We start from the raw sequence: 134,238 nt of genomic DNA on the forward strand, positions 1-134,238 counted from the left end.
CACACACAAATAAACCCAGACACACACAGCCATCTTTCTTAGTCACATCAATAAGGACTCCTGGAGGTTTAGCGCGTCTGATTGATTTAGATTTCTCCACAGGGCTAATGATTAGACAGAGTGTATCACTTTCCCTGCCCAAGCACTATTGATTGAGGGGAGGATGAGGAGTCTGGGACAGCGTCGCTCAGCAGGCTCACACTGACTCAGTCTGGGGATCCCACCCACGCTATTTTAATAACGTCAAGTGAAATCCATTTCTCAATTTTCAGTGTCCACGTTAAGGTAATAAGTAACTACCAAACAAGTACATTTTCAAGTGGAATACAAGTCCAATGTCAGCATTAAGTTAATATTTAAGTCCAAAACAAAGACATTTAACATCATATGAAAACCATTCCATTCATCTTTCATACATTTATACATTATATCTTTCTGAGAAAGAACAGGAAGTCTGTTTTGATCTAGTAGTGCTAATCAGAAGATAGACTTGCTGTTTTTAACCTACAACAATGTGTGCGTGTGTGAGTGTCTCACGGCTGCGCAGGTCAGTGGTGCGAGTGTCTCACAGCTGCGCAGGTCAGTGGAGTGAGTGTGTGAGTCTCACGGCTGCGCAGGTCAGTGGTGTGAGTGTGTGAGAGAGAGAGTGAGACACTTACGGCTGCGCAGGTCAGTGGTGAGGATGTGCTTGGCGGCGATGAGCAGCTCCTTGCGCAGGTGAGCCGTCTCCGGGGGGCAGTTGGTAAGCAGCTGCAGCATCCCCTTCACCATCTGCTGAGAGTACTTCCCCACCAGGTCCTGACACACACACACACACACACACACACACACAGCCATTATCGCTCCCGATTCCACTCCCAGGCAAGGTGAAGATTTCAATTTGGACAAGACTTTGGGGGAAATCAAAGAGAGTAGAGACGAAATGACCAAGCACCACCTAGGGCCGCACTTGATTTCATTTATTAAAGCCCTATAACGAGCAGTGGCGATCTGTATTTCACTCGGGTGATTAAGCGATTCTGAATTCAGTCCAATTTCAGAGAACCGCACCATCAATGAATTTAGAGTCAGTTCGCTTGTATAATTTAAATTCAACCGAGACCCTCGTCAAGATTTCCACTCCTTCTCAATCCTCCGGACTCAGAGTTTTCCAGGACTGATTCCTTGAAATCCAGACCCAGCACGGCATAGTTTAAGACATGGATCAGAGGTAATCACGGTTACAACACTGAGAATTTCTGTAATGAGAACTAGCAGGCTTTACAGAGCCTCACAGCCAACCATTAAAAAAAGAACAGGAGAAGCTTGAATGTACGTATGAGCACTATGTGCTCTTGTGCCTTTTCAACTCTGAACATTTATATAAATCCGTCAATGCATCAATTTTATATTTATTTTCTTATTCAGTCAAGCACTTTCAATGACCAATATCTATCATTTCAAAACCTTTCAGGGGTCTATTTTGCTTCTCTAGTTTCAGACTTTCATGGATTTCAAAGACCCACAGGAACCAGGCCTAGTTTACGGACAGCACACAATTGCAACAAATGGGTGAATGAATGCGGTACCTGATAGATGCGGATAATGTAGGCCAGGAAGGACAGAGTCTTGATCTGGGCGGCAATGAAGTCGGCGTACAGCTCTTTGTTGTACAGCTTGTGTTGCCTGAAATAAGGTTTTGCAGTTTGTCATCATAGCATGGAGAAAGGTTGGATCTGCTTTATCTCAAAGGGTGCTTATGTTGACAGCAGAACTGATATTCAATGCTAGCAAAATAAATGTTTTAACATATATGTAGCCCAAGGCTATAGCTACCCCTATTGGTCAACCATAACCAATACCAAGAACAAAAATATCTCAATATCCAAATGCTAGTTAGGCATTTCATTAATGGGACCATAGTCAGGAAGTGCAATGTCATTGTCAACCATATATCTTCGTTCCAAAACATCTTCTGTGTGTGTGTTTGTGTGAGTGAGAGATCCTACCTGGCCTGAGGTGACACCTGCAGCATGATGGTGTTCATGATGAGTGGCACGAACTCCGACACCACGTTGTGAATGTTTAGCTTGTACAGCTACAGAGAGAGAGAGAGAGAGAGAGAGAGAGAGAGAGAGAGAGAGAGAGAGAGAGAGAGAGAGAGAGAGAGAGAGAGAGAGAGAGAGAGAGAGAGAGAGAGAGAGAGAGAGAGAGAGAGAGAGAGAGAGAGAGAGGAGAGGAGAGAGAGAGAGAGAGAGAGAGACCAATATGAGAAATACACCACACACGGGTTGGCCTGATCGATTCCCAATCAATACAACCTGGGCAACAGTGTGACCTCCACACCAAAGGAAGCCCTCCAGACAAGAGGCAACCTTATGAATAACTAATACTACCCAGGCCTGGGGTGGCACAAAGCTGTTCACCTTCATAGCCAGCATGTTTACATGATGAAAATATTTTGCCATGCATTACCAATGTACAATCCCACAGCGCACTTACCTGGTACATAAGTACGACAATGATGGGAAGTTCTGCCAGCACCTTCAGGGACAGTGAGCCTCGTGGTATAATGGTGTGCTGGAGGACAAATGAAAAATAAACAGGGTGAGTTTACATGTGTTCACTCATCTCTTCAAAACACACTCAACATCCCTAGTCTTTGCTAAATCAAAAGTCTTTTCAAGACATGAAGAAATACAACAGGACTCATTTTAGGAAAGGAGTATGCTGAACCTAGCCTACAGTATGTTCAAACGACCAAAACAACAGAACAGTGATGCCCCCAAGTGGCCAAACATCATCCAACACTTTCGACTTCAGATGACATTGGGAGAATGCAATGCTATGCAAAGGATTGTTGAGTTCGCATCATTTGAATGACATTAGAATAACATTAAAATAGCCTCAGTACAACATGCCCACCAAGGCATGGCCACCTCGCTCTATCGTTTGATCTCTGGGCTTTGGGTGGCCTTGTTACCACGCTGCACAGCACTTCACCAGCCAAGATGCTCAGATCTTATCAGTTTTGCTTTCAGCACCCAGCCTGTGTGGCAATTTGTGCACACACACCAGGACACACACAGAGGGTGTCTGCTGGGTTAAAGATCATCGCTCTCATCACCGCATCAGCAGCTGATGGTGCCTGAAAGTGCATGAGTGGACCACTAAACAACAGGAAGTGGTTTGCACCCCCCCCCTCCCCCAACAGAAGGCAAACAGCAAAGGAGTTCAAATCCAATCAAAACGGCTGGTGACTGAGTAGAACTCACTCAGGATTTGTGTGATAGCACATACATGATAGTCATGTAGAAATTAGTGGATGTCAGTGTAATTCTGTGTGTGTGTGTGTGCGTGCGCGCGCATGTGCGTACTGTTACCGTGCGCGTCTCGCTGTCCTCCCTCTCCGGTGCCGTCTTCACGAGCACGGACGTGATCATGCCCACCATCTCTGGAGAGGGCACCGTGTTCTCCGCTATGACCTGGGGGTTCTCAAAGTACCGCGCCTGCCACACAAGCACACACACACAATTAGAGAGGTGCACGAGAAAAACTGCTTTTAGCAGAAAAGCCAACTACAAATTAGCTAAATGGGTGGGACAGCTTACCACTACTTTTGGCAACTCTTTGTAAATCTGCTTCACAAAGTCCAAGAAGTGATGAATCTGGAGAAAGAACAAAAAGGTTGCACTATTATCAATTAACACTTGCACCATTATCAATAAATAACTCAGGCTCTGGGCAAACACTAACAAACAAAAATGTTACTAACCAACAGATGGAAAATGTTTTTGGTGATGTAGTCTTACCTCCTGGGAGATAGGGGGACGAAACTGCTTGTGGAGTTCGATGATTATCCGAAGACAGATGAGCACGTTCTCCTCACTCTCAATCTACAATTGTTAAAAACAAACATTGCTTTACACCCTTTGTGTCCAAGGCAGTCATTAGCAAAGGCAGCTTTCTGCTTCCTGATTTGCAGCCATGCACTAGGTGCAGTTATGCCAAGTGACAACCGAGTATTTGGGTGTTGTTAGTAAACCCCATGATGGCTGACCCATTCGCTATTCATTATGGTTAAATCATGAAATTCCTTTTTGGGCTTTGAGAAAAGTTTTTGGCAACAGCAAGACAAGAAGTGGAGCATGTTTTAATGGGTAACTGACCTCCAGAAATCGGAACATCACAGAGAGGATGTTCTTGGTGTGAGGGCGCAAATGCTCATTGGTGGGAATGCGGTGGATGATTTCAAGGACCAGCTTCCTTAATTGCTGCAACAGGGACAGGATTTCAAAGACATTAGCGACACAATGGCATCAGCATTGCCCTCTGAGGAAATCAGGCTTTCCAAACAGACAAAAAGCCTCACGGCAGAAGATATGAGTAAGTGAATCAGCAGCCAATTATAAATAATAGCCAATAATAAATCACAGAATTATTCCAGTGTAACCACCATTCCGTTGTACAAAAAATTCTAAGTCATAAAAATCTACATCTGCTATTCCAACGCTTCACAAGGGATGCTGTTAAAACCAGGAGAGGCCAATGAAAAACAATTTTTTGATAAAATGTTAATGGCCTCCCAGGCCAGCTGAGGTCATCATTATCTTTGCTTCATGAATGTCAATGTTGGGGCGAGTAAGCTTTCCCAGCCTGGTCATGCTCTGGTTACCTGTGTGGGTTTCTCCTGAAGGAACTGCACCTCCCCATCCTGGAGAAAGGTCAGGAAGCGTGGGATGATGTGCTCCAGAAAGGTGGAGTACTGAGGTGAAGATGTGACATTCTGAAATGAAGAAGAAACACTTGAGTTACTCACGGACCTCAAAATGCTGCTCCAGCAAAATGTTGAACTCAAACAGCGAGGACTATAGGATCTCCTAGCATAAAGTCCAGAGGGATTCTAGAATATGGACCGTTTCAGTATATGTATGCCTTCACAAGTTGCCAGAAAATGTGTTGCACAGGACTGAGGATGATGTCAGGCCTACCTCAAAGTTCTCACTGACTTCCTGCATCATCTTCAGCTTGGTTTCATCAGCTGGGAGGGAAACAAAGTTGAGTTGAAAACATCAGACATATGTATAGGGTCTAGACAACAGAGCTTCAAGCAGCACAACAGGCATTCAGATCTTATCAGTTTTACTTTCAGCGCCCAGATTTTTGGTACAAGGAAAAACACACACACACACACACACGTACCAATCCAAGCTAAAGCACATCGCTCTCATCATAGCCTTCGCCATTGAATCAATTCCTCATTTGAATCCTGTGTGCTACTTACGTGTGTTGTTGTCTGTCAGCGCTGCAACAAACTGCAGGTACTTCTTCATCAGGGTGGTCTGGTCCACCACCGTGGGGCTGGGTGCGGGCACGAAGGCCATGGTTGCAGCCGGTAGAGACAGTGTTGCGTTTAACGTGAGGCAGACGAGTGTCTGCTTCCAATCTCAATAAGAATTCATGTCCCCTGTAAATGCATAGATCGGAGGGAATCACCACAAATGCAAACGACCGATGTCGTGCAAATGCAAACGACCGATGTCCATATTTGATTAGAACTTTAAAAAATAATGTTAATGTTGAGATGTACAGTTATGGATGATGACTGAAAATAAAAACAACCCAACTGCCGAGCAATCATTTAAATTAACGATCTGTTTAACTGCAATGTGTTCACTTTACACAAACCATGGATAAGCAATAGATAGCAAAGTAACAAAGTAAAGTTTACAAGCACTGAGAAACCTGCGATAGATGCAGGTAAAACCCACTTCCAAAACTTTTGGACCAGACTTCCGACGGCAAGGCTGGGTGATAATCCGCAGACCATGCTTTCCGGACTGATATATTTAAACTGTTTGTGGTGAGACTGAGTAATACTACACTCACACTATTACATATATGCAAAATTCAATTATTGAACTCCCTGTAAATACCATAGGTAAATAGTGATTCAGGTGATCCTCAGCAGGCAGCGACAAAGCGCGAAACTGTTTGCTGCTGTCCTCGCGATAGACGCAGTCGCTTGTAAATGACATCAGAGACAGCTAGCTAGCATGCTAAACGATAGCACATCAACGCAATTTACAATGCTGTGGCGAAATAAATCCACACATATCTTAAGCTGTGGTGTATTTAAATCCTGCACAAGCGATTCGCTTCCATCTCTGGAGAGAACCCCCATGAAAATCCTCAGGATCAGTGAATTAATCAGGAGCTAACCAAACGCTCTCAAAGAAAGAAACCGCTAACCGCTAACAGCATTGCTAGCAGTCAGCCAAGTCAGTCCTTGTTCTTTCCTCAATGTCCGCGATATCCCAAACACATATACACTGTAAATGTTACGTTTTTGCATACCATATGAACACCACATGCATGTCTCTGGGAAACACCAAACAAAGCATTTACAACCTTAATTATTAAGAAACGCCTCAAAGCTCTTTCAAACTTACCTATGCAGAAACCGGAAGGAGTGCCTCTGCTACTTCCGCCCAGCGTCGGCGGAGCTACACTATGTGCTTCAATGTTAAAAGACTATTATTTCCAGACCATGCTATTTACAAAAACGTAAGTCAAACGTGTAATATATACCACAGTAATCTCATACTTAAAGGAATTTCTTCTTACGTGTGTACTTTGTCCCATTCCCATTACCACAATATCATCACAAAATAGTGCCAAGTGGATTGATATGAACAAAGTGGATGTTATAAGACCATCGAAAACGATGGTCTTCTTGACGCTTTGTTAAAATCCAATATTCTGTGATCACAATTCCAAAGTAGCCCAACAACTTTTAAGCTGTTTGAAATTAAATAAATTCCCCAATTTCTCCACAAAAAATATTTTAGTTCATGTAGTTTTGAGAAAGGACTAGGACAGTCGGCATGATTTGGCATTATCCTGCACATATATGGCTAAATTAGCCTAATATCTAAAACTTAAAAAGAAATATATATATATAGAAATAACTTGGCGGTTGGCTTTTAATTAATTGAGACAAAACAGTGAAGACTGATGGGTAGGCTATAAGCTTGACAGAAAGATAAGGCTAGGCAGTAGGTGGCAGTAGTGCATTGGGCCAAGAGTAGCCTAAGTGCAGTGCGCACAATATTGTGCGCTTAAGTGCCTGAGATCATTTAGCCTAGGCTACAAAATGTCTGGCATAGGCCTTAAGCCTACCGGGACTGACATAGGCTATTCATCCTCATCACATTTACAGATAAGTAGGGTCTAACTTCGGCCGCCTAACCCTTACAAAATAATAATTGCAGTTATGGGACGGATAGGCTAACTGCAGCTAGGCCTAGGCTACTGCAGTTTTTTTCTGAATGCAGTTTAGGCGATGTCCAAAACCACTGCATTTCTACAGTAAAGTGCAGTATAGGCAGAGTAGCCTATACTGCATTCCTGAATTCCTCATTAGCCTACTGCAGTTTTGATACTTAAAAAGTAAGGAAAGCCCATGCAGCACAGGTCTGAAAAACAATACGCCAGGATAGCCTCATTATGTACTGTATAGACTACAATATTTTTTGCTGCTTCCCTTAGGCCTATATCTTACAGAATAAGCAAGGAGTGGTGTAGGCCTATGCAGAGTAGGCTAGCCTACAGAGACATCTAGGCCTGCAGTGACCACCCACTGGCGTTCAGCAGTTTACTTTTTTATTGTAGGCTAAACTTGAGAACAAGTCAATACAAAAGCCATTGAATACAAAATAGAAAGTAGCCTACATACAAAACAGAACTTAGTTCTAGAAATGTTGCTGAATGTTTGATTGAATGCATTGGTTAAAATCCTTTATAAAGAAAGAGAAGAGAATGTAGAATTTACATTTCTGAATAAAGACTCTGGCCAAGACAAGTCCCTTTTAAAAATACCAATGTCTGGGAACCCCAAATCCTCCAAAAATGTATTGTTCTTATATGAAACATTTTTATTATTCCTTATAAAATAAGTGTGTGGTGAAAAATTGTGATTGTACATAAAAAAACAACATCTGGCAGCTTGGAAATGTTATAATTGCAACGTATAAAAAAGCAAGCCCTCCCACAGACTTGGGGATAGCCTGCATGAGGAATTTTTTAGAAATAACTTAATCCACATCACCTTAAAAGAGTTGAAAAAATAGCTAACTAAAACTAAAAACTAAGTAGAGAAAACTGGCTAACGTTACACTTTTTTAATCAAGGTGAGATCTTCCAAACAAAATTGACAATTAACATGACTAATCTCCAGCACACATCCAAAGGGCAGAGTGAATGGAAGCAAGTAATTCAAATTGATAGATAACATTCAAGGTTTCTCTGAATACTTTTATCACATGGTCTTTTGTTACCTTGATACAGAACTTATGTTTTAGATGAAATGGTAAAGGGTTTAATTTACATCATTGCAGCATAATACCCCCAAAAACTTGGATAAAGGCCTACACAAAATCACACTGACTTTTCTCTCTGATCTTGTAAAGCATATTAGTCCTCTAACAGCACCTGTCCATGAATAGAGAAACCCAACTTTGTCCAGCTAAGATTATTACCATGACTGTGGACCAGGCCTTGCATGTAGCTCTTGATAGCACATGTTGAAATGACATGGTCCCACATGTGCACATCTTTGATCTGTCCCACAAAGGCCTGACTAGACTCGAACCTTTCTCCATAACTACCCTGATGTTGGCCTAGTATGATGGATGTTCCAGCAATGGATCCCCCAGCCTTGAGTGACTTCTTCACACTGTGAATCCAGTTGACAAACATCTGAGATACGCCAGTGTTTGCATCCCAGTTCACACATATAGAATTCTATTTGTTCGAGTTGAATGGTAATTCATAGAATTCCATGTGTAAGCCATCAACATAGATCTGATATATTTTGTCTACACCTTGTCTAAATAACGTAAAACTATTTGGTTGTGTGGGGGTGGCCATATCAAATAGTGTCATTTCATAATTATCAAACTCTCAGCCTCAGACAGAAGGTGGCGGAGTACAGGATCTTGGTGGAGGATGGGGTAAGTCTCACATAAGCTGTGCTTCCCTTTTCTGGAAAGGTGAAGACTTTCCCTGACAGGTCTCCTGTATCTGTGAAAGATACTGTTAAAGATGAAAGACACATGAATGCTAGGCCATTTGGTAATATGTCATAATATGATTTCTATATTCTATTTTGTTATTCATTTGATATCTGAAATTAAGAATCAAAATGTTTAGTTCTAACCTTGTGATGCTACACTGCAGGATATGAAAGCCATGGAAGACCCAGCTGAGTTGCCCCATGACTCTTTGTCCCAGGAGGAAAATCTTTTGTACTTCATAGAATGTGCATAATCATTACAGCTGTCACAAACAGAGTAATTTATTGTAATTTTAAACAGAATTGAGTAATGATCATTAGACAATATAGGCCTACAATTTATTTCTTCACAAAATCTGTTATAGAAAATACTTACAGCTACCTCAATTCCTTTGTTATACTGCAGCCCTCAGAGTGAATTTATAACTGAGCTAATGATGCACTTTATAGCTCAAGAACGTCCTTCAATTTTATATCAACAGAAATGTTGGCCATTGTGAATAAACACACCTGAGTTATTCTCACAGACTTCTTTTTTCTTATCTTATGAATTTCGAGTAAACAAGCTACTGGTGCACTTTCTTATGGCCCGAGAAAGCATCTGTATTGTGTCAATAACAAATCTGGCACAATTCGCCTTATTCACCCGGCGGCCAGAACAAGGCTAAAGGGTACACTTGCCATTACACCGAAGTCCAGCAGATATGGTGGTGGTAATGCACTCAGTTTGCAAACTGCTAAAAAAAACTCACTGAAGAAGAAGAACAGGCCTGTGTACCCTAGCCTCATTCTGGCCGTCGGTTGAATAAAGCGAATACCTGACTGATTCTCAGAATTCTCTGAAAACCCTTTCCAGATCAGAAATGAATGAGAGGTGCAAGGGTGTACATTTTCTAAGGGGAAGTGAATAACCTGTGTCAAGACTTGTGGTGTCACTTGAGGACAAATGACCATTTTGCACTAGCCTGTTGTTGCAGTCAAGAAATTCAGCATCTAGTGGGAATATTCCAACTGTTCTTCTTTACTGCCCTTCTTTTTCTTTTCATTAGATTTTCTTCATTCTTGCTCTTTGCAAACCCTGATATTGACTTCAACATCTCTGCATGCACCATCACTGGTTTTCACCATGCTTCTTTGTGAGGCCTCTCCTAGCCCAACAAACACACACAAGGCCAGCTCAACTGTTTGGGACATGGAACCAGTCCAGGCCATTGCTCTGAGCCCGGTGGAAACCATTCATCTGGGCCTTGGCACAAATGCTGGTAAGAGAAGAGCTCCTCTGGATGGCGCCAGTCTTCCACCAAACAAGTGTAGGAAAGATGGGAATGTGCTCCCCCATGCCCATTGCCTTACAATGCTATTCAGCATTACGCTATTCAGATTTGTTTTATGGGCGTCTTAGGGGTAGTTTCACAATCAGGATACGCGTTTGACATTTTCCACATAAATGTCTGTGTACCTCAAAATATGTGATCATGTTCGTTAACTGTATGTGTTATTCATGACTAGACTTAGGAGCACTTTGACAATTGGAAAAATAAATGCAAAAATACCATTCGTTGGCATAAAGCACATTTTCATCCTCAAATTTATATTTCACTTCAATACATTATATTATATTATATTATATTATATGGTCAAGAAGTGTCTGCTAAATGTAATGTTATATTAACAAACTTTTACTGTGGGCAGAAATCTCTCTTACGAAAAAGAACTATAGTATAAGATTTAGATATAGTAGTTCTATGATAGTGTATAATATTCATATGGTGTTCTGTAATACCTCTATAATATCCTTACCCTCTATTACACTAGATCAGTAGGCTGGTTAGCATTATTGTCATTTTAAAACTAGAACTTTTTAATGAGAGTCATTAAATAGCTTCAGGTAACTTTCCAGGCTATTTTTTTACCAGCACCAATTGAATTGTTTAATGAAGCCTTGGACTGGATTCTTGCTCTCTCGAAGTAATATAATGCCAATCACTGTCCTGAGAGAGTGCAACTGGAATAGATGTCCAGATGGAGGACTCTGCCCCTGGAGAGAGATAAGGTTGCATTAGCATTTCAATGGATGGATTTTCAACTGGACTATGAATGTACAAGCCCATCACGGAGGTAACCCACACTGATGCCCAGCTCAGATCTATCAGTCACCCATTCTGGAAGCTGCATGGGTGCATCCAAATATTGGATGGTGTCCAAGGGACTGGTACATCCGGCAGACTGGGGACCAATGAATTTAATTTGCACTTTTGCATTTCAAATATGCCTCATCTGGACATAAGTGCCATTTTACTGTCGAATTTATCCGTACAGACTTTCCTTCATGACCGACAATGAATACATACAATAGCAGACATCATCAAGCCGACTTGAAAGACAGGTGCATTCTAGCTGTGATGAAAATATGAGCAATGTAGCCTACTGGAGAACACTGAATCAAGTTACTGTTGGTCCTTGGTAATCCCGCTTGATATGGAAAAAGAATCTCTAGCCCCCCATATGTGGGTGAGTGTGATTGGAGAACACTCCAGGTGGGAGAGAGTAATTCAACATAAATAAGTTAAGAACCAATCTTGGCTGTCACTAATGGAGGTATTTACTGTAAGCCTGAACAACAATGGGGCATGATTCAGAGGGCATTAGTGAATAAAGACCAGCAATTCATTACTTGGCCTTATTTAGAACAACCAACAGCTAATGTGCCAAGGCTAAGATCCTTTCTGCTCATCTCTCACATGTTCAGTGCTCCACTAGATCGGAGTGAATGGGCAAAGGGGGCATGGGGAGGGTTATGGTCTTTAATAAGCATCCTTTGTGAGCGAGCATGGCAGGCTCCATTCACATCCATATTCTATACTACTCCATGAGTGCTAAGGCTCAGCTGCACAAAGGTGCCTTTTGTTCCACTTGGGCTCTGATGGAAAGCACAGGAGAGTGGTGTGTTTCTGTGAAATTGAATGATGCGTCATGTGTTTTTTAGACGGCCCCACTGCCGTTCTGAGGTCTGAGACAACAGAGCTGGAAAGGGAACTCTCTGACCCTCGATGAGGAGCAGGCCCTGAGCTCATCCCCATCAGAAGTCCATAAAAAAAGTTGTGTGGATGAATAGCTTTTAGCGTTACAAAAACATCCTTGTTGAATACATTAGTAAGTGCACAGGAAGTGCATAGTACGTCATGCAGTGTGATCACAGAAATGCAAATTCCACGTAATCGTGTGCTCTTTAAATGGGTTGTATCATTGACTGGTATAATTTGTTTATATTCAAGTGGTTAGTCTTTCATAGTTTCACCAAAGTTGTGTGTCAAGAAGGCCTCTTACGAAACATAAAATAATACAGGGTGCTCTAGACTTCCAGTATGCCACCATTCTGAACAAGGCACTTAACCCTGAAATGCTCTAGGGGCCATGTCCTTGTAATTGGAATAATTATCTGGACCAGATATGTAATAGTTTTTACAGTGGAAAGATATTGAAGTCTTTCTACTTGAACCAGTGATGAGTTTAAATGTAATTTGCTAACATGAAAAGCATTAGAAGCCTCAGTGACTGCAATTAGGCTCCTCACACAACTGTAAAATACAGTATACTTTAAGAAAATCATTATTGAAGGAAAGATGAAAATTGTTGGCAAGCATGCGTTAAATGTGGACAAATCAAATGTAAAATGTTCATCCAATGAGCAAGTGTAAGTAAAATGGATGTAAGTAGATTATGGATTATCAGTCCACTACTCCTGTTGGGAAGCCTATTAAATGTCATTCATGCCTCCTGTGCCTTGAGTCTTAATCACACAGAGACTTAAGGGGGAAAGCCAGCCACTTCTACCAGTTCGGAGCTCAAAGCCCTCAGATGGATACGTGCTCTCTACCACTGGACTCCCGTCTCTCCGGTCTGACAGTTGACAGGGCTGGTGTTGGTTACTGTCAAGTGGGAGGCCCATATGTTGCATCATTTCCTGTCCGTGGCCAATGATTGTTTTAACCAATCTGTCAAGACACTAACATTTAAAGTAGGACACCAGAGCATTGTAAGAGAATTCATGGCTACAAGAATATTGAGGGCTGTCATCTTAATAATGGTTACAGATTTAGATTGAGTGATTAAAGCTGTTGTACCAAAAGCAAATTGTTATATGCTTTTGACATTTGAAGTTTCAGGTCCAAACCAAAGGCAGTCTAGCGCCACCAATGGGTCAAAGTTGACATTGCATTCATGCACTTAACTTTTGAACCGTATGCCCAATTTCGAACATCGAGGTATAGTTGAAATCCTTGGATGAGGCCGAACTCAACGCACCCCATGACGTTAATATCCGCCATGTTGGACCATCCGCCATATTGAATTTCATCAAAAACACTTACAAGTTTTCACGGGTCACAAAGTTTCTCCGATTTTCACGAAACTTGGCGCAGATTATCTTCAGACCATGACTCACAAATGCATTGCTTTTTGGACCCATATTCAAAACCTATTGCCCGTGATGAACAATCAAGTTTGGCAGCAAAGCCAAAGTGAAGTGATATCTCAGCAAGGCTTTTTTCACGTATCAAAACCAAACTCGGTACATGGGCTCAGGACCCAATTAGGAGGAGGCTCATTAAATTTGATGACCTTTGACCACTAGGAGGGCGCTAAAATCACAGGAAGGGGGCTTATATTTCAGCAAATGCTTTCACGTATCGAAACCAAACTTAGTATATGGACTTGGGACCTCATCCTGAGGGCACAGAATAAATTTGGTGACCTTCAACCGCTAGAGTAACAGAAGATTAGCTTATATCTCAGTAATGCTTTCACATATCGAAACCAAACTTGGTTCATGGACTCGGGACCACATCCTGAGGACACAAAATAGTTTTAGCGACCTTTGACCACTAGGGGTGCTATAATTTGCAACACTTTATCGTATCGACACCAAACTTGGTACGTGGACTCGGGACCACATCCTGAAGATGCACAATCAATTTAGTAACCTTTGGGGGGTTAACTGAGTGTGTGTATAATGTAACAATATTGTGTTGCCATGACAACTTCTGCTCAACTGTTTGGCCCCCTCATTGCTGCTTGCAGCTATATTTTTAATGTTTAAATTGTGTGAAGGACAACCCAAGCTTTCTAAAAAATATATTATGTTATTATATGGCTTTAGTGTCATATACCTTATTGTCTTATTGTATTTTATTATTATTATTATTATTATTATTATTATTATTATTATTATTATTGTTTTGTCTTGTTTTGCTTTTATATGTGAAACACTTCGGATCAATTCTGTTGTGTTAAATGTGCCTTAAAAATAAAGTTGACTTGACTTTAGGATAAAGTTGCAGAGAACATAACATTTCCAATATGGTCCCACTTTACCCACGTTGACCATATTAAATCTGTTCACTGTTAATTTTTAACTTTTGTATTGTCTTTATTTGTAAGTCACTTTTGACAAAAGCGTCTGCTAAATAATATAATCATAACCATAACCATGTGAATATCATCAAGAGAGTCAGATTACCAGATAAATACATAATTCCATGGAATGTTCTCAAATTCCACTGTCAGCATCAAACTATTGTTTCTGTCACAGAGGCAGCTTAGCAACATTGTGATGTCTTAGAACATACAGCTACTGTACAATTCTAAACTGCAATTCTTGGTCACTCTTTCTTATGTTGTCCTAGAAGTTGGTTGATTGTTGATTTTATGGTAGCCTGATATAATGTGGATGTTCTGGTTTCTGACCTGCTGCATTGCAGCACGGCAGAAGAGGGATGATGGTTCAGCTGCCATTAAGAAAAAGGTCAAGAAATACAAACTGTGGGAGCTGAATCTCGAATTGTTCAATTTGGGTGTCCACCTGGATGAGGACAGTTCCAGCAATGAAAAGAAAAGCAGAAAGAAGATGAAGCATGCACTCCAGAAGCGTCTCATTAGTGAGCTGCTGAAGATACACGTGGACAGAGCCAACAAGAGGGCTAAAGAACTTCTCATGAGTAACCCAGATGTTATGACCCTGAATGTGTTGAATTATGGGAATGCTTCACTGGAGAGCAAACTGGAACAGATGGAGAACGATAACAACAAAATGGAAGGTGATGGACAGAGTGTTCTTCACACCCTTATGGACAACGTTGAGAAAAACAACGACAACACTGATGGACATCACATTATCCTGGAGGAAGTGGAGAGCACTCTGAGTGAGTAGAAGTGCAGATAGGCCAGTAAAACAAAAGATCAAAACACAAAAGTGATTTTTTGACGTAATCATAAACATTGAGGAAGAGTACTACATCATTCATGTCATTTTTTCCAGATCTGACTGATTTCTGCTGAGCACTTGAATAATGAAACTGGGAACAAATTGCCAAAGAATGGTACGTACCAGATATTCATTTACAAGGGAACAACTTGATTGAAATTAAACCCTTTAGTTTGTGTTTTTCTGACTAACTTTCCTCTGTAATGTACAGATGTAAACAGCATCACAGCGAAAGTCAGCACAGGGGAAGGTGACAACGCAGATTTCAACATGGCAAATGACAAAGTGTGAAAAAGTGCTTAGCCCTTGGACTGGAGACGGGAGGGAGGACAGGAAATCCCTTTTTGGCGTCTGGTTCTGCTGTTGTTTTTTAAATGTATTTTTATTTTATGCCCCTTCTGGCAAAAGCTCTTCAGTAAAAGTTGAATTGAACCTACTGTTTATGTCTCCTTCAATAACTTCACTTTGATGCGTACTGTTAAAATGTACAATGAACATCTGCCCACTATAATACTCTTCTGGCCAAATTTGTCAAGTTAAGTTTGCATGAAACTAGAGGCCACAATTCAAAGACAGATTGCAGGCTACTTAAGCATTAGCAGGACTATAACTTAAAAGTATAACAATAGACTGATGAATTTATGAAGAAAGCTTCTGATTGTAAGACAACTATCAATTCCATAATGCTCCAGGCAGGCACTAAAGTAGGCCTATAGCTCAAATATCGTTTTTCTTTTTTCTCTCGAACAGAGTCTAATCTGTTTTACCATGACTTTAAATCATGATTATTGAAAAGTCAACCATCTGCTACTGAAACACTGGAATTAAAGGGGCCTTTAATTGAGACTGAACCCAACCAATATTAGATCCAGTGTCATGAGTTATTTACATGGCTAACAAAATACCAGGACAGTTTACACGAGTCTGTAGCCTGCGTGTGCCATACCTTTACCAGAGCAGTTTCAGTCCTTCAGTCTGACTGACTGCAGGTTGTCATAGTTGCTAACATGCAGTCTTTCAAAATACAAAGATGTTGTAAGCAAGTAATGTGAGACATTCTCAGCAGCATTTAGTTAATTAACGACATATTAGCCTATAAAGTGCAATTCCTCTTGGCTGGCACATTCTAAACGTCAACTCTGTGGGGGTGGTGTGACGTCTATACTACAACCAATCCGAAATCCCCTTATGGGCCAGCGAACACAAGGCGGTAATCTGTTTTATGTCGCTGTCCTTTCAGAACCACAACGCCCGGTCAACGATGTTGAAGTGCTGCCGAAGAGCGGTGTTTGACAACGACGAGAAAACCTTTTTGCTGCTCATTTTGCACCGATTAACGAGTTTCTATTCGTGATCCATTCTGTCAGTGTTACAGAAAAATAAACTCTTAAATTTGAAGTTATAATGATACTGAGAAGACTTTAAACGGAAAAGGATTCAGAGAAGTGACTTGCTGACATTTTTTTTAAATCTCTTTTTCCATTATGAATAGCTTCCAGTTAGGAGTAATATGTCTTTACGCGTTGGCTTTTGGAAGGCTTGCTTATGGTCAAGCGGAGAAAGGTGAACGTTTTCTGTGTACTGTTATACCCATCGGGTCTGACAGTTGCCCGGTTCCACCGGAGCCGTTACAGACATCCTCGGCTCAAGAAGAGGAGCTGCGAAACACCGTAATGCAGCTCCGTGAAACCATACTTCAGCAGAAAGAAACCATCGTCAACCACCTGGGCACCATAAAGGAGTTGACATCTAAACTAACTCTTTGCGAGTCCGCTTCCGATGACTCCGGTTCATGGAGGAAAATCAAGCAGGACACGATGGACGATGTCCCTAGGGATCCTAATGACACCGTTTACAATTTGGGAAAGACCATGCAAACTCTTAAAGACCGCCTTGAGAATTTAGAGGTAGGACATGATATTCTCATGTTGGTATACAATTGGCCAAAAATCATAGAGTAACATTACATAATTTCTTAGGCTAATCTTTATTTCTCATGCAGACAAAACCAACACCTGTCACAGGAATGTTCGTGCAGACCTGTTTATTTTAGTGGTTTGGTGTAGGCGTCGGAGATTTGTGGGGATCATCCCACACTAAGTCTATCTATATCCATTCCTTGACCTCTCTGGCATAGCCTAGGCCTTCCAATAGGAAGTTTTCAATACACATAGGAAGAGGTCAACATGTAAATAACATTGACTATATAGAACTAGAAGTTCTATATCAAACAGTCCAATAAAGACAAAAGACAGTCAGTAAGCAGACATCAAGAAAAGAGGCGTGTGTAGAGAATGATTGCACCTAATTTATAGATATGCTACATTGCTTAAAAAATGTTTCCTGTTATGAATGACACTTGGTACTGTATGTCTCCTTCCCAAAGCAACAGCAGATGAGAGCCAATGTGTCCGGGGCCTCCTTCCCCAACGAGCTGCGTGACTTGCTGCAGAGTCGCCTAGGTGACCTGGAGAGTCAGCTTCTGAAGAAAGTGAACGAGCTGGAAGAGGAGAAGTCGCAGCTGTACAACGAGACAACGGCCCATCGGCAGCAGACGGAGAACACCCTGAGCGCTCTGATGAACCGGATCAAAGAGCTGGAGAAAGGTAGCCACGGCGCCCCTGCTGCCAGCCACTCTGCCCTTTAATTACAGACGTGCTCAGTCATTTCCTCCACACAGCAGCCATTTCACTTCACACACCGTCCACATACCCACCCTCCATATTGACTTACCCAGTCTCCCTCTCTCTCTCTCTCTCTCTCTCTCTCTCTCTCTCTCACTCACTTTCTCACACTCACTCTCTGTAATCATTTTTAGGTACTTCCCTTACACAGACAACTAAATGAAGGTCTTCTATATCTCATCACACACACACACACACACACACACACACACACACACACACACACACACACACACACACACACACACACACACGTGCATACATCTGCATGATTACTCATTTAATCATTGTAATATTTATTCATTCCACCTTTACACATACTAACTCACTCTTTCTTTTACACATTTGTCCATTGTCATATTTATTCACTCTCACCCTCCCCCTCCATCTTCACTCTCCTGCCCTTTGACCCTGTGGACTCATTCTCCTTTTCAAATAGCTGTGTCTGTTGTTCCTGAGGTGTGATAACAACAATTCTCACTCATTTCGCTTCAGGCAACAATGGCTTCCGTTCCCCCGAGAATTTCAAGCTGTCCCTCCCCCTACGCACTAACTACCTGTTCGGCCGCGTGAAGAAGAGCCTACCTGAGATGTATGCCTTCACAGTCTGCATGTGGCTCAAGTCCAGCTCCTCACCTGGCATTGGGACCCCCTTCTCCTACGGGGTACCAGGACAGGCCAATGAGATCGTCCTCATCGAGTGGGGCAACAACCCTATCGAACTCCTCATCAATGATAAGGTATGTCAGCATGCATCAGTGTTCAGGTACTGTGCCTGAATTCAGTCATAGCTTGGTCGTTTAAGATTTGAAAATAGGCAATATGCCTTTAGGTCTATGACATCTTCAAAAACATGTCGAATAACCTCAGGCACAGAGGTTATTCGACATAACCGCTTTAACCCCTGAGAGAGAACTGAGGCTTACCTGTGGCTCTGTGATGATTCACGATTTTTTTCTGCGCCACAGTTTGTCCCATTTGCTGAGGGGCATCTCCCAAAATGCTAAGGCTAATCCTATTGCTGAGTGTTTCTGACAACACAAAGTACACAGAGTAGGAGTCCGCTTCTGCCTCTCTAATCACGTCCTCACACCCTCATGTCAGAGCCTGTTTTTAACTGATTTCAAACACACACATCTGCCTAATGTTTGCTACTTTCGCAAAAAAAAGAAACCCCTTAATAAGTAATTGCCAAATTAATTATATTCAATTAACTTGTTTATCAGTTAATTTGTTTTTTGATACATTTAGTTGAAGAAAGCCTTTATAACAACACAATATTGTTGTCTAAAACATGCTTTTAGACCAACAAAGTTATCTAAAAGAGAACAATGCTTTACAATATTAGTGTTAGAAATAGCCCAATTATTGCTTTATATTTCTGCCTGGCAGTGATCTGTATGGGATGTATGACAGTGGCAGAGGGACACCTGCCTGCGGTGATCCAGTCGATGGCATTTCTGTAATGGCTCTGATGGGAGGCCATTTAGACTCTGCCTCTGGGTTTCTTCTCTGCAAACTCAATATCAATCATGCCTCACCAAGATCCAAGCCCAGGCTGGAAATGAACTTACTCGCTGGGACACTGAACAATATTAAACCAGTATGGCAACAATCAATACAAACTGCCTTACGTAAACACCTCCAGTCGAGTGTTTACCAAAGGCTTCATAGAGTTGCAGTAATATCAAAGATCCTTGATTACTGCTCCGCTTCATCCCTCATGGAATTTTCAGCTCTAATTATAGAATTCGTCTTCATATATCAACAGCCTTAAATCATCAAATATTTCTAAACTGTACAAAGTGCTGCTATTCATGGAGACGTGATACAAAGTCTATTTCTGCCAAAGATCCTTATTACCAGCTCTGATAGCACCTTCTCTGATTGTGCTGTAATTAAGCAACATGACACAAGTGAGAGTTGGATTGGGAAAGGCTGTGATTCGGCTGGAGAAACAAGACTGCTTATCCAGGCCGAAATTAATAAGTCGGTTGACTGGATCTAACAGTTGTATGAACAACTGTTCCATAAAATAATGATCACACACAAGCATTGACACAAAAGTGATCACAAAGCATATAAAATGTAACATGTGAAAAAATGTAACATGTAAAAAATATGAACTAAAGTGACGTGGAAGATTCCTTTCAAAGGCACATCACATGGTATAGTCTCTAGTGTCTTCTCTCCTTTGGACCACAGTGCTTCATCAGTGTCACAGCTGATGTCACTTCCTAGAGATCAAAGTAAGAGGAAACTGTTCACTGTCCTTTAGGGAAAGCGGCTTAGCGGAATCACAGATATCACCCTGACCTTTCCTCTTGCACAAACACACCGCTCATTGTGCAGAGGGTTTGGGAAGACTGTGACTGTATAGGTGTAAAATGTGTATTATCCAACTAGATGTTCAAATGGCATGTTATGGTCGAGGTTACAAGTTCGTACACACACAGTTGTAGTGGTTTTCACTTGAACTGCACCAGCCTTGAACAAAATGAAAGTTGAAGTATGGTGTTTGCTCAATACATTAATGTTGCAGAATTTTTTTGAGTGAGAACATTTCAAATAATACATTAAAGGGAATAGGGGAAAACTGCATAGAATCTTTTCAAGAGTATCTGTTCAGTGCATTTGTTCAAGAATCCCAAAATGTGAAGCTACAGCTCTGGAAAAAAATAAGAGACCACTGCACATTTTTCTGATGTCATCCTACGGTTGCTGAGTGACATTCGAATGAGTTGACGGTCATATTCAAATTTGCAGTGGTCTCTTAATTTTGAATATGACCGTAAACTCGAATTCGAATGTCACTTAGCAACCGTAGGATGACATCAGAAAAATGGGCTGTAGTTTCTTATTTTTTTTCCAGAGCTGTATGTGTTCTACTACATCTTTTTGTAGCGATTAAAAGATAGTCATAGCCATGCTATCAAATCCCTATCATGTACATAATGATACAGTAGACCTTAAATGATGTCCATGGTTCTCTCCTGACATGCTTCTCTTGACTCCATCCATTCCTTCACATGCTGTGCTGTGTTGACTCCAGGTGGCCCGGCTGCCCTTGTCGGTGAATGATGGGAGGTGGCACCACATCTGCATCACCTGGACCACCAGAGACGGCCTGTGGGAGGCCTACCAGGATGGGCAGAGAGTGGGCACTGGGGAGAACCTGGCCCCCTGGCACCCCATCAAGCCGGACGGAGTCATCATCTTGGGCCAGGAACAGGTGAGAGCATCAACAGAAGAGTTCAGATGCCAAACCCTCTAAATCTGTCTGAGCACTCTTCTTTTAAATGAGCACTGTTTCTATCAGGCTCCTATGGTTTTTGCCTACAAATCAACATTTCAGACCAGGAAGAGCGTGGTATTTCGCCGGTTTTGAAGAGAAATTTGATTTAATTTGATTTGATCAACGTAAACTATGTGTGAAGAGCATTCACTCACCATCGTTCGTTATCTCATTTTTGACGGAGGTGGCGTTTAGAGGCCTTTTGCATCTGAACTCTTCCCGTTCTCATGTGAAGTAGTGTTGCTCTGTGAATGTGGAAGACCTTCAAAAAAGCCTATGAGTGAGGCATGGGTCAGGTGTGAGCCTGAAGCTGTCCTTGAGCACACTGCAGTATTCACCACTTGAGTTGTCATGTGGAGCAGTGTTGCAGGGCACAAAGAATGTGCGGTGACATGGATTGTAATTGTGCACTGTAATGAGCTTTACTGTACTATTTCTCACTGTTTCTCTGTACAAGCCAATAAGGTAAAATTTTGTGTACCTGACAAGTTTCGGCTACCTTGCCTCTGTAGCCTTCATCAGAGCTTTACTGTAGCTTAAGGACACTCAGTGGGTGGCACTGATAACAAACAAGTCGTAACGTGTTGATAGTTCCCGTGGCAGCGGGATGTCCAGCAGATTGAGACGGTCATCCTCTTTGATGGAGCAGACAACATTTAGGGTTGAGTAGTAGTAGCACCCAGCGTATCTTCCTAAGAGGCAAAGATTAAAAAGAGTCTGTTGTTGTCTTAACGAGGCCTGTCGTTTATGGCCTCAACAGGACATCGTGGGCGGCCGCTTCGACGCCACCCAGGCCTTTGTGGGCGAGCTGAGTCACTTCAACATCTGGGACCGTGTCCTGCGGCCCCAGGACGTGCTGGGCATGGCCAACTGCACCAGCTACATGCCGGGCAACATGGTGGCCTGGGCCGACAGCGATGTGGAGGTGTTCGGTGGAGCCACCAAATCCCCCGCCGAGCTGTGCGAGGACCGGCTCTTCAGTTCCTAGAGGGCTGACACACACAGATATTAAACTGGGTGACTAACCATTCAGACGACATCTATTGAATTATGAAGCAAATGTTTTTATGTCTCGATTGTTTATAGTTTATTGTTTTTGTCTGTCGGAGGCTTTGGCAGGTCCTGGGGGGCTGGCCCAAAATTATTTTTGTAAATATTTCTTTTTGCCATTTACAAATCATTTATTTATTTATTTAGGACTTTAATTTCAACATCTGCAAATACACAAATGGAAATGACCCATGCATAATGTTGCTATTTTAATGTCAACTAAAAATAGTTTAGGGTTGGGCATCACACGCTGTGGTGGCTGTCGGCAGATTTGTCACGAAACATGTTTGCTTGTCTCGTGGGTCAAAGGCTGGCAGATTAAACAGAACAGGAATTAGAGCCAAGATGGGGTTGTCTGAGGCCAGTACCCAAGGCTTAGTGTGAAAGCAGGGTGACAAATCAATTAAACTGAAATATGCCTGAGGCCAGAGTAAACACCAGTCCACCAGCATGTCTCTCCAGGAATTCGATTGTGTTATTAAGATGAGAGAAAATTGTGAACCTTTGTTTTTGTTACTGTTGTCAATGCTGAAATGTTGAATGTAAATTTTTTGATAACTAACATCAAGAGTTGACCATTACAAGGCACTCTGATTAGGAATGTGACACCAGGGAACCTCTTTGGCAGGAGCCGATAGGAGGACACGGGGTGGTATGTTGTGTACTTAAAAGATTAACTTCCAAAACCTGTGCACTTGACAGAGTAAACCAAGTGTGCTGCAGTGTGCACAGGATGTTCCTTAATGTTCAATTCGGCCACAATGGTGGTCAGTCTCACATACCCAGAATCCTCTCAGAATGAAACCCATAACAAGCACCTGTGTGGTGGCGCACGGCTGATATATTATTCAGGGTTGGTGGCATTGGTAAGAGCAGATACATACATACATAGTAAGCAGGTGAATGTAAAATAATGAGGATATTGAAAAGTCAACCCTGAGTTCATATTTGCAGTGTGCTCTGGCTGGTGGGCTGCTCCTCTTCCCAAACATGGCAACTTTACCACTACTAATCTCTGTGCATACTGTTCTTTGTTTTGTACCTGGTTTGTATTTAGATTTACACTTCATTTGTGTTTAATTTCCTCTTAATTGTGTTCTTTGTGTATTTAGAGAAGTCCGTCATTTGTTCAAGCCCCATGTCAGTCTCATACGTGTTGTTTCATTGAAATGCCTTCTTAGACGTTTAAGTGCCAAGGGTACTATTCACACAGGTGGAACTGACACAAAATAGAAGTGTGGACTTACCAGCCCAGCTAAACAATGGTAAAATGGTAAAATTGATTTATTATTGATTTATTTTGTATATTGAGGACTTGCTGTGTCTTTTATCCATCTTAGAATGTTTTTATTGTTTGTCTCGAAATGCTTTTGTGATTTGTGGCAAAAGTAAAAAAAAAAGTTTACCACATGAACTTTGCATCCAGTTTGAATTACAAAAGCGTGTTCTCTTAAAGGTTCCGTCTACCCATATCATGCCTTTGCCAATGGATGAAATTGTAAAATCAGATAAATAAAACAATATCTTCATCTAAGTTGTTCTGTTTCCCTTTTTATACTATTATATACTTTTACCATAACTGTGATAAGCCTTTATACTTTGTAATACTTCACAGATCTTGATTTCCATTTGTTTCATCTGCACCACTGATCTATAAAGAATTCTTTATAGATCAGTGATCTGCACTCACTATCATATTGCACATGCATGGGTCCTGAGGCACGGTGATGCTGGTCCCCTGTGGTCTCTGAGGTGGGGAGCATTCGGGAGCACAGTGAAGGGCAGGTGGTGTCCAGAGTATTAGCTGTGATTAGAGGATGAGGGCAGCTCAGTGCCGCCCGAGGGCTACGTCACACCCGAGAATGAGGACAGCTCACCCGAGGGCTACTTCACACCCGAGGCCTACGGTGTTCAAAAGAGCAACGTGTGTCTCTAGTCAGATGGCAACACGAGATCAAAGTTGCTCAGATCAAAAAGGAATATGGATGACCAAGGTGAGGTGCACTGCACTCACTGTATGATGATGTTTGGGTTGGTGTTTTGACAGAATACAAATAGCACACTGCCTGAAAACACTAAACATTGAGAAGTACATAACCAAATATAATGCTGATATTTTCTCCAAAAATATTATAGTACAATATTATAGCATTAGTTTATCACCATAAATAGACAGAATAAATCTCATATGTAAAAGGTCACCACATCCGATTGCCAGACTTTTGCCATGTGCCATGGGAGCACCTTTGTGCTAGTGGAAAATCTGTTTTGCTGAATTTTACGCAAATCAGGGCCAGTCTCATACTCCCTTCAGAGTCCTGAAAGGACAGAGAGAAAGAGAGAGAGAGAGAGAGAGATTTCCTTTTTCAAGAGCAAGAATGCAGCTAAATAGTGGCAAAGACAGAAATCATAAACACTACATTGAGTACCTGTTACCTGAGTACCTGTTGCTAACTGGCTGCATAAATGTATGATTTAGTGTAGATACACAGACATTACTTTGATGAAGAATTTGGACGGAACAGATGGAACTTCTGCCAACAGTGGAGCTACTTCTCTGATACCTAGGAGAAAAGGGGGTATGGTTTTTCAGGGGGGTAACCCACTTGTGTCAGAGATAGAATATTATACTCTATGGACAATAAATAAACCTATAAACAGCCACATGTACAGAGCCAATACGAGCACTTCCACAAGAGACTCAATCCCTCAAAACCCAACAAAGACAAGACCTTCATGCTCCTGAGCTGTCATATCTAGCACAAACACTAGATTATTTTTTCCATTAACATAGTGGATAGTTTTATATAAGGAAAGATAATAACCAACCACTTGACCCTGAATAAAAATGATGATAAAATAAAATCATAAAGTATTTATTTCCTTTTGAGTGAGCAGTGAGCACTATTCAAGTTTAAAGATCTGTTAATCAAATCGACTGCTGCTGCTGCTGCTTCATTTGTAACTCTGCATGCATGTGAATGGGGTCACAAAAGAGGCACGGACATCGGCACTAGCCCACTCCAGCTTCCAGCTCAAGGACACCATCCCTACTGTTGCCCAGCATCGGGCATCATCCATCCACTTCACCCCACAAACACATTTTTGCACCGTCTCCAGCCACCGTTCATTCATCTCACCCTTTAGCATGCTCTCGGCAAATGTCATCTCTCCTTAGAAAGGTCAAACATGCTCGGGGAGGAAGAAGCAACAACAAAAAGTAGGCAAGTAAAATAAATAAATAATAAAAAAGCAACAACAAAAGGTAAGCAAGTAAAATACAAAAATAAATCAATAAATAAACAAACAAACAGCTGAGGCTAATTCACATGTAAAAGCCTTTGAGGGAAAATTGACTCTTGAAAAACTAATTAGCAAGACTCTTCCACCTCACTGCACAAGGACAGTCTCAGTGGGGCTCTCTCTTCACAATGTGTGCTTTTCCATGAAATATTCTCCTTCATAAAATCCGATTGTGGGCTTTTCAAGGCCAGAGAACACAATGCTCACAGCTTCTCTTCCCGGTAGTCTGTAGCTGGTGTATACCAATGCATATAAAGATAAGCCCTTAACACATGATACATTTACATGGGCACATCGGCAAATGATCTTGAAAGTTTGCATTAAAGGACAGCCCACAGTATATCAACATATTCTATTTATCAGGAAGCCGTACACTGGTTTTAAGTCACTAATCTACCTTTTTTATTGATTTACTTTTACTCAAAGTCCTATTGAAGAATTAGAAATGACTTTTGCTGACATGTCATGTTTATAGTGACATGACTTTGAAACCTATTCTCCAGAGAGAGAGCCATTGCGCAGACAAGTATTGTTAATTTAATAAATTAATAACTAGTTTTACATATTTAGAAGTATCCACAAGGCAGACTAAAACATGTAAAAACAAGTTATATCCAAACCATGTTAACAGCCAGGAAGGGATTTTTTTCATGAAAGTATAATTTTGGATCAGAGATGAGTTTTTATGGAAAAATCGATGTCTGGACACTGAACATTGAGGAAGGTTAACTTTCAAAACATTTCTCAGTCTCATCTAAACCTTATAATTCAATATCAAACAGAAATGAGACAACTTGGTCCTTTAAGGCCACACATGGATAAAAAACAAACAAACGAATAGTCTAACTAATTCTAAAGAGTGAGTTGTGTAGTGAGCAGAAGCTGTGTAGAAGCTCAACTATTTCACTACAAACACACATAGATGTGTACATAAAGTAGAGTCAATAAAATATCTATCTATCTATACACTCATAAGTAAGTGTATTTAGACCACCAGGCCATAGTTGATTAACTTGTGATTTGTTAGGGATTAGACATCCTATGTTTGTCTGAAGAAGAGTGACTTATAGAAAACCTTTGATTGGTTTGATGTAACATCATTAGAGGGTTTTTCTAAATCTCTAATTTTTAGCAAACCTGTCCAGATTACAAAGCTGACATAGATAATAAATAAAGGGTAGGAGAGACGAAAGTTTAGACGTATGTATTTATTTTTTGTTTGTTTGGTTGCTTGAATGTTTATCCTGGATGAAAATGGATGGAGTGGCGCTCAGAGTGCTGCTAGATGGAGTAGCGTGCCCCTGAAGCGCAGAGGAGAGGATGGTCTTCTTTCCTCTGTGAGGGGGGAGGAGATGGGACGGCACCATCCTTGGTTTTCATTTCCAGGCACGTGTAGGTTGAGGCCTTTATCGACACCTGAGGAGCACAAACCAGACACTACTGAGATCTCTATTCTAATGTAGCAGTAAAACCAGACATTCTGTGTTGCTATAGTCATTTCTGGATGAATTGTTGGTTCTATTTTGTCAATACACATATATGATGAGTATTTTGAACACAGTACATTTTATTGATGCAGAATATTGATACATACAGTAAAGTCATTTTTTGTGTCTAAAGAGTTTTAAAGGCAAAGTAAATGTGACACATTTATCTTCTGTAGATATATATTGTGGCTCAGATTAAGCCAGAAATTATTTCTGTCCATTTACAAGTTGCTCCAGGAGAACAGAATGTATGGGGTGTAATTTGATTGGCCATTGGTGTAATTTGATTGACCACTCAAATATCAACCTTTAGGCAGAATCGCACACTCTACACTGAAGCCATGAGATTTTCTCCTCTGTACTGAATCATGTTATCCATATGCTTGTCATTTGTGCACAACAGTACATTTCTCACCAGAAATAAACTGAATTATTATTTCAGGGACTCAAAACGTAATCAAAATATTCCAAATCCTCAACAAAAACATAAATAAACATAATATATATTTCATCTGCTGCTTAACCCAGCTTAATGCCAAAATAAGTTACAAAACAACTCTTTTCCCCAGCCAGGTTGCAATGCCATATCAAGACTACCCCCTGCTGGCCAAAGTAATAAACTGTCAGTCTCTATATATAACTCTGGAAATTACTGTATTTAAACCATCTCAATAATGATATCTTCTATAACTTGCAGTCATTGGCACAGTTTGTGTACTGTACCTCTGATTTCTTCTTGATGCCTCTCAGATGTTGTGGACAACACACAGAGACGCTGATGAGGATGAGGATGGCCAGAATGACTATGGTACAGGGCAGGATGAAGAGCAGGTGACTGGTAGCTGTCCCAAGCACGCAAAATAGAAATATTCACATGAATAGGATAAAATAATAAAAATGTTGACATTACCTTAAAAGTTTCCATAGCTTACTTACATGCTTTATAGTTAGCAGTACATGCCAAATGAACTAATGATCATGTACACAAAATGTACTGATATATTTTCCATAATGGTAGCTAAATTATTAGTTATCTGTGTACAACTCAAGACAAATACTTCCATTATTAATGTGTATGTGTAACTTTTATATATCCCATATAGGGATACCTGGAATCACACAGGTCAATGAGTCTATCTAATGATAGAGGTCTGGTGAATCACTGAAATTACTACTCCATATCTACCATGTGAAGACGAAGAAGAAACAGAGAAGTAAGGGGGGTGAAGACTCACGGCCACTTTGGACATGGATGCTGTGCGAGATATGAAGCATGCTGACGTCATTCTGAGCACTGATCTCCAAACAGTGGGTGCCCACAGAAGAGAAGGTGAAGTTCAGCGTGAGGTGGTTGTCATAGAGCTCCATCATACTACACTCAGTCACATGGGAGGAGAGACAGTCAGGCAGGATCCGCCAGCAAATCCATTTGGGAAGGCTTCCCACATGACAGGGGACACAACAAAGCTTAGTTACTAAATCAGGCCAGAGAAACCACAGCACAGAACACAGAAATAGCACTGTGCTTCACTTATGAAAGCACTTGGAAGATTTTTTTTTTTAATTTACACATCAAATGATTTTATAACCAACTAATTCTGGCATGTGCTAAGGTGTGAAACAGGCAGATGTTATACAACTGATAGCTCAACGTTTTTTTTTTTTACAAACCTTCCACCAACAAGTAGAGTCAGACTGCTGTTTTGGTCCACACTATAACTTGCTGGTCCATTAAACTTAATGCTTTTAATGGCATCTGCATGAAGAACCAACCCATACTGGTTAGTGAGCAGTTTTTCTTGCTCCTTAATCACACTGAAACAAGCTATAATTCAAATTTAAAAGAATGTATGGTATGGTCAAAATGAGATGAGAAGGTCTATAGCTTACTGCATACTTACCCAGGACCTGTATATCTTTAGTGAACCTGCTACTAACTCTTGAGTGTTTTCCACTTGCCCCGACTCTCAACTTCAGAGTGTAGTTTCCAGGTACTTTGTAACTGCAGTGCACAAGCGGATCCCGTCCAGTGACAGATTCCCTGTAATGGATGTTTTAAAAACACGTAGGCCTACATCAAAATGAATGAACACAGCGGCTATTCATTTGGGAAATGTTGGTCATGAAAAAAGCTCTTACCCATTGCCCAGATCCCAGGTGTATGTGAGCCTGGCAGAATCGGGAGTATGCCAGGGTGACGTGTACTCAAAGAGTACATCAGTCGGAATGTCGGTAGCTAATACACCATTTTTTCGCAGGAGTGTTAAATCGCCTTCCATCTGGCGAATTATGAGTTTCCCGGTAATATTTGCCTCTGAGAGGACAGAAGAAACCAAACGGGTGATTTGATTTTTGTATTAAATGTGTGAGAAGAATTATTTAAAGTCCTACCTGAGGCATGGATCAACTTGTTGAGTTCATCTGCTGCTTCAAGAATGGGGGGAAAGACAATGAAGGAGACCACAAGGCAGCCCAAAATGTGTTGAATTCTGAAGGAGAGTCAGACAAACAACTTAACTATAATTAGTGGTAACCATTATGAAAGACATAACAGAAGAAAATGTAACAACTTTATGAAAATGTTTGCCTTTACTTACCGATACATAAGACCTTTTTGTGTTGCATCATAAAGCGCACTGAGGAACTTCTAGTGAAAAACACAGAGGTTCAGACCATACACCACACAGGTGATTTCATGGTTCATTTTTTCCTGCTGAGGGCTTGAAATTATTTCCACGAGTCTATGACAACTGAACTCAAAGAAGCTATAGTCTAATATTAATGTGGAGCTAGAGCTCAGGTCATCATGTCAAGCACACATTTTTGATATGACTTAGGAAAGTTATGCATGTGGGCTCTAGACTATCATTTCATTATTTGGGTTATATAAATAAATGTAACATAAACATAGCCTAGGTTACTGTAAATATAAACATGAAATTAAAGTTGTGTAAGCAAATGCAATGTGCACAAAGCATCGCAAGGTGGCGGTATTGCTCCGTCTTAAATGGTGTGTAGCTATGACAACATCCTGGAGACAACAAACTCAGTTTTCAGCATGACGTTGTTGTCATCAACTCGTTAAAGATTTCAGACAAGTTAAACCAATAAACTTTACAAAGAAGAAGCATCCACTTTACATTCAGGAATGGATTTGAAGAAGGCAATTATGGTATTGTTGAAATACGACAGTTTGGCTTTCAAACATGGTAGCCTAACTTGAATCTAACGTTAGTTGAGTTCGACATTTCACCAAAGATGATGCGTGTCACCCTAGCTAAGATGACACATTTATTGTTAACAAGTTCATTTGAACTGTTACTGCTTTGTTCTTCAGCTGACCTTTGACTGAGGAACGAGATGTAGCCTACAATGACAATCATTAATTGAAATGAATAGCCTACCGTTGACTTCAGTTGTTTATTTTTGCAGGAGCCTCGTTCTCTGAAGGCCAGAATCTTAATGTGGCGAGTTATTTTCTGCCTTTATCTTCTTCCCTGAGTTATTTATAACCACTAACATTATGCTTGTATTCTGAATTAGTTTTCTGTCTCTTTGTCCATAAAGGGCGGATGCAACTTTCAAAGACATGGAAGACATCAACAAGGCCACTTCCACAGAAGATCTGGAAAAGTTAAGACCACTACATGAAAGTTATCACTTAAGTTAAAAACACCATCATCTGTTGACAGCCATCCCTGCAAAATCTTCCATTATATTGTCTCGTAGGGTTCTGAGTTCAGTGTTTCGAATCGACTCAACTGATCCAAAGCAAAGAGTCCTGCTGGAGCTTTATATAAATGCAGTATTGTTCTGCAGAGGAAAGAAGCTCAACAGGGAACAGACTTCTACTCTGCTGTCCATATTCAAAAGAGTACATCAGGCCAACACTGGTAGTGTGTCAGTTTTATATCTAGAAATGTATGTCTTTCTCTACATGTAAGCAAAATGCATTGTTGGTGAAGTTCTGATGGCCTTGCTATTCCAATGAAGTACATTCTACTTTTTTTTTTCCAGACACACCTCTCAATAATGCAGAACAGTGTTTCAACTACTGCAGTGAACTCTTGCTATGTCATTCTGTGCGGGTGCGTAGGATTTATTTTCATGAATGACATTATTCAACTGTGTTTATCATTGTTAGACATGATCCAGTTTTTGAATAATTTACTGTACATTAGCATACACGATACCCTGTTCAAATTTACCCAAGAGTCCCCACTAACCTGTTCTTTTCTCTCAGAAGCTCTGCTTTAACTCGAAACCTGTCTTCCCATAGAGACCTCCTTTCAGCATCGGTCTCTACAACCTGAATCAGATGACAGATATCTTGAAGTACTTCACAAACACCTATATGAGACATTATACATTATATAAGTATATCTTCACCCCTCAGGTACTCTTTCCTCTCAGTTGCATATTTTCAAAACATGACCTGTCATTTAGCCTTTGATATTCTAGGCTAAATCCATTATCTTCATTGCAGATGTTTTTAGACCTTACTCTAACTTACTCTGGACCAGCAGGGGACATAGATCCTAAAATTGGACGCCCTCCAGGTATAATTACATTTAAATTTAAATTTCTTCTGTAGGCCTACTCACCGAAGTCTTGGATTGTCCAGGTTATAACTATGATTTGGTAACTTTGTCCATGTGTGTTTCTGAAGAGAGTCAGGAGGGGGAGAATGGCAGTACTGGTGTGAATATTGAGGGAAATGAAAGTGGCACAGATGACAAGAAAACAACTGACATAAACAGCACACAGCCTGTTGATAATGAACAAAAAGACACAGAACTGGCCCTGGACAAAACAGGTGATTCACCCAGTGTTCATATTGAATGCACTTGATGATTGATGCCACTTTTTCCCTTTTTGTTGTTGTTTGACAGAGATTCACATACTATTGGCATGTGTTTTTATTTTATTATTTTCATGTTTGTTTTTTTACATTTATGTTGAACTAATGTCACTTTTTTTTGTCATGAGAGAATGATGGGGTTTAAAAGCTGAGGTATTTTTAGCTGAGCTTGATGTTAAGCTTGTCCCTTCTCAAGGTGCTGCTAAAAAGCTGGAGCTTCAGAGCCTGGTCCAGCAGGAGGTGAAGAGGGAGATGCAGCTTGTCAGCGGTCACTTGGAGCAGCGTTTGAAGGAGAGCACCGCCCAGCTCAACACTATCCTCAGCTCCCTGGAGACAAACGTCCAGACCAAAAAGTGATACACGCCCGCCGTCATGATGTTACTTCAGCCTCAATAGAGTCTGTCTATGTCTCCCTCAACTGAATTTAACTCATGAGTATACTTTAGTGTCTACCATATATTGTTACACTTTAAGATGTTGATGTTCAGCCTCAGCAACACACTTTTAGAAATATGATGAATCCCCACACAGAAACAGAGAAAAAGGTCTTTAAAGATTATTGTATATATTTGTTCACTCTAAAACCAGCTCTTATGCGATGAATGTAATTATTATATTTTGTGACCAAACCATCAACTGCCGCTCTTTATAAAACAAAACAGTAACCCTATTGTGATTGTTAGACAGACTGATTTCTGAAATACAACTTCGCACTGAGTAAGACTTTCTCATTCATTATTCATACTGTGACATTTAGTTTTGTAAATATTTATTGTTCTTGGCTTTTATACTCTAAAATTAAATAGTACAAGAATACAGTGAATTGATAAAAATTGCATATTACAATTTAGGTTGTAGGTTTACACATTTTAGAATGATAATAAGATCAATTTACTCTGGTTAAACATTTTAGATTACCAACATTAAAATACAATCAACCTGACAAAATCCTAATACAAACTGTCACTTTTCGCAGTTTACACCATATAGGAACAATACATTTTTGAAAAAGGAATACTGAAATATAAATTTCAGTAGTGGCGGCATAAAAATGACCAAGTGCTCTGATTAATAGTCATGTCATGTTTTGAGTCTGTAGTCATGGTGGGTATTCATTCAGAGGTTGGTATAAATGGCATAGTGTTAGAATAGCATTGACTATTTCTATCTAAACACAATGCTTGTGGTATGTTTCTCTCTTGTGACAAAATGAGTGCTTGATCATTTTACTTGCCACCACTGTACCATGCTTTCTATAAGATAAACTTAAACACATACACACTCCTGGACTATAAGAATAATAATAATATTGTGCACATAATTATAGTTTTGCATAGTATAGCACTGTAAAACTCTCTGAGGTCATCAGTTTGCAGTACTCTAGCATGCCCTGTATTTTACAGCCTGGACCCTGGATAAAGTCTATAATATCTGAGGTATCTCTATATTAGAGGGGTATTTCTGGTATATTGGGCGTTCAGCCTATTTTGATCTGCTCTCAGTTGGACCAGTGGTATATAGTAGCTACAACAGAATGGGACTAACTAGTGGCTACAGTGTTAAAATTAATTAGTCCACAGCAACCTTGTATGTTCTTCATTTAGGACGTAACAAACAGATTAAAAATTAAACAATAATTGTACAGTAACATTGTTTTTTGCATTAAGGTCCCGGTTCCGGTTTGTTTTTGACCAAGTGGGAATGCCAAATATGCTTTAGGTCTGGATCCCCTTTACAGATGGAATGAACTTTGATGTAGACATTCTAATAAAGATCAAGATTAAAAGTAGGATGGGAAGAAAATATGGACAGCAAAGGTAGAACATCAGATAAATCCTTTGCATTATGTGTGAAGGAATGGTAGCTAAATGGTTATCAGTAAAAAGCTGGGGAATGAATGCATGAACCAACACAGAATCTCTGCTTCCCCTGCAGATTTAAACACACATGACAGAAGTAGACCACCCTAAACCTTGAAAGGTATAGTGCATGGGGTCTTTCAATTGAGGCACTCTTAAGATAACAATTCACAGTGTCTATAGCCTCGCACATTAAGATCACCTTACTTTCAGACCAATCTCTTCTCTTAGTTGACAAGTAAAGTGCAGAGGTGCAAAGAAACCTCACCACTGCTCTCTAAGATGGCAGGGTGGCTACTCCTGAATCAATGAATCCAAACCACACATAAAAACAATTATGTTAACAAACAAAACCAATAATGACCTGATATTAAAAATATTAAATGACATGATGCAGTACAATACAGTGTTGTGCGTGGGGTTGCTATGGGCGGAGGGAGTGGGGTTGTTGGACTGTAGCTTTTAACCTTTGCCCTTTCAAGTTTCAAAATCCTCGAGCCCAATCAGGACGATCTTAGCGGTGTTCTGGAAGAGGGCGGCGCGGTTCTGCTGCTCGCCCTTCTTCACCCAGTGGCCGTAGATGCGGAAGGCACAGCCGTCAATGAGCTTACGCACGCCCCGCAGCGAGTATGGGTCCCTGGCCATGATGTCGCGTGTCACGGGCCTGCTGCGCACGTAGCGGAATCGGATGCGGATGGCGGCCAGCACGGTCAAGATCAGAACCTGGTGGCACAGCGCAATGGAGTCTTACATCAGACATACACCATGCTAATTATACACTGTCTGAGAATACTAAAATATACCAACTATACTAACTGTACAAACAGTGGTCATCTAACACAATACAGTCTTTTAGATTAAGAATAAATCAAAAGTTAAGTCCTCAGCCCTCAACCATAGTTTCTATTTTTGGTATTATCTCAGGTTCAGATGATTCCAGATTCCCAGCCTACTTACGGAAGGTCATTGCCTTTTCTTCTTAATTGCCTAGATGTTTAATTCTATTTAAATGGAAGGAACCAATGGATCAGAGATGCAGAACATAATCCTGGAGAACATCTAAAGCGAAACTCTAGCTGTGCTTCAGAGCATGGTTCCATTGCTTCAGTTCCATCATGCATTATCTTAATTAATCTCTCCCTCGGTCATACAGACACACAAATGATTAGTGCTGTGATCGCGCCCCTGACTCTGATTAACGCGTTAATGGGAACTTACCCTAAAAGTTTTCCTAGGGCTAAAGAGCCGCACATCTTTCTGGTACAGGCAAAAGAATGGGTGAGCCAAAGCCTGCTCTGCTGTCAGCCGCTGTATGGGGTCCACAACCAGCAACCTGGAGATCTTGAGGAGGGGGAGGGGGGGTTAGGGGTGAAGCAACACACAAACAAGTCAGTACTTTACCACGGATTCATTATGCTGGCTGGTCTGTGTTTATGATTATGAAAACAAAACGATGATGGAAAAATGCAATAAAGTATGCAATAAAGTAATAAACTAGACTGTTTCTGCCTAAATAAAGACTGGCCTGTCAAGCATGCTAGTCTTCTTGTAGCTGCAGTCAAATTTAAAAATAAGTCACATTATGGGCCCCAAATTGAAAGATGAAAAAAGTGCAACGTCTTAAGTCTAACTTAAAATAAAATACAATAACTAGGCAAAATAAATTTGCTAATTCAAGACCATGGACTAGACCTTAAGCGCAAACACTGACAAAAACTTTTTGACAGACGTGGCACTCTGCCCATCATTTAAATGAGTGCCCTATATATGTTTTGATTCCCTAATTGTTTCCTTTCCTATCTTGCTCTACTGAGGGACTACTGGTTGAAATATCTTTATCAATACTCTGCCAATTTCTGAGAGAAGAAAGTACTCCTTATGCCAAAGCCTTACCAGATCCTTCACAGTATCAGAGCGGTCATCCCACTCAGGTGATGTGAACTGATAGCGGCCCTCCATGATCATCCGCAGCATCAGCATCTGCTTGCGGTGCCAGAAGGGCGGGGACCCTGCCAGCAACGTAAACAGGATCACACCACAAGCCCAGCTGGGGGAAAACAAAAACAAAACATGGATATTAGATACCTTTGAGGAACTCAGTCCACAAAATTAACAATAACTTTAAGCTAAAGGCAACTGAAATGAGCTACATCTACAATTTATGTTTGCTAAAACATTTTACATATTATAACTCACAGGTCAACTTCCTTCCCGTATCCAGGGTGGGTCTCATCCATGGAACATTTCAGTATTTCAGGGGCCAGGTAACCAGGGGTCCCACAGAGCTCTGATCAGAACAGTCAAATGTCACTTTAGCTGCTGTTAATATCTACAGTATCCATCAACCGTGGGGCACCACAGTTTAAAATGGCTGCACTTGATGCCAACCTTTATTAGCCAAACTTTCCTTTATGACTATCCAACAGATTGACTGACATACAGAAAAGAAGCAAGACATTTTTGGTACGTAGATTAAAAGAGGTACCGTGATCGTAATCCTCTATGTCTGAGAGATATGTTTTGGTATGATAACCTGACACCCATCATCATGAAGTGCTTTGAGCGGCTTGTCATGTCACATATCAAAGCCATTCTCCCCCCCACCCTGGACCCCTTCCAGTTTGCATACCGAGCCAAGCGGTCTACAGAGGATGCAATCTGCTCTGCCCTCCACCCAGCCCTCACCCACCTGGAAAAAAGAGACTCATATGTGAGATTGCTGTTTATAGACTTCAGTTCTGCATTCAACACCATAATACCACAACAACTCATCTGCAAACTGGACAAACTGGGACTCAGTACCTACCTCTGCAACTGGCTACTGGACTTCCTCTGTCAGAGGCCCCAAGTAGTACGTGTTGGCAACAATACCTCAAGCAGCATCACACTGAGCACAGGGGCCCCCCAAGGCTGCGTGCTCAGTCCGCTGCTCTTCACCCTGCTGACGCATGACTGCACTGCAACCTACAGCAACAATCACATAGTGAAATTTGCTGACGACACAACTCTGGTGGGTCTCATCACCAAGGGCGACAAGACTCAATACAGGTTGGAGGTCGACCATCTGACCACGTGGTGCAGGGACAACAACCTCCTGCTGAACGTCAGCAAGACCAAAGAGATTGTTGTTGACTTCCGGAGAGGTCACACCCAACACCTGCCACTGACCATCGACGGTGCTGTGGTGGAGAGAGCGAGCAGCACCAAATTCCTGGGGGTGCACATCAGTGAAGACCTCTCCTGGACCACCAACACTGCATCACTGGCGAAGAGAGCTCAGCGCCGCCTGTACTTCCTGCGGAAACTCAGGCGAGCAAGTGCTCCACCAGCCATCATGACCACATTCTACCGAGGCACCATTGAGAGCATCCTCTCCAGCTGTATCGCTGTGTGGGGCGGAAGCTGCACTGAATACAACAGGAAAGCCCTGCAGCGCATAGTGAACACAGCTGGAAGGATCATTGGTGCTTCACTCCCCTCCCTGAAGGACATTTACACCACCCACCTCACCCGCAAGGCGACCAAAATTGTGAGTGATTCAAGTCACCCCGCTCACAATCTGTTTGATCTACTGCCCTCTGGGAAAAGGTACAGAAGCCTGCGCTCCCGCACTACCAGACTCACCAACAGCTTCATACACCAAGCTGTAAGGATGCTGAACTCTCTCCCTCCTCTCCCCCCTCCACCCTCAGCTACATAACATCCTGGACATTGGACCCACAATGGCCGCCTGCACTACTCCACTTGCACACTTGCACACTTTACAACTTGGTGTTGTTGTCCTGAAAACACAACACTTCTGCTGCTCTTACATAACTTGCACCACTATGCCACTTTCTTTATTACTTAGGTCAAACAGAACTACCCAAGCCTTTTATTGGCCTGACTTTGCACTAGTATTTTATTGACTGTCCATGCACAATTTCAACCAAATTTTGCTGCTCTTATTTTTTCATTATTATATGTGCCCTCTTATTTACTTATTTACTTACTTTTTTTGTTTACTTGAATGTTATGTTTGTCTGTGGACTTAAATTGGTAAAATATGTCTTGTCTTCACCGTGGGATAGTGAGAAACGTAATTTCGATCTCTTTGTATGTCTGGAACATGTGAAGAAATTGACAATAAAGCTGACTTTGACTTTTTGACTTTGTATTATCTCCAAAACAGACATAATGTACACATTTAATAGTCCATGGGCCAGAGCAGAAGTTGGTATCACCAAAGGTGGCTAAATCTAGCAATGATTTTCGTAATCCTCTATGTCTGAGAGATATGTTTTGGTATGATAACCTTTTCTAAGTGGTAGCTTAGTTGTATTTTTACTGGCTTTTATACCCATATCCAGTACAATTCACAATACATGCCTATGTGTAGGTATAGGTGTATGCAAGTGTGTGGGATGATGCAATATGTCTTAATCTATGTTATATCAAATGTAGGTAACATAGGCTTTTAGAAAATATAATGTTTATATGGATAATTTAGCTTTCCATGAATTACATAGGCTAAAATGTATCAGTCATACACTTTTTCACCTATATAAAATATAGGACTAGATAGAGGCAAAAGACTAAAAGTGGGTCAAATTCAAACTCTTGCTATATCACATCTAGAGAGTATGGGCTTTTAAAAAATATGTGGGTTAGATAGCTGAATACACTTTACACAGCTATTTTAGACCCATAACTAATAGCTGTCCATTGAAAATCAATGCATTTCAATGTAATGCAAAATACATTACAGAACTAAGGTATAGTGGTATGGAGGAAGTTGGGAGATGTCTCAATGCACATTATATCACATCTAGAATAGACTTCTCAGAAAAATATTTTTTTTTAGGGTAATTAATCTGTTTTCCTTAATGATACCAGAACTATAATGATCGGACGTGCCATGATATTTTAATTCTAAAGAGAATGTATGTGGATCCTGCATAACTATTAGGCCTAAATTCTGTTTTTTCAATTTGTCTGGAACTAGATTTCTTTTCTGAACATTCTACAGTGCAAATATAAACTGCCAACTTTAGAGTGTGTTGGTCAGTGTTGCCAGATTGAGCGGGTGCCCGCCTAATTGGGCTTCTTTTGACTTCGTCGGGCGGGGAAAAATAAGCTTTAGGCGGGCAAACAACATTTTGAGTTGAATGGTTCTCAATGACAAAATCGTTGTTGGGGTGTTTTTTGGCTGAAGAGGGCGGGTTTTTGAGTGTGAATGGGTGGAAATTACTCAACCCAATCTGGCAACCCTGGTGTTGGTGTTTGCTGGGCCACAGGGCCAGTATGTGGATGGAAGCAGTTTAGTTAGGCTATAGAAGAACAATGGCTGTTGTAGTGTCAAAAACAGATTACAAGGTGAGTCCTGTTTATTTTTATTTGTGTTATGATTCAGATGTATGAGAATGAGTAAGGATATGACCAATGACTAGGCTACTTGTGAAAGACTAGATATAATAACCCAACCGGCCCAAGTAAGGTACTAACATCATTATCAAGCAATGATGTCTGCTGTAAACTGTACTGTACACTTCCCCAATTTGTGTGTGAACAAAAGAAAGGACAAAAATTAGGGGCAGCCGTGGCCTACTGGTTAGGTTAGTGCTTCGGACTTGTAACTGGAGGGTTGCCGGTTCGAACCCCGACCAGTAGGCACGGCTGAAGTGCCCTTGAGCAAGGCATCTAACCCCTCACTGCTCCCCGAGCGCCGCTGTTGTTGCAGGGAGCTCACTGCGCTGGGATTAGTGTGTGCTTCACTTTACTGTGTGCTGAGTGTGTTTCACTAATTCACGGATTGGGATAAATGCAGAGACCAAATTTCCCTCACAGGATTCCCTCAAGAGTATATATATACTTACTTAAATAATATACAGAGATGTAGCCTATGTGTGAGAGAGCAGTTTCAGTTGGTAGGCTAGAATACTGGTGAGAGTGGCAGAATTCTGATGATGCAGTCAAGCCACAGCTCAAGCCACTGCACTCTCACTCTCTTTCTCTTCCTCACATACACACACACATACTTCACATACACAAACATGTTCTCTCCCTCACATACACAAACACTCTCTCTCACACTCTCACACACACACGCACACAAAACACACTTCATATATTCCCTCTGTCTCTCTCACACACACACTGTTGCTGAGTAGGAAAAGGCCTCATTTTAGCACATCATTCCTCATATATCTCTGTTGCTTTCAAATTGTTGTACATCCCAGAATAGAGAAGCATGGCAGAAGGAAGTAGTGGTAGTCAATGGGGGAGTGTTTAATACATTGTTCAGATGATAAACCTTGTGGCACCTACTGTATGAACATAAAGTCATGGAACACACTACCGAGAGCAGCTGAAATAAGAGCTTATCGCCCCATCCTTGATCTTGCTAAAGGTCTCCCTGAGGGTAGAATGCCATCCATATTGTATCACAGAAAATGCCGTAGCATCTTTACTAGGAAGAAACTGCTTGACAAGATCCTTGCAAAAGACATATCTGCAAAAACCATCCGTCACAGAGGACCTAATAAAATCCGCAAGGGAAGGTCCAACGAGTTGCCTTTAAGAGTTTATGAGGCCAAATGTATACAGGTGCTGGTCATATAATTACAATATCATCAAAAAGTTCAATCATGTCAGTAATTCCATTCAAAAAGTGAAACTTGTATGTTATATTCATTCATTACAGTTTGCTGGCCAATTAAGAACAGAGATACCATGGTCCTTAAACCAGGTACTGGTAGCTTTGGCACTGTGTGCAGGTCCTGTTGGAAAATGAAATCTGCATCTGCATCTCCGTAAAGTTGGTCAGCAGCAGGAAGCATGAAGTGCTCTAAAACTTCCTGGTAGACGGCTGCATTGACCTTGGACCTCAGAAAACACAATGGACCAACACCAGCAGATGACATGGCACCCCAAACCATCACTGACTGGAAACTTTACACTGGACTTCAAGCAACGTGGATTCTGTGCCTCTCCTCTCTTCCTCCAGACTCTGGGACCTTGATTTCCAAAGGAAATGCAAAATTTACTTTCATCAGAGAACATAACTTTGGACCACTCAGCCGCAGTCCAGTCCTTTTTGTCTTAAGCCCAGACGAGACGCTTCTGATGCCGTCTCTTGTTCAAGAGTGGCTTGACACAAGGAATGCGACAGCTGAAACCCATGTCTTGCATACGTCTGTGGGTGGTGGTTCTTGAAGCACTGACTCCAGCTGCAGTCCACTCTTTGTGAATCTCCCCCACATTTTTGAATGTGTGTCTATTAATGTGCTTGAACACAGAGCTCTGTGAACAGCCAGCCTCTTTAGCAATGACCTTTTGTGTCTTGCCCTCCTTGTGCAAGGTGTCAATGGTCGTCTTTTGGACAACTGTCAAGTCCCCATGATTGTGTAGCCTACAGAACTAGACGGAGAGACCATTTAAATGCTTTTGCAGGTGTTTTGAGTTAATTAGCTGATTAAAGTGTGGCACTAGGTGTCTTCAATATTGAACCTTTTCACAATATTCTAATTTTCTGAGATACTGAATTTGGGGTTTTCATTAGTTGTCAGTTATAATCATCGAAATTAAAATAAATAAACACTTGAAAAATATCAGTATGTGTGGAATAAATGTATACATTATACAAGTTTCACTTTTTGAATGGAATTACTGAAATAAAATCAACTTTTTCATGATATTCTAGAGTACTATCCATAGCCAGTCGTGACTTAGTAGCAGCAGAAGTCCATTACCATAGATCCTGCTACAGGGCGTACACAAAGGAAGATTCAGACATAGACAAAGATGAAACTAACTTGGCCTGCAAATGTGTACGGACCTGCAAACTTCCTGACTGCTCCTGTCTTTCAAACAAATTAAGTGCACAGAATTGTGTAGGTTACAAACTTGTAGCAATCAGATGGAGGAAGAGGAGGATGAGGAGAACATAAAGTCCTCAGTAAACTTGTCTTCAAACGTTCGAGCACATCCACCTATAAATTCCACTGTAGCCTAAAGTTGAGCCATTTTTGCAGCCAAGACATTATGGTCATTATCATACCAAATAATGTCCCTCAGGCATGGAGGATTACAAAAATCATTGGTAGATTTTGCCACCTCAGATGCTACCGATATGTGATTTTTTAGGTCCTGGCCCATGGACTATAAGTCTAGTGCCTGTGTTGACGTCCATCTATGCCACTCACCTCTGAGCTGCTCGGAGGGTTGTAGCTGCACTGAGAAGCCAAAGTCGGAGAGTTTGATGTGCCCTTGATCATCCAGGAGGATGTTTTCCGGTTTCAAGTCTCGGTGGATGATATTGAGCGAATGGAGATACTCCACAGCCTCCAGCAGAGCGCGCATCATACTCCTAATACACAACAAGAACTGTCTGAGTGCCGACCAGTGGACTGGACCATACAAAGTTCAGTCAGACTCAAATGATTAGTCTGTGTCCGCAGAAGGATTAACAGTTATTACCCTAAATATCTGAACCTTGAATATCCATACAACCCAAAACTGATCTTACCTGGTTTCTTTCTCACTAAGGGTCACTTTTTCAGTCAGATAGTCAAACAGCTCTCCTCTTCTCATACTGTGAATAGTGTCCACATTAAGTGATGTTATGCACATGTAATGCTCCAAGATGTACCCCCCCCCCCCCCACACACACACACACACACACACATTTAAATCATCCACACAACTTCTCTGGAGATGATCATTATATTATATCATACAACGTTAATATGTGGAATGTGCGTATACAACAGGTTACTTACAGGTCAAATACTAGAAATATGAAGGTCGCTGACTCATAGGAATCAATCAAAGTAACTAAGAAGAGAATACCAGAAGAGAACACCATTAACCGACAGATAGACACAGTGCAAATACGAGGTCACAAGGTTCCTAACACCAGCAGTGCTTACTGATAGAAGGGTGTCCTTTGATTAAGTTAAGAACGTGGATCTCCTTCAGCGTGGAATTTTTCACTTCATCCAGCTGCTGTTCAGTCATCTTCTCAGCAGTGATCTCAATGATTTTCACAGCCAGCTCCTGCCCCGTCTGCTTGCGGATGCACCGGCGCACCACACTGCTGACACCCCTGAAAGAAATGAGCCATTTTTTTGTAAACATCACTCACTTGTCCTTTCCTGGGTTCCTAAATCCCCGACATTGAATAGCCCGCACTGTTGAATCAATAACCCTGAGAAAATGCTTCATACTATCACACTTTACATCAAGGTTAATATAGCAATGGACCACACAGGGTTATTGGATAGAGCGCTGTTTTAAACCATAATAGACTGTATAAAATAGTTTTAAACCCATACATACTAACCTGCCAATCACTTCCTTGGGATCATACTTCTGGTAAAACTCCTTTGCTCCTGCCCAGTCAGGCAGTTCGTCTCCAATCACGATATCACGAGTCATGATGGTAGTCTAATTTAAAGATGTAAAACACACAATATATTGCTCCACTTATTCGACATAGTCTAACGCGATTGTTATTATCTGGAACATGGCACAAGTTTCAATTTTAGATTGGTTAACGTAGTTAGCTGTGTGGAGAACTGTCACTTTTGACTCGATCACCACGCAGGACTATATTGCAACACACTCAGTCCAAAATGCATATTTGACATTAGTCCCGCGATAGGAAGAACGTGTGATGTTTGCTGAATCAACTGTACTTACTCTGATGGATGATTGCACCTTGAGAGATCTAGCGGCCTTGCGCAAAGCAGCTAACACAAACTAGCTAGGACAGCTAGTTCCGAAAGCAAACATCCATATTTGCAACTAGCTATGCAAGTTATGTGCTCCTAAATTACCGCGTCAAATACCGCAGAACTGACATTGTTTCCATGATTGTGAAGACAGGCATGATTTCAGCCTCTGCAATCCAAGAACAGCTAGACAAGAGGAATAACTGGCTAGGTCACAAGAAGCACGTTAGCTTCTTCAGCCACTTTAGTAAACAGGATGACGCAGTAGTACGCAGTAGTTCCTCTTTCGCCTGTTGGGAAGCCTCAACCAAGTTCAATGCATTGCTGCCATCAAGAGGATAGGATGGAATGGAACTCGATTGAATGCTGCAGTCCTGTAAGTTCTATTTAGACAGTAAACTACAGCATGCCGATCATCATTGCTTTTGTCTTGGAATAGCATGCCAGATAAGGAACATTATTAATCTTTATTCACATAGCCTTTACTATACTGATGAAATTCTCTGTTAACGTTGTCTGAATTTGCTCCACCTTTTGCCCATCTAAATTGTTCAAACTTCATGTAGGCTATTCTTCATCACATGCAACACAGAATCCCTGTATCAGGGATTACATTGGCCAACATATGGATAACAGGGGTGTGAGGAAAGTACACACAATATGCCTGTTATTGGTGCAAATGTTCCCATCTAAGGATTTTCTTTAACAATATAACACAATTGTATAATTTCTAGCAAATTATTTTGCAGACCCCCTGGCCCAAGGCCCCACTTTGAGAACCACTGTTCAAACAAAACAAAAGCAGATAATTCCTTTCTTGCCACTTGAAGGTGCTCTAAGCGATGTTGTGTAATGTCACTTCTGTTAACATTCAAACAAAGAGAGCTAGCTCGCCCCTCCCTCCCGTTCAACACATCTTGTCGGTGAATGGCTGGAAAAGTTTGTCATGTTTCATGGTCCAGGCTGTTTTTGTTGCCATTTTTGGAGCTTGGGCTGTCTTACAGAGACTTTATTTACAGTGTATTCAGGGGACAGGAAGCTAGCATATTGTGAGATGTTTGCTGTATGTGGCAAAAAATGTTTTAGCTTAGAAACCGCCTAACATCGCTTACATCACCTTTAAATTACGTACTCACTTAAATATAAGTATATATAGTATAGTGAAAGTAGAATAGTCCTTTTTCATGTAGTGACCATCAAGGGTGTTTTCTGTGAAAGGTGTAAAAATAAAATACGATTGTGACACATTAAGAGCAAACCATTTAATTCATGGTTGAAAATAAAAACATTTTATTAATCAATAAAAGAACAATCCCAGATTGCCAGCAAATTCGTCAAAAGAAAACCAAATAAAAGTAAACTGTACAACTAAATCCAAAGCAAAGGTAAGAGGGCTTTGTGATACACGTTACGCATACAAGAGCGCACACACACTCACACGCATACACACACACACACACACACACACACACACACACACACACACACACACACACACACACACACGCGCGCACGCAGACACACACACAAACACAGGTTCAAAGACGAGCTCTCACACGGCAAACATGTAGGGACAACATAAAAATATTTACATTACATGACAAACAGAAGTTCTCAGAGCGCACCAACATTAAAAAAACAAACAAAAAAAAACAAAAAACACAGGGCTTTGGAGTATGTAGCTATGCAAGTACAAGTGTCACCTAATTTTGTTCACCTGTTCTCTTTTTCCAAAACAATGCTTCACATCAAACCCACTTCTAAACATCCGAAAAATTTCACTTCCCTCAACCCACCCCCTCCCCTACCCTCCATTCCTTGACAGCTCCAATTTATCTATACAACTATTTTGAGTCAATAATCTTTTTGAGATTTAAAAAAAAAAAAAGAATGTTGCTAATATTAATCTTGCATATTTATTTGTAAATGGCATCAGACACACATTAAGGTATGCTGCATGGCTCTGTTGTGGATAGTGAGAGTGCAAGGGCTACAGAGACTAATAAGGTAAAAGTGAGAACCAACAGTTATAGCAGATTAGACATTCATATCAGTGCTATTTAATACATCTTAGTTCCTCAGAACTCCATCTAGAGCGTGGATTATGGAAGAAAACAAACTCTACCAGCCTTCAGGAGAAATCAAATTTGCTGCAGTAACAAGCATCACCCGAACGGTTAGGGGTACATGCGAACCTTCGTCAAGCTGGCGTATTTGACCCCCCCCCCACAAGCACAGGAAACAAAGATTGTAGTGTTTTGGTGAGAGATACGAGCGCTCCCTAAATGCAAGTGTGCTTGTAAAAATAAAGACAATAGGAGACACAAGAGTTTGTTTCACTCAATACCGGTTGAAACAGAAAAGCATCAAGCGACACAGAGCTGTGTTCTGAAAAAAAAAAATGATGACTGCATGTAAACTAAAATCTGTCGAGAGAGCTACGTGTATTCGAATGAAGAAAGAGTCGCACTTTCACTGTTCAAGTCCATCCTAAGTGCTTCAAACCGTATAATAACTTGAGCTTCCCCAACTAGATGCAACTGTTCCAAAGACAGCTAAAATTGTCCAGTGTGTATGTATATGTGTTTTTATGTATGTCTGCATGTATGTATGTATGTATGTATGTATGTATGTATGTATGTATGTATGTTTACGCATGTGTCCATGCTGCCTTTGGGCACAGTGACAATTGAGTGCGCAGCCCTCTACACTGTTGAGGAGAGCTGAAAAGAAAAACATTACTGTTGAAGACACAGCGGATTCCAAATCAGCCAGATGCTAAGCCTGTATAGTGAGTCCTTGGGGACCATTCCAAGCAGGGAGAGGGCTAGAGTCTGTCTGAATACGTGTATATGTGTGTGTGTGAGAGTGTGGCACTGAAGGACTCCTTATCACATTGGTGACCTTCTGCAAGAACAGCCACCCTCAGCGGTCATGTGTGAGGGAGAGATGTTATGAGATGCGCCTCAGCCAGAGCGGTTTCCTTTGTGGGAATGCAAATTGAACGCTAAGCTAAGCCTGCCCGACCCACTCGATTCAGGCAAGGTCCATGAGCGAATGCAATGTGACCGTGGAAGCCTGCCGGGGGGGGGGGGAATGTGCCCTTGGCTGGCAGCAGAAGGCTCTCCAGGAAGATAGACATCTTGGTGCCAACGAGCGATATAAAGTTGGCTTTCGCAGCGCTGAGGTGCAGAGTACACAAGCTGATTAATCCATTTTTTTTTTTGTATCAGTCAGTCATTGACATCGACCTTCAAAATGAAAATACTGGGCACACTGTAAGGCCCTGATCTGAACAAACCGTCCTTTTCCCATCCTCGCCCTTGCCGTCATGGGGTTCCTGGTTAAATGTTGCTGAGTCTCTACAAGGGAGGGGTCAACACACACATACACACACACACACGACACCCTGTCGAGATACTGTCCAGTGGCGAGAAGAAAAAAAAAAAAAAACTGTCAGGTTGAAGTGCACGCTCACCTGGAGGTGGAGGTGCATTGAGTGTCCAGCAAGTGGGGCCTTTGAGACAGAGGAGGTACCCCACGGGCAGTACAACCTTTGGTTACAACTGGCAAGGCAGGTATTATACGAGTGTCCCCATTTCGGCTTGGTCGCCCCACCCCACCCTCACATCCCTACCTCAATCGCAACATCCAAGATCTTTCAACCATCAAAATGACCCTCTATGAGGGTCCATCCTCCTCAAAAAAAAATCACCTCAACTCCAATCATTCAGCAACAGGGCTGAATCCATCTCCATACCTTGGCAAAAGATTCTAACGATGCATCTATACTGTCGAACAACATCTCTGCACACAGCAGAGAGCTTTTTTTGTTGTTGTTGGCTAAAAGTTCTTCTGGAATAGACATCAATCTCTTCCTTTCTCCGTATGATAAAAATGACCATCCATGTGTCCTGATAAGCCAAAGGACTTGGCCTACACAGGTTTGTTTACCAAGAAGTACTCATTCACCATGTTGTTCTTTGCAATCTCTTTTTTTCCCCATCAAAACGCAAAAAAGGATAAAAAAAATAACATGAGAACGAGTACTCAAAGCACTTCTTCCTCAACATCGTGTTTCAGAAAAAAAAGGAAAGGAAAAAACTAATGCAGGTAGTCATGAACATCAATCACTTTTTTCTCTCTCCTCCAGAATCCTCTCAAAGAACAACAAAAAAAAAAGAAGACACTTTTCTTTTGCCTTGTTAAAAAAAACCTTGATTTTTTTTTTTGGAGTAATTTTCATGTGTTTTTTTTTTTTGTTTCTTTTACGTTTTTCGCAAAAAAAAGGAAAAAAAGGCAGCGACTTCCCGTCTCTCTCGCGTCTTCACTTCTTCTTATCCTTCTGCTTCTTGTCCGGCTTGCGGCTTTGCTCGGCAGCGGCCAGGCTGCGCGGCACGATCAACACGCTCCCGTCGGGGCCGTACTGCAGCGCGTACTCGCTGGCCGGGTACGGCCGTCCGTGCTCGTCCCGCAGCTGGGAGAACACCTCCTGGTAGAGGCTCTGCACCTTCTGCTTCATCTGACGGATGGAGCGCAGGAACTCCATCTTCTCCTTCAGCAGGCGGCCCTTGTCGCGCCGCAGGTCCTGCACGCCCTGCTCCAGGTTGAGGATGGTGTCCAGCTTGCGCTTGCGGCAGTTCTGCGCCGCCATCTTGTTCTTGCCGCGCCGGCGGATGTCGCGGATAAGCGCCAGCTGCGCCTCGCTCAGGTGGTGCTTGGCCAGCAGCTCGTTGAACTCCTCCACGGGGAGGTTGATGATCTTCTCGTTGGAGAAGGGGATCTTCATGGAGCGGGCGCGCCGCTCGTCGCGGCTCGCGTGCTTGTCGAGGAATTCGCGCGGCGGCTGGAGCTTGGAGTGGTGGTGGTGGTGGTGGTTGTTGTTGTTGGCGAGCGGCTTGTCGCGGCCCGCCTTCTTGCCGCACGAGCCGGGCAGCGGCGAGTGGTGGTCGGGGTAGGACGAGGAGGAGGAGCCCAGCGGCAGGTTGTACGTGTGGTTGTGGTTGACGTTGTCCAGCTGGGGCAGGCTGCCGAACTGCGACGGGTCCTGGTAGCTCATGCGGCACAGCTTGCTGTACTCGGGCTGGTAGCCTCCCACGGCGCCCTCCTCCATCTCGGCGCCGGCTGCCTCCGAGTCGGTGCTGTAGCCCACCGCGCCCTCCTCCGAGAAAGTAGCCGACGTGGACGAGGAAGAGGCGGCCGACGAGCACGAGGTCTCGGAGTTGCTGGGCGACGCCGGGCTGTGGCTGGAGTCCAGCGAGAGGCCCGAATCGGAGTCCAGCTCGTCCTCCAGCTGGGACGCCTGCGCCTGGCTGAAGCCCTCCTCCATGGCCAGGTCCAGCAGGCTGATCTCGTCCAGCATGGACTCCTCCAGGAGGCTGCTGAAGGGGTCGGCCAGCGCGTGGGCGGACGTGAGGTTGGTGGTGCTGTTAAGCGGCGGCGGCGCGAAGAGGCCCGTCAGGTTGGTGGCTCCGAAGCTGGAGTTGACGTTGGAGGAGTTGCTGGAGGACAAGCGGAGCAGCGCAGACGGACGCAGGGCCCCGGCAGGGTCCAGCTCCGGGCTGAAGAGCGCAGGGAAGTCCTGGCTGCAGCTGGGGAGGGACGCCTGGTGGAGGCTGACGTCCTGGTTGATGAGGTTGGAGCGCGAGGGGTCCAAACCAACCATGGGGCCCGATCTGCCTCCAGTGCTGCCACTGCTGCTAGCTGAAGCCTGGCTACTACTGTAGGAGCCCTCCGCCGTGCTGTTTACTTCCATGTCCTTCACAGAGACACAAATAAAAAAAAAAACAAATCAGATCAGCAAACACTAATATAAAACCACCATTTTCACCGCAGCTCTCAGCAACAAAACCAGTAGGTAACCACAAGCTGGTGTGTGGTGAGCCTTCTGGTGCAAAATGGCTGCCGTGCATCACCAAGGTGGGTGCTACACATTAGCAATGGTTGCAGTGAGGCTCATCCCTTCACTGTAAACTGTGAGACCGTACACTATATAAATGCAATATTTAATTGATGTTATTTTTTTGGTAGGTATTTAGATATTTAAGTGATTTACAGAGACAAATTGCCAGGACAATCCACCTTGAACAACTCGGGGTTAAGTGCTGCTGAGAATCAAACCCACTCTCTGTTCCTTAACCACACCACCACCACCCAAGGATAAGTATGACTGGGCACCGACCTGATATGGACTGACCTGCAGTTCCATGATGGCCATGATGTCCTGCCACTGCTGCTCCAAGTCCAGTTGCGGCTCAGCCTGAGGCAGGACGGGCATCAAGGCCAGGCCCTGAGAGGTGGAGGGGGCCTCCTCACTCGTGTCACTCAGCTCGGAGGTACCAGCTGGGCTTTGGAACTAGAGGACAGGCAGAAACGAGAGGGTTTTAGATTAACTGCATGAAGCATCAAGAGCTATAACACCTCATTTAGAAAGCTTCTCTTCCTGGCTCACCACTTAAGATTAGCTGAATTTAAGCTTTTCGGTGGTAGTGGTGTTTTGTTTTTGCAATCTAGCAAAGGGGCATTAAGTTTTATGTTTGTAATTTACACTTCCTAAAGCCCTGCTGGTCTATGAGGAGTTTTACCTCCGACTCTTCTCCGAACGGGAAGGTGGCCTCCAGAAGTCTGAGGCACTCCTGGAGGGACAGAGAGGTCTGAGTGCCCAGGCTGGGGAGCTGAGAGAGCAGATAACCCAGATCAGGTCAGCGCGTCTCCGCAAGATCCAAGTACACACCAGATTAGTGTATATCTCGCCACTCTGCTTCTCAGTAGAGTTAAAGACAGACTGTGTTGTCCTTATACTAAATATACAAAATAGGCTACTGCAGAGTGCTTCACAGAGTTATGTGCAGTGCACCATACTATGAAATGTAATCCACTGCAGTCAGATGGCTGCCCCTCCCAGACATACGTACACTGCAGTACAGCCTATTCTTAAGTAAATGCCACTCACTGCTGGGTGTGGTGGGGGGGGGGTACTCAAGGGCTCACCTGGTCAGGTATGCTCTCGCCGGTCTCCCCATCCACTGGAGTCAGCGGCTGGTCCTCGCCCAGGTTGAGGCCGTTCCTCCAGGTCTCGGGGTGCTCCTCGCTGCTTCCGCCGTCGTCGTCCTTCTCGTCCTCGTTGCGCTTCTCCGCCTCGCTCTCCTTCAGCCGGCTGCTGTAGTTGAACACCTCCCGCCCTGCGCCAAGGTCAATGTCCTGCCTCCACAGGATGTCGATCAGGTCAATGTCCTGTGAATATATGTGTATGCGCATGAATGAGAATGAATGAATGAATGAATGAATCAATCAATCAATCAACCATACCCATATCAGTAGCCATTTAGTAGCCAGATGGCTTAATAGGTCGTCATAACAAAGGACAGTCTGTCCTTGACTAAAAGAACCCATGGAAAGGCGTGACTATGGATTGATCATGTGATCATCAACTCAAACAAAGCCCACCGGCAGTTATGTCCCATAAACCATGCCCTGATCAGCCTACCAGATTGTGTTTCAAGGCATTGAGAATCGAACCGAGACATGTGAGAAAGGCTCAGAAATTCTCTCCATCTTAACTTCTAATCACCTGACAAGATAATAAATCTATAATGACTAGCCATACCGGAAAGGCATTTTAAGTGGCCACGCTTCCTGAAATTTGACCCTTTGACCTTGACACTGCTAATTTAGGATGCAGTTAAAATTAAAAATCCATCTTACTCTCAACCAATCAGGGGAAGAAACAATGGCACTAGGTGTGGTGTGCTGTGCCATACCTCCTTGGTGAGGTCATCGTTGTTGTCCCGCTCGCTCGGCTGCTCCTGGCTGTCCTCCGGGGCCACCGCTCCCAGGCTGTCCTCTCCGCCGTGGCTGTAGGTGGACTCAGACGCTCCGCTGCCCCCCCTCATGGTGGAGGCTTCGGAGTTGTTCACATCCTCCAGACCACCGCCATTGTCCAGGGTAATGCTGGGGCTTGACTGGCCGGCAGCGGACACCACCGTTTCCGGGTCGCGGTGCACCAGCCAGGCGCTGACCTCGGTGCTGGGCACACGCAGGTGATCCAGAGAGCGCACCTGGTTCAGCAACCGGCGCGTGGCGAAGAAGTGATCCAGGTCCACACTCTTGGGATGGATGCCATAGCCGTCCAGTGTGTTGCGGAGGTTGTGGAACTGCGTCTGGGTGTAGGCCGAGCTGGGGCCCAGGATGATCTCGCGCAGTGGGGGCAGCTGATTGTTCAGGTAGGTGTCCACGTCCACCCGCACCCCAATGAGACTCAGTAGGATGGTGAACTGAATCAGGCCCTCTGTGAAGTACTTTTTCAGGTAAAGCATTTCTTAGCAAAGCACCAAAAAAATGAAAGTAAAAATAAAACAAAATAAAAAAACACAAGAGTCAAACCCACAGGCCTGCTATGGTTGTTCTTTCACTTGACAGTCCAAATGAAAAATGAAAGATAGCATTCAAACATGAGGGACAAAAGAATGCAAAACAACCAACGGGTTTCCCTTATTTGAACTTCCTTTAGAGAGCCAATGAGATACAGATTCTTGGCAGTATTTCTCTGCTATTCTCAATGCACTCCTTTCAAAAAAATTCAAAAGAATGGTCGTATTCCAAAGCCTGCAGGTAGTCCTCTGTCCAATGACCTCTTCCAAGCCTGCAGAAAGAAACAAAGTAATGTTGACACACCTGATCAGAAGCTGCTAAGAGGCTCAATGACCTCAGAAAAAAAGGCAACCTAATAATTGTGATTAGGTTACTTATGATGATGGTGATGACAGAATATAACCACAGAAGTTATGAAGCAACTGCCACCTTAAAATGCATACTCCATGCCTTAGCCACATATATCCATTTAATAATAACTAAATATAGCTCGAATTCGCCAGCTGCTATTAACTGCACTCCAGCTACATAAGTATTGTGAAAAGGAATACAGACACTTTATTATTGGTTTGCATAACTAGCCTAACTGGTCTGGTCTGTCATACTGTCTCGAAAAGCAAATGCTCACTAAAAACGTAATAAAATATAGCATGCTTAACCAGTTACACGATTCCTCCCACCCATCTCTGTTGAGTCCCATCCCAGCAAAAATCTACCCGTGGTCTTAAAATAGGTTACCCATCTCTTTGTTTTAAAAACAAACACTTAACTGTAGAAAATGCGTTCATGGTTCCATTTAATACATTGCAGATACATTATTCTGGCCTATGAAGACTATTATATCTCACCATTCTAGGACCACAAAGCACGAACACTTGCCAAACAACCAGGAAGTATTGATCCCGCACACTTCCGCTATCGGCACTCAACATCCTCAATAGCAACAAGTGATGTACCCTTGACTGACAGCCAAAGCAGCCACCCTCAACACAGGGATAGAATTACCCTGCCGGCGTGTTACACATCCCATCCAATAGGAAAATACAAGGGGCGGAACGTTGCGGGTATAACATCGCCTTTACAGATAATAAACCAAGTTTAAATAGCAAATGCAACTCAATATTTCTCCATGGTTAACATTTCTCAAACGATTTCACCCCCAGTGAAGCATGATACGAGATTAATCATAAACTATCCACAGATCTATACCACAGAATCAGCGGCCACGCTAGCTATCTACCGAGCATGCTAACCGGCCGGTTGTGCTCGTGCTGGCCAGCAAGCTTGCTGCTTTAAATTCTATTTCACACTTCTGTATACGTTAAAGAGTTAGAACTGAATTATTAAGCTTCATGTATCTCATCACCTGAAATGACAATTACGAAATCCAACCGATATTTCTTTTGTTCTCCGCGTTATCCACTGCGTTATTTGTCGTATTTCGCTTTGAATGGCCCACCATGACTTGCAAAATTTCCACCCAACTAGCTTGCTAGCTACTATCGCTAGTTTAATACAGACGAGCATGTTGTAAAGCACGCATGCGTAGAACTTTCTAGGGCGCGAGTTGGGTGAGATCATTGAATGGGGGAAATCCCAAGCTCAACCTACAATATGTAGGCTATCCTAACATACTGTAAACAAATATATAACCTATTATGAAACAGCTCAGTTCAAGTAATAATTATGTGTGCTGTTATGTGAGAACTGCTTTCATGATCTTTGATGATAAAATTATAGGCAATCATTATCTAGTCATTTAAACAACAAAACACGGAATACTTTTCAAATAGACCTGATCATTTTCAGCTAAAAAAAATGCTGTTGTAGGCTACAATAACTCATGTATTTTATAAAGATTGAGCAACACAAATGTCATGCCACAGACCCATGCCTATCTTCAATGGTTGATAGGTAGGCCTAGCCTAATGACATATGGTTATGGTTACGCTTTTGTCCAAAGCGACATACAAATACAAAACAATATAATACTTAAATTTAACAGGGAACAAATTAAAATGTTGGTCAGACTATAATAAGGAGAATAGCAATAATAAACAACAATGTCAATTCAATCAATAGCCTAATGAAATAAACAATGAAAATGAGGGAAAAAAGCAATAATAAACAATAATGTCCATTCAATCAATAATATAAAAACAATAACATGGTAAGATTAAGGAGAATATCAATAATAAACAACAATGTCAAATTAATCAACAGCCTAATGGAAATAAAACAATATTATACAGACCATAACGCAGAAGCGCTTAATGAACTAAGTGCATGTTGAACAGATATGGCTTTAGACCCCTCTTAAAAGACCCAAAACTATCACAGGAATGGAGAGCACTGGACAACTCATTCCACCAACGTGGAACCACTGAGGAAAAGAGTCTTGAATTTGACCTAGCGTTTATGACTGGTCGACTCAACAGACGCTCATCAGAAGACCGCAGTGGGCAGTTGGGGATGTACATCTTGATCATTGAATTAAAATAACAAGAAGCAGATATAAAGGTTAATGGTTAAGGTAGCAGGCAGCTCACTGCGCCGGGATTAGTGTGTGCTTCACCTCACTGTGTGTTCACTGTGTGCTGTGTGTGTTTCACTAATTTGCGGATTGGGTTAAATGCAGAGACCAAATTTCCCTCACGGGATCAAAACAGTATATATACTTATACTTATATAAGTTATAAAGGTTAATGGTGTCCACATTGGCCTGTAGGTTTCAAATAAGCTAATTTTTTAAGCAATTTTGATACGTTTAATACATTTTAATGTCACGTAATACCTAACATTCCATTATCAGATAAAAATATATGGCTAAAGAATTGGGGGTGCATGTCTTGGTTAAGGCTGACATATGCCTCAAATAGAAATAGGGCCTATGTCTAGGTTATGCCACAGATCACCCTGATTTGTTGACACGGTGACTCAAGGAACTTGGCTTGATACATTTCTTTCCTTTTCTTAAATTTATCCCATCTGTTTTCTTAGTTAAATCAAAGAAGTTTTAGGCAAGTCCCTCCACTCGGCGGCCATATTGCAACGCTTTTTGGGGACTTATCGGGCATCTATTTCGGCAGAAATGGGCGTGCGCAAGGCTTCACGACACCAACCTTGCTCCAGCGAAGAGATCACAACACATGATTGGCAATGTCTTCACCACACACCACATAATTGGCTTTTTTTTACATAATTGGCTCAATGTATTCACAACACAGCAGATGATTGGCTCAATGTATTCACATATTGACGTTTTGCCGCGGAAGGGGTGGGATATGTGTAGACAACTGGCATATTGGCATTACAAACTAACCCCATGCATTTCTATGGAAGATTTTTTGAGTGCTGTGTCTCCTCATTAGAAAGTCTCTGGTTAAAGTGATGGTTTGAGGTAATTTCACCCTAGGGTCCTTTGCACCATGACCTCGAGGCAAACACCCTAGAAGCTGTTTTCCCTTGGTCGAACAAGAAAAATCTCGGAAACCCTCAATTTGTTGTTTCCCGCTCAAACGTGATTGGATTGTGCAGGCGCCACTGATTGGGACAGCCTATCAGCAATCACCTTCAGCTTTCCGCCAAAGTCAACTCCATGGTCAGATTTAGATAAGAGACGAAGCCATGGACGAAACAATGGATGAAGACGCAGCAGGTCCATCCCGGGAATGTGCCAACCTGTGGCCCCATCTCACCAGACTATTTCAATTTTCTGAACAAGTTAATGACAGTTTTCGCTTCAAGTGTTTCAGTTACAAAATAGTATTTTGTATTTGAAATACGTATTTTAAATACATGTATTAGAAATACTGCCCATCCCTGGCAACATGGTAAAAAGATGAAAATGACTTGATTTTACTTTACCAATTCATTTTACATTCTCCAAGGTATTAACATTAACATTTTTCATAACTCCATGTACGTTTCTGTACATAAATGTAAGCACTGTGGCAGTAGTAATGCAATATTTAGAAAATAGGCTACTCTTGTACTCTTGATACTCAAGTACTTTTAAAAACAAGTACTTCAGTACTTTTACTTAAGTAGACATCTGACTGTTGTACTTTTACTTGTACTTGAGTAAAATGTAGCAAAGGGTATCTGTACTTTTACTCAAGTAATGAAGCTGTGTACTCTGTCCGCCTCTGTTTATGAGTACAGAACATATTTGTACTACTGTAGAAGTTTCGTACCGTAGTTTCGTATTCAGGGCATTATTAGTGGGGTTCCATAAGCGTCTGCACAAGCCATTCGTTTCTGTATTCGCCTGATAGCGCTACTCGACCAATGTTCGAACAAGGGAAAACAGCTTCTGGGAGGATGTTTGGCTTGAGGTCATGGTGCAAAGGACCCTAGAGTGAAATTACTCCGAACCATCACTTTAAATTTACTGGCCTTGCTCCCTGGTAATGCTGTAAAGTGCATTACTGGCATCACGACCACTAGATGGCAGTATGGCATCATATATAATCTGATAGTGGTTTACAAAAAGAACCCTACATTTCAGTATACAATAAGAACCCTACATTTCAGTACATGAATTTGTGTTCAGAAAATTATTCAGGTTTGATAGATCTTATTCTGTTAAGTGTTGTTATAAGCAATTTAAGTTTTATGCTACTTTGTTGGTGTCTTGTTTTTGAGGCGATATCCATGTTGCATCACCAAAAAAGGCCCACATCTCAGTGTTTCAGTGTCCGATCATGGGTGTTTTTCCCCATCTCTCTCTCTCTCTCACACACACACACACACACACACACACACACACACACAAAACATCATGATAATATTAGGCCTACTGCTCTATAAACAAAGGAAAAATCATTAGTGTTCAGCTTAAGAAACATTTAACATTTAAGTGTATATTACACTATTAATGCCTCAGGGAAACACTCAAACAGAAATAGGTCTTGTAGGGATTTGGGAGGAATAATCCATCATAATTTCTGCCAGAATAACTAGATCTGAAGTCTGACATTACATGTACACTTACATTTATTCATTTAGCAGACGCTTTTATCCAAAGCAACTTACAAAAGGAGAATAGCATTCAAGCTAGTGCAAAGCTGAATGTCTGCTTCTGTCAATTCTATTACTAGAATATATAGGGCTGACATTATAACTAGTCAAAGTGTGATTTGAGGAGAAAGTGGAAGAAGAAGGAGGTATAGGAGGGAAGAGAGGGAAGTGCATGGTAGGTGACATTCTTCTATGGGCATCTGTGAGTCTGCATTCTTTTCCGAAGAATGGTTCTCTTTTCTTTTATCTAGAAAAATACCACGAAATCAGCACTCACATGGTAATCTGCTCTGGGACACATGCATGAAGAACATGGATGAGGCTACTTTAATATAAAAGTCACAGCTAATCTCTGTTAAAGCCATTCCGTGTGATCATGTAATAAGTAAAGTTTATGCTTCCATTTATCATTTATCTGTCAATACATACCCCTTAAATAACTGGATCTAGAAGAAAACTATGTAATTGGCTAACCATTAGTTGGATTTGAAAGCACCCATGACCTTGGAAGTGATCATCCAGGCTACTAGGTGAAGGATGCCATACCCTGATTCTGTATATGAAATATATGGCAAATTGTAAGGACACTTCATACAAATGAGCCCCAAAATTGCATTGCTACAGTGTGGATCATTCCTTGGTAGGGTATACCAATCAAAATAAAAGGATATGACAACAGATAGACGAAACGATATTTATTCCAATTTCACTGTTTAACAGTTCCAGCTGCCAGTTCCAACATTTCCAGTTGTGGGTGGAGGAGTTGATGAAGTCATGATTATGAACAGAGTGTATCACTAAATTACTAAATTCTAAATTACATCTGAGTAATACATAATTTACATGTTGGTGTCAATGTAGTTCGTCTTGGCAGTACGTCTAAATGATACATTGAAAAAATATATTGTACTTTATGCGTTTAGACAAAAGTAAGAGATGGAATTATAGCGATGTCAAATAGGATCGCCTAACATAAATCACCTTTAGGTTTGGGTGAAATTTTCTATCCTTAAAATGCAACCCGAGGCAACACGCCCGCTCATCCTGTTGATTGCCTTCCTCCCAATGCATGTTACAGCTTTAAATCTGATCGACACAGACTTGTGCCACGTTACGCTACGGTGCATTTTGTTCAAAATCCGTCCGCTTTAATTTCTCGGTATGGGGACTAAAGAACTGTCTTTCCTAAGAGCGCTGAAGTACTTTTAGAGGAAGAACAACCAATATACTTAGATATATTCTGTTGACCGCAGTTTCCTTTAAACATAAAAACCCGGCAGATTTGATGAAGAGGCATAGCTAATTTTGCAGAAACGCCGTTTCCATCCACGCAAATAGAATAATGGGAGAGAAATGAGAAGGAAAACAAAAGCGAAGCGAATTCTTGATTACGAAAATGAAGAAGACGAGGAAGAGGACCAAAAACTGGATGCCATATGTGTAAGATAATTAAAATTACCAAGTATTTACTGTCTGTTGTAGACATATTTCTGTCATTCATATTTGAATATAGAAAGTATGTTTGGTCACTGAACGGTAATTATTACACTAACTGTCCAACAGCACGGTCTCCAGAAACGAAGAAAACAAATGTATCCTGCCAAAGAGAAAGCAGAGGAAAATTCATCATCCGCTGCGGGGCTCCAGAAGTTCAACATTGGGGTTTGGGCTTTTTTTCTTAACCATGCAAACATATCGTAGACTAATTGTTGGTGTGAAGACAACCTCAGTTTGGCAGAAATTACCCCGAGATGATCGCCTAGCCTCCATGCGTGTTTGGTGAGCCCACCATCATTGCTTACTGTATGGGGGGCTCAGGCAGGGACTCCAAGCACCAAAGCGACACAATGTGCGTTTGCATTTTATAGGATCAAGGCAGCAGCCATGCCTCACCAGTAATGGAGAACAATGGGGCAGCATGGTATACTTTGCATTTAGCGCCTAAATCTAATGCAACCTATGTCCAATCGAATATCTTACTTAGGTTAGTTTTTTATTATTATTATTTTGCTGCTTTAAATACTGCGAGCGATTTTGATGTCACTAGAATTCTTTAGTGAAAGTTTCTTTCAGATTAGTTTTAAAAAGTAATATCTTTTAGCTGATCACCACCTGCATGATTGCTGTCAATTCCGATGCATATTGTTAGAAATTGCATTACGCATGATGACATTTCTCCTGTTATTCAAAACCCAGATCTCACTCTATTATGTTTTCTTGATGCATATGCTTAACCATGCTGTAACCATTGTCATAATGAAATAATCAGTAGTTTACTGTCCATTTAGGCCTCTGAGATTGATGGGGCCCCAGCCGATCACCTCACAGACAGCGGTTCTCCAGAGGTAAGTGGGGCCCAGGCTGCACCTGCTGTGCAGGTGTGAGGGGTGTGGTCTTCTGTCACCCTACTGTCATGACTGGTGGGTGTAAGCATTTTAACTTGTCTTCATGCAAGTGTTCTTCTTATGTTTAAGGAAGCTGACTACTTGCAGTCCTACTCCAAGATGGAGCTCATTGCCATGGTACTGTGCATGCAGAGGGAAATGGAGAACTTGAAAGAGCAAATTCGGTGCCTTACAGGTATGGACAATGATTTCCAAGTTACTGGTTCGCCATTTCAGATTTGATCAGTTAGCTCACATGTACACTGTCTGTTGCCCTAATTTGTAAACAACCTTCATAACCTTGGACATTTTCATTTTTTCTATATCCCTAAACAGCTTGTGGGAAGCTTGCCAGACATCTTGAGGCCCTGATTGAAAAGACCCAGATGTGGTCAAATAGGGACAGCAAGACCTCTGTCCCAGTGGTTCCCAGCATGGCTAGTGTCCCAGTACAGATAGATACCACTGTCCCAACCCTGCTGACTACCCCAGCTGCCCTGAATGGACAATGGCCAAAGCAGGAGAGCCCACCCCAGAAGCTACAGGACTCTCCACATAGGACCAGACTATTCACAGAGGTATCATTACGCAATGGGTACTTCTCTTTCCAGTGGTCTGCGGTTCGGTCCAGTTGAAACAGCTGTTTATAGAGCCAGACTGTGTATTGATTCAGTGCCATGCATCTTCAGCTTACACCAATATATGGTATTAATGAACATACCAATGAAAAGACCTTATCCTTTCTCCTCACACTTGTGAATAACGCTTGTTCAATATCACAAGCCTGGCACCTGTGCTCCAGATATAGTATCATGTCAGCCATAACTTCCCCCTGGCCGAGTAAAAAAAGTGTTTTCCCTTTTTGCCTCGCCTTGATTTCCTGTCTGCTGGCTGCTATTCTTAGTTCATCACCCCTGAGTTGTTGGAGAGGTGCAACACCGGCACCACGGCTCAGAAGCTGACCAATGACCTGCTGCGGGGGCTCTACGAGAGGGACTGCCTGGCCTCGCACTCCATCTCTGGCGTGGTGTACAACAAGAGAGGCCAGCCCAAGCCGGCGCTGCCCACTGAGGAGGTGCAGGCCATCCTGAGTAAGTACCTAACATGCACTTACCACGATCTTGTTTGGTCACAAGTCACTTTTCGAAATGCCTACTAAATGAAAAAATGTAAAAGCACCCGGGCTTCATGTACTTCTTTACTCTCCATATTTGTCTGAATTATTCAAGTATTTTCCACTTTCTTGCCACTGATTAAACTTTTTAAACCCATGTGAATATTTTGTTTTATCAGTAAACACTAATAAAACATAATGCAAATCTCCATGTTGTTCTTAAGCTCTTGAATGCCTCAATGAGTTTGCTTTAGGAAACGTTAGGAGGAAGAAGTCAGAGTGGCTCACAGTTGACGATTTCCCATGCTTCTTTTGCCCCCTTTCACAGGGACTGTCCAGTACTTTTTTCCTGGGAAGACGGACGCAGAGATCAAGGGCTATATCCGGCAGAAGCTGCAGAACGAGGCGAAACGTCTGAGGAAGAAGCCCTCTCCATCAGACCATGAGGACTCTAGGGGTCCTGGACTGACCAGTCCCAGAGCAAGCAGTGTTAGCGTGAGTGTTACTGGGCAGAGGCCGAGCGTTGATTGATAAATGGTTTTAGTGTCCTGTGTTCTCTAGGTGGTAGCCCGCAGAAATGTTTATGTGCCTACACTCTCCTTAATAAAGTCACAGTCAACCTAAAGCAGTCTTTTGACTGTGCACGACTGTGATGTTATTGAAGTCAGAGCGGTGGTCCTGTGCAGTTACAGAAGTCTTCATTTTGCATTCACCTTGGCCTCTGGCTGGAGAAAGCCCAGCCAACAATAGATGTAGAGTTGAATGTCGTCTGTAAAACGTTTCTTTTTTAATAATATTTTCTATTTAAGAGATTAATGGACATGTAATAAATGTAAAAGACTGTCGTGTGAAAGCCACGTTAGAACTCAAGACAGTCACACATACATTGTATTTTCAATGTATTTCTTATTTGGCAGTGTACTCAGATGTACTATCATGGTCCCAGACGAAACTAGCTTTATGTTTGTAGTTCTTTTATAATTAAATAACATAAAAACAAACTCTCCGTTTCAGACTCTATTTATAGCCCTTGTCCAATTCATCACTGCAGCAGCAGCAACACTAGTATCCCATACAGTCAGAGAAAGAGACGACGTGCATAATATCTCGAGTATTTTCCTCAGTGCATGTGTTTGTCGGTGTGCTTGGGCGAGGGGGGGTGAATGGCCGAGGTTTAGCAAGGTAGAGCCTGACTGGAGGACAGAAAAGGAGTGGCTTGCTGCACAAGGGGGGACGCGGCGGGGGAAACAATGCCGACTGCATGCGCTAATCAATGGCTGGGCCACACAGGCGGGAGTGACAGCAGCAGGGGTGCACGGCCAGTTGTCTTGGCAACCCCAGCCTTCTGGGCCGTTGCAGCGCTGGGTCTCACCCTGGCGAGCGCGAGCGAACATCTGCCCACTGCAGGGATGGAGGGAATTGTGGGAGATGAATTGAGAGGGGAGGGAGGGAGGAGGTGTGTGTGTGTGTGGGGAGGAGAGTGGGGATAGGGATGGGGGGTTGAATAATTACCCGCACCGCCCAATAAGAGGGAGGGAATTTGTTTATAATCACCAGTTCCTTCGGGTGATTTGACAAATGTCTGGACCTCACTTGCATCATCCTGCTCTCTCGCTCTCCCACTCTCTCTCTCTCCTTTCTTCCTGAAATGGTTTCTGTCACCGAGAGCTGGGCCTGCCTGTACTGATGGATGACTGGATGGAGATGGAAAAATGAGAAATGGGAGATGGAGGGAAAGAACCAAAGGGATGGGTGTGACAGGCGGCATAAATTAGGCCCCCCAACAGTGCTGCGAGAGGAGCACAGCGTAATTAACAAATCTGTGCAGGTTGAATGTCACCCAGTGCACGGAAGGCGCGTCCTTTCTTCTGTCAGCCAAAGCTGTTTATAACGACAACATGATAGGTGGGTTTCACAGGCAGGGGCAGCTCTTTGGGAGATGCTGTCGTCAAAGAAACAAGACACCTGACAAAAAAATCAATTTAATCAACCTTTTGTTTAAAACTGAATGCAAGGACGCTTTTACAAAATCCTGACCTGCAGAGAGTGTAAATGTGGTCTTTAGTGGACAGTCTTTTGAGTAAACTTAAAAACACTGTCTGTGTGATCAGTAATGTGTGTGCCTGTGCGCGTCTGTGTGCGTGTGTTTGTGTGCGAGAGCGGAGCAGACGTGCCGTGCTACATTAACTCCTCAATCTTGTGAGTGTAATGTGTTTCTGACGTGTGATTACGGCGCCAGCCCCCGGGGCCAGCCAGGGAGGACACCATGATGGAGTGGCATGGGCCTGATGGGAGATTTTCTTTCTTTTTTTTCCATTTTTTTTTTGCAGAGCACAGAAACGAGGTTGAAAGAGAGGAGTCTGTTGCGCTAGCAGAGATAAGAGGAAAGAAAGACAACCTCTCGGGAATTCAGTGGCCTCTCACATGAGTGTGGAGACGTGATGTAAATACCACTTGAGGTCAATGATCACTTTAAAATGGTTGGCTGTTGGGCCATACCGATTTATTGCGTTTTGAAAGAAGAGAAACAGTTAGTCACAGATCAAGGCTGAGAAATTACGTTAATTAAACACAGAGATCTATATGTAGAGATAAGATGTACACACACATCATTGTGTGTGTGTGTGTGTGTGTGTGTGAGAAAGAGAGAGACAGAGAAAGTGTCTTATCAAAATGGGTTACTCTGAAGATCAATGCCAAATGACGAGGAAAAGCAAACTTAACATTTCAATAGAGGATTAGAAAAATACGTTTACTCACAATTATCAATTACAAACGGCATTAAATTAGACTAATTTCACAAGATATCTCCAGTTTAGTACTACAATTTCACATAATCATCACCATCTATTCAGCCAATGATGGAAACGTTTTACTACAAATTGCTTGTGGCTTGTGTGCACGGAGATTCCGAGTAGAACCTAACCTGGGTTACATGGCATGACATGCGCTCTGAGGAGAACAACTCAGTAAAGACCATTCAGTGTGTGATGACCTTAAGATTTTCATCAGAGCGCAATCTTATGCATCTAAACCACAGCCCTTTTCCAACTGATACATACAGTTAAGGCTCTGTGCTCCACTGTGTATCAGGTTGTGTGTGTGTGTTTGTATGTATGCGTAAGAGTCTGTGTGTGTGTGTGTGTGTGTGTGTGTGTGTGTGTGTGTGTGTGTGTGTGTGTGTAAGCGAGGAGAGAGCGCTGCTCTATCTACGTGGAGTCATCGTCATCGCCCGCCGGGAGGCACTGGTGTGCCCAGCTCCGCTGTGGCCGCGGCGAGACCACGCGACGTGACCGGTAATGAGGCATGTCATTCGAGCACTGCGCCTTGATGAGGAGTCATGGCATGAATGAGAACAGAAGCCATGGGACTGAGAGTGGGGCACTACATGCCCCCACACAACCATCCGACATCCACACAATCCAGCCAGCAAGAGTTCAGTTGCATTCTCACCCACACAAAGGGGAGAGAGAGCTGTTATGAGAGGCACCCATGTTGCTGGCTACAAATTAGACATCTATAGATGTCATCTATAAATGCATCTCTTGTAATTTAAGGGTTGATCATTGATTACATTTTTTAACAGTGTTTTAAAGCAACCATGCAAAATGCGTTGGTGCTGAAGGTTCACGATTGGCCTTCATCACCATTGAAAGGGGCTTTAATACAGTGAAATCATTATCAGTCTCCCTCCTCTTCCTCTGTTGGCTAACAACCTGTTTTTAAGAGGAGATCATTGCACAAGTCTGGTCATCAAATAAAATATTTATTAATATGAAATAACACCGTCTCTGGTCAAATATTGACACCCATCAGGTTAACTGGCCTGTTATTGTAGCGCTTTGAAATGTCTGCTTCAATCTGCAAGGGCACAAAAACAAAACAAAGCACACAGTCAGGCACACATGCATACACAAACACCCAGCGTCACACCAGAGAGGCACCAAATTATTAGTACGATACATCAGGTCACATGCCTGCCATTTTCCCCCAGAGATAATGAAGCATAATGTAATAATTCACCCAGACATATTCAGAGCTCACGATGCTTATGTTGATGCATGATTCAAAATTAAATACAGTCATTATCTTTGAGTAATCCCAGACTGGCCCCTTCTTCATATCTTATGTTGATCAAATAAACTAATTCAGTGCTTTGGACATTCTGAGCATGGACTCAGATAACAGAAATATGACAAATGGGTTGGTCATCTTTAGCAGAGAGACAAAGTTAACATTGGTATTTATTTATCTATACAGTAAAGCTATTGTTAGAAAGTTATTATCATAAACTTCAACTATTCTAGTTCCAATCAGACTAGATCAAATGACCGTTTCCTTCAATGCTCAAGGTTCCTCATATTCATTCTGAGCTGGGAAAGTCCACCCCAACTTCCTGGAATAATCTTCAATCCTATAAAAATGAACTCTCTACCGTCCTATGGTCAATTCATACCTATGTCAATTTGTAACTGTTTTAATTACTTTTTTTCTTTCCCCTCTAAAATATTATGTCTTTTTACTGTTTATTTGTTTTGATTTGTTTACTATCTACATTTCACTACAACTATCGTGTACTATTTTATTTTATTTTAAAGCGATTGGAATTCCGTCCATCATTGAAAATGAGGGCGGCTACCCTCAATGAATTTCTGAGAATTAAATATTAAAAAAGGCTGAATGAATGAATAAATCACTCCGTATGAATTCAATAAGTGTCCCACTGGTAGTACTGGGGCTGATGCTGCAGAGCAGGCAGGGGTGTGTTACCAGTTTGCGCAGCTCCTGGATGCGTGCCGCCAGCAGGTCAACGCGGGGCTCCAGTTTGGCCTGCTCCTCCAGAGCCTCCTGCCTCTTCTCGGCCAGGTTCGTCCGCTTCAGCAGCAGGATGTCCGCCTGCTTCAGCTTCTGACGCAGCATCTCCGACACACGCTCCACATACCTGACACACACACACACACACTTTTCTGTATCCGGGATGTTTGTAATTATGATATACAAGAAGCTTTACTACGCCATTTAGAGGAATCACTGCACACTGCACACACTTTTGACAACTTATTAGAGTATCAAATAGAGTCTGGTGTTACATGTACCAACTGAGTGAGATAATGGTATGACAACGTTTCACATGTTAATTATATATAAACAGCTCCAACTCTGAAACCCCTGGGCCTCGGTGTTGATTGGATGTTTTTACAGTGTGGACTTGCTATCTTCGTGTATGTAACAGCGATAGCCTAGTGTCCTGATTCATGTGTTCACTTTAGGCCTACTAAATAGGCTAATCAGGTGGCATTAAAGCAACACCAAAGAACTTTTCCTTTGTCGCACGCACACTATTTGTTTATCCAGCTTCGGCTTTGCAAATAACGATGTCCACAGACAAGGTAGAATATGTTGCATGATTTTATGAAAGTATGATGTATTGCGACATGCAAGTCAAATTTGTAGTTTCTTATGTCTCATTCCATCGAACTACAGATCCGCTACCCGATCTGGCAAACTTACATAGTGCATATAGCCGATAGAGGGCCACAAAGCGAATGCAGAAGTGCCGTTCACCCTGTTACGAGTTGATGAACCACTGAAACAATTTTGTTATAATATTTTATTTTATAATATAATATTTTAAGGTACAAAAAAAGTCTTTGGTGTTGCTTTAATTCTTACTTTCCTGGTGTCTCGCAGTTTTGTGGTAGGCTGTCAGTTAAACTTCTCATCTCCAATCATATTGGTTTTATTTATGGTTTGTGAGAAGTGGCACTGTCCTGAGCTGAAAAATATAGCCCTTCACGGCTTTATTATTGACTTAAAGGTTGTATCAACGATAGCAGGGATACGTCACTTCTGTTGATGTTCAAACAAAACAGAGAGCTAGCTCGCTACTCCCTCCCCAGTGCAATTAAAACTCTCCTAAGCGCGCATCTAGTCGGTTATTGGTTTCTCACACTTTATTTTGCCTCTGAGTGGGTTGCCAACCCTTGTTGGTAGCAATTGTTCTTGTGTACAGATCTCGGAGCCTAGGCCGCCTACAGAGACGCGTTTTTTTGACGGCCTGCTTATGGGGCAGACAGCTAGCGGATCGTTAGGAAAGATTAGATGAATGTGATCATTTATGTTTGGGCCTTTTTTGGGCCTGAAATCGCTGAAATCGCGTTTGTGTGTGAGTGCGTGTTGGCTGCTGTTAATTTCCTAAAGTGCTGAAATGCATACATTTTTGGACTACTTTTTTAAAACTCGTACAGGAACAATTCATATATGAGGTTTATTTTGGGCGTGGGTGTTGGGCATTGAATTGTTTGAGCACCCACTGATGGAAACATAAATTGGTGCCTAAGGATACAGCACATTATAATACATAAATTAAACTAACAATTTAAAAATGTGCTCTGCTGTTTTCCTGCTCTGTGATCAAAGTCGACGGCGAGCCTGTGGGATGTGGATGTGATGTGATGTAGGTGAGGCATACCGCGGCGAGGCCTGGATCATGAAGAGGTGCTGCATGCGCAGCGAGGTCAGGCGCTCCACCAGAGAGCGCACCTCGGCCAGCATGGCCGCCACGCGCAACGCTGTCTGCGCCTGGATGACCGAGGGCGCTAGCTGGAACTGGCTCATGGAAACCACGTCGCCCTCCACACTCATCTCGCTCAGACGCTGGACCAGGAACAACTCCACCTACACAGACAGCACACGGCAGAACGTGCACGTGGATCAATGCAGACGCTTGTTTACATTGTGTATGTGTGAGCACAAGTTCATGTTCTTACATATAAGTGAATATGAAATTGGACCCATGTGGGGAATGTCCAAATACCCATACAAATACCAATGCTCCTTAGGACACAGAGAATCTACACGCAAAAAATCAGCACCAAAAACACAGACTACACTCAAAAATTACACACACAAGGTTTGGACAGTGTTCAGTTGATGAAAATGTAACGATCTGATCACTGGACCCAATATAAAATCTTCCATTCATCATAACAGATATGGAAACTGGGCACAGGGCAGGCAGTATGTGTGGACAGAATTAGGTGGTGGGAGAGGGTTGGTCTTCTGGAGCTCCTGTATGTAATGCGTTTATCCATGGCTACATTTCATGTCAATAAGACCTTTGAAATTTGAACTCTTCAACTGACTGAAAATCAATGTGGCAAAATCAGATATCATATTGCAGGATGATTTTGGAAGCCCCTGTATAAACTGCAGTTTGTCTTATCCCTTTACAAAACACAATGCTTCAGCAGTGTTATGCAGCAACTTTGGTTGGTTTAGAATGACCTTGTGGACACTTTGTGATGAAAATAAATTTGAATACACAATACAATACACACTACCGTAGCTGGCCAAGAATGTGTTTTTGGCCCAGTGTGAATCCTGTCCATGTCTGTGAACAGCAGTGCACAAAAAAACCCCAAGTAGACATTCCGTACCTCCTTCAGCTCATCAATGAACTGGCTGCGTGTGTGTGGGGTTTCTAGAAGAGTCAACGCATCTTCACCCCTCGCCACGCCCTCTGGACCTGGGAATAACACACACACACACACACACACACACATATAAATAAAACATATAACAATGGATCAGAGAGACAAAGTCCTCTCCAGTAAGATATGACAGCCACCTCTGACCATTTGTGTAATTTTAAACACAAACACAAATTCAGTTGGAATACTCTTTTATTTAAAAAAAAAAAACTTATCACGCAAAATCAACCTTTTAACTAAAGTGACTAAAATACTGCTCCAAATAAAGGTCTCCAGTCAGTCTTCAGACTTTAGTTATATGCAAGTGACAGGAGAAGCAAAACAATGACACCATGTGGACTTAATAGGAAGCACTAGTTGAGTTACTTCACAATGAAAGTGAATTGAAAGTAAAGCGAAAATGAAATTAAACTTTAATGACATGAAAAGAAAATTAAACATGCAAAGCTATTACTGCTCAAATCGTCATAACTAAATGATGATGTCAAAATCCATCAGCACTCACAGTCTGTTCCTGCGTCGACAACTTCAATCTCTACAGGGACAGCGGCACTCTCTCCCCAGTCAATCCCATCCGCACCAGATTCCTAGCGGGAAGAGGACAAAATTAAACCTGTGGAAAATAATTCAGAGGTGACAACAATGTGCCTAATTTACTCCAGATTTTGACGGGATTGAGTTACAAAGGTGTAAGACAATCATACTCTTTCACTTCAATATGTAACCATACCATGCAGATCAGTAATGAAATGACCTGAACTAAATATTTCTCTGATTCATTTCTTAATATTTCTACTTAATACGTTGACTGAATCCCCAAATGTTATAGTCTACCTCTGAGACTGACACAGCCCATACTGGGTGTAGAGTTAGCCAGGGACCGGGAGAGGGGGTCACTTCAGCGTGTTCTCTTACCTCTACCCCAGGATCCAGACTGATGCCCCAGTCCACTCCGTCCTCCACAGTGATCCCAAAGTTCACATCGGCCGAGTCTGTTCCTGCACCTAGGTCACCCCAATCAATCTGAGGCAAGACAATGGATTATGTAAACAACATATATACATTCACATTCACTCTCTCTCTCTCTCTCTCTCTCTCTCACACACTCACACACACACACACACACACACACAAACACAAGTATGTTTGTATTTTCACAATTCAATTGTTCATAGTCCTGATTTGTCCTGTCAAGAAAATGTGAAATGTCAAAAGGCAATCAATTTTTGGAGGTCAACACAAAAGCTCACCACTTCCTCTGTGACTGTGTCCGGCGGAGCCTCCTCCACCACAGGCCTCTCGATGACTGTTGGCTCCTTCCCCGTCCTCCACTCGTACACTGTCGTGTTGCCCTTCTGCTGAATAAACTGTAGCATGGGCAGAACTGGCTCCTGCCTGTGACAGCACAGAATCACACACACACACACACACACACACACAGAGAGAGAGATAGACAGACAGACAGACAGACAGGGAGTGAGTTGTAAGTTCCTTGAAAGATTATGAAAACAAACTCGAAAGATGATAAAAACAAACAAGCACAAATCATTACTTCACCATCACAAACGTCTTTCTTCAAGCTGGTGACTTTTAACTACTTGCAACATGGTAAAGATGGACCCAAGCGTGCCTTTATCTCAGTGCTGGGACTCACCAGTCCGAGACAAACTGTGCGAAGGCCGTGTACAGCTGGATGAGCTCGCCCAGACAGGCGGCGTCCTTCCCAATTTCCCCCAGAGTGGTGGGCAGGTCCGTCACCAGAGACTGGAGCTCCCTGGCCACATTATCCCCCTGAATGACCAATATACACAGACACCAGAACAGGACATAGAGCCCATCTTTGAGTTTTGTGTGGGAGGGTGTGTGTGTGTGTGTGTGTGTGTGTGTGTGTGTGTGTGTGTGTGTGTGTGGTTGTTGTTGTTGTTGTTGTTGTTAAGTCCTCTGAGTATGGATACCAAATCTGTTTTGTTATTATTTCCATGATCGTACATTAGAAATAAGAAATATGACCCAAATCCCTTGCATATGAATAAACAAATCACTTGCAGTAGAAGTGTAAACACAACAAACCAAACCCCCATTGCCATAATACCTCTACATTTGCAACCTTCAAATAAGTGGTTTGGGGATGTGCATGTTGTCCAGTGTGTCCTCACCGTGATGCCGTACTGCTTGCAGGCAGCATAGTACTGCTCCCTCATGACGGCGGCTGAGTTCTGGCACTCCACCTCGCGGCGGCTCAGCTCCTGCTGGAGCTGCTGGGCTTTGGTCACCTGCTTCCTCAGGGCAGGGCCCTCATAGCTCACACTACGCACCATCAGGCTAGCCACTTCCGCTAACACACACAGTGCAGACAAGGAGAGACACTAGTCAAGGTGTACGGTGATGGACATCAATTAAAACTCATGAACAGGAATCTACATTCCACACACCTCTAGAATACATGTAGATTTTTCACATTTGTTGCCAGGCAACTAGTGCTATGTGATTATATCTGTAGAAATGTTTATCCAAGTAAGCTTACCCAAGTAAGCATTGTCTTTTTCATACAAGGACACAATTTCTTGCCAGTCCTGGTAAAGAAATTACAAACACGTGGAACACATGAGACAAAAGAGCAATGCTGAACGCCCCACAAGGACACGTGGCTCTGGTACATCTGTACTCACCTTCATCCTCTGAGATGAATATCTGCCAAAAATGTTCTTGGAGGATGCCTCGGTTCCTTTCAGAATTTCCACTATCCTTAGGCAGTTAAAGTAATGGATGTCTGTAATAACATAACACATTGAAGTTCAGTGTGGGTTGTGAGGTTTACTCCTTTTACTTGATTCACTCCATCAGCATCCATTTATCACAAATGGAGGACCACTTACGGGATCCCGACAGAAGCTGTTTAATCTCCTCATTCTCTGGCATATCTTGAATGGCTGCGTTGATCTTCTCTCGGATCTCTAACATGGCACTTTGCCATTTCAATGTGCAGTGTCTCCGGTCAACCAACCAGTCTGCAAAAACCAAGGATGAAGCAACAGTTACAAGGAGTACCATATGGAGAACTTGGCAAGTAGCTTATGCCTCAACTGTGCATATTAGCCAGACAGATGTTGGCTACACTGCAAAAACCGACCAACCAAATATATTAAAACCCCCAACACGTACATTAATTATGCCATCTATTGTAACTTCTGACATGACAGTAGAATGACCGTAGGTATTTGGACATACCCAGAAGTTTACTGTTTTGGATGTCGATAGGCAGATTCTGTATATTTTTCTGAAAAACAAAACACACAGAACACTGTTATTACACAGTAAATAAAAAAACATAATAATAATAATAATAATAATAAAAAAAAAACAATAATAAAAAAACATAAAAAAAGTTGCAGTTAAGAAGTCTATTCATTTGTGATGCAGTGCATGCTCAACTCCTCTCATTAGTCTGCAACATTCACCTCATTCATTCAACCGCGGCATTACATTATGTTCATTCCAGCTATTAGTCCAATGATGTTCAATGTGCTTTACAATTACAACGATCAAACGAAAACGAAGTAGCCTACTCTAAGTTCTGCAATTTCTCCAGACACTGCCTTGCAGTCAGCTGTCAAATGCATGGTCTTCAACAGTTAGCTAATGTTAGCTTGCAAAGAAGATATTATTGCCTCGCTAGCTACTTAAACAAGTTTTTAAAAATAGGCAGATAGTTTTCCCGTACACCCACCTCCATTGTGTCTTCAATGGCATAAAATTATTTATAATTCAAAACAACAGCGTGGCAACATTTCCAATTTTAACCACGTTAGCCTCAGTGGTTACAGTACGCCTCCATGCTAAACTGTGATGTTTACAGAGAACTGCCACGTCAAATTAGTGTAAACCTATCAGAGCACGAGGTTAGCAGAAGTGAAAGGAACCAATTGAAAAACGTTTTACTGCAGCAAATAATTCTCCTTTCCCTGTGATTTTCACACATGCCAGCAGATGGCATTCCTGCCTAGAGAAACAAACTTCTGTTGTGTTGTCCTGTACGTCTATCTGTGCAGAGAAGCAGCAACCAGGTGCAACATCATTACATAGAAAAGAAACCTATTTTAAGGTGAATTCATTCTATAAACCTTATGATCTTCCACAAGAACAATTTCTATGAGGGTAGCTTTTTCTGTGTTAATAATTTCTTACTCCTCTTTTCAAAGAGCTCTCATCACAGCTCCTTCTATAGAGGCTATATGTTTGTTCAAGAGACATTTATGGATTTCTGTGTTTGCTCTAAGTGAAGCACCTTATCGCAGGTGTCTGGATTCCAAAGAACTCTCTTGATTAAGCACAAGGCTCAAGTTTATGACTGGACCTGGTGAAACATCTCAGTGGCATTCAGTGAAACTTTCCCACTTCACACCTAAAGGTGGTCTCTGGCGCTTGTCAAACAAGAGATTACACACAAAAAAAATGTTGCTGAATAGAACAGTAGGAGAAATGGTTACTTAAGGGTTGACAAAGCCAATGAGAAAGAAAACAACAGTCAACCTGCTTTAATAGTACACAGTCGATAGGTTTATAAAGTCAGATGCTTTGTGGCAGGGCCTTTTCTGGTGCCAATGGAACTCTGTGGTCACTGGACGCTTACTCGGTGCAGTTGTATGATGATTTCCTGGATTAATTTCAGCTTTGTACGGACCTAATGAGCTTAACACAGTCAAGAATTCAACCAAATTCTTTGAAGTCTGACAACCATTGAGATGCTTCCCGCTCCCCTTCTGTGATGGGCCAGGCTCTGTTGTTGTCACAGATTCTCCAGAGACTGTTCTCATTGCTATTGAGAACTATTTCAAAATGTTATGTGTTTTATGTGATATTTGTGTGTGATGTTATTTCACAGTGTGAGTCATTATCTACTTTCTATCATCATGACCATGAGTCATCAAAATATACAGACCTCAGGATAGTGATTCTGGTCGGGCAGGAACAGGGAGACCCTTACACATCAGGCAAGTATGCTGAAAAGCTGTTTAAACAGAGCTTATTTATTACACTGACGGCCCTTTTCTTCCACCTTGTTCGGCGTATCAGAATTTTAATCTTAAGACGCTTAGCCTTTAAGACTTGGATGGAAAAACAAAGACTGGAACAGTTAAGGGGCGCCATGGCATGGCTATAAGGCTTCATCCCCTCTTATTTGAATGCATTCAAATGGGCCAGCCGCCAGGGATGGAACTACATGTCTGATTTCCCTCGTAAATGCAAAACTTTGAGGCCATTTCGTCCCTTTGACATCTCAATAACATAGTATTTGTGATGGCTATCGTGAAAGAATCCTAAGTTTAAACCTAAATCAGAAGGCTAATTATAGGATGGTTCACAACAATTCAACTTTGTCCTGTGCTAGTTTATTTGCATATGTCCAGCCCATAATAGTCTGGTATTTAACCTTTATGATTAGTTTGAAATGAGTATTAAGTGTAGTACTTCAATATGGTATTGAGTACCACAGTTGGATAAGACGAAGTGAAGTGTATCTATAGTAAAGTGTTTACACCAAATTACTCCCAGCCCTGAACCTGATGCCTATATGGGAGGCAATGCCAGCTGTGTTTGCATACAGTAGTGTGAGCTGCCATGGCATCTGTACCTCTTTGTTTGAACAAACCAACCACCACCCCACCCCCTGGCCTAACTTTTAATTTGGCCACATCACAAGAGAGCAATAGAGATCTCCGCAGAACGATAATCCCAGAGAAAACCACTACAATGGAAAGCGTGAGTGAGTCTTTTCGCTGGTACACTTAACTCAAACAAAAAGGGTTTTTGGTACCACTACATAGAAAGATGATGGAGAATTAAATGGCTAGACAAAACACACTCTTGAGACAGGGTTTCATTTCATAATACTGGGAATTCCCATGTCACTGTTGACTTTGACCCAGACAGAGCGTACAATTTGCATAAACAATACAGATTCAGAACTTAACACATGTTGCTTGTGTATGACTTGTAAGTTAGGGTGTCTCTGTGTCAATATATAAATGTAATGTAAACATTGCACCACAGTAGGACTATGCTGTCTGGGAAAAGCAAGCTCTCGCCCTCCCCTACTGATCACATGGGTCTGCCATTTACTCAGGTTGCAAGGGGCTGGCCCTCACACTCGCCTTGGGACTCAAACAGTGTGCTTGTGGGACATAGTGTCTGGCTTGTGTGTGTGTGTGTGGTGTGTGTGTATGTAAGAGAGAGAGAGAGAGGGAGAGAGAGAGAGAAGGAGCAAGAGAGAGATGCACCTGTGCCCTTGCACCTTACCACTCAGGAGTCTTCGTGGGAGAAGTTTAGGCGGACTATAGCAGCACATAGAACAGCTGGAGAGAACTGCCGAGCCGACGCAGAGCAGCATGATTTTTAGCGGAGATCACATTTTCAGTGATACCATCGTCTGACACTTGACATTGCTGGGACGCTGCCACGTCTGAAGGGAGTCTGGCCCAGAAGAGGACGGAGGAACCACCAGCCCTTCATTATTTAGGTGAGAACTTTGCCTACCTTACAACTACTCGGGGGTTGCCACTGACCCCCATTGACTGGCCTGCCTGGCCTGTCTATTTAATTAAAGAAGCATTCTTTCTTTTCTAAAAATGCTTATTTAATTGTACTTTATTCTACGTGTATGGCACTACTAACAGTGAATTGTACAGTACCAAAAATGTACTAAACTATGATATTGCGTGACCCTAACCCTAGGCCAGTTTTGTCTGTTTTCGTTTGAGAGTCGCTTCTGTGTATCATGTATTATATTTAGTTTCTTTAGAGAAAGGTACGTTTTACTGCAGGTCCAGAGTTCAGCGCTTGCCTGTACATTGCTGTGGGTACAGTAGATCAGGTGCCCATGAATTACCATGACAACCATCTTCAATCCTAGATCAGCAAGATTTGAGGAAACCCCCAGTTACAAAAGGGATCCGGCCAAGACCCTTCGTCCCTCCCCTCCCTTCCCCCTTCGCCTGCCCTTGTCAGCGGCTTACATTTTTATTACGAGACCAGGATGCCCTTGAGGCCACCTTTCGTCGCCTTGGTCAAACATTGTATCACTCGGAGACTTTTGAACTTGGTTAGTGATTGCTCAGGGTTACTGTGGTGTGGCTTTGCTGTGATCTTTCAGGCTCCTTTGCTCACCCACACAAAACGAAGAACAAGGTAACTTATTAAGCAGGAAGGGGTTTCGCCAGACTCCTCAGTTTGCATTGATTTTGAAATGGGGGGAAAAAAACTCACTGCAGTTCTAAGATGCTAGAGGCTTTGATTTGTCACTGTTTGTCCAATCTGCATTTTCTTAGACATCATCAAAGGATGAGCTATGTACACCAGTGTCTTTATTCAAATCCCAATGCGGACAGAATGATCTGTTAAGTCAGATGAGGACACAACCTTTTCTTGCAAGGAACACAGAACCTGATCTCTGCAACTTCCAACACCACCTGAACTTGGTCCAATTAAGCAAAGGTGTTGGTTCAGTTTGGTCATTATGTAAGTGCAGAGAAAGAGTAGTGGGTGTCGTGTGTTGGTATTACACAATTTGGAGATCTTGGAGTAGTGAACTTCGACAGAATGTATCTGTATCTATAAGCCTGAAAAAACAGAGATGCACATATGCGTTCATTCAGTAAACATTCACAATACACATCCTAAGGAACTGCTAACAAAACCTTGCAGTTATCTCGTAATTCATTCAGCAGTTGGAGGAAAAGTATGCAATGAAGTGAATAATCCCCAAGGATATTTATACTCGCACGGCATTCACCACAGAATCTATAAATCCACTTCAGGAAAAGGAGAATTTGTTCTTAGGGTGTGCTCCCCCTACCCTATCTATTTGATTTGTGTGATGCCTGTAAAAGATGCACGCCTTAAAACGTTTACTCATATATCATTTCCCCCCACCCTGAAAGATAAAACACTCTGTTGCTATTGAAGCCACAGATATGTGTGTTGTGAGCATAAGCATCCTAAATGAGCAAATGTTCTCTTGGGAGAGGTTGCCTGGTGACAGAATGACACACCCTATAGCCTCTGATAGAGAGGGCATGGCTAAACAATTGCAAAAGTGTGAGTGTGTGTGTGTGTGTGTGTGTGTGTGTGTGTGTGTGTGTGTGTGTGTGTGTGTGCGCGCGCACGTGTGTGTGTGTGACATCTGTGCGTGTGTTTTGAATGAGTACATGCTGAGTGCATGCTTTTAGATAGCGTGTGTTTGTGTCTATCGCCTGGTGTTTGCCTTAGCTAATGGTACAGATGTAGATAACAGTTCTGAGTGCATCTGAACAAGTAGTAATAAAAGCTACATGGCCATGTATACTGGCCAGTTAGTTCTGTTCAGCTTTATACAAGTTGTAAGTTCTTTCATAGGAAAGTCCTGAAACATTGAGCTTAGAGTTGATCCACTCATGTGATGTTATCTAGCTCATACTGGGACCCAGTGAGCTGACAGAGGATACACTGGGGATTCTCATGCATTTTTCAGTAGGGGTTTGGAGTTGGGTGTCCTCCTCCATTTACTTTTTCAGTTGCCGAGATCATGAGGGTGCCCGGGAGCTCTGGTGGGGCATTCTGTGGTGCATATCTGTGGAGAGACATGGACGCTTCTGAGTTCAAAACACTGGAGGCCAGTGGGCGCTTCTGAACTGGACTGGGGGGGGGGGGGGGGGAGTCAAGCATTGTTTATTTTGCAGACTTCTTGATACGATCTAACTAAATGTGCCGATTGTCACTTCACTACCATGTCAGCAATGACAGCACACCTGTGGAGAGGGAGCTGATAAGAAATACTCAGAAATGTGGTATTTTCCTGCACTCTCAGCACAGGGAAAGAGCTCCGACACGTAGTGCACATAATGTACTCAGCCTGCCCTCTACATCAATCGAGTGACTAATTCTGACCATGTGAGTTGAGTCAGGTAACTCCTATAATCTTTAACAAGGTGTTGTTAACACAAGCACTGTTACTGTAAAGTGTCGCGTTGCAGTCTTTTGAAATCACTGTCCATATCTTACCCTGTAAGGAGAAAACTCGCAGGAGAACTTTTACTTTTGTGAGCTTGTTGACACATGCATATTTGGGCTTCAATTTATATCACTTGACTGACAACCTGATGACAAATTTTGTGACATCTGCGTTTATACTGACACACTTTGCCTCCTTTATCGCCTCAGGTCTCAAGAGCTTTTAGTTCCTGTTCCCTGTCATGGCCGACCCAGCCTGGTGGAAACTGACCTTCCTGCGCAAGAAGAAGTCAGAGGCCAAAGTCCTGTATGAGATCCCAGCTGAGTTCGCCAGCAACACGGACAACAAGGACGGCTGCGGTGACCCCACCGACAGCCAGTTCAATGCCAGGCTGGAGAAGATAGTGGACAAGTCCGCCACCAAGGGCCGCCACGTCAAGGTCTCCCACTCTGGCAGGTTCAAGGAGAAGAAGAGGATCCGTGCCACACTGGCCGAAAACCCCAACCTCTTCCCCGAACACAGCATGGCCGACGAGAACCACGTGACGGCCAAAGACAACTAACTGACTCCGACAAATAACACAGACTCATACTGACGTACAAAAACTCACAAAATGTTTGCCTCAAGTGTGTGTGCATTTTTATAAGTGTGTGCAGATATGTGTATATACAGAAAGATTTACAGGACTAAAGCTTTATTCACATGCTTAAAATGAATAAGAAATTATATGTGACTGTTCATCACCAATACTGGAGGACACTGAGATCTCCTCTCTGCCACTGTGTTTGTAACACAGGAGAGGAAATCATTTGCATACTCACAAAGGCTGTTTGATTAGTATCTTCTTTCTTGATAGCACGAGACTTTCACTGATCTTTCCATCATTTGGGGATTTGCAAGACAATCACAAAGTGTTGATAAATATGCATCATCTTGGATATGGTGTGAATTATGTTTTGCCATGTATTAAATGATTACCACTGTTTTTACTCTTGCCACAATATTCATTCTGGTCCTATTCGAGAAATGAAGTGCAGTTGATGGGATGCTGATTGCCGTGCTTCTTAACGCTTCAGTGAATGACATGATGATGGCAGGGCTTGTTCAGTTAACCTCCACGCTAGATCGGTTTTTATCTGACTGAGATAAGGCTACTCTATCTCAGTTCCAGCATCATTTTACTCAGGCAATCAAGGAGTAGTGGACAGGGACCTGACTATGGCAAGTGGATATAGGTGTGGTCAGTGGAGTGAGGCTGGGAGGTGGTACCTCTCTTGCTATCTTTGTGACAGTTCTGCATCATTTGTTTGAAATTTTGAATTATTTTGTAAAGAGTTCTTTTGTAAAATCAACAAGACTTTTAATAAATCGATCCAATGGTGATGTGTGTTGCACACATCACATATATTCAGGTGCACATCTTCATTACTTATTTACAGTGCAAGCAGAGAGCAATGGAGATGGCATGGTTCCAGTCAGTAGCATTACTCAATTACGCAATCAGGTGAAAATGTAACTGAAGAGTTCACCAGTCATCTTTGATGGTTTTTTTTTGGCACAACACTGCCATCTCCTGACTGGCCATGGAAAAAAAAAAAAACACATCAGTAACTCAAGTACGTCTTTATTGTATACTTTTCACGTTCTCTTAAACTATATTGCAGAAGAACCCTTGGTGCATTATGACAGAATTAATATACACATATCTATCTCAGATTCACTAACACACATTAGGACATGTAAACATTACCACTGGAATCACGGTGCAGTCAAGTTTACTCTAAATACTGCATTGATTAAGTTTTAGGGAAACTTGGCACTTCATAGCACTTGTATGTATTCATCGCTATCAGGAAGGTGAATTACACACCTATGAAACAACACAACACAAACAGAAACGCACACAGGAATTTTGGACACATTTGCAATCTTCATTACACACATGTTGACATGAGGTCAGTGGCACTGAAAGACATTTAATTTTACGGTATGAGATCAGCCTCATACAGTTTTAAAGGCAGAGGAGCTTGTGCTTTAAGACTTCTGAGTGCTGACAATGCTCTGTGGGAAAGTAATGACATCAGCTCAAACGTGTACACCACACAAGATACTTCACTCGAAAAAGAGCGTATCCTTTGGACAGCAATGAGACCGCCATTATCAGGGAGAGTTATGGCCTCGGTCTTCCATTTGTAAATACACTCGGTTATAACTGCATGTACATTTCCAAAACAAAAAAAACACTGAGCCATGTCAGGACAGAACACCTCAAGACCAACCAGCAACTCAGAACATGAAATGGCTTTGAGGTGGATTTTAAATATATACCCTGTCCCTTTCAAAATAGATGTTTTATCTAACACTGATGGGAGGCATGGGATGTCAATCAAGGCGACAGCCTCTGATAGACCCAGCCCCCCTCTGCGTGGTGCTGCATGTCCTTCAGCTCTGGCTCTCCCTTTTTCGGTCTTGTGAACACTATCCGGTCGTGGAGCCTGTTGGTCTGGCCTTGCCAAAACTCAATGTAGTAAGGCTTGACGATGTATCCCCCCCTAGAGGAAGAGAGGAAAAAAGGCATCAAACATACTCTTTGAACTGGCGTAATGGTGACATCCTGTGGACTTTGATTTCCACAGCTGTGGGTACAGGATGTCATTCAGTTTATGGGTGAACTGAGGATTGCCGCTTTCATAATTCATTAATTTGTTTGTAATACTTTTATAATACGTCTTATGTGTAAAGTGTCATTTTAGGTCTAAAATGATGTGTGTAGAGTTTATTTTAGGCACATCTGCCCTGTTAACATCGGCCAATGGACAACAGATGCAAAATAGCCATTTTGGCTAATTCTGGCGCATTTACATTTTTTTATGTTTATTAATGTGCACTGTCCATGTCTAAATAAACCTTAAATAATTACTCTTCAAATCACATGGATAAAGACAAAAGGGTTCTTCTCTACCTTACAAAAATGTCATAACAGCATCACTCACCAATAGTCAGGCATTGGGACATCAGTGTCCTTATACCTTTCTTCTAATTCAGCATTCTTCTGTCTCAGGTACTGCAAAGAAAAAGCAAACAAGTTCCTAGACCTCTCTGTGTCATGTCAGAGCCAGTTATGACACTGCAAATGATTACAGGCAACTGTAAAGGAAATGCTTCTTCTTTGAATAGTTAGCTAGAACGTTGATATATAATTGGTGACATATAAGAAGTGACTACAGTTTTTAGTATAATTTTTAACCCCAGTTCTAAGGCTCATCCAATGTCTGGACAGCCCAATATAGCCCTACACATTCTGTACCCTGATCTTGTGCTCACAAGCATATTCAGACATTTATTGCCTGACGTCTTACCTCTCTGTCTGGTATCGCCGTGCTTTGGCGGCTCACCACAGCGCCGATTTGGCTGCTCTTGGGACGAGAGTGAAAGTAATCACAGGAGCTCTGGAAGGGGATTCGCTCCACGTTGCCCTCAATGCGGACCTAAGGAGAAACCACACCACACCAGTCAGGATGGGCAAAATGGATATAATACAGCCTAGTGCCATGTCGCCAGGCCTTATGTGTTACGTTACACTGGTGCAGACATTCCACTAGGTACATTAAAGCTCAGATCAACCCAGCAATGTACTTGTACACTAAACATTTTATCAAATATCAAATGACCATGAGAAAATGCAGAGAAAATATAGCATGGCTCTTACCTGTCTGTTTAAGGGCTCCCAGTAGAACACTAGGCAAGCATATGGGTTGCTCTCCTGAAGACAAGAGAACACCATGTCATATAAGATAAGCAAAGTAGGCTACACATTCTCACAGGATGACCCCAGACCAAAAAGCTGAAGTCATTACAGATGTGTTTGTGTAGTGTGTGTGGTGGGTCCATTTTCATTCTTCAGACTACTCACCAGCTCTTGGCCTTTGCGGCTCTCATAATTGGTGAAGAAGCGGAAGCCCTCATGACTGAAGCCTTTCAGCAGCACCATCCGTGCAGATGGGCGTCCATCTCTGAGGAAAGAACAGCAGTGATTGATTTTGTAAATAGTTACAGGTGAAACTGCTACACCGAATGAATGGCCCTCTAATAATCGAGTAGCCTATAAGACAAGGGTGATGATTGTTGGACACTCACTTGGTAGCAGTGGAAATACACATTGCATTAGCCTCTCCAACTTCTGGGCATTTCGTCGCTTGCTCAAACCAGTCACCAAACTGTTTTATAGGGTCCAGCGAAACCAACTGATCCTCTTCGAAACACTGAGAAGTAGATGTTAAGGGCAGAAAACAATACATTGTAATTTCCAACAATATTCCTTCCATTCATTCACAATGAATGATGGATCACGCGGCCGCACAATCAGTCTATGCTATTTAAAGCTTTGCAGGAGCATTCAGAATATTTGCTGAGTTGACTGCATTAAGGAAGTGCATTCAATGAATGTCATGTTGGCTAGGTCAAGATCAACCATGCTGGTAACGGAACATGATTTCTGACGATACATAATGTAACAACTTTTCACACTAACACTTAAAACTATATGACATTTTCAGTTAAGAAAAGGACAGCAAAATGACAGCGGTGTTCATCTCGAGTCACGACTTCAGGTTAAGTAGGGTGAGGTGAAGCGAAGCTATAACGTCCAAACATTACCTGATCGTCTCCTTTGTATTTCTTTCTCATGTCACTCAAATCCATTGCACTGTGCGTGTCCGTAGGTTTCGTGCAAAAAAATAAAGAATTTAACTTATGTTTGCAAGGAGTCAGGAAGGCATAGGGTTTACAATATTCCCCTATTTTTCCAATGTTCCTCGATGCAATGACACTCAGCGCACGTATCATGCTTGTACAACAGCGCCAAACGTTGGGGATTCCGTCATCACGTTTTGTTCATTGCGTAAACATGAAAATGGTAATCGAAAGGGCATCGAAAATACCTCCGCTGAGTTTGGTAACACCAATGCAAACGCCTCAAATGCGCTAGTAAAGTGTAAATTGTAACGTTGTATATTTGCCATACTTTGTATAAGTGCTACTTAAACGACACAAGTAAACGTCATGTTTGGAACGTGTAACGACTTGGATGCATAGCTTGGATGATGCTGTAAACATGTATTTCTTTTTCTTGAAAATGATTACTTAAACAACGTATTGCGATTTGTTGATTGACTATGTCATATCCGGTTGCAGTTTCAAAATGGCAGCGACCTTGTGCGGCAAGTTGTTCTCCAGTCCGGGTAATTAACTTACAGTGTCGGCGTATTTAGATTTAAAGTGTGAAAAAATCGTATCGATAGAGACTGTAAAATGATATTTGTTTGGTAGGGATATATTTTCAGCAATGACAAGACATCTCCATATTGTCTTTGCAGATGGCTTACAGTTAACGTTAGCTATCCCAAGTTAACATGACTTTTCTTCTATTGTTAAATTAATGTACATGTATTTATGCGGTGGACACTTATCTAATGTTAGAACAAAGTGCACTAATAAACTATAGAACATTAAGAGGTTACTTTCCAAAGGGTGTGTGTTGAATCGAATCGCTATCCATCCAGGTAGTTGCACGGAAAACTCGGCGAATTTACCTAACGTTAGCATAACATGATTAGCTGCTACTGTCTGTAAAAGCAGCAGTTTTTGTGAGAACTATTTGATTGCGTTATTCTTTACTTTATAACATAATATTTGTGTTAATGTGTGCAACGATGTTCTGTGTACATTTGTGCTGAAATATCAGTCATTTGCTTGGTGGTGAGTGGTTACTGAGAAAGCATGAAATACATAACGTTAGAGTGCTATCGTAACACCCCCAATTATCACCACTTTTGTTCAGAAATTCTAAAACAACGATGTTTAACACTTCAAAATAACATTTGCTAAATGAACCTTACATTTTTCAGTAGCCATAGGTGTGTAGATTTGAAGAAAATCTGGTTTGGTTCCTAACGGAAGCATTTACTGCCTGAAATATCCGATGTTGTTTACCACGCTCGGAGTTATAGTGCTGGCCTAATGGGTCGCCTATTTACGCCGTTTCAACGGCACACGAACGGTTAGACCGAGAATTCTCGTCATGAAGTTAAAATTCCACTGGAGCTCCAAGCGGTTGTGTACACGCAGCCTTACTGTTTACAGCTCTTCGAATCACGATAAAATGTCATTTTTGGTACATAGCTAATTTAGATACACCTATGGTGTGGGTGGTTGCGTTTCTTTAGGAGTCCGCCGTCTTGGTTTGTATATAAATGGATATTAAGTGACACATACACGCAAGACGGCGGAAATACGGGACCGACGGTAAAAAGGGGAGTTAAGATATGGTTAATGAAGAATGCATTGTGATTCAGGGATTCAGAATAGTCTTCTTTCCATTTAAAGTTAAAGCCCTACCATTGCCTCATTCCACAGCATGGCTGCCCCTGACTCAAAGTGTCCGGCATGGGTCAAAAGCTGTCACCCGTCATAGGAAGCCATTGCACATCCTCAAACAGAAGATGATAGCTGTGACAAAATACATCCCCCCAAAGCCTGGACCACCTGCAGGCTCTTTGGCCCCCCGCCCCAAGAGGATCGAGGAGGTTAGTCATGGCTGATCGAAGGAAATGAAGTCCATGTTTCCAGCATTAGGAAGTTCCATGTTGAAATCAGATCACTGAATAAAAAAACAATGACTGTGTTTGTGCACTTCAAGTATCCTGATTTGCACATGTAAACATCATATCTCAGTTTCAGAACCATGAATAAGCCCTTATCCCGGTTTTGAGAAATCCACTTAACCGGAATACTGTTCCATGTATACACCTAATTAATTACTCTTTTTTTGAAACTGAGTTTACCTTCTTTTCCTTTTTTTAATAGGAGAGTGGTTTGATGAGGATTTTGAAGAGAGATCTCGAGGATGTGTTCAGGGATAATAAGATGGTTGCTGTGGCCCAAAACAGTTCCTCCAACTCGGAGGACATGCTGGTCCTGAAGCACAGGCTAAAGAAGCACGACATCAGTGTCAAGTTTTTTCCTAACCAGGTACAACCAGTGCTCACTTAAATTTTTTCAGAATTTCTAAAAAATCCAAGGCTCAAAAAGTCAAGGCTCATTCATTCATCAGCGAACTAAATGGCTAAATGACTAAAATATAAAGATCATAAGCAGGTCTAACTAAAAGGCGCAAAGAGTCAAGAGTCTCCTCATCGAAGACGTGCGTCATTGATCGAATACAGACGCAGGACTTTACCAGGCCTATCATGGTTTTAGTCTCCTTCCAGGTTGATTGGCAGTGGTGTTAGTCACTGGGCCCATCTTACATGAGCCATGCTGAATCAGACCCTGATTGTTGCTGATCTGACAGTCCAGTAGCCTGGGTGTTCCCATGCTGCCTTGAGCGCGATTTGATTCACGCTGCTAAGGCAGCCTGGAGACCATGGAGCAAATTTTCGCCTGAGATAGGGAACCAATCACAGAACGGGGGAAAGCAAGACGATGATGAGACGCATTTGATAGACATCCGTGGCACCCAATAAACGGATCTGGGCATTTTTTTCAAATACAAGAAAATGAACGTTTGGTTCCCAGACCACGTCTCATTGAGAAGTGGTGGCACTAGCCAGGCTAACAGTCCAGTACAGATAACTACTGATTGCACACTGCAAAAACACTGTATTCTCAATTATCTCGAAAGACAGACAAATGTATACTCTGGAACAGTACAGGAACAGAACTGCCACAGGAACAGATCCATGCCATCTGAAATACCACATACGGAGAAAAAGCGGACTTTGTTGAATTGATCTTACCAACCACAATTCTAACATTAAGAAACCTAAGGACATAAACTACTGGTGAATTCATTTCTAAATACAATTCTCCAAACAGTCCAGTCAAATGTTTTTAATGTTTTTTTTTGTTTATTTGTCTTTTGCTTGATATTTTTGCAGGTTGCTAGGGCTTTTTTACCTGGAAGTCCATACAAAAATATGGAGCCACTGTTCATGGGACCAACTGTCCTGTTGGTTAGCAAAGAACCCAAAGCAAAGCAGATGCTCCTTGCATTGCGAGGCAGCCCTCAGATAGCACTCCTTGGTAAGGACATGTACTGTAGATCAATGTGCTTCATTTGAAATGAAATGAGAGATAATGTCATTACCTTTTTATGTATAGCTGTATAACATTTACATATTTCACAAAAGGCACAGCTTTAATGGAAAAACTGTTCCCTGGTCGTGAGGAAACATTTTGTGAATGTGATATCTCAAGAAAACTTTGAGGAATTTTGATTACAATTTGTTATAACGGTTCATTTGAATTCAAAAAATGAACTGATTAGAATTTGTGATCAAAGCTGAAGGTCAATGTGACCTCACCTTCTTGTGAATACTAGCACAAACGTTTACATCCTAAGAATATTTAGGCCATGTCTGCAGATGCTACAGGGATGTTCTCATCTCTGTTTATCTCCCTCCTCAGGGGCCTGCATAGAGAACACGCTGCTGTCCCGGCAGGGTGTCCTCGACTACTCCAAGCTGCCCACCGTCCTCACCATGCAGGGCGAGCTGGTGAGCAGCCTGACCCTGATGACGTCCCAGACGGTGTCCATGCTGCAGCGACACCCGGCCCACCTGAGCGCTCTGCTGCAGCAGTACATCAAGCAGCTGAGCCCCGAGGTCAGCGCCGAGCAGGCCCCCACTCAGCCCACAGAGGCAGCGTGACGGGGTCACTCCTCCTCCTCCTCCTCCTCCTCCCCCCATCCCCACCCTCCAGTGCTGTAGCTGAGAGTGGGAGAGGGAGAGGCAAGAGACTGAGAGAGAGGGCGAGTTTGCAGAGGAGGGTCTGCAGACTGTTTGCAACCATTTGACCTCCTCTTGCCGCCAGGTTTGGCTCACTGGACTTGGGCCTTGCCTAATTGTACTATAAGAACTGCGTGGTGTTCGTTGGGGAAGAAAAGATTGATGTCACCTGTTAAAGATGTAATTTAAAACAAATATCTAAGTTCATACAAATGTCTCTCTCTCTTTATTCTAGTTTGTATTTTCTGCTTCACAAAATTCCAAATGTAATATTTGAGCGTCGGTATGGAACTTTGACGTGCTGCGACTACACAGTGAAAATAATCTCTAATAGCTGAAACTTCTAGAATCCCAATGGGAGGTAAGTGATGGAGCCAACCGGAAACATTTACTGTGGTGCATTGCGTCAGCAGCAGTTTTGCCCAGCAAAATCCCTCCGCCATATGATTTTCATCTTGTAAAAGTCAAGCATGTATGAGTGCAGCCAAAATAAACACTAGTGGTCTCACGGCTTCAGATTAGCAGTAATCTCTGGATTACACCACTCTAATCTGGGTCAGTTAGTCTATTACTGCAGCTATTCTGGGTCTGAGTGAGAAATTGTCTGTTTAACTTCAGTTTTTACCTACTGGAGCGAAACGACATTAAATGACTTAATCAACTCATCTTAAAGACTATTTTTAGATGGGGTAATAAATGTATACATTTAAAGAAGTGCATTGGTTGCAGAAGTTCTATTAGAGGTGGTCACACACACACACTGAGATTATGGAGCACTGCTTCTGCCTGAAAGGCAGTTCTTTGCTGGTTTGACTTAACGGTTATCAGAATATTGTGTGGCCATCTCTATGAAACTCAACTGTGTGCAACAAGCATTGACCTCAGGTGTGAATATATAAGCTTCCCAATGGCACCTCCTCTCTCGTCTGGCAAGAGACGTTCTGTGTACGCCTGTAATTCCAATAAGTCACTAATGCGGATAATGACCAAGCCGCACTGTCCAAAGCACTTGTAATGGATTTGGGGGTTGGTCCCTAGCCGTGAGAGGACAGCAGTAGGTTTTCTCAGACACTGAGATATTACATGTTTTGGATACTTCTGTATAACTTGCGACATCAAATCCAGCAAATGGGGAAAGGCTGTACGCTCTTTGACAAATATTTTGGCTTTCGTACACTTTACCAGCCCATTGGAGGACATATCAGTTTGAGGTAAGGATGAATGCTAATGCTGTTCAGCTAAATAGAGGCTTCTACAGGCTTCACTCTAAAAATCTTTCTCTGATTGAAATGATTGCATTCATAACTATGGTATATTGCTGTGGGGAGAGTCTGGGAAGTTATGATATATTCAATAATATATAGCTCTACAGGCGAAACATTCAGTGCAGAGACCTGGTGTAAAAGTGTTTTGAAAAGACATGAACGTTAAATAAAATAGTTGCTGTTGACATTGCCAGATACTGTCCTTTCATAAATTGTTTATTTATCTACTGTTAGACTTGGCAGAAGTGGTAGTGTCTGTGGAGATGTGTTTGTAATGTCTGACTATAGTTTATATAACCTCTTACCAGGTTTGACTCACTGGACTTCGTGTATTGCTTTAATTTAGATGTTGCGATTCAGCAACTGGCATTTGGTTTATGATACAGTGAGAAATGGTAAAAAAAACTGTGTGTCTCAACACATGACTGAAATGAGACAAGATGGTTTCTTTGAGCTCAGTCAACAAACACTGATTTTCTGACAGATGTTTGATTTTACAATAACTAGATGGCTTTTTTGTCAGCTGTTGCCATTGAAACTGCAGGGATATATCACAGTGAGCAATATCTAGGCTTTTTTGGGTGCTGTGAATGGTGATGGCCATCTTGAGAGTTTACTGACGTAGAAAGAAGCTCCAGCAGCTGTCACTGTTCTGCACAGATGAAAATGTCCTTCACAGTATAGTTGATACAGGTCACTTAGGAACCAAGGTCAGTTACTTGTACAATTTACATATTAAACGCAGCATAGCAGTAAGACACCAGAGCAGTACAACATAATATTTTAACATATTAATACCATTCCTTATCTGTTACCATGTTGGTATTATTCCCAAGTGACACTGTGCTATATATGGTAGAAGTACAACCCCTATTTGTTTTGCTCCAGTAGACCTTGTGAAAGACGGGGCTAACCCGGGCTGACCCCAACAGCCAATCTTCTCAGTGGGAGAGTATACTGACCCCTACCATCCTCAGTCACTATCAGTAACCGAGGACATAGCGTTTTCATATTACAGTATATCCTCTAGCATTTCAGTTACTTTCCTGAGGTAAACCTATTAAAATATAGTAATTGTATTGAATTGTAAAGAGATACTCTCACAATTTTCCACATTGAGTAAGCGAGCACTGTCACCTCCAAATCCCCTTATCCAGTTTCCGCCATGCTCTTTTCTTGAGGTCAATCCTGCACCAACAACCAAGTTTTATACAAGATTATTTGAGACCAAGCTGACAGAAGTCCTTTGGTCATGGCAAATGGTTCTGCTCTGAAAACCAAGTCTTTAAGAACCTTCAATCAATTATAAATGTTTACTCGGGGGAATTGTCCCACCTTGTATAAGTTCATGGTTGTTATTTAGCCTGTGATCTTGTTATCAGTTGTTTGAAGGCTATTCAAGAGAGAGGTTGCTAAAAAAGCTCCAATGAAAGCCAATTACAGCGCTGATGGTAATCCTGTCCTTCCAAGACATGTGCTCCACTCTCTTCGTCACTCCAACTCATAGTTTAAGTGATGTAGCTCATGTCAAGCTATACACCATAGTGTTTTGCTTGCAGTTGATGGCATGGCCGATACTGCAGAGACTATTGTGTATCATCTCTTTTCATGACCAGATGTTGAATTCAGCGTGTGGTTTCAATAGGCAAAATGATCATTAAACAATCAACAACATAATTAATATGCCAATACCCAAGATCAATCAACATTCAACGCCCATCATCTTGAGTAAACCCAGTTGGCCCAGACCATTTTTGGCAAGAAAAGTTTGAAATTTGTTCAACATACAACAATATAATACTTGTATGCCAAGCATTTTCTCAATAGTGAGAAAGCTGTATGTGGCTGCTACATTGCACAGATGTGTTTCACTAATGTTATTTAGTCATAAAACACATGGGATGCCTCTGTGTATGAAAAGTGTCATGTATACACTTGTCTCACAGACATACTGTGATTGCACCTCTTTAAGCAGCTGTGATATTTCCCTACATGTATTAGTCATTTACAAACTGACAGCCTTGCAGATGCATGGAAGAAGGTTGGCCTTGTGCATTGCAAGCGTGGGAAATAAAATATCAAGTAGTGCACCATTCTAGATTAAACCAGCTGTATGCCACTGCAAGATATCTTGGAAAGTGTATCCTCTTTTATATAGGTTTTAGTGTTATTAACATACTAGACTATTCCTAATCCATAAGAATCTGCAGTGCATTACAACAGCAGGTCTCTATTATCTCTCAGAAAAACAGATTGTCTCAGATGTAGCCTGCTCTAGAAGTCTCTTGTTTGTCAATACACTTTGAATCAACATGACCCTGTGTGACTTTGCTTATAGCGGGGGGCTCTTACTGGGGAAGGAGGAGGTAGAATTGGCATGTTGTGCTTTAATCTCCTGCGCTTGGCCCGAGTCTGTGAGGTGAAGATCCGGCACAATCCAGAACACTGTAGAGGGAATAGTGTCACTAAGGATAGGTTAGATTTGTCACTTGGCTGCTGTTGGGTAACAGGATTTAATAGAGAGCTTGCACTGGATTCGAGGCTGCTTTTAGAATGTGGTCTTTCCTCAATATCTGTTGGCGTTTGTTCTCTTTCCCATCGCCACTAGGCCTAAATGTCATAAAATGACCCACAATCCTCTTAGGGGGCTGATGGGAGATCAAAATATGATCATAGCATAACTGCACTACATGTTAATCCCTTTCATGTGTTGTCAAATGTTAGCTAAAACATGCTGTTCTGTGGATTTATGCATTATTATTCAACTGTTACCATGTCAACTGTGTAAAATTTGATCAATTTTATGGTGGCCTAATAGCCAGCAGGTGATTGCACAGAAAAGACAGAGCAATTTAGGTGAACACAGCCAGCATGCCAGTGAGAATCTGCTATTCTACATTCTACAACTAATCTCAGTCTGTCGGATGTACGGTATATTATATAATACATGTATTACGTGATAAATACTATATCATAAATATGAATTATGTTGTATTATCCTACACTTAACTGGACAAATCAAATCCTTAATCCTAGCATGGCTGCATTCATTCAGACATTTTAATGTTATTTTTCTCTTCCCACTAGACAAATCAATCTCTAGTGTTTGTTGAAATGGACCCCTTTGAGGAGCCAGCCACTCACTAAACCGTAGCAAGTGCACAGACAGAGGGAAGAGCCGGAGCATTCACCCTAACATGGATCCCTACGGGTCAACACTGGACCGCAGCCAGTCGGTGATGAGTGGCCTGGAGAGGTCCAATGTCGGCTGGCACAAGTCAGCTCACTCACGAAGCAGCAGCACCGCATCCTCCCGCCACTCGCGACCGGTGAGCACCTGCCTCTGTCCACTTGGACCAAATACACTGCCCACACTCATGGGGCATTTTCTTTCTCTAGCATGCCTGAAGTGGGTGTAGTGGATAAGAGTTTGGCTCAGTGAATCCAAAGAACCTGTTGCTCTGCCTGATATTAACATGCTCCAGCAAGTTGTTGGGTGGGATGTGGTTTCAGTGTGGTGCCGTTAGGATGACGCGCTGAGAAGCAGTGGTGCCGCACACAGAGCGTGTGGGACTGATTGTGTCTCTTGCTGTCATTTTGCTCCTCAAGCACATAAAGGACTGGGAGATCATGGATGACCTGCAGATGGACGTGGGCACTGGGGAGTCCCTGCAGGACCTGAGCATGCCTGGCATCTGTGAAGGCTATCTGATGAAGAGGAGGAAGTGGCCACTCAAGGGCTGGCACAAGGTGAGCAAATGTTTTATTGGGGAGAGATCTGCCCTGTTCCAGAATGATGACGTCTGAGAACACCTAAAGCTGCATGGCTGTACCATTGAGTTTGACTGTCTTTCTTAGTATCTACACAAAGTGCTATGTCCTTTTTACGCTCACAGTCAAGACTCTTTTCCTCAGTCTGCCAAATATCATAATCATAAACATAAACATCTTAATTTATAAGAATGCCTTGTGATACTGGCAATCAACCTTAAATGTCCATACTATGTTCAAAGTTCAAAGTAAGTGATGTATGTGATAGTCTGAAAGATAGTATATCTGGGTTGTGTGAAAACTGCACAGATGTGACTGACCTGTCCTGAAATCAAAATGTTTTCTTTCATTTCAGAGGTATTTTGTTTTGGACAAAGGGATCCTCAGGTATTCCAGAACACAACAAGATGTAAGTTCATTCTAACTTTTGACCTTTACATCCTTTGATGTGAATTAAGCTGAGATTTCCTTTGACATGATGGTCTTTTTTTATCAGTACTCCAAGGGGAAGCTCGGTGGATCCTTAGACGTCAGCTTTGCTGTCATATCTATCAACAAGAAATCAAAACGTATTGACCTAGATGCAGGAGACAATCTCTACCACATAAAGGTAGGCTACTTAAAAGAAAACTTGAAATTCCGCCTCTTAGTTTGGTTTGTGAAGAGCAGAAATAACCCTGCGTTGTCAGGACAGAAGTGCTTTACCTTGTCTTCTTGCTGCGCCTCTCTTCAAGGCTAAAAGCCACGATATGTTCTACATTTGGGTGACCAAACTGAACGCACACCGGGTGTTTAAGAAGAACGAGGTGGCCAATGTCCAGAATGGCTTCCTCCAGGCTCTCTCTCAGGGAACCAGTGGAATGCCAGCTCATAGAAATGGAGCGACTCAAGACATGGTGAGTGTCATGGTGAGTGTCCCAGAACAACCTAAAAATCCTACAAATTTGTGTTGTTTTTGTATATTTCAGTCATGTAGTTAGTATACACTCAGTCACACGTACAGTGTTATATATAGTGTAGTTGAAGCAAAAGTGTTCTTCTGTCATTCTTTTGGTATTACAATTACAGTCATGTGGAAAAAAAAGAATGCAGATTTTTCTGAAAGTAATTTTATTGCCGCATCTTCTGTATGTGGCTTTTAACCATAATCTTGTGCACACTGTCAGAGTACTTCCGGGTCATACATGGGCGAGATGACCCCCCAGACATCTGAGCTACCCATAAACAACTCTGGAGTGAATGGAAAGGTGTCTGAATGGCTTCAGCAAACTCAGGACAACAACAGCTGTGCCCAAGGTATTAGTCATGTTTAATAGTTATTACATATGTGTGTGTGTATGTGTGTGTGTGGTATATTGCAAATTGACTATGTAGTTTGGAAGCATCTCGACACAGCCTTACCTCTACAATCTTTTGAATTGTCCAGAACTGAACCGGGTTCAGATGGACATCAGTGAGCTGAGCCGACTCATTCAAAAACTACATGCCATGGAGTCAGGCCCTGCGCTCAACAATGGAGAACTGCAGCGGATCATCAGTGTGCAGGTGAGAGAAAGAGAGAGAGAGAGAGAGAGAGAGAGAGAGAGCGAGCTCCTGTGGTCACTCCACAGTCCACACTCCACACAACTGCACCCCTGAGTGGAAAGTAATTGTAGCAGCTATGTTTCAGTGATTTGCATGAGTGGGTGTGTCAGTGCTGCCTGTTCTGGGATGAATTCTGATGTGCTGCTCTGTATGTCCCCTACAGAATCTTTCCCTTGAGAAGCCAAAGAAGCGATCTGCAAAGATGTGGGGGCACTCTCGCACTCTGTCCAGAGTTGAAGCGCTTGGAATGGTAAGAAAATCTACGCATGTATGTATGTATGTGTTTGTTTGTCTTGTTTGTTTGTTTGTTTGTTTGTGTGTATGTGTTTGTTTGCTTGTTTGTGTGTTTGTTTCTTTGTTTGTGTGTGTGTGTTTGTTTGATTGTTTATGTGTTTGTTTGTTTGTTTGTTTGTGTTTGTTTGTTTGTTTCCTTATGGCCTGTCAACTGCTCTTCACAATAATTTTAATGGAATGGATTTATTGATTGGTTTAATTTTGAGAATCTGGTAGATTACACAAAATGTCAGTTGTATAAATTGAGATGTAGCCCTATGTGGAATGCCCATTCCACAAGTAACATAGTGAATTCCTTTTTCACCTGAAGCCATTGCGTGGGATTACTAAATCGGTGAGTCAGCAACTTTTGGTAGACCAATGATCAGCATTCATTTGAGTCAAACCCCAGCTGTGTAAATTGATACAGAACCAGTAGCATGCAGCAGGAGTACAGTATCAGATGAGGAGGGAGTGCCTCCAATTATCATACACTATGCAGTACAACTGAGATTTATGCAATTTACTGATTTATATTTTTATATGCGCAAGGTTTACTGAGTTGACTACACTGAACATAATCAGATGTGTTTGACTTGACTTGCATGAACCTGTACAAACAGGTGTGTCCATAACGGTTACCTGTCGTGCAACACACCCAGTACTCGTAGCTACTGCCTGCCTGTATAAACACGAAGCCTTTCCAGTTTTACTTTCGTCATCACCCAACTGTGATTTAAAAGGTGCAGTCATCTGGTTTAAAGCTGCAGTTTGTAGTGTTGGTCAGTCAGATTAACTTAAATATAGACATTTATCCCAAATAATCCATTTAGAATGGCTAATAACACATGTTTTTTATCCCTACAAAAGCACATTGTTGTGGTTTGTTTCACAACAGAAACTACATACTGCACCTTTAAATCAAACATTGTTTTGTGCTAGACAAGCATGATGGAGAATTATTTTAAAGTTAGGGCCCAAACAATGCTGGTGTAACTTTATGTTTTCTCTCTCTGTCTGTTTGTCCCCCACCCATCTGTCTGTACCTCTGCCTCTCCCTCAGCTGTCGTCCAGTCAGCTGCACAGCGCATCCCACCTGGGCGCCTCTGTGCCCTCCATCCCAGACTACGTCTACTCTCAGCTGGCCCCCCCCACGGTCATCTCTCCCGAGGGCAAGAAGCTGCACGTGGACATTTGTGCAGTGTCATCCAGAGGTGAGAGCCAGCCACAGTAAACCAGGGAAAGATGTGGACCGTTTGCTGGAAGGCAAACATGATCCACTGTAACACTAACTGATGCTTAAGCCATTTATGAGCAATGAGAGGGAAATCAGAGGTCAACCCCTTGGCTCAGACATTTCTGCATCGAAAGCCAAAAACATTTACAGAAGTGAACCATTAATGGTATATAATAGTATTATTGTATTTTTTTTAATAATAAAAAAAGGATTTGTATATTATTTGTATCATTTGTCCTTCTTTCCTGTCCTCAGTCCATAACTCCCTGAAGACGGTCCATGAGTCCTTGGCCCAGGAGCGCCAGAAGCTACAGGAGGCCTGGAACAATGGAGAACTCCCTGCCAGCACTCAGCCCCTGGCCACCCTGCTCGAGGTGAGGCCATCTTATCATAATCACTAGGGCGAAACTTCAACAACATTTTAGGGCTCCCTCTCAGAAACCCTGTACAACTTCCTCCGTGTTTTGCCAAGCATTCTGTTTAAAACATCTGTCAAATTCTAGCCTTTGCTGAGGGTGGGAGGTTCATGTTAATTCTCAGTTGTATATTGTGTTTGTGTAACCTAGACTGTAATATTTGTGTTTGTGTGTATGTGTGTGTATATGTGTGTGTGTATTGTGTACTGTATTGTGTACATGTGCAGTTAGAGATGCAGTCTCCCCTGACCCAAATCTACAGTGTGTCAGCGTCGTCAGAGTCGTCAGACTCCTCGGAAGAGTCCTTCCGTACTGTACGCCCCTATACTTCCGTACGCCGGAGGAAGGTGTGTCTGGACTGACCGCTCCCTAAGGGTGTGGGCTGGAGCTGAAGGGACAACCTTTCCTTTTTTTTCTTCTCTTCCACGCCCTTCTCACCATCTCGATTTTTCATTCTCCACAGAATATATAAATGATGTGTGTGAATCATTTAGCAAGTCATTTGAAAGCAACTTTATTCACGCAACAGTTAAAACAGCAGATGTAGTATACAGTGCATGTCAATGGGACTTTGTGACTTGTGTACATCTCACTTTGGGAGTCTTTGGGTCTTCAAGTTTTCCTCTTTCTCTGCCTCAAGGTGTTTTTGTACTCAAGAGGACTCAAAGCTCAAAGCCATGTTGTGTGTGTGTGTGCGTCCGGCAGCTCTGCCACAGCTGTTGGCTATGCCCTTCAGGTGTTTTCTCTTAGTCTCCGCCCGATTGGTGAGCTGAATACTCTTAATTAAGACTCCAGTAATCTGATGAGCTGGTAAATGCGCACCTCTTACATGGAGCGCTCTGAGTCCTCAGAGCCAGAATAACAGCCTGCATTTGTTTCACAGAAAGATTGTGTGTGTGTGTGTGTGTGTGCGCGTGTGTGTGTGTATGTGCGTGTGTGTGTGTGTGTGTGTTTTTTTGTGCGTGTGTGTGTGTGTGTGTGTGTGTGTGTGCTCTACTCTTGTTGTCCTTTTTATCTCACACTCTTCCTCCTCTCTGTTCTGTCCTCTGTTCTGTCCATCTCTCCATCTCCCAGCCTGGCTCTAGCCGGCGTGCGTCGCAGCGGCCTCCCTCCGTGGCGGACTCGGCGGCGGAATACTTTGACGCCAGTGATGACCTCCTGTGCGGGAGCTCGTCCGACGGCTCAGAGGAGGCCTCTGGCCTGAGTGATGGCACCAGCAACTCTGAGCCAGAAGAGGGCCACGGTGAGAGGGCGATAACCAGGGGTCAAAGTTCATATTCAAAATTCATATTTACCTCAAAGATCAAGTCCCCAAGGTCAATTGTCTTGAATAGAAGAAGAGTCTGTGAGAGCTTGTTCATAGATACAGTGAGGTTGGATTCATGGAGTACAGGACTCCAAGTATTACTAGAAGTATACTGAAACACCATCAGGTTTATAGCCTTTTCAATCAAGATATGACAGTCCAAGTCTAAAGACAGTATGTCTGATTGCATGTGTGTTCATCATTTAACATTAATTATTGAATAATACATTGACTGAAACAAATACATATTCATAATAGTATCGTATGTTCCTTGTTGAAGACCTAGAGTAGCCAAGGTGTTCATCAGCTTTCACCAGACTCACTACTTTGATTCACTTTGTGAGGAGAGTCTGGATATGAGTTATGGAGTGATCACATAACCATTGTTCCCTTACAGAGTCAGCAACTAGGAAATACCGTGCCAGCCTTTCCAAAGCTCCAGCCAAGGCCAGCAGTGTGCCAAAGAGCATCGGGCGCCGCACCGCCCTGCCCGCCGTCTGCCCCGACAACAGCCACATCGGCCTCATGTCCATCCTGTACAACAACATAGGCAAGGACCTGTCGCGCATCTCTATGCCCGCGGCGCTCAACGAGCCCATCAACCTGCTGCAGCGTCTCTGTGAAGAGCTGGAGTACTCCGAGCTGCTGGACACGGCTAGTAACACTGAGGACCCCTACGAGAGGATGGTGAGGAGGCCGGATGGTGGACTGCTGCCCACACAGATGGGGGGTGGATGAAAGTGTGGTCTTTGTTTTCTTTTATATGTGATGAGGTTATGTTGCATATTTCATAATTTCACATGAATACAAAACATTATTCAAACTTTCATTCAGTAGAACTTTACAGTTTAAGCCAAATTATTCAATGAACATTTGAATGACATTTGGGTGTACATCTACAGCTTGATTAGTAATTTATAAAAGGGTATATGTATTAAATTATTTTAGAATTTGGACATGATTTGTCAATATGCAGATTTTGAAATTCAGATGAACATGTACAGGCCAGGAAAACCTGATTTATTTTTTCGTTATTTATTTACTGGCTTTTCTAGCCTTTATTAATAGGACAGTGGAGAGTGGACAGGGAATGAGTCGGAGAGAGATGGGAGTGTGATTGAGAAATTACCTCAGGTCAGACTTGAACATGGGTCCTCGTGGGCACTGGACCCCTATGTAGTATGTGACACTGCTGCTAGTGTCACAGCTCCACCAGAGCTGGATTTATTGAAAGTGTGAATAAGAAGGTGTGAATTTTATGAGACTGATTTTATAATTACTCTCTTTAAGGTGTATATTGCTGCCTTTGCTATCTCTGGTTATGCCATCGCTACCTTCCGCAACCGTTACAAACCCTTCAACCCAGTCCTTGGCGAGACCTATGAATGTGTGCGGGATGACAGAGGCTTCCGCTTCATCAGTGAGCAGGTGGGTGACACGGCTGATTTCAGATCAGGTGTGTATGTTATAACACATGTACTAATTGTTTATAATCGTCTGATATCTTTTCTCAGGTCAGCCATCACCCACCTGTATCAGCCTGTCATGCAGAGTCAGAGAACTTTAGCTTTTGGCAAGGTCAGTGCTATCATGATCTGAATAGTTCTTGAAAGATTGGTTTTTCATGAAGCACTGAATCTCAATTGTAAAACACTGAAAAAACATTTGTAATGGTGTTGTTATGACTTTCTCAGACCAGCGGTGGAAGAACAAGTTCTGGGGGAAGTCTGTGGAGATTATGCCAGCTGGAATGGTCAATGTCACTCTTCCAAAGTGAGTGTTAACATAATGCCACAGTTGTCATGCAGGAACTTCAGCAGGCGACTGGCCAAAATGCAAACAGAAGCTACAATATGTGGACAAACGTTGCCCAGCATCACCTGCATGGTTTTGTTTCCCCCCTGTAGGCGTGGTGACCATTACGAGTGGAACAAAGTGGTCACTTGCATCCATAATGTCCTGACCCAACAGCGCTACCTGGAGCACTACGGTGAGGTCACCATTCGCAACCTCAAAAGCTCCGTCTGCACCTGCAAAATCACCTTTGTTAAGGTCAGTTAGAGGAATACTTTTATGATCATAATTTCACAGAAAATAGATGATATCACAATTTGCTGACACCGAATGACTGAATGACTAGTCTGGACATTTCTGCTGCTCTCTCCACCTATAGTCTCGATACTGGGGCTCCGATGCCAACAGAAATGAGGTCCAGGGCCAGGTGCTGAACCAGAGTGGGAAGGTGGTGCACAGGTTCGGAGGCCTCTGGCATGAGGGCATCTTCTGTGACACCCTCCCCACCCCTCAGTGCCTCTGGAAGCCAAGTAAGCACCGTCCAGTCAGAGCCCACACGCTTTTTGAACATTCTCTAAGCGTTTTCTGAAGGGAAAAAAAAACAAGTTTAGTTCACTCTTAAAGGAAACTGTTATACTGCAGTCACCCAGTGAGGCTGTATCTTACAGTGTAACACGCATTAGGTTGTATTTAGATTTTTGGGACATAAATCACTGTTTGAACAAAATATTCTTTTTTTCTCTTCTCAGCCCCTATGCCTAAAGACCAACTCCTCTACTTTGGCTTCACCGCCTTTGCCCTCGAGCTGAACGAACTGACCCCAGATCTGAAGCCTCTACTGCCCCCTACAGACACACGGCTGCGCCCTGACCAGAGGTGAGATGATGCTCATACAGAGCTCTGAGAGGTACAGTAGACACACTGTGGGTGCGAGTTTAACCAAAGTCCTTTTAGGCAATTCCCTCCACTTGGCGGCCATATTGCAACGCATTTTGGGTACTAATCGGGCATCTACTTCGGGTAGAACTGCGCGTACGCAAGGCTTCACCAACCACTGACACCAACCTGGCTCCAGCTGCGAGATCACAACACACGATTGGCACAATGTATTCCCAACATACCACATGATTGGCACGATGTATTCCCAACATACCACATGATTGGCACAATGTATTCACACCATACCACATGATTGGCACGATGTATTCACAACATACCACATGATTGGCACGATGTATTCACAACATACCACATGATTGGCACGATGTATTCACATGTCAACTGTTAGCGGTGGAAGGGGCAGAATATGTGTAGACGACTGCCATGTTTGCGTTATGAACTAACCCCATATAGTTCTATGGGAGATTCTTTGAGTGCTGTGTCTCCTCAAGTCTCGGGTTTAACAGCATATTTTGCCGACAGTGCGTGCATCATGTGGCCAGAGCGAAGTCTGACGCACAAAGTGGGCAGGCCGAAAGTGAATTCGTAAAAGATTTATTCAATTTCACAGCACCGGAGAAGTTTCGCCCATTTCAAAGTCCCCACCTTGATGTAGCTTCTTGCTACCTATATCATTGCGGAAACCGGCCTCTTTATGTGAGACTGAGAATGGGTCGAGAATGAGAATGAACAATAAACCACTCAGCTCGTGACTTTACCAGACAACCAGGATGAGTTTTCCCGATCTATGATTAAAAAAAGCTGGGATGTCAATTTAACAGTGTTAACAATACATTTAAAAAACAATTTCTCTACATTAACCCAGTTATATAGTCTACAGTTACATTAACAAGCAAATTTAAGAGCCATGATCAATGGAATGGTACGCTAATGGTCAAAGCAGAGTTGTAATGAGTGCATTGTGACCCAAACTGCCCACAGGTTCTTGGAGGAGGGCAGGATAGAGGATACGGACAGAGTCAAAGACGAGATCGAGGACAGACAGCGGGAGCGCAGGAAGGAGCTGAGCATGAGGGGGGAGGACCATGTGCCTCGATTCTTCAGGTCTGTAACTGTGTGTGTGTGTGTGTGTGTGTGTGTGTGTGTGTGTGTGTGTGTGTGGATGTGTGTGTGTGTGGTGTGTGTGTGTGTGTGTGTGTGTGTGTGTGTGCGTGCGTATGTGTGGATGTGTGTGTGTGTGTGTGTGTGTGTGTGTGTGTGTGTGGTGTGTGTGTGTGTGTGCGTATGTGTGGATGTGTGTGTGTGTGTGTATGTGTGTGTCCAGATTGGCTAGGAAGGATCAACTTTAACGTTGCCTTTTGATGCTTGTTCTGGCTTTTCGGTCATCCTCTTTTTGTTCATTAGTGTTAGGTATGTTAGTGTTAGGTATGTTTATATAATATTTTAATTACCACATAATGCAGATAACAATATGAAATCCTTGCATCCTGAATTATTATTATTTTGCGAGAAATCTTTTTCATGTCAATTGAATATGTAGCTTAATGAATGGCCACTCATACTCATTTGGTTCAACAGAAAAACAATAGACACTGCTGGACGAGAGGTCTGGTTGACCAATGGAAGCTACTGGAAGCTGCGAGAAAACCCAGGATTTGCCAACATCAAAAACGTGGAGCTGTGGTGACAAGTGATGGTGACGTGAGGACAGAAAGCACAATTATTTCATTCTTTTATGCATTCTTTGTTTCGTTCTTTCTTTCATTTTTGGAGCACGCATGAGATGCCTTGGGCCGTTTCTCCTGAGCATGGATAGTGTTCGGTCTCACAGAGGAGCGCCGTGTCTGGACAGGCCTCTGACAGCTTTCATAGTCCACCATAAAAGAGAGAGCAGGTTACTTTCTCTGAATGGAGTACTTGACTGTGCTTGAAGAAATGGATTGTCAACAATCAATCAAATAAGGACAATATGGAGGTCATATAGGATGACTGTAGGGGGAAACACAAACACAAACATAACAATTAAAAAATATTTATCATGTGAATAGCATTTTTCCTTTGAGAATTTATTTTTTAAATCATTTTTTATGTTTACTGAAATGATTTCTTTATTTTTTGAATCATTTATGTCAACTGTACAATGTCTATTATTTAAGGCAGAAGACCTGTGTAAAAATAGCTATTCACTCATATTATTTTTCTAATACACTCAAATAGCCATTTTGTGGTGAGGTGACCATCTCCTCTAAGTGGAGTCTGTTCCTCAGGGGCACCTCAGTTGTTACTGATCCTGACATGGACTCAAACTTCCAGAAGATGGCAGTCATGGTCACCTGTCTTTTTTGAGTGAGTTATTCAGCTGGGTCTGTATACATATTTTAAGGACAATTCCAGTTAGGTCACACGTATGTTTTTGCTGCTGGGTAATCATTTGAATGCCATAGAGTAACAGCGCAGTGAGTGATACGGACTGTCACAGGTCCTAGACAATAACATCTGTTTAAATACACACTTGATAGACTCTGAAGCAACTTAGAAAAAGTCCAAACATGTACAGATTAACAATGAATATAATTTTAATGCATGAATAAAAAAACACAACAGTCAGTACATTACACAATATTTAACCACTTTTAATAAATAAAAGATTTCCTCTGATTTTTTGAGCATAATCTTTAAATCAAATACATCTTTATGATTTCAATGTCTCTACTGCATTGCTGTCACACCTCTGATGTGATCAGGGTTCCTTCAAAAAGTACCAGAAATGTTTACGTTATGGAGTACAAGAATTTCTTTTTAAATTATCTCCCCCCGTCCCCAAAGAATTACACTTTATACTTCAAAAAAGGCAAACAAATCATTGTACAGTCTTAGAGACGCAAAAAAGACTGCTCACTTACAAAAAAAGCCAAGTTGACCCAGTCAGGACCAGAGTTTATCGTACATTACACCACACTTAGGGGGTCCTCTCCTAAGAATACCATTAGATACTTTAGTTACCTTACCTTACTCATCTTACCGAACAAAGTGAGCTCCCTGGCTCAGATGGGAAACCCTAAATGCTTGTCACCCTGATGCACTTTACAGTAATGTCTGCACATGATTCTTTTTCAGGTTTCTGTAACCCACACTTTCGCATACCCACTAAGGGTCAATCAAGCGTCCATGTTCACTGGGCTCCAGAGGCTAAATAACTATTGGGAAATTGCCAGTGTACAAAAACATAAAAAGTGGCCAGAGGGTTTTCAGTGGCTTTTCCGAGAGTATGAACAAACAAAAACAAAGTAATGTTGTTGAGATGTTATACTTCATCATTATTAATTCATAATTCAAAACATTGCTCTTGAATTTCCTGAATTTTACAAAGATTATCTGTTCAAGTGTATTGAAATGAAACAGTTTAAAGAAAACTGTATCATGCCTTTTATTTTCACTGACGCTGTCAGGTCGTGTCAGATTGACATAAAAGTCATGACAGTTGCTTATTTATTTATTTTTTACGATACCCTTCCGATGAAGCTAACCTTTCCGTGGCATTGTGAATTTTTGGGGGGCATTGCATTTCTCCTTGCGCCAGGGTGCCCACGGAGCTGGATATAAAATGCCATCTCTTTCCCCTGAGCCAGGCACGTTACGTGGGCATGGTGCGGGAAAGCAGTGGAGGAGTGGAGGGGCAGATTCCAGCACATACCTCCACTCGAAAATGCCATCTGTATGCTGTCGTGTTACGCCACTGTCAGTCGTGAGAAGCGTGCTTTAGTAGTCAAGGCAAAGGGCAATTGGATCTGCCATCGGATGGCTTCTCATTGCATTAGTCTGGATTAAGGAGCCGTCAGGAATATTCAGTCTGAACAATTTTGTGTTGTACCATCAGCTTTAAAGAACCAAGACTCTTCCAACACTAAGGCTCTGAAGAAGGATATTGGAGGGCACAAAGGCAATAAGAACACATGATTTAGAAAAACAACATCAAGACAAAGGGGCTGTCTGAAAGTTAATTGACATTAGTCATTATTGTACATTAGTCACAGGCTCAGTGCTGATTATTAGGCTTCCCAGATAAATTAGCACAAATGATGGTTGGTCAGACTACTCTGTTGAGTGTGTGTGTGTGTTTGTGTGTGCGTGTATGTGTGTTTATACTGGGGCTTGGGGCTTCATTTTACACTAATTGAATAGTAGTACCATGCATTTCTTCTACATGTTCATGTTGTCATAACATGTAGTGGGTTAGGCTTTGGGTTTGAGATAATCATTCTAAACAGTGTGCTGAAAAGAGAAGTGCAGGTGCCTACAAGAGGAAAAGCGATTCAGTCTCCTCTTATAAATCAAGCCTGGGCCTTCAAATGGGTTATTACTGCTACTGTTCACCTAACTTCTCAGCTTGAATGTTTCATACCCCTAAACATACTGTATTCTGTCACTGAGTTTAAACAATAAACAAACAAAAGCACAAATGTCAAAATGTGCCAACATGCCGAGTGGTTAAAATGCAGTGCAAACATGCAAATGTGATGGGTTTTTTGCAAATCTGCTGTGACCTGTGCTCGGACCATCTCTGCTCATAAAAAAATTATATCAGCTAATTTACAGTGACATACGGGTCCCCTTAATGTCTAGATAATTTGCTTCTCTGCTGAGAATAAATATTTTGTATTTAACAACGTGACTGTGGAGCAAACCCAAAAGGGCCACTCAGGTAAATAGAAAGGTCAGCTGTCAGGTCCACCTACAGTCACAGTAATTTGTGTTTTATGGCTTTTCATCCAATCATGCTGTAAATAAACTTTCACGTCTGTTGGGAAACGTGTGTACCACATCACATCTACGTTGTCAACAGCACCCGATAAAAAAGTCAAACAACTGTAATTCCTATGAGGAGGAGATAACTGTACTTCAGTCGCAGAATTTGTTTAGGGAAAATACCACTGAGGACAAACTGTCAAGAGGGATATCACCCATCAGTATGACAGCCGTTTCTGAACCGCTCTGAGGAGAGGGGGGAAAAAAAACAAACAAAAAAACGAAATGGCAGTGCCCTCCACAGACAAGGTTACACCAAAACTATTGCTAACGATTTTCAGCTGGTGGTGTCTGAGTGGTGCATGTTGTAATGTGGTATTGATTGTGGTCTTTCTGTGTGTGTGTGTGTGTGGGGGGGGGGGGTAGACCGGGGCTTTTCCAGATTGGCTGATAATAGAAATTGAAGTCCCAATTACAATGTAGCCCATTTTTTAATTTCTTTTTTTGGTTAGGCCCACACATCAGTGACACTCATGTAAAAGTACTTCTGTGCCAACACTCAGTTTAACTAATCTTTGAAAAAGAAAACCTTTAATACAAAAAAAACCCTTCATTCAGTAAGAAAAGGATAACAAGCAGGTATTCCTAGTTACTGTAGGTGATACCACAACAAGCTCACTGATGCTGTAAGGTGCAGAAGGAAGGGCTCTTGGGGCCCAGGTCACCAAGTGTAAAGAATAGACTGTGACACTTTGGTACAAGCATTGCATGGTCTGTGTCCTTTGATTCTCGCCTTCAACCCCACCAGGCTCCGTTGTGTGTTCACCTCTCAGTGGTTTTGAACAAGGTCTGTGTGGACCAAACAAAACCCAAATACGGTGCTTTCCACTTCACACACTGTGGGGATGCGTAATGTCGACGATGAAATGCCAGAAGAAGGTGACGTCTGATGCCGGATGTGGGGAAATACTGACTGGGTAAGTGTGTTTGTTTTTAGTCGCTGTGTGTGTGTGTGTGTGTGCCCAAGCGTATTTTCTACGTCAGTGATGAGGGAGACTGGACAGTTCCTTTAGGGGAGTGTCAGCAGGTGCACAGACATTTTTTCTCTCTTCCTCTCTCTCTCCCTATCTTCCCCCTCTCCCCCTTTCCCTTCCATTAAAACTCCAGTGGTCAAATGAAACACCAAGGTGGCACAGGACTGTACGTGGCCGTGTCTTCAGGCCAAGTGTCTGTCCACAGTCACATCGTCTTCACGCTGGGGCCCTCGCAAACTCTGACAGCCTCCTTCAGACCTTCTGATTGACTTTCAACCCTGCTACCCAACCACCTTAAACAAACACACACACACATGCACGCACACACACACTCACTCTATCTCCCACGCATTCATCCAACACAGAGACACTCTAACCACAAAAGAGAAAAACACAGACTATTTTACAATGCCGCTGTTTCATTGTCCCATATAGACATAAGGGGGTGCCAGTGTCACGTAGATTCAAACAATCTGTTCTGAGATCTGTTCTGTTGGTCTGAGTGCATCTCACTCGGCAGAGCTCTTCCTTCCCAACGGGTGTGTCTCTCTGCCACAGGGGAGCACCAGTGGACATCAGTGCAACTGGACACTTGGAGATCTCAGAGGTGCGGGAGGGGGGGCGACGTCGGGGGGTTAGGAGCGGAGGGCCGAGTCTTTTTTTTTTCGGGTGGGTAGGGCGAGGGATCAGTGGCCGAAGAAGCTGTAGTAGCCGACGTCGCTGCCGCTGTCCTTCTCGCAGAGCTCGGAGTTCCGGTTGGGCGGGGAGTTCTCCGTGCTGGAGGCGTACGGCGACACGCGCCGCTTCTTGCTCTCGCCGCCCTCGTAGAGTCCCGAGTCGGCCGAGTCCACCGACTTCACCGAGGGCGCCTCCAACCAGCCGTCCTCCGCTGTTCCCCCCGGCACCACCGCCGCCCCCACACCCGTCCTTGGGCTTGTCCTGCGGCAGGGCCAGACGCAGAGAATCCAGCGGAGGCGTGGAGAGGACACTCGGCGGGGGTGGGGCCAGTGGCGGCGGCGGCGGCGGACGCGCGTTAGCCCCCGCCGGCGAGGTCGACGAGGACGTCGGCACGGAGCGGAACCAGCTGAGGGGACCCCCCGGGGGCCCGGGTTTGCTCGGCCGCGGGTGGCTGAGGTACGGCGGCGAGGGCCTGCTGCTGGCGCTCCACGCCCCGCTGACCGGCACCGACATGCCCCCGGTCGAGAAGGGGCTCTCCGGGTAGTAGCCCAGCGTGGGGTTCCCGGGCGTCTGCAGGTGGTGGGGGTAGGGCTTGTAGAGCCCGTTGCCTGTCGCGTAGTCCCCGTCGTAGGAGTTGAAGTCCAGGCAGTTGGAGGGGGGCATGGGGTGCGGGCTGGGCAGGTACCAGCGGCCGTGGGGGCTGACGGTGGACGACGGGTCCTTGGGGCCCTGCTGGCCCGCCATGGACATGTCGGCGCGGCTGTAGAAGCGGCCCTGAGGCAGCGGGCTCATGTACTGGTCTGCAAGGTAAGGTTGCTGGTGGTAACAGCCACCCGCCAGGAGCTGCTGACCATCGTTGGGGGACGGGGTGAGCCGCTCGGAGTCCTGCTGGACGTAGAGCCTAATTAGGAGAAGCAGGATTAGGGAGGGGGAGGCAAAAAGAGGTGGAGGAGTGTTAGGTCAAAGGTTAAACGCTGTTGACAAAACTCCTACAGAGCTGTGAATTGCTAACACTTCACCCCAACTAGCGAGTCCACCTCCCCGAGCGTCAGGCAGGAAGAATCTACTAGGCCTCTTCCCGCTAAATAATTCATACTGTGTTTTTGATTACCTTTGTTGTGCCTCGGCAAAAATTGATTTATACATGAACCTTTGCCTCACAAAAGGGCAAACCAGACTACCGAGCTTAAAAGAAAGAAGCAGTGAAACAGTGTGTGTGTGAGAGTGTGTTCACTGTGAGTATGTGTGCTCTGCTTGGGCACAAAAGGCTCTCTTTTTGGACACTTTTGTGCTTTTTTTTCTGGCTGTGAAGAAGTCGTCTTTATGCTTACGTACGTGTCGTAATTGTCCCGGAAGCCTTTAGCAAAAGGGTTGTGGTCTATTTTCAGTTGAGTGATCTGTGGAAGAAATGGCAGGAGACAGGGTCAGACGGAGGACAAGGGTTGCACCATCGGTGGGGCATATGATGGAGAGGGAGATAGAGAGACATAAAGAGGGAGAGATGGAGTGAGAGAGAGAGAGGGAGGGAGGGAGAGTTAGTGGGAGTGGGAGATGGAGAGCACAAGTGTGTGTTAATGTGAGAGGGGAGAAGAAATGAGGCAGAGAGACCGAAAAGAGAGAAAGATAGTGAGGGGAAAATCAGGAGAGAGAGAGAGAGAGGGTGAAAGTGAAAGAGGGGGAGAGTGAGAGAGAAAGAGGTGGAGAAGAGGAAGATCACAGACAAGCACAAATAATTCACGAGGCCTCTGTCATCATTTACTTGAGAAGACACTAAAAATGAAGCTCGCAAAAAATCCTCAACAACTCCTCCTGTCGTATCTCTTCTCCTCACCCTGCGTTCTACTCCAGTGCACGGACAGAGCACTTGAGCAGCCTACTCTCAACATACTTAATATTTAGCCAGCTTGTTCTTAGAAGGGACGTGTGGTGTGTGGTCTGTGTGCGTGTAGGTGTTGGGGGAGGGGGGAAGGGACTCACGTCTGCGTTCTGATAGGCTGTCACGGCGATGAACTGTGTCTCTGGGAAGACAAAGATCTGGGCCTTGGAGGAGAGGAAGGGGTCATCTGAGCCGTCCTCCTTCACCTCCACGACGTGTAGACGGGGCTGGTACTTGTGTAGCGACTGCAGCACAATCATCTGAGGAGCAGAGCAGTTGCGTCATAAACAGACCACGACAAACAATAGACGGCTCAGTAGCAAAGCAGCGTAGACACAGCAGTCATCAAATGACTGTGGCTATGACTAATCAGACCTCACCCAAAACACGATTAGTATTCTGATATTCTGTCAACTGACAGGAGAAATACCTCAATAAGCCTTCAAGACATTTGCAAATGACTACATATGCCCAAAATGTTTCTATAATATTTTTTAGATGAGGAGTGTCTCATCGGATGATCGCATAACCTAAGGATGACTCATGCTGAGCCCTTGCGATGTTATGCCTTCAACTCCATTATTTTTACTGGAGACATTGAGATGAGTGCTGAAGTGACCCTTCCACTGTCCACATGTCCACTGTACCTGGGCCACGTTGTTGGAGCTGCCTTTGTTGTTGGTGAGCTTGAGTTTACCAAAGGACACCTCCTGCCTCATCCAGTGAGCTCCGGTGTTGGGCGAGTCGGGATGCATGTACGTCCTGTTACCTGTCAACACACACCTCAGTTGAAGCTCCTCTCCGTCACATGAGAAGACTAATGGTGCACATTTAGGCAAGCATAAGAGACATCTTGTATGTGCACGTCTTTGGTGGTGACAGTTGTTGGGAGAATTTTAATTAATACACAAGTGTCACATACAGAGATTTAACCAAAATGTTTAAAAAAAAAAAAAATTCATGGCTGTAGTAGTGCAGTCCATTGGCACTTAACTTAACATTGGCACTTAATCAATACATTATATTTCCTCTCTCTCTTTTAGTAGTGTGAATTAGTAATACATTTGGATTACTGATATTAAAATTATTAAATTGATTATTAAAAAGTTGAAATATTAAGAACTGTCAAGACTAACTCAGTTACTGTAATACTTAATATTCATGGATCTAGATTTAAATTTAGATTTAAAAGAAAGTCATTACCCTACAACCACTTATGCAACTATATGACTCCATATGAGTCAAAGTAAAACAGCAAGAGTGTGAACACGGGCAAGCTGTAGTACCTGGCATGGTGCCCTCGGCTTTGCCACACTGCACCCACTTGCCACCCTGGTACCTCCAGTGGTGCTGGTCGGCGAGCACCACGTCCACGTAGACGTTGTAGTGCGCCGTGGGGTCCAGCGCACTTATGTTGAAGCTGAGGAAGGGGAACATCCTCCTGTGAGGAAAAAAAACAAACAAACAAAACGCAGAAAAGCTCCATTACATGGTTGGCAAATGGCTCTTTATGGCAGAGAGACATTTTTCCCAGTGTGTAGGTTTCCTGGGAATTGAGAGTTATGACCTCAGAGTTTCTTGGACTCTGCAAGCTAAAAGACCATTACTCAGGCTGGGGCAGGGTGGGGGAGAATACTCCCTCGTGACAGAAAACGGAGTGCGTCCATGAAGATAAGTATGCTTCGTTTTTACAGCGACGGTCACTTTGGGTGAGAACAGTAGCGGTGGTGTGAGCGTGTGTGTGTTTATGTGTATGGTGTTATGCGTGCCAGTTATGGATGGGTGACTGTGCATGAGTGTACAGTATGTGAATGTGTGTGCAATACACATAACCGTGTGTGTGTGTGTGTGTGTGTGTGTGTGTTGGTTGAAGCACACGGGACAGGCTCCATGTGAATATTTAATGTGTCTGTTAATAAAAGATGTGCGCTGTAGCCACTGCTGATTGCTGGAGTTTTACTTGCCGAAGTGATTCTGATCATGGAGGCTGTGACAGAGAGGAGGTAACAGAGAGGTCAGTGTGTCCCAGGACAACACCGCCAGGGAACACACACACACACAAAAGAAGCATACAAATGCAGCACACACTCTCTCCAAAACATTGCAACCTTTTCTTCTGGAGCAAAATAATCTGGATCTGGAATAAACCGGATTAATTCTATCAAATTGGACTGTCTTCATCCTGACTTCATGAGCCAGATAATACTGCTACTGTGTGTGTGTGTGTGTGTGTGTGTGTGTGTGTGTGTGTGTGTCTATAGGTTTTGCTCATCAGAGCGTGCCACAGCCTGGCATGCTATGTTACACGTAGGGGCTGACTGATACAAACATGGAGTAATTGGTGGAACAACATAGCGGCGGCCCAGTTGACATTTGGCATACTGTTTTACACCCAGCTCCACCTGAGGCTATAACACTCCCAGTGTAAGACACGAACACTAGCGAGTGTCATTCCTGGCATCTTTGGGAGCTCAGTAGCGTATCAGCGGCAAAGGGCACGAGCACCAACTTCTTGCCAAGCACTGTCATGTTACATACACACACACACACACACACACACACCACTAGCAAATTCATTTTTAATGTCACACAAATAGCTTCTTGGCTGCCAAATTGAAAATCGAAAGCAAACGGTTTACATTCATTTTCATTCGCCTACATTTTCACTATCACAATCCTACACTACTTAAAATCGTATAATTATACACTTACAATAATAATAAATGGCAGTCATTGTAATGACGGCGATGAAACATTGAGTGATGTAAACTAAATGTATTTGATAAACTCACGATAAACAGAGAGTGTAGTGTGACTGTGGCCTCCACTGGCCGCTCTCAGTGGCTGTGTTTGTTGGAGGGAAAATCCATTACCTTTTCCACTTGATGTGAGCACTGAAATTCAGTTCATTTGAATTTATTTTGCCTTTATCTCCCCAAGCGCTTCCGGCATTTAGCAGACTCAAGCTAGTGAAGTGTGTAAAGGGAGATGCTTGTTTGGGCCAACTGTGTGTGTGTGTGTGTGTGTGTGTGTGTGTGCTGTTGCTCCCTGTCTGAGAGCATGCTACTCTCACGTTCTAGGTGCATGCATGCATGCATGGTTTTATCAGAGCACAGAATGTGGGTTTTTGTGCTTTACAGGATCCATAGATTTCCCTTGACTTAGTCACGTTCTGAACAATGCTAACCAAAGCCGCCAATACGAAACTATATATATATATATATAGTTTGTCCTTTTGCAAGGTTTCCTCTGTTGCTGTGCTAATGGTTAACAGCGATGCTGAGGTCGTCCCCTAAGGCAGATTCTGGGCCTGCCTCTCCTCGTTACCCCCGGCAACCCTACAGGAACACGCTCACACACTGGACTCAGCAATCATCACTCTTATTCTCTTGTTTTTTTTTGTCAGTCAATATCTGAAGGTTTTTACAGTATAATAATATTATTTGATCAACAATATCACACGTTTTAACAGTGTATTTTAAATATTGTTATGGAAACAAAAACAGTCTAATGTTGTATTTCTCATATATTTGAATGACTCATTAAACTTGTACATGATTTAGTACTTAAAATTGTATAATAGATAAACCGCAGAATGGATCAACTAACTTTGAACCATGCTAAATCTACAGAGCAGTCCACATAGAGGAAGCCATCCACATCAGTTGTCAACATGAACAAGACTTCAACCAACTGAATCTTCAACAGGCCACAGAAAGGGTAATTAATCTCTCTATGTTTCTTCTCTACCAGTGTTCCCCCTTTTCTTCTGACTGGGCTGCATGGATTTTTCAAGCCTTCTTCAAATCGGCCGTTTTATAAGAAATCGCAACCTGGTGAAGGGGGAAACCGATGAGTTTACCACAGATGAGCTGTAGCATACACGTAGGTGGATTTGGTTGGGATTGAAACCCTGAGTTGACAGATGGAAACTCGTCTGGTTTTAACTGACTTGGTGTAGAAAGAAGAAAAAAAGTCTCTCTGTGCTGCCATCGGCGACTGTGGGGTCGGCAGGGTACCGTTGCCGTGGGTGGCGGCTGAGACAGAGCCGTCCCCTCCTGCTCTGCTGCCCAGGACTTCCTACAGCACACGTACTGAATGTGGAGGTGCTAAACCGACAACCATGTTGAGAACACTCACTACCATGTGGTCATAAGCAAATAATGATCCGTCCTCTCATAACCGCAGTAGGCAAATGTGACAAATGCAACAGAATGGCTCTTGTTTTGGGGGAACCTGAGTAGGTGTGTTGTGTGGACCCTGTCAGGGTTTTCTGCAGGTACATTTAAGATGTTGTAGACCTTTTTATATTGAATTAAATTAAAGATCTACATGCAGTATGAAAAAGTAAGGCACATACAAGTCCCAGAATTGCTTTCAAAATAGTAGTTGTAGTATTATTGCACTAATACCTGGATCATTAAGAACTACAAGACACGGAACCAACTATAAATGCCGCCAACGCATTTCTCAAAAAAAAGAAAAAAAAAAAGAATTACAACGACGTAAGAAGCAGTAAATGGATGTACATATTTAAGACCAAATTAAATGCAATTTAAGACGTGGTATGCAATATTTAAGACTTTTTAGGCCATAAATGTAGATTATGATATTTTAGACTTTTTAAGACTTTTTAAGACCCTGCGGAAACCCTGCCCTGTGTACTGAGAGGCAGATGACTGATTAACCAAACATGTTGTCTGATCACTTCTTTTAATTGAAAGGGAAAAAACACTGAGTGAAGAAGGAAGGAAGAGAGAGAGAAATGGAGAAATAGAAACTGAGAGGAAGAGAAGAAGAGAACACACTGAGGGAGGGACAGAGAGAGAGAGAGATACACAGAGGTGGGAGACGGAAAGGTGAGAGCGTGCCTCTGTATGTGTGTGTGTGTGTGTGTGTGTGCGTGTGTGTGTGTGCGTGTGTGTGCGTGCGTGCGTGCGTGTGCATGCGTGCGTGTGTGTGCATATTCGTGCGTGTGTGTGTATGAGGATGTGAAGCAGAGGCTCGGTGAGTGGCTGGACGTCCACTGGGGAGACGCCTCTTCTCCTTGAGTGCACGCACTGATGCAGAGAGACAGGGGTTCAGGTCCAGTTTATGTCACCCGACACGCGGCCGATCATCTGTGATGAAAACATGCCAGTCTGGGGCCGCCCTCGGACAGACGGAGGGGCCTTTCTCTGGCTTTTTGGGCAAAAACAACAAAAAACAACACAAACACTCCCACACACATGCGCATAAATACACTTACACACTCACACATACACAACCCCCCCCCGACACACACACAAACACTGAAACATAAACACACATATACTCCCCACACACAGGCACCTAGAAGCACACTTACACTTCCCACAGACATGCACTCAAAACACACACACACACACACACACACACACACACACACACACACACACACACACACACACACACACACACACACACTGACTTCCTCCCTCGTGCCATTTCTGCACGTTAGGTGCCTTTCTCAGGCACTTTTGGCAAAGAAAACAAAATGCAAAAAACACACACTCACACTCTCATGCGTACGCCCCCCACGCCCCCAAACACACAAACATGCACCCACAGACAGACAGACAGACAAAAACACACACACACACACACACACACACACACAGAGAGAGAGAGAGAGAGAGAGAGAGAGAGAGACTTCCTTTCTCTTGTACCATGCATCAGGTGGCCTGTAAGATGGTACACCTTGGGGACTGGTGACGGGGGCAGGACAACTGTGGTGTGTGGTGCAGACGACGCTCTTTCAGCAAGGTACAAAGGTTATACTCATGCGGTCACCTCAGAAACCCAAAGCACATACAAGAGTGGAGGAGGCAGGACCAGGAGCAGCTGTGGTCTCATGCTCTCTCCTCAGCGCACCTTCACAGCAAACGCATCTACTGCAACACTGACCACAACCATATAAAGGAGACAAGAAAAAAAAAACAACCAATAAACAAACACTTTCCACAGGCTCTGAGGACCGATTGTGTTAGCAGACAAAACTGTCTGTGTCCTGTCCTCTATGCAAATGCAAACAGCTGTACAGGAAGCCTAGGAAGTGATCTGAGAAGCAGCTATGCAATTAATACATGCGTGTTTGTATGTGACTAGACAGTCAGACAAACGGACAGACAGTCAGACACACAAACAGACACATAGATAGATGAAGAGATAGAAAGATAGACAGATAGATAGAAGGATAGAGACACAGACTGGCAGACAGACTAAGAAGATAGATAGAGAGTTAGATTGAGGAGATAGCCAATGGATATTTTCTGCTATGGATATTTTCTGCATGGTGGATATGATACCAATGTTACCAATGACGATGTGGTCTCTCTCCCAGAACTGGGCTGGTATTTTAACGTCTGTGCATGGCACCTGTGCACCCTCTTTTTACAGCGTGCCAAGCTAAAGGGGAGAGGCATGGTGGCCGCAATAAATGAAACATGTGAAACATCCTCCGACGAGGCACTCACGCAGACAGACAGTTATGGCCTGTGAGATGCTGGATTTACAAGGGCGCAATTGCACTGCTGTCATATTCATATTTCATATTCAAGCTTGGATCTGTGTGTTTGTTTAGTGAGTCAGACAACAACAAGAAGAACAATGCTTTTTGTAGATGACAGATCTTTGTCATCGCATTTGTTCGCATTTTTTTTGCTGGATCATTGGTGCTCTCTCTCTAAAAAGAGACCACATCTACCACAGCAACATGCAACCACTGAAAAAAAAGAGAGATAGAGACAGAAAAAAGGAGAGAGAGATGCAGACAGACAGAGAGAGAAAGAGAGAGAGAGAGAGTTTCCAGACTTTGATTGAGTAGAGTAGCCCGCTGGAGTTCCTCTGGTTCTGATGGTTGGCAGAGGCCGACTTGTAAAAATCTACAGTACAAAGAGGCTCCTGAGCCACATCTTGTGTGGAAGAGCCCTGATCCACTGAGCTGCCGAGTTCAGAAGAGTAGGACAGCAGATCTGTCTGTAAGGTCCCTGCATTCAAAATGTATACCACACTCACCGATTCACATTTCACACACTTCCACTAGACTAATCCAGTATTCACACAGCACAGGACTCTACTGCATTGGTGTTCACCAAAGTTTGTTGGCTTTTTATCAAAGCCACTGTGAAAGTAACTAATTTTATATTAACTGTCTTAACTATACCCTATTCCTACTTATTATGTCTCATTATGAGTATACCCTATTCATTATGTCGGCATTAGACCTTCAGTTTACACCTGCTCTTAAATGTAAGTGTAATCTTGTCAAATTAAAATGTAACCTGTAATATGGTATGCATCCATTCATTATTTTGTGCGCATAGCGCCACTTAGACAAAGACGATAACCTCAACCTTAGCCAAGCTAATATAAAAAAATTACTTGACCATTTTTTGTGATCCCTCTTTCTTTAGCAGTGTTAATTACACCAAATTGGCCCATAATATCGTGAGCTGCTTCATGTTTGTGAGACGATCATCACAGGACAGAAGCCATCCACCCTCTCAAAAAGCAGTGGTTACAACACAAAAGAAGAGTGGAACACAGCTACACCCACATTCGTAATTGCAGTTCTCTCAGTAGTTCACCTCTTTCCATCACAAAAACATCATCGTCGCCGCCAGAACCCCACACAACCTATTGTTGAATTCTGCAAGTTTGGCAAATAAATTTTGTCTGTTGAGCTATTTTCATTAAACACCTACATCAGTGCAGTAAAAAAAAACATATTTTTTTAGAGACTACTAAACAGAGATGTTTTTTTTATTATATTTTACATCCTGTGCTTGGTGAGATTAGACAGTACTTGTGGTGTAATAAAGGCACTGATAGCATCTCTGAAAACGACAACTGGTTGCCATTACAATGAGAACATGACAGATATTACCCTGCACTGATGCCAAAGTCATAGTGAAACCCAGTCAGTGGCTGGCAGAGCGCTTTGCTATTCAGAGGGAGAGACTGTTGCCTTGTCAGACTTTGGGTGGAAAAACTTGAAAAGGTCCAGGGACCTCGTGGAGCAGAAGCAGGCCCAACGTTACAGACCAGCGCTGCCCATTTCAAAGTCCTGACCCCCACTCCGCTCGCTCCTCGCCCCGGCCCGAAAAAACTTCTGAGGAAACATGCTCCACTACACACTCCAGCCCGTATGAAGTGAGGCGAGAGAAGACTGTGCGGAAAAAGAGAGAGTGTGAGGTGGAGATTGTCAAAAGAGATACACGGTGAAGAAGAAGAGGAAGAAGAGGAAGAGGAAGAGGAAGAAGAACCAAAAGAAGAGGGAAAAAACACACCTTCCTGCACTTCAAAGGTGCTTCGCTGCTCGATGTGGCCATCAGAGTCTGCACTTCACCTCTGCACCCCCCCCCCCTCATCCCCCACCCCAGACGCCCCTTATCTGACCCCCCCCCCCCACCACCACCACCATCAACTTCTTCTGTCTTGTCTTGGCCAGTGCAGCAATGAAGAGATCCAGTGGTTTAAATGTGAGAAGAAGAGTTCTCACGCCAGAGGCCTATCAAATGCATTTCTGTGGTGGCCCGTGGTGCGACGCTACAACAGTGCTTTGGCTGATGCACAGCGCTCCACCGCCACTGCTTCCTCAATTCTGATGCTCAGTGGCAGCACTGCAAGCACGGCAGGTTTTTTTTTTTTTAAACATCCTATCTGAAAGAATGTTGAACGTTTTAGGTCAGAACTGTTTTTCACAGGGAAGTGTTTACAATCAGAAGAGGGGCCCCACAACCATTTGTAGTGTGAACCCCACGCATAATGATATTACTTAACCTTTGACATCATGAAACATACACTGGAATTATTAACCACCAAAGCCACCCTCACATTTCTACACTAATTGCATACGCAGTGTTTTTAAGATGTGAGTTTCCGTGCCTTTTAAAAGGTCCTTAGTTTGGGCTGTTGAGGGTTGAGGTTAAGACTGCAACGTAAGACAAAATCCAACTGTGTACAAAATGAGGCCAAGACAGCGGACTGTTTGCATCTTGTTATATACTAACAAAATTGTTGGTAAGGCCTTTCTGTACACCAACATATTCCAATGCAATACAAATAATAATAAAAAAAAGTCCATCACACTAGACCTTATTCCAAATTGAATTCCGTGTTTGCAAAAAGACAAAAACATCATGGATTGCATGTGCAGAGTCTTTTGTGACTGAGAAATTAATTAACAAACAACACCTACACAGAGACTGTTACTTTCAGTGCCGCTCTCCAACTGAGGGTTGAATCAAACATGCAGAATCGATGAAAATATAAATACAATTATCACATATCAATTATAAGATAAAATAGAAAAAAATAAAATTAATAAATATATGTGCAATAAATAAATACTGGCAACATTTTCATGACAACTGAAAACTGTCCTCATAAAAAAAAGCGGCCTTCTGTGAAAACTGAGAGAAGAGGCATGTTTTTGGTTAAGCGACTAAGAGTTAAGAGTTATGGAAGAGGTATGTCAATATGGTTTAGCGACCGAGTTATGGAAGACTGATGTTCTCAATGATCTCCAATTATCAGTTTGGTTCCTTACAGACACCGGCAGCTTCCTCACATTCCAGAGGTTCAACACCAGTATCAGACAGATGTTTACGGTTCACCAGTGATGGATGATAAGATATGTCACCCCTGCTGATAACAAAATATACTGAAGACCAGCTATGCAACTGAGTAGCCTACTGTCAAAAGCCATTGTGAAGAGCTCATCTCTTTGTCAGAAACTGTAGAGCAGATTTAAAACCACTGTCAGAAGATCACATTAACCTCTAGTCTACAAGAGATAGTGAAAGGTGCAACTCCAGGAGAGAGATCTGATTACCAAGAATTAGTTGTATCATCACAGTATGACGAGTTCCATTCATACCAAGATAGCATCATGGCGTGACAACGACCTCCTATTTAAATGTGTTTCAGTTTGTCTTATTCCTCACATGTTGGTCTATTGGATGCCATTGTGGGTTTAAATCTAGTCCAACTTGCACCTTCATCCAGAAACTTTGACCTACATCTCAGATATTCCTTTTCATCTGATGTAGCCTACAGTTCAAACAGAGTTCAGAATAATTCAGACATCTTGTAAAAAAAAATCCAGTTCCAGTGTATAATTGGAATCCTACCAGTGGCTTCATACAGTCGCCATGCCGATCTCTTTTCAATACAGTATTGATATTTGGTCATAATGTCCAGGCTAATAATTGAAATGAGAATATGTGTAACCGGCGCAAACGACAAGGGCTGGTGTTTTTTTTTTTTATTCACTCCATGTTTTCATGAAAAGGCTTTGGCTTTTGTCGGAGTCGCGTATCAGTAGATTAATCATAATTGACGTGGGTGAATCTAAATGCTCGGTGACCTATCACACGTACCCGTGAGCGCTATTTTCCCCTGGTGGATTTCTGCGCTGGTTCTAGTGAATGGTTTGACTTTTCCCCCCCCCGATGTGATATCCTAATCACACTGTTAAGTGTTAACACTAACATGTTTGCGGTCAAAGTGTTAGTTTTCGCACTGGCAGTAAACATTCAATAGTCGCTAATTCCTAGCCGAAATCAGGTTAGAAAAGTGTGCGCACAGATCTCTGCAATTTAGCATTCAGTTACATTTAATTTCTAGACTGTTTATTAGCATTATTATTATTAATTATAGATAATTATGGCGAAATTACCGCTGTAAAAATATCTTCATGTCCGCAACCAATAATTACTAATACACGAAAACGGAAGCGAATGTAGGACCTTTGCGACAGTTTTCAAATAGGCTACTTTGAGGTTGTTTGTGATATTTACCTGCAGCCTAAAACAAAATGAGTATGTAAATAATTGGTCTCTATTTTAAAGACTGAAAGAGGTTCGCGGTTTGTTTAACCTAAATATGATCCGCCCAAAGGTCTTGTTTCGTTTCCCTCATACACATTCGTTTCTCTCTTAATTAATCGTCCCAATTTTAACAGGCTTCACAGCAGCTAGATTTCAGATACTCATGCCCCGGCTGAGGCGCGCCTCTGTGCCGCTGTTTAGTCATTGGTCAGTACGCGCGAATGAAATTTCCCTACGCATCACTTAAATCATACTTGACGTGTATACACGGCACTAAGTATATCGTTGACATCGTGGGACAAGCAGAAACTCAATTGAATACAAAAACACATTGCGGCCCGAGGGAACTGTTTGCCCCATGCAAAATGACCAACTTAGTAGCGTCATGTTGTCACCGCACTGATTCTTCTTCACAGCCTTTAACAAACAGTAGTTACACTGTATGGTGAGTTAGTTTGGAGATGCGTAAAGCACTTTCCGCCAATATAGTTCCCTACTTATCACTTCTTGTTATGATACTGCAAAAGAGAACCTCTACTTACCGTCCTTGTTTTGTGATGATCATCTCGGTTTGGTATTTGTGGAACTTGGCCCAAAGAGGGTAATTGTTGAGGACAGCCTGTGTTTTGCCCGACACCTGTAGGCCAGGTATAGGGTACAGGGGTGCGCGGGGATACCCGTGCTGAAAGGACGCAGAGTAACTCTCTGCACCGGACGGGTACACATCTTTGCCCTGCGACAAAAATCCATCTCCTCCTGCCGGCACATAAGTTTGTCCCGTGCCACCTCTCGTCGGCGACCGTATGTTGTTGAAGTGACAACTGCTGAGTGAAGTTGGTGAGTAGAACCTCCCGGGTTGCGCACCGAATCCGGCGACAGTTTGCTCGGTATGATACTGCAGAGGCAGATTGTCCTGTCCGTTCTGGATTGATTCCTGATAATAAAACCTCGTGTCGTGAATTCCCATTTTCAAGTCCACCAAGTCTTTGTTGCGATGTAGGTGACTGCTAATGTCGGCTTCTTTCGCGAAACTTTGTGTCTCAGTTCCATTCAACATATTGAGGTACAAATTGCCGCCTATGCCGCCCATTTGCAGCACCAATCTGAGCGGACGTACAGTGTCATAGGTCGATCGTGATCCTTTTCTACTTCCAGTTAAAATAAACTTGATCGTTTAAACGCCGTTTTTAATTAGACAACTTGAAAATACCTCTTCACAGCATATCCTCACTCAAATGGCATCGCTTAGCCTACCTTTGACATAAAAGTTCTCAGGGCAGCTTTCCAAAATGCAAACTACTGTACGAGCAAGCTGTTAACGATAAATCCCGTTTCGTAGCGTAAGCTATGATTCGTCCTTTGCTGTAACTGTCACGACTTGGACAGATTTTCCCGCAAATTGAGAAAAAAAGATGTTGTCTTTTTGGTATCACACTCGCAAAGCGACCCCTAAAACACATGTTCAGCTTCTCAGCCAGTATGATATATACATTCGGGAGTGGTAATTGGTTGTGGAGGTGGGTCTCAAACGTAGCCCGGACGTGATAGGCTTGAAATGTATTCCTCGTGTTTCTTGACGGCCGGGGGCTGATTTAGTTGGCATCACAGCGTCTCAGTTCTAATGTGTGCAAGGCCTAAGTATTTTGATCCCTTTGCTTGATGTAGACAAAGTTAAAATAACTTCATTCCTTTTCAACCAAACCACTGGTAGGCTACAACAGCATTTTTATGCCAAAGTGAAACGTATCAAAATATATGTGGTCTACTCCATGAGTGAAAGTAATACGTTAAAGTAATATTAATAATATTATTATAATATTAATAATAATAAGCATATATATATATATATATATATATATATATATATATATATATATATATATCAGTAGGCCTATATATATAAGCAGCGGCATATAGTCTGTAGGCCTACTGATGTTTTGAAAGGATATAATGACAACTTTTTGTCAACGAAACTCGAACCATTTAATGTAACACCCTGCTATTAATCTAATTAAATTGATCTAGTTTGTGCTGTGCGGTTCAGTTCTTATATCTGTTAAATGGTGATAGCCTACTATAGTATATTAACTATAAATTATATTTTAGTTATTTCACTAACACTTGTCACTAATATTTATCATGTCTGAAATATAACTGACGTTAATACAGGCTATTTATGGCTATTTATGAGTTACGTGCGATGAATAGAAATGGGTAGAACGAATAGTCCGCTTTTTTTTTTAATGCTTTTACAATCCCAGCACTATACTTTACATTTTAGGATGGAAAGGTGATCTGTGCAACCTGTAAGGTCTGTACAACATACCATATGATATAGCCTACTTTGTAGCCTTTGTAGGCCAATATGTTCTCAATATGAGCAGTAAGTTGCTCTCCATAGGACATGGAGACTCTGCCTTAAGCAGGTGAGTGAAGTTTAGTGGAGTTCGAGACGTTGAAGGACACCGTCGAATGCAGGTAATCAATCAACATAACGATTTACTCACCATAGAAGAAAGTTTCATAAGAACAATAATATAATGATAAAAACATTCTGAAAAATTATTGAAACTTGATTTAGAAACTGTAACTGAAAGTGCATATTTCGAATTACTTCCTAACTCAGAACTTCACATTAATCAGAGTTTGATTGAAATTCCTTTAATGAACCATTTGGTCAAAATGATTGGACACAGCCTTTACATTACACAGGTCTCACATGCCTCTACATAAGCAAAACTATTGTGTGCTTCAGATTGTGTTTCAGATTTGAACAGAAAATGTGTACATTTTTTAAATATGTGAAATATTTTTTAATTACATTTTTGGCTAATCTGAGTATTTGCATGCACACACTTTCTGCACACACACACACACACACACACACACACACACACACAGGTGTATGCGCAAGTTTACTGTACCCACGCAACACACTTACAAGTGAAAACATCTTCCGCCACATAAATAGTCCTGTCATGCATGCTCACATGCTTACATAAATGAATAAGCCCATATAAACATGACAACCCTCACATAACCACATCTACACCATGTAGTGTCCCACAGCTACACACACACACTCTCTCTCTCACACACACACACACAAACACACACACACACACACACACACACAAACACACACACACACACACACACACCCAGCACCCATTGTTACCGCGAGTGTCCCCTCAGTGCAGGTGTGACACACTTTCCCTTGCCACACCATTACGGTTCTAATGCCCACTTCCTTTTGTTTCTCCTAGCAAGGTGAGCTCGCAAGGTCACGCTCTGAAGTCATTGGTGTTGACACCAATGGCAGGAGGGAACGCGTCCAGAGCGACACGATGACCAGGCCGTGCCGCCTGTGCCGTGCCCACGAGCCCTGCAGCCACGGCCAACCCGTCCACCGCTTCACCGTCCACCCCCACCCCCACCCCCCACTCCACAGGTCAGGCCACGAGAGCCCCAGGATGTCACCTTGGGTCTGCCGTCAGCTCTCCTCAGCGGCTCAGGGGCTACTGCACACGTAGGTCACCCGTGCAGGTCACACGCGCTTTTAACAGCAGCACAAAGGAGACAAAGAGAGGCGCCTGCGTGTGGGTGGTGATTGTGAAGCGGTAGGTTTGCCCCTGTAGTCGCGTGCGCCTTGCCAGCCTCTGTGGTGTGAAGAGATGAGGCCTTTGGGTTTTATTTAGGGGAGAGTTTGGACTTCTTGCTTAGAGTTTGGTACTCTTAAGACTCCCCCTTTAAAACTCTTAGAATCGGATGTCATTTTAGTGTTGGAGACAAGTTGTACATTTTTGCAGACTTTGAAACACATTAGATTGAAGTTTGATACCTTTTATTGCAACTTGGGATAAAAGCACATGCTTCCTGTCAAAACAGATTATTTTAAACAACTGAGGAATGATATTCTCCCTCTTTGGGACATCAGGTTGATATCAAAAAGTATTGTTCGACTTGACAGGATCCAGAACGAGCAGATGTTTGCTTGATTGACACTCTGTTAAGGTGTCGGGGAGTTAAATCCCTTCTTTAGCAAGGCTGTCATCTGACACGTTGGTTAAAGAGTGACTAATTTTTGTGAAAAGTGTCACACATATTGCACATTACTCTCTGGGCAAAGAGCGCTGAGGTGTTAAAGCCACCTCAGCATTGGATCATCATCACCACTGTAATTGACAGTTCAGTCAACACCTTGAATAATCAGGGGAAATAATACAGATGTACCCTATGATATGCTAATGTAAAACTGTATTAATTTTTAATGGATACAGATGCACCGATGCTGTTTGTGGACTTTTCTAATGCTCTTGTGGGCCTATTCAGATAAGAAAGCAAATCAGTAGGTCAGGAAAATGATTTTTGTAACTTTTCCACCTGTCTCAATTGGCGTTTGCCAGCAAATGCTTGATTGCTTACTTAGTCACTGTAATCTTTGGCACTAACAGTCAACCAGTGATCAGGTTTGCCCCGCATGTTTTTGCGGGTAATGAAACCTTCCTGAGAGGCCACTGAGACCCAGTAGACGTAGTGGGTCGAGGAGACTAGGCTTGACTGATGGCCCCTCACCCCATTTGTCTGCCTCCCCCCCCTGCTGAAGTCCTGCTGAAACCCGAGTACTGGCCATGTTGCCATGGTTGGACCACTGAGGAGGCAGACCATGTCAGACTGACGTCCACTTTCACTTCTGTCACTCAGCAAGCTAACTCATCCAAAATCTGATCAGTCGACTGCTGCAGCAAGCATTTGCTATGACTGGTTGTTTTGTTCCATTGACTCAAACTGTGCCCTTGGATTGGATTCAGTGTTAAATTCTTAGTCTATTCTTTCCAGTAATATGGACACAACATTATGATTCCCATTAAATCTTTAAATGTTGCTGAGAAAATTTAGGTAGCGTGATGAAATTAAAGAAAAGAAAGTTTCTTTGAGTTTCTTTGAGTTCTTATAACCACACTTAATGTAAAATGTGCCACTTTTATAAGCAGCTACTTTAGATATGATCTTCAAATTCAGGATGAAACTGCAAAATATGCAAACGAAAATCCTTTTGTAGCATTTCTTTGCCAAGAGTTGCCATGTTTTCAAGCCAGCTTTCATCATTGTCATCTGGCCTGTTAGTGGCATTATGATGCTTTTTTTGCTTTTAAGATAGTAAGATAGCTAGTTTTAGACCTGAATTCCTCAATGCTGCTTTGAGACATAACAAATTAATTTTGTCGGACGGGGTGATGTGCTGAGAGTTAGTTGTGTTTGCATCAGCGCAGGTGTCTTGGGAAGGTGTGAGGGAGACAGAAGGGAAGACAGGGTGCGTAATCAGCATGTAAACGTCACTGATTAGAGGGACTTAGCGGGCGCACGCTCCTCCTGCCCGTTTGGCGCAGGAGGTCCTTCCTGTGAAGGCGCATGGGAAGCAGCGGGACCTAATTAACGCAACATATGTTTATTTAAATCCCCGCGCCAAGTGTGAAAGGAGGCAGAGCGAGGCACCACCTACAGAGACTGTGAACATAGAGGGGGGGGCACAGATGAAAAGGAGGGAAGAGGGGGGGGGGTGTAAGGGGGGTAGGGGGCAGAATTAAGAGCTGATGAGCAAAAGTTAAAGAGGGGGGCAAAAGATGAGAATGAGGAAGACTGGGTGAGATAGAGAAGCATGAGGGAGAGAGAGAGAGAGAGAGTAAAATAGAGAGAGAAAGAGAGAGAGAGTGGTAGAGAGAGGAGAAGGTAGCACTTAGTGCTTGGCGGAATTCGCACCCGATATCACGTGAAGTCAGCGGAGAAGTGTAAATGTATTCCACTGCAACCCTAGAAACAAACAAGCTGCCACTTCCTTCGTTTATAATTAGCTGGTAATCAATGCTGGGACACTCCTTAGCCGAGAGGGCGAGAGAGGACTTCAGCGATGGTGCTGCGAAGGGCTGTAAGGGAGAGAAAAAAAAAAAAGAGAGAGAGAGAGAGAGAGAGAGAGAGAGAGAGAGAGAGAGAGAGAGAGAGAGAGAGAGACTGAGACTGCAATGTGACCCAAGGCCCAGACTACACCTGCTGTCCGGACCAAAGTTAGACTCCACACAGATGGAAATAAGTATATAATGTCTGCTGTCTCTGCTTTGTGATTCATTTTGCTGTGAAACAGAGCTGACAGTAGCCAAAACCACATTTCCAATTTTAAACAAATTGGAAATTGATGAAGCTGTCAATGTTGACTGATGGTAATAATAGGCGGCCGCCGCCATTTTCTTAAACCATCATCTTCATTGGGATGGCGACGACAAACATGACTGCTGATGGCTGTCAGGTTGAAGTTTACTTAACAGACCCTGACCACCATGAATCAGTTTGTCCTGTGGTTTTACTTAGTCCCTGAGAACCTATTCTGACCCCATATAACAATAGCACTATATAATAATTAGAATGTTGGCTTTATATTATTCCTTTTAATGGAGTGTTTGCTTAAGACTGCCCATGCTGTGAGGTCTAGCGAGATTGTGAGCATTCTCAGACCGATCCTTGAACCACATCTGACCCCTATAAACACCTGGAGTGTGCAGGCGGGCCCAGGGCAGTGGACTGCATGCCGTAAAGGCCTCCACACGCACACACACACACACACACACACACACACACACACACACACACACACAAGCTTCAGACGTGACCTTTCCTGCTGTAAATGTGAACAGTGAGATGGACAGCAAACAAAGCAAGAATCAGAGCCACCCATAAAATAGCGGCAAAAACATGCGTTGTGTCTGCGGTCATTTTCCCTGTGCCTCTCTGTCTCCAATCCAATATCAGAGAGCTAGTCAACATTACTTATCCCAGATGAGATTAGGAGGAAATTACAGGCTTAATCCTGAAATTCATCATGTTTGACAATGGAATCGAGAGTTGTGACATTGAGAGCAGAAATTCACAGTGGTGGCTCTGTGGTATCTGGCTGATATTATCGCTGATTGATATTTAATCACTCCATGTTGGATTCATGCAGTGATGCTTTGGGCAAAGGAATATTCACAAGGCAAACAAATGTACGCCTGTGGATCCCCGTGAGTCTTTGTGGAAATGCTGTATGTTGTCCAGAGGGGGTCCAGGGCATAATATGGCTTACAGCTCCTCGGACAGCCGAGAGCCTGCATTTGACGGGGTAGGACAGCTGAGCTCTCACTTGCATTCCTGTGGCTTGCTCCGCCAAGTCGAAACGATCCCTCCAAACACTGTCTCCCCTTACTGGGACAAGACTATGCCCCCCTCCCCACCGCCACCATCACCACCAGCCAACCACCCACCCTCCGTGTACAAACACACACACACACACCGATGGACCTCCCAAGTCTGCGGGGGCCCAACTGGGCTTGAACTAATCAGATCAACTTGGGCACTTCACGCGCAACAGTGTGAGCAAAAAAACACAATATGGTGTCAGTCATTCGGGTGTATTTGATCAGGAGAACCTGAGACGGTGGCTTCCGAAACGACGGCGAACTAAATCGGACACTCGAGTTTCCCCCGCCGCGTTTGGCTCGAGCGAAATCATGAATGAGTGGAGGTGTATCTGTATCTGTTGGCAGGCAGCCTGGAAAAAGTGCTTGGCTGAAAGTCAAGCCTTGGCCCCCGGACAGTGTGCCTTGCCGCACATAAATCACAGTCAGGGCCTAATTTACCACTGGCTTTTATAACGAAGTAAAAGAAAAGGGACAAAAAGGAAAATGACAAGCTCATTCCCATTAGCGGTGGACTTGATGGGTGTGTGTGTGTGTGTGTGTGTGTGGGGGGTTGTGTGTGTGTGTGTGTGTGTGTGTGTGTGTGGGGGGGGGGGGGGGGGTTGTGTGTGTGTGTGTGTGTGGGGGGGGGGTTGTGTGTGTGTGTGTGTGTGGGAGGGGTTGTGTGTGTGTGTGTGTGTGGGAGGGGTTGTGTGTGTGTGTGGGGGGTCACTCTGACAGAGCAGGAGAGATGGTGTGGAAAAGAAGACACCAGCCTGGATGGAGGGGAGAGGAGAGAAGATAGAAAGAACACCTGAGCAGAGGCTATTAGCGCACCAAAGAGCGGGGGAGCTTTTAGCTCCAGCGTAGCAGCGTATGGGATCTATGAAGGAGCAAGGGGTACGGAATAAATGTTTCCCCAGGAAACACCAAGTAGCACTTTAGGCACAGAAAACATGATGGAGGTCCCCACAGTCTCTGCTGGCCACAAAGATAAAGAGCTAGTCAATCGAAAGGTTTATTGTGCGCTTTACGACCGAAAAGAATAAGGAGCACGAAGCACTCTGCCACTGAATTAGCCCGCATGCAAACCTCTGGCCTCTCCCCCATCACCCAGAGCACTGGAGTCAGCCAAGAATGCGTTAGTCACTTCATTTCGCTTCGATTACATGTATTTTTCGGCGAAGTTCACGGCGAGTTCAAGACAACTCCGGTTTACGAGCGAGCGGGGACACAACAAGGTTAATCGCTTCTGAAGCCCCACGCACCCAAACGAGGCGGCGAGTCGCTAATTTACCCCCGCGCCCTCGTGTCAAGCGCCCTTAATGAAATTACATACATCCGTACGGTTAGTGGTTAGTTCAGCCGAGCATTGACAAGCCAGCGCAGATGGAGAGCCACAGCATGAGATGTTTTTCTCCCTTCTGGCCCAGCAGAGACACAGCTGCCATTTTGAATAGTTATAAGACATAATTAACATGTAATAAATCCCACCAGACAAGGTGTCACAAGCTGTCAGTTCCTCTGAGCTCTTCTGAAGGGTCTATATCTCCCCTAACAGACAAAGGGGCTCTGTTGGACCTCTCAATTATTTATCGAGACATCATCAAGCCAATCAAATCACTTCGGCGATCATGCAGGAACAAAACAATACAGTTTATTCGTTTTAAGTGTTTGATGTAGTGTTGTGAGACTTCTCTAATGCAGATTTAGCATTCATATTTAATTCCAGTCAGCAATACATTAAATAGGTATATTTTATTGTTGTGCAGTTGTTCTGAAAGAACTATTAAAATGGTGTCATGACATGAAAATATGAATAATTAGAAATGCTACTACCACTTTTAATTACAGTCTATTGACAAGTAACCAAATAATAACACACTAACAATACACATTCGCAGCATTTATATCAACTGTCAAACAGGAATTTTAAACTTGAATGCATTTAAAGTCAACTCGCTTTCTAGACATCGGAGATTCCCTGGTGATTCCCCAGTCAGTGAGCGAGATGTCCAACACACTGTCTGTTTTGCCCTGTGCTGCCTATATGTTCCCCTCTCATCAGCTCTCCCGCGTGCATCAGTTCGTCTTGTCCACCCATGGTGACACACTTGGCTGGGATCCCTGACCAGCCATCCATCCAGAAATCCCCCGCCTCCAACCCCCCCCCCACACACACACACCCCGGGCCTGCAGGGTGGATGCAGTATATTTAGGCAGGGCCTACGAAGGATCACTGTGGGAAAAAAAGACCCTCTGGCTGCAGCTTTTAGGGGCCTGGGAGAGGGGACAAGATCCTGTAATGATACCTGCCTCTTCCTCTCCACTTATTCTTTTTCATCTCCTCTTCGTTTCTCTCCTCTCTCCCCCTCTTTCCGCTCTCTCTCTCTCTCTCTCTCTCTCTCTCTCTCTCTATCTCATGTTGTCTCTCCTGCTGGCACAGTGTGTTTTCACACACACAGCTGTGGCAGCTTATCGGTTGCACAGGTGATCAGGGGAGGATTTGGGGCTGGATTTCCTTCTTCACAGTACTCCAAATGCACTAGCATCAGTGGGATTGCCTTTGATATAAGATGGTTGCTAACAGGTAGCCACTCATATCACACTTCACACACAGTTCTTTCCACAAAGTGATCTTTCCGCTTTCCGTTATCGGGTCCTCTTAAAGATTCTATTAGAAGAGATTTTGCTTGAGAGAGATTTTAAAAATCTTCCGCAAGAACAAGCCAAAGACCTTTGTATTTGTTTAGGATACATATGTGTATTCACAAAGGCTGCTGTCATCGGAAATGTCCCCTTTGGTGTAAGTAATTAATTACTGCATGTTAATGAAATCGACGGAAAGCACACTAACTTTACCGGACATGTTGTTTATTAGCAGTCCTGGTTAATTGTTTCTTAAAAAAGAAAACGGGATGTTGTGCACGGCCCCGATCTCAGCCCCACAACCCTGACTTGGCTGAACGTCCCCCTGGGGCGCAGTTCTGCAGTCACTGTAATGAGACGCTGATCGAATGAGTGATTGACAGCTGCAGACATGCATGGTGATGAATGGCTCGGTTCGGGGGATGATCGTGAGCAAACGGCGTGACGGACAATCGCCACTTTTCGGCTGTGAAGCCATCTAAAGTGCACAGGGACTGAGGCACGGGAGGATGGGTATGTGTGGGTGGCGTGTGGGAAGGAGGTGGCCCTTAGGTTACCTGGGCCTGTTCATTCTACCCCCTCTCTGGCTATGGTGTTAACATTGGATGTGTAGGGAGATGTGTGGGTGTGTGTCATCGTAAGTGGAATTGTTTCCCTCCTTAGGGGTGGTCAGCTCAAGAGTTGTGGTGCATTTGTGGCATGTGTTAGCGTGTGTGTGTGTGTGTGTGTGTTTGTTTGGTGGTGGCTTTAAGCGGCCCTCTATTTGACAACAGTTTGCTCTCCCTCTCCTCTCCTCTCCTCTCTGCTCTGCTAATTCATGTGGGCATTATCAGGATATCAATCATTTGAATCATTTATTTTTAGTGGGATGTGGCTCCTCGCCGGCTCCCCCAGGGGTCCCTCGGTGCCTGCGGTGGCCCACTAATGAGTGTCAATCTGTGCGTCCGGCTCTTTTGCGGCAGACACCTCGTCTGACAAACGCCGGGCTGCAGTCAACATGCATCAGCTGTACTTTCACAGGACTGACATGCCTGGTCAGACAACACTGACCCCTCCCCACCCACCCGCATCACCCAACTTTCAGCATCCCTCTCCTCCTCCTCTTCATTCCCCCTCTTCCTGAAGCCTCTCTTTCAGAACAGCTCTACACATCCATCCTATCTGTGTGGTCAGTTGAGGCCTCTTGCCAGTTCCAGTTGAGGTCAAGCAAGCAAAGTGCTCTGATGAAGTCGCCATTAAGTTTGTAGCTGAGAACTCTTGTTTTTTTCCTGAAAAGTAAGAGTTCTGAACCTTTTCCCATTGGAAAAAATATATAGTCATTCATCTATTTAATTATGTTTTAAGTTCAAATGGGCAATTAATCATATGTAGTGTTATTCATACATTATCAAGACATTTTAAACCTTTAGTTTCAAGAAGATTTTTATCTTAAGCTTTAAACATGACCAATTGTTGAAGGTGTAGTTAAGATCAATTTTGTTGCATTTTTCTATCATCTTCTTTTTAACTTTTTATGTGATATTTGGCCTAAAGACATTGTTTCAAAAATCATTTTGTTTTGTTCCATGATGTCAATCCTCATTGGGGTCAACTGTTATTAGAAGATTCATTTTACTCCTTATGGCTGGTGGCCCTGCCTACTCGGGTTTTTCATGGCATTTGACTCATGGTGTTGATGGTATTGAGTCTAATGCAATTGTAGTACTTGTAATAATTTCCATTGACATCCATTCCATCTCAGGTTGGCAGCATTGGAAGTGTTGTCTTACAGTGTCTCTGAATGTAATTTACCCCTAAAGCCTACTGCTTTAGAGTTAAGTCATTTAGCTTCTCCACCTGCCAATCAAATGCTGAAATTGGTTTGAACTGTATGGAAAATGAATATCCTCATATGCACTGTATGTAGATACATTCTCCCGATGAAAGAAATCAGCAAAGTTCTTTTACTGTAAGTTCATGTTCTCATATTATGATCCCAAACAGTTTGGTGCAATGAGAACGGACAAACCTCACTTAAAGAATCAGAATCAGTACATCTCTCTAGTTATTTGCCATGTCAGAGAGTAGTTGAGAGTTTGTGGGTGGGCTGTGAATGTCAGTGACATTGTGGCATTTGCTATCTTGTACTGGCATCGCAAATTGATTAATGTGCTTTTGAAAATGTATCGTCATGTTCAAAACATTTCTTTCATTCTTAACAGATCTGCTTGACTCCATGCAACCCAAACCATGTTCTGAGGAGATATTTCTTCTCCCACCACAAGGACAAGTGGTGTCACCCAGATCCTTTTTGTCCTTGATACCGTTACCTGAGAACCCGTGGCCAGCCCGAGCACTGGAGCTCAATTTGACTCAAGACTCAACTGGAGTTTCTCCAGTGTCACATCTGTGTCAGGGCACGTGTGTCCGGGCTCGTCCACTCAGGGGTTGGTTGGCCTTGTCCGTCAGGCCTAGTGTGTGTGTGTGTGTGTGTGGTATGTGTGTGTGTTTGTGTGTGTGTCTATGTATGTATGTGTGTGGTATGTGTGTGTCTATGTGTATATGTGTGTGTATGTATGTGTGTGGTGTGTGAGTCTGTGAGTCTGTGTGTGTGTGTGTGTGTGTGTGTGTGTCTCTCTCTCTCTGTGTGTGTGTGTGTGTGTGTGTATGTGTGTGTGTGTATAGCGCACACTCCCGGGCCAAGGGGTACATTGCGTCCATATACTGTGTATGTATCCTTGTTCCCCCCCGGCTTCTTGGGAGAGTTCAATTTTCTAGTAACTCAGCAGACGTCACTAGCGGCTATTCTGGCCAGCCAGTTGTGACTGCGGGCCAGCAACAGCAATGCTAGTGCAGGAATGCTATTGGGCCTAGCGGGAGGCAATCCTGTTGGAGGAAGCAGAGCTGGGGAGGAAGAGGAGGAGGAGGAGGTGGGGTGTGTCTCCCGTTTCGGGGACACGGGTGTCTGGTGGTCGAGGTTGAGAGAGAGGAAGAGAGAGAGAGAGAGAGAGAGAGAGAGAGAAACAGACAGAGAGAGACAGGAAGAGAGCTGGGCAGAGGTATTTGGGTTTGGTGCCAGCCAAGCCAGCACTCTGGCATGCTGCATTCCTGGAGATCAACACCACGGTGTTTCCTTTCACCTCCATCCAGACCCCCTTCCAAGCACACACACACACACACACACACACACACACACACACACACACACACACCACCAGCACTTGCCTGCACCCCCACCCTCCCTTTCTGTCTGCCCCCTCCCCACCCCCCCCCCCACACACACACACACACACCTCCCTCCAAATGTCCCCTTGCTCTATTCCTTTCCTAGTGGGGACTGTCAGGGTCATCTACTCATACGCAGTCTGTCTTCACCTGCTCTGGAAAAAGGGTTCTTCATTAGATCCTTTGGGAGAACCCTACTTGGTTCCGAGAATCCTTTCATCGGCAAATGAAGCTACTCACAGTTCTCTTTGGAGATATTTTGCTTGTAGAGGTCATAGTATTGAAAGGCCCGCTCAACCGTCAACGGGTTGGGACTCTACTATATCTATCATTAATCTGTGTTCATCATTCTTTGAGGAGAATTACTATTTAAACAGCAATAGGTTACTCTTACCAATTTGTGTGCTATCATCTGTTTTATAAATATGGCCTCGAGTAGTTATTTGCTTTTTAATCAGCTATTTTCCCTTTTCCATTATAACATGGAGACAGTACTTACAGTGATTAAAGGTGTAGTCAGCAATTTTACACGATTTCAAGCCCATTTTTCGTCACATTCAGCTAACATCTCCTTACAATCTGCTAACCCAGGCTCCCAAAACTGGAAAGAAAGAAAGAGAGCCTGTCCTCCAAACAAAAACGAAACTTTGTGTGGAGTTTCTCTTGGAATACTGAAGGGAGGGGTGAGCTACCTCTCTGATATGTTTTGTTTGGTCTTTGGCGAAAATATAATGTGCGTTGTTTTGGACAAAAGCGTCTGTTAAGACATTTTAATATAAATATAAACATAAACAAACACCTTTACACTTAAGTGTCCAAAATTGAATTAAGCATTCTGTTATATTATTTCTGAATTTCAATATAATTGAGCGATAAAGAATGTTGAGGTGCAACTTTAAATGCAACAGATTGTACTAATGACGCAGCTTAGTTGTGCCAGGATGTTTTGGTCTTTACCATTATGCGGTTTACCACCATCTGACATACACACAAACATATGCGCGCACGCACACACACACACACACACACACACACACCAATACCACCACCACAACAGTGACACAAAGACATGACAAAGTTATGCCATATAATTATGAATACAAATTATATATGCAAATAATATGCAAAATGAATCATTATGAAATTAAACGGTTTGTTTCAAGGTGTGTGCATGTGGTAATGTATATAACTCTGTGTGTGGGGGGGTATGCATTTTGCGTTGTTAATGTGTGTGTGTGTGTGTGTGTGTGTGTTTGTGTTTTGTGTGTTTTTGTATTAGTGTGTGTGTATAAGTGTGTGTGTGTCTGTCGTCTCAGGTTATGAGGAGGCTGAGTGGCCAGTGCTGGCGGCTGCATGCGGCTGCAGGGCTCCTCCCCCTCATCAGCAGCATTATGCCCTGGTGCATGATGGGTAGTGACCCCTGGGCAGGCCATGCCCGACCTCCGCTCACTTCCTGCCAGCAGCGCTCACACCCTGGCACCCCTCACTCTCCTGAGCCAACCCGCCACCCTCACCCCCCTTACTATACATGTCCACCGCGTCACCCTGGGTGATTTTTACACCAGCTTTTAATCAAGGGCTTCCTGTTTCACCCCTCCCCCATTTCCTGGGTCACGCAAGGTGCTCAGCAGAAGAAACAACTTTGTCCTCCACCAGTGTCCACTGTCATATCCTCATATGCAATGTTTTCCTACAACTCAAATTTGATGTTATCTTCTTATTGTTTACATTATTACTACAAAAAAATGTGCTGACAGATATGACATACATTTAACTTACAACAAAAACCTTGTTTACTCGGGGGCTGTGAGTTTGCTGTGTTTACAAGTAACTGTGGGAGACGATGCCCTCACTCAAGTGGAATAAAGTTTGTCAGCCTCTTCCAACATTCATACAGACAGATCTATGGAAATGAATCAGCACTCTATTTATACGATCATCATGAGCTGTGCAACAATCTATGATGCAGCAAGGATGCTGATTTCCTCGGAGGTGGCTGAACAGTCACTGGTGATTTCCTCCACTTGACTCAGTGCAGACAGTGCAGGCTGTGTGCACCCTCATGCACAAATAAGGTCCCAGTCCTGCTCCTCTTCTGGTGACCCTGCCCACGATAAATACTGCCATTCACTCTTCTTGAGAACTTTCCAGAGCCACTGATCCAGGAACAGCAGGTGAGGTACCCGGATCTCTTTGGCTGGTGATTCCCGATGTGGCTCCCCCTGGAGGATGCTGGAGGAACGGCGCCGACGTCCACGGAGCTTCCGTGGCCCCTAATAAAAGATGACCCCTGCAATAAAACAACAATAAAAAGCCATGTGGAGGGGAAATGTGAAGTGACAAAGGGTGCCCTTTGTGTGGGAATTGACATGGCACTGGCCTGACACCACACTCCCTCCAGGGGTTAACCTTCCAGTCAGGATCAAATGCTAAAACTAGGTCAGGGGGAAGAGAGGATCAGAGGGAGGGAGAGAGGGAGGGAGGGTGATGGAGAGAGATGGAGATAGAGAAACAGAGGGAACATGAGGAAGAAGAGGAAAGGAGGAAAAGAGAGAGAGAGATGATGTACAACATAAAGAGTAAGCGGGAGAGCAGTTAAAAACAAGGTGGTCAGAGCTTAAGGAGAGAGAGAGGAAAATAAATCATTCTCTGCATGACCAACTGCTCTGAGGGAGAGGGAGGCAGCAGGGATTGGTCTGCTGAATGTTGACTTCTTTCTGTCTATCTCTCTCTCTCTCTCTCCCTTCTGCTCTCTCTCTGTCTCTCTCCCTTCCGCTCTCTCTCTCTCTCTCTCTCTCTCTCTCCCCCCTGCAGGCGTTTGGTGTCCGTTCGGCAGCACATATTCTGGTAAGCAGACGCGGCCTGACGCCAGCACAATGCCACACTGTCAGCTCACAGACTCCATGTGGCATCGCTCATGCCCGACTCGTCAGGGCCAGCGCCGCAGAAGGACACAGCTGGTGCCGTCCGTGCCCATAACATGGGCAGTTGGCTCCAATGTCCGGCCACTCCTGTGGAGCTGTTGTGGTGGTTAGTGGTATGTGTGTGTGTGTGTGTGGGTGTGGATGCGGATGTGTGTGTGTGTGGGAGGGAAGTTGCATGTTTGTGTGTATGATTGTTTATGTGTGCGTCTGTGAGTGTGTTTACATGTGAGTTTGTTTATGTATTTGTGAATATGTGTATATTACACCACAAAGAGGGCTGTGACAAACACAAAACCAAGTCAACTCTTGATTGGACATCACAGTGCTACACTCAATGTCTCTTACTTTCACTCTGTCACGAAATAAAACAGAAAGAAAAAAAAAGTATGTTGGTGCCAGTGTGATTAAATAAGGGGCCCAATCACTCATCATGCACCTTGTGTGGCAAGTTTCAGATCAGGACAGGTGTCAGTTGCAACAGTTGTAAGTTTCACACTGTGAATTCACCTTGGCACCTATTGGCCCCATCGTACACACACTCAAAAGCCTATTGTGGGTGATAAACAGAGATCCTGAGCCTGTGTGGTGGCATTTCCATTATTTTCAGATTGCATCAGTTTCTCCCTCTCACTTTGAGTATTAGTCAGGGAGTTACCCTTGCCCACGCTCACACAAACAGTGTGTAGTAGGTTGTAGTGGGTTTGTGCTTTTTCCAAAACCATATTGCTCTCAGTCCCATTTACTGTCTACACAATGTCTCACATGGAAGGTTAAATTATTACTTTTGCAAATATAAATA

The 134,238-nt window shown here is 43.1% G+C and overlaps 13 protein-coding genes and 1 long non-coding RNA gene across 21 annotated transcripts in view; 7 read left to right on the forward strand and 7 right to left on the reverse strand.

Annotated features, from left to right (window-relative positions):
- The window catches only part of LOC121700710 (transformation/transcription domain-associated protein), an 84,368-nt gene extending 78,351 nt beyond the window's left edge, over window positions 1-6,017 (reverse strand). Inside the window, 12 exon segments of the mRNA XM_042083914.1 lie at window positions 660-798; window positions 1,569-1,665; window positions 1,989-2,077; window positions 2,482-2,559; window positions 3,363-3,488; window positions 3,591-3,647; window positions 3,792-3,875; window positions 4,149-4,253; window positions 4,655-4,765; window positions 4,971-5,020; window positions 5,264-5,446; window positions 5,751-6,017. Of these exon segments, the coding sequence (XP_041939848.1) occupies window positions 660-798; window positions 1,569-1,665; window positions 1,989-2,077; window positions 2,482-2,559; window positions 3,363-3,488; window positions 3,591-3,647; window positions 3,792-3,875; window positions 4,149-4,253; window positions 4,655-4,765; window positions 4,971-5,020; window positions 5,264-5,363 (1,036 nt within the window). The 5' untranslated portion in view covers window positions 5,364-5,446; window positions 5,751-6,017.
- Window positions 6,018-16,616: 10,599 nt separating this feature from the next.
- On the forward strand, window positions 16,617-23,826 carry nptx2b (neuronal pentraxin IIb). Of its 2 annotated transcripts, none has more exons than XM_042081970.1 (5): window positions 16,617-17,224; window positions 17,704-17,923; window positions 18,497-18,741; window positions 21,054-21,233; window positions 22,033-23,826. In XM_042081970.1, the coding sequence occupies exons 1-5, from the start codon at window positions 16,802-16,804 to the stop codon at window positions 22,282-22,284; spliced, it is 1,320 nt and encodes a 439-aa protein (XP_041937904.1). In that variant the 5' UTR covers window positions 16,617-16,801; the 3' UTR covers window positions 22,285-23,826. The 2 variants fall into 2 exon arrangements, with proteins under 2 accessions (XP_041937904.1, XP_041937905.1); XM_042081971.1 differs by having other exon boundaries at window positions 22,057-23,826.
- Window positions 23,827-26,857: 3,031 nt separating this feature from the next.
- On the reverse strand, window positions 26,858-29,949 carry tmem130 (transmembrane protein 130). Of its 2 annotated transcripts, none has more exons than XM_042081976.1 (8): window positions 29,734-29,949; window positions 29,528-29,625; window positions 29,276-29,450; window positions 29,038-29,177; window positions 28,808-28,892; window positions 28,372-28,508; window positions 27,860-27,978; window positions 26,858-27,065 (listed from the first exon to the last, which is right to left on the reverse strand). In XM_042081976.1, exons 1-8 carry the CDS (start codon window positions 29,739-29,741, stop codon window positions 26,931-26,933), a joined length of 897 nt encoding a protein of 298 aa, XP_041937910.1. In that variant the 5' UTR covers window positions 29,742-29,949; the 3' UTR covers window positions 26,858-26,930. The 2 variants fall into 2 exon arrangements, with proteins under 2 accessions (XP_041937910.1, XP_041937909.1); XM_042081975.1 differs by having other exon boundaries at window positions 28,372-28,574; window positions 29,734-29,945.
- A 214-nt stretch (window positions 29,950-30,163) lies between these two features.
- ccdc189 (coiled-coil domain containing 189) lies at window positions 30,164-32,913 on the forward strand. Of its 2 annotated transcripts, none has more exons than XM_042081977.1 (9): window positions 30,164-30,308; window positions 30,569-30,603; window positions 30,704-30,769; window positions 30,866-31,029; window positions 31,154-31,224; window positions 31,416-31,532; window positions 31,623-31,695; window positions 31,806-31,952; window positions 32,194-32,913. In XM_042081977.1, the coding sequence occupies exons 1-9, from the start codon at window positions 30,285-30,287 to the stop codon at window positions 32,352-32,354; spliced, it is 858 nt and encodes a 285-aa protein (XP_041937911.1). In that variant the 5' UTR covers window positions 30,164-30,284; the 3' UTR covers window positions 32,355-32,913. The 2 variants fall into 2 exon arrangements, with proteins under 2 accessions (XP_041937911.1, XP_041937912.1); XM_042081978.1 differs by having other exon boundaries at window positions 30,274-30,328.
- A 665-nt stretch (window positions 32,914-33,578) lies between these two features.
- On the reverse strand, window positions 33,579-43,816 carry phkg2 (phosphorylase kinase, gamma 2 (testis)). Its single transcript, XM_042081972.1, has 10 exons — window positions 43,538-43,816; window positions 43,179-43,282; window positions 42,766-42,941; window positions 42,616-42,670; window positions 42,363-42,428; window positions 42,040-42,203; window positions 36,053-36,143; window positions 35,750-35,903; window positions 35,075-35,197; window positions 33,579-34,579 (listed from the first exon to the last, which is right to left on the reverse strand). Exons 2-10 carry the CDS (start codon window positions 43,271-43,273, stop codon window positions 34,334-34,336), a joined length of 1,170 nt encoding a protein of 389 aa, XP_041937906.1. The 5' UTR covers window positions 43,274-43,282; window positions 43,538-43,816; the 3' UTR covers window positions 33,579-34,333.
- Window positions 43,817-43,832: 16 nt separating this feature from the next.
- LOC121699661 lies at window positions 43,833-51,924 on the forward strand. The gene is made up of 2 exons (XR_006027004.1): window positions 43,833-43,945; window positions 51,288-51,924. It is a non-coding gene; the product is annotated as an uncharacterized LOC121699661 (long non-coding RNA).
- Window positions 44,817-51,884, reverse strand: nfe2l1b (nuclear factor, erythroid 2-like 1b). Of its 3 annotated transcripts, none has more exons than XM_042081968.1 (5): window positions 51,330-51,884; window positions 50,560-50,802; window positions 50,154-50,243; window positions 49,766-49,924; window positions 44,817-49,327 (listed from the first exon to the last, which is right to left on the reverse strand). In XM_042081968.1, exons 1-5 carry the CDS (start codon window positions 51,882-51,884, stop codon window positions 47,897-47,899), a joined length of 2,478 nt encoding a protein of 825 aa, XP_041937902.1. In that variant the 3' UTR covers window positions 44,817-47,896. The 3 variants fall into 3 exon arrangements, with proteins under 3 accessions (XP_041937902.1, XP_041937901.1, XP_041937903.1); XM_042081967.1 differs by having other exon boundaries at window positions 49,751-49,924; XM_042081969.1 differs by lacking the exon at window positions 50,154-50,243 and having other exon boundaries at window positions 49,751-49,924.
- Window positions 51,925-56,064: 4,140 nt separating the features above from the next.
- si:ch211-194k22.8 lies at window positions 56,065-61,410 on the forward strand. The gene is made up of 7 exons (XM_042081974.1): window positions 56,065-58,401; window positions 58,525-58,623; window positions 59,250-59,306; window positions 59,436-59,541; window positions 59,682-59,923; window positions 60,250-60,436; window positions 60,788-61,410. Exons 1-7 carry the CDS (start codon window positions 58,315-58,317, stop codon window positions 60,988-60,990), a joined length of 981 nt encoding a protein of 326 aa, XP_041937908.1. The 5' UTR covers window positions 56,065-58,314; the 3' UTR covers window positions 60,991-61,410.
- A 2,794-nt stretch (window positions 61,411-64,204) lies between these two features.
- Window positions 64,205-71,812, reverse strand: cdk5rap3 (CDK5 regulatory subunit associated protein 3). The gene is made up of 14 exons (XM_042083603.1): window positions 71,680-71,812; window positions 71,181-71,229; window positions 70,829-70,960; window positions 70,622-70,722; window positions 70,477-70,525; window positions 70,109-70,287; window positions 69,607-69,743; window positions 69,203-69,347; window positions 68,868-68,975; window positions 68,458-68,539; window positions 67,899-67,987; window positions 66,932-67,137; window positions 65,230-65,401; window positions 64,205-64,320 (listed from the first exon to the last, which is right to left on the reverse strand). Exons 1-14 carry the CDS (start codon window positions 71,683-71,685, stop codon window positions 64,255-64,257), a joined length of 1,521 nt encoding a protein of 506 aa, XP_041939537.1. The 5' UTR covers window positions 71,686-71,812; the 3' UTR covers window positions 64,205-64,254.
- A 2,262-nt stretch (window positions 71,813-74,074) lies between these two features.
- On the forward strand, window positions 74,075-77,923 carry prr15lb (proline rich 15 like b). Its single transcript, XM_042082631.1, has 2 exons — window positions 74,075-74,469; window positions 77,148-77,923. Exon 2 carries the CDS (start codon window positions 77,180-77,182, stop codon window positions 77,498-77,500), a length of 321 nt encoding a protein of 106 aa, XP_041938565.1. The 5' UTR covers window positions 74,075-74,469; window positions 77,148-77,179; the 3' UTR covers window positions 77,501-77,923.
- Window positions 77,924-78,545: 622 nt separating this feature from the next.
- Window positions 78,546-82,053, reverse strand: pnpo (pyridoxamine 5'-phosphate oxidase). Its single transcript, XM_042082629.1, has 7 exons — window positions 81,595-82,053; window positions 81,076-81,200; window positions 80,852-80,951; window positions 80,648-80,701; window positions 80,298-80,426; window positions 79,932-80,002; window positions 78,546-79,490 (listed from the first exon to the last, which is right to left on the reverse strand). Exons 1-7 carry the CDS (start codon window positions 81,781-81,783, stop codon window positions 79,325-79,327), a joined length of 834 nt encoding a protein of 277 aa, XP_041938563.1. The 5' UTR covers window positions 81,784-82,053; the 3' UTR covers window positions 78,546-79,324.
- Window positions 82,054-82,074: 21 nt separating this feature from the next.
- Window positions 82,075-85,931, forward strand: mrpl10 (mitochondrial ribosomal protein L10). The gene is made up of 5 exons (XM_042082630.1): window positions 82,075-82,178; window positions 83,353-83,522; window positions 83,803-83,967; window positions 84,876-85,020; window positions 85,405-85,931. The coding sequence occupies exons 1-5, from the start codon at window positions 82,139-82,141 to the stop codon at window positions 85,644-85,646; spliced, it is 762 nt and encodes a 253-aa protein (XP_041938564.1). The 5' UTR covers window positions 82,075-82,138; the 3' UTR covers window positions 85,647-85,931.
- A 507-nt stretch (window positions 85,932-86,438) lies between these two features.
- On the forward strand, window positions 86,439-100,957 carry osbpl7 (oxysterol binding protein-like 7). 3 transcript variants are annotated; one of them, XM_042082624.1, is made up of 23 exons: window positions 86,439-86,935; window positions 90,077-90,318; window positions 90,599-90,739; window positions 91,116-91,169; window positions 91,257-91,370; window positions 91,495-91,668; window positions 91,927-92,056; window positions 92,187-92,305; window positions 92,508-92,594; window positions 92,949-92,972; window positions 93,681-93,831; window positions 94,110-94,228; window positions 94,498-94,617; window positions 95,345-95,513; window positions 95,974-96,263; window positions 96,867-97,004; window positions 97,091-97,154; window positions 97,271-97,349; window positions 97,484-97,628; window positions 97,750-97,900; window positions 98,120-98,246; window positions 99,252-99,374; window positions 99,849-100,957. In XM_042082624.1, exons 2-23 carry the CDS (start codon window positions 90,187-90,189, stop codon window positions 99,955-99,957), a joined length of 2,760 nt encoding a protein of 919 aa, XP_041938558.1. In that variant the 5' UTR covers window positions 86,439-86,935; window positions 90,077-90,186; the 3' UTR covers window positions 99,958-100,957. The 3 variants fall into 3 exon arrangements, with proteins under 3 accessions (XP_041938558.1, XP_041938559.1, XP_041938560.1); XM_042082625.1 differs by lacking the exon at window positions 94,498-94,617; XM_042082626.1 differs by lacking the exons at window positions 92,949-92,972; window positions 94,498-94,617.
- A 3,714-nt stretch (window positions 100,958-104,671) lies between these two features.
- Window positions 104,672-118,918, reverse strand: tbx21 (T-box transcription factor 21). Its single transcript, XM_042082627.1, is given in 7 exon segments — window positions 104,672-104,958; window positions 104,960-105,629; window positions 106,064-106,125; window positions 106,706-106,864; window positions 107,252-107,373; window positions 107,891-108,045; window positions 118,000-118,918. Coding segments are annotated over 7 exon segments (1,938 nt in total). The 5' UTR covers window positions 118,548-118,918; the 3' UTR covers window positions 104,672-104,736.
- Window positions 118,919-134,238: the final 15,320 nt, after the last annotated feature.

This window comes from Alosa sapidissima, chromosome 24, assembly GCF_018492685.1.
Source record: "Alosa sapidissima isolate fAloSap1 chromosome 24, fAloSap1.pri, whole genome shotgun sequence".
NCBI classification, from domain to species: domain Eukaryota; kingdom Metazoa; phylum Chordata; class Actinopteri; order Clupeiformes; family Clupeidae; genus Alosa; species Alosa sapidissima.

Bases quoted from the DNA above. Each gene is read 5' to 3' on its own strand.
- si:ch211-194k22.8 (XM_042081974.1), top strand. From the start codon at position 58,315: ATGAGAAGGAAAACAAAAGCGAAGCGAATTCTTGATTACGAAAATGAA. The intron at 59,542-59,681 runs GTATGGACAATG...ATCCCTAAACAG, and splicing joins GCAAATTCGGTGCCTTACAG to CTTGTGGGAAGCTTGCCAGA. The intron at 60,437-60,787 runs GTAAGTACCTAA...CCCCTTTCACAG, and splicing joins GGAGGTGCAGGCCATCCTGA to GGACTGTCCAGTACTTTTTT.
- nfe2l1b (XM_042081967.1), bottom strand. From the start codon at position 51,884: ATGCTTTACCTGAAAAAGTACTTCACAGAGGGCCTGATTCAGTTCACC. The intron at 50,803-51,329 runs GTATGGCACAGC...ATATATTCACAG, and splicing joins ACGATGACCTCACCAAGGAG to GACATTGACCTGATCGACAT. The intron at 49,925-50,153 runs GTAAAACTCCTC...CCTGTCCTCTAG, and splicing joins CGTTCGGAGAAGAGTCGGAG to TTCCAAAGCCCAGCTGGTAC.
- ccdc189 (XM_042081977.1), top strand. From the start codon at position 30,285: ATGGATTTGAAGAAGGCAATTATG. The intron at 30,309-30,568 runs GTATTGTTGAAA...TTATTTTTGCAG, and splicing joins ATTTGAAGAAGGCAATTATG to GAGCCTCGTTCTCTGAAGGC. The intron at 30,604-30,703 runs GCGAGTTATTTT...TTGTCCATAAAG, and splicing joins AAGGCCAGAATCTTAATGTG to GGCGGATGCAACTTTCAAAG.
- mrpl10 (XM_042082630.1), top strand. From the start codon at position 82,139: ATGGCAGCGACCTTGTGCGGCAAGTTGTTCTCCAGTCCGG. The intron at 83,523-83,802 runs GTTAGTCATGGC...TTTTTTTAATAG, and splicing joins GCCCCAAGAGGATCGAGGAG to GAGAGTGGTTTGATGAGGAT. The intron at 83,968-84,875 runs GTACAACCAGTG...ATATTTTTGCAG, and splicing joins TCAAGTTTTTTCCTAACCAG to GTTGCTAGGGCTTTTTTACC.
- tmem130 (XM_042081975.1), bottom strand. The intron at 28,575-28,807 runs GTTTGTAAAAAA...TCATGTGGGAAG, and splicing joins ACTCTACTTGTTGGTGGAAG to CCTTCCCAAATGGATTTGCT. The intron at 27,979-28,371 runs GTGAGTCTTCAC...TGCTTGGGACAG, and splicing joins CATCCATGTCCAAAGTGGCC to CTACCAGTCACCTGCTCTTC.
- cdk5rap3 (XM_042083603.1), bottom strand. The intron at 70,526-70,621 runs GTGAGTACAGAT...TTTCTTTACCAG, and splicing joins ATTCATCTCAGAGGATGAAG to GACTGGCAAGAAATTGTGTC. The intron at 68,976-69,202 runs GTGAGCTTTTGT...GTCTTGCCTCAG, and splicing joins ACACAGTCACAGAGGAAGTG to ATTGATTGGGGTGACCTAGG.
- pnpo (XM_042082629.1), bottom strand. From the start codon at position 81,783: ATGATACGTGCGCTGAGTGTCATTGCATCGAGGAACATTGGAAAAATA. The intron at 80,427-80,647 runs GTAAGAGCCATG...GTTTCTCCTTAG, and splicing joins GGGAGCCCTTAAACAGACAG to GTCCGCATTGAGGGCAACGT. The intron at 79,491-79,931 runs GTGAGTGATGCT...CTCTTCCTCTAG, and splicing joins GTCCCAATGCCTGACTATTG to GGGGGGATACATCGTCAAGC.
- phkg2 (XM_042081972.1), bottom strand. From the start codon at position 43,273: ATGACTCGTGATATCGTGATTGGAGACGAACTGCCTGACTGGGCAGGA. The intron at 42,942-43,178 runs GTTAGTATGTAT...CATTTCTTTCAG, and splicing joins CCCAAGGAAGTGATTGGCAG to GGGTGTCAGCAGTGTGGTGC. The intron at 36,144-42,039 runs GTGAGTGGCATA...TGTTCTGATCAG, and splicing joins ACCCTCCGAGCAGCTCAGAG to AGCTCTGTGGGACCCCTGGT.
- nptx2b (XM_042081970.1), top strand. From the start codon at position 16,802: ATGAATAGCTTCCAGTTAGGAGTAATATGTCTTTACGCGTTGGCTTTT. The intron at 17,924-18,496 runs GTAGCCACGGCG...ATTTCGCTTCAG, and splicing joins GATCAAAGAGCTGGAGAAAG to GCAACAATGGCTTCCGTTCC. The intron at 21,234-22,032 runs GTGAGAGCATCA...TGTCTTAACGAG, and splicing joins TCATCTTGGGCCAGGAACAG to GCCTGTCGTTTATGGCCTCA.
- prr15lb (XM_042082631.1), top strand. From the start codon at position 77,180: ATGGCCGACCCAGCCTGGTGGAAACTGACCTTCCTGCGCAAGAAGAAG.
- osbpl7 (XM_042082624.1), top strand. From the start codon at position 90,187: ATGGATCCCTACGGGTCAACACTGGACCGCAGCCAGTCGGTGATGAGT. The intron at 94,618-95,344 runs GTGTGTCTGGAC...TCCATCTCCCAG, and splicing joins CTTCCGTACGCCGGAGGAAG to CCTGGCTCTAGCCGGCGTGC. The intron at 99,375-99,848 runs GTCTGTAACTGT...TTGGTTCAACAG, and splicing joins CATGTGCCTCGATTCTTCAG to AAAAACAATAGACACTGCTG.